Genomic DNA, 144,179 nt, shown 5'->3' with positions numbered 1-144,179 from the left:
AAGGGCTTTCAATCCGCTTTCCCCTGTTCAGGCCTGAGCCTCTCACAGTGTGATCTTTCCAACCCTGTAATTTGCATTGTCCTGCACCCCAAACCCCTCCAGGGCTGCCCTGTTTCTCTGAGTTAGGTGAGTAAGAGTCTACCACAGAGGTCCCTTGGAGGTGACGTTTCTAGCACGTTTTTTCCCACGCAGGCGCCCATCTCTCCCTATTGCAGCCAGTAGCTCAGATCTGAGAGCTATAAAGCTTTTTCTTCTCAGGTGGCCTGGAGAATACTCCTTTCCCTAAATTACAAAATCACCCCCACCCTTCCACACGAAAGGCCTGGTGAGTTAAGCAGTGCAGTTATCGCTGGCTCCATTGCACAGATGGGAAAATCAGCTTAATGACTTTCCCAGTGGTTGAAAGAGAACAATACCCAGTGCTGGCAGGAACACAGAGAACCCATGTTCCCATAGACCGCTGACGGAACCGTAAATTAGCACAGCCTTCCTAGAGGGCAATTGGCAACAGGCAGTGAGAGCTTTAAAACGGGCATTTCCTTTGCTTCAACAATTCTCCCTCTAGGAATTACTCCTAAGGAAATGGTCCGAGATGGATGCAAGTTTTAAGTGCAAGAATGTTCATCCCAGCGTTATTTGTTTTAGTAAAAAATTTGGGAGTAATGAAAAATGTCCAAAAACATGGTTAAATATATTACAGTGCATTTGTGTTCTGGAATACCATGCAACCCCGTAAAAGCACGTTATGGACATGTTTGTAAAGGAGAAAGCACGCATATACACAGAGAGAGCGCTCCAAAAGGCTTTGTGCACTTTAGAAGCCTTAATAACCTTAGAAATACGAGTGCTACCAGCTTACAAAAAATACCATGGCACATTTAATTATTCAGATTTCCTTTACACATAGTTAGTCTCATGAATTTTTAATAATAAAATTTTAGTTTTAATTTTTGAGTCACTGTTTGCTACCGTCATTCAGAGGGACTAAAGTAGAAACTTAAAATTAAAAATGTATTATTCAAAAAGTAACAAAAAATATTATTCAAAATTCACAAAATTAAGTGCATAATACATCTTAAATAATTAAAGTTTTAAATGATTTTTTTTGTTTTTTACAGTTTGTAGCACTTGTTCTTTAGAAGTTATTATAGCAAAAACTGTACTAAGCCTTTTGGCCTAGATATTTGTGTTTTTTATATATACAGAACATATATTTTATATGTTATATAAATATAAAAATACACATACACACGCACCAAATGTTGTTTTCTCTGTGGTGGTAGAAATTACAGATGGTTTTGTTTCATGTGTTCATTCATTCGACAACTTTTTCTTCATCCTACATATTACTCAACTCAATAGCAGCTTTTTTACTGCCCAGGAAGCACCACAATGGCCAAGCCAGACCCGAGCCCCACGTCAGTGGACTCACAGCCCCTTGGTGAAGGTGGACACTGGACATGAAACAATGAGGTGAATCTTGCAGAAAGGGAAAGGCAGGGCCTATTACAGAAAGAAGCATTCCTGGGGATGGGGAAGGGGGGTCTGCGATAAACATTTATTTCTTTTGTAATTGGACTACAATAAAACAATTTATATATTTTTTTTTAATGAATCCCAAGAGTCTCATAGCTAGTTAGTAACAGAACTGAAAGGAGACCTAAAAGTCTTCTGGTTCCCAGGCAAACGATTTTTTTTATCTGACACTAGTACCCTGGATAATTTGAACAGCATCCCAATCTTGAGTAAAAAACATCCCAAGATGGGCAAGGGAGATGTCTGACAGAGGTGGGCCCACCATCTACGAACCTGTCAGACGGAGGAGGTAACTCCACTGTCACATCCGTGTCAGATAGAGGAGGTCAGCATCCACACGACTTTGTCAGATGGAGGAGGGGTGTGTGTGTGTGTGTGTACATGTGTGTATGCACCCATCCCCCCCGCCAGGCTGCCCTCTGGTGCGCTTTCAACTCACCCTGGGAGCCAGGCCATGGGGCGAACATCCTAGCACCCAGAACCACCTACCGCCGGTTCCCTCCCACTCCCTGAGAAGTGCAAACCTTGCAGGCCCTTGCTGCAGCCCCCTCTGCCCAGAGGGCAGGGTGCCCTCCTCCAAGCACCCAGAGGCTGTGATGGCCTCTACCTGGAAATGCAGATGGACGGGTCCTCAGACTTCACGGCCAGACCTCCCCTATCAAATTTTGTGCTGACTTCAGGCAACCGAGAGAGGAGGACACAGAGTTGTACTTTCTAAGTAGCTGGAAACCCTTAATCAATGTTAATTGGCTCTAATTAGCATATGTTAATTAATGATATTTACTACAAATTAAAGGTATGAGTGCTCCCAGAGGGTTTCCTGTTCATCCAATTAGTGCCAATTAGTTGCAATTAACACGTGTAAATGAGATTCCATTGAACCCAAAACAAACAGCACAGAATCTCTCAGATTCCCTCTTGCACCTTTTCAGTCAGCCAGGGAGCTGGGGGTGGGAGGCGGAGGAGGGAAGGAGACAGAGAGAGAGAGACCCTAGGGCTGACCTCCTGGAGCAAGATGCTGACTCTCCACACACCAGGGAGGAGAGAAGGAAGAGCTGAGCTGGGCCAAGCAAGCTTCTGGACAATCCTGCCTTCCCCGAGGGAGGTCCCTCGAGGCCGTGACCATGTTCCTTAGGGCCAGGCCCCATCCCTTGGGGACGTCTGTACCTGCCAGGGCCTATTCCAGTGTATCGCATTTAGTTGGTGCTCAGTAAAAGGTGGCTGAATGAAAGGGTGGTTCCTTTGCATCAAGGTCCACTGTCTTTAGATATAAAATTAAAGGATGCATCGATTAGAAACACATGCAGTGTTCTTTCTCCATAAGGTCTTCCAGGGGTTCTACCACAGAGCAAGACAGTATTTGCCTCTATGACATCATTTTAATATAATCCATGTATGTCTATGCAGGTTTTATGTTATTGCCAATGTTGCCATTTTGTAATTTTATATCCTTTTCACTCAACCACTATCTGAGGCCCAAACATCTATCATGGAGGGAACTGGATAGAGAAATAGCCAGAAAAGGCTACCATGAAAATGAAATGCTACCCCAAATTCTCCACTGCACAGAGCCTTCTATGAAACTGTGATGTAAGATGTAACTCCCAATAGGTTGTTTATTCCTAACTCACTTTTGCTACACCAAACCTTCCATTAAAATTGACATTCGTTATTTGAAAATATTTGTTGGGTGGCCTGGGGTTCACCGGTTCAGATCCCGGGTGCGAACCTACATAGCATTTGGCAAACCATGCTGTGGCAGGCGTCCTGCATATATAGTAAAGGAAGATGGGCACGGATGTTAGCTCAGGGCCAGTCTTCCTCAGCAAAAAGATGAGGATTGGCAGCAGATGTTAGCTCAGGGCTAATCTCCCTCAAAAAAAGAAAAAAAAATTTATTGGTCAGGGCTGGCCCGGTGGCATAGTGGTTAAGTTCACATGCTCTGCTTTGGTGGCCCAGGGTTTGCAGGTTCAGATCCCGGGTGCGGACCTACATTCTGCTCATTTAGCCATGCTGTGGTGGTGTCCCACATACAAAATAGAGAAAGATTGGCACAAATGTTAGCTCAGGGACAATCTTCCTCACACACACACAAAAATAATAAATTTATTGGTCACTGTGTGCCAGGCACTATTCCAGGGGCTGGAGATAACAGCAGTGAACAAACGTCTACAAATCCCTGCCTTCAAGGAGCTCTTATTCCGCTGTGTGTTATTACCCTCCCATTCAGGATCTTGATGCATCTGGAGTCAGAGAGACCTTGGTTCATAGCCCAGTTCTGCCTCTCAGTAGCTGGTGTTTAGAGGCTGGCGGTGGGGGGGGGGGGGGGGGAGGGCAGTGCTTAATCTCTCTGGGCCTCAGTTTATTTATCTGTTCCTTGGGTACAATAATAATATTATCTATCTATCTTACAGTCATGTTATTGGGAGGATTAAGCTTCCTCGCTTGTCCCATTCTTTGGCAGGACAGAATTTGGAGTTAAGCCACAAGGAAGGTAGGAGAGAGGGAGGCAAAACTCAATCTGAGCCCCCAAATGAAAGTCTGATTAGGTCACTCTATGTCTGGATCTCTCCACCCAGGCTGGCCACCACAGTCCTCCCATCTGTGCAGCACTTTGCAGTTTACAGAGCTGTTGCACAGCCAGCCTCCCAGCTAACCCTCACCACCCCCGCGCTGTGTTAAGTGGGGCAGGGAGGAAAGGGGCTCAGAAAGGGGAAGTGCTTCCCGGGTCACGCAGCTGCGGAGACTGGAGCCCAGACACCCGGCCCCTCTGGGCACATCCTCCTTCATCCGTGGCCCTTCTGAGTGATGAGAGACACCAGTGGGGTCCAGAAAAGGTCATTCCAGCTGGCCCACCCATGCCAGGATGAGCCTGGCTCAAGATGGACCTTTGTACTCCAGGCTCCAGGACTCTTTCAGCTCAGCCAGGCCGCCCCCAGGCCAGAGACCACAGCACCTGCAGCTTTTGTGTCCCCTCCCTCACGAACTCAACTCTGCCCTCCATGGACCCTCAGGGAGGCTGTTTGATCATTTCACATTGCCTCAGTGCCCCCTTTACAAAGCAAGAGAATCTGCCCAGATGGTCTCTAAAGCCCTTTCAGACCTCATGTTCTAGGATTTTGGATGTCCTCTGAAGAATACGGGTCTGCCTCTACAGTGTATATACAGTATACACAGCCTCGACATTCACAGCTGATGGGCAACCAAAGAAAGCCTTGACTTCCTTCTTCTCTTGGGGATCTCTCCCACCTGTGATGGCCTAATGTGTCCCACATATCCCCAGGCCTTCCCATCACTCTACGGCATCCTCCACCCCGACCCTGAACTCTCCTGAATAGTAATGAACCGCCAGACGTGGCCCCCAAGACAGTAGACCTCAGAAAAAGTCCTCCCTCACTCTGATCAAATCCAAAGTCAATTTGGAGGCCAGTGGGAGGAATGGAGCTGATTGCGTTCAATAAAAAGAGCTCAGCTGGGTTATCTTCCTGGAAGGGCATGTAGCTGTGGAATAGATGTCTACACTGGGGCTTCTGGGGGCTCAGTATTCCTTCCCCACCACTGCACCCCACCCCAGGGCCAGTGGGACACTTTGGGGTGGGAGCAAGTGGAAAAGACCTTTTTCAGACTGCTCTTGCTTCCAGCAAAAATAAAACCACCACTCTTGGATGCCCGCCGTGTGCCAGGCCCAGCGCTAGGCCGTTTACTCGCATTATCTTCCTTTAGAGGGGACGGCATTTGCTCCATTTTCATCTCCAGGTGCCGTGGGCATCTTCAGCTGGGTCTGCCTACCTTTGAGACTGGTAATCCGCCAAATTTGGCCTTAGAAGGAAGGTTACAGGGAAAGATGGGGAAAGTGCTGGCTGCTATGTCCAGAGGACCAGTGCACACACACACTCGCACCAACCCAGATGCACACTCCCTCCTCTCTTTTGGCCAGATGGATGCTGGCTCCACCAGTCGGCAGAGAATAGGTCCTGGGGGAGGAGGCTGCCACTAACAAGGCTGAGTGCGAGAAGCCTGGGACACAGCAGGGTGAGTTCTCAGCTCTTAAGGACAAGAACGTTGCCTCCAAACCAGGAGTCCTGGGAGCCCTGGAAACTCTAGGATGGAGAGAAGGGACACAGGCAAAGTGTCTGCTTTTATCCCACTAATGCCTCTTGAGAAGTGATATCTCTCTAAAGCCAAAGTTCCTGCGATGAGGCTTAACATGGCCACTTTGGGGGAAAAAAAAAACCCTCGGCTCCAGGAATGTAACAACAGAAAATAATTAAGGTCTAATAAGGTCAGTGTTCCACCTTAACACCTTTTCAGTTCCAGTTAAAACCTCTACTAATTTGCCAAGAAAAACCAGCCTCACTTGGGTCTTATTATTTGAATCACGTCCTGTCTCTTAATTTAAACGAGAGACTCACATAAGGATTTTTTTTATGTTAAATTACAATGCCGACTTTCTTCCCGTTGATTACGGTATATGACTCTCTGTTGGAAGGCCATTATTTTTCGCTATGATTTACAAAGCATTTAAAGCGAAATCAATGTAATAAATATTGAAGTATTGTAATAGATAATTCCATATATTTAACTGGAGACACAGTGCAGCCATGCTTTGGGCAGCCAGGAGAGGAGCAAGGAAAGGATGGAGTGGGATGGAGAGTCACCTGATATTCATGTGAGGGGTGACGTCTTCTCTCTTCTCCTGGATTCATTTAGCTGGGATTCACTGAGCCCCTCCCAAGGTCCTGCACCCCGGACTTGGGACAGTGGTGAGTTATGCGGTGCCTGGGACCTGTCCTCCAGGTGCCATAGACTCTCTGGAGAGATTCCCCTTCAATAGAGGGAACCAGGAATGGAGGCCACCTGTATAAGGAGCCTGTGATGGGAGAAAGGGTTCAGAAAAGGGAAAGTCAGGGGGCAGGGGGGATGGAGGGGGACAAGTCTTCCCTAGCCTCTCCTCCTTTCTTCTTCCCCTTTCTTCTCTCCCCTACTCAACTCTTCCCTCTCCTTCCCCTTCCTCTTTCCTCCCTGGGCTGAGCTGTCTCTAAGTGTCCGGCTGCAGCCAGCATCTGCTGGCCTCTGAGCTGGCCAAGTGCAGCTTAGAATAAACACTCCAGCGTTCACAGCCCTGAAAGCCCACGGTTGGGGTGAGAGGTGGGAAAGGGGAGATGGTACAGCAGTCTCCATCAGCCCTCTCAGTGTATGACCTCATGCCCCACCCCTGGTACAGACCTTGCAGCAAGGAGATGTACACCCTCCAGGCTCTGCACCTGCGGGCAGTGAGATTTGCAGCATTTTGCTCCATCTCTCCAGGGAGCCCAGTGTCTGCAGTACAGGCCAAGATGGTTTCCCCAAGAGCCCAATGGGGGCCTGCCTTCCCTGAGGACAGGGACCAAACTTCAAGCTGCCCTCCTACCCATCCTCCCTATCTCAAAAAGTACCCAGGAGCAGGTTCCTTTCCAGCTATCCCATGACCCACGGTCCCATGGGGAGCATCCCTCTTCTTCCTGTCCTTGGAGTCATTGCCTATGGGTCACACATATGCTCTCAGGTGGGCTCTGTTCCCAGGTTCCTGGTTTGGTTGAGAAACTCATGCCCACCAGTGAGGGAGGCACACACGAGGCACCAGCCTATGGGTTGGCCTGCATAACACACCTCTAGTGCAGGCAATGCACTCTGTCCTCAGAGCCATTCCCGTGCTGGGGAGGTCTTAATAAACACTTTGTGGACTACCCACTGCGGGCTTGTGATGGAACATGGGTAGTGCACACACACACACACACGTGCATGCACACACACATACACACACACTTAGCAGATCTCAGAGGAGGAAGATGTATTGTCCCTTGCCTTCCTGCTCCAAGCCTGAACCCAAGCCCCCAGTCCCTAGCTGTGAACATTTTCCACCATAAATCCCAGGAGGGGACACGCAGAGGGAAAGGGAGCAGAGAGAGATTTACAGCAAACTTGCTTCCTGACACCTCTTTGGCCCATCCCATAAAATAACAATATCACCAGATAAATCACACAAAGGCTCAGGGGACCTTACCCTTGTCTTTGTGGGGTCTTTGGTGGGAGTCAGTGGGACATGGTCAGAGGATTCCACCCATCTGGGTTCTCCAGGACAACATCAATCCCTTACTGATGGGGGGAGGGGGGGCAGATCTAATCCCTGGAGTATAGGCGGGTGGAGAATGGGGGGAGGGTGGAGAGCATTAGCTATCATCACCCAAGAGACAGCATGGCATAAGGAATTCAGCATGGGCTTTGAGCAAATCCTGGCTCAAATTCCTAGCTGTGTGGGACCAGCCCTGAGGCTGAGTGGTTAAAGTTTGGTGAGCTCTGCTTTGGAGGCCCAGGTTTACAGGTTCGTGTCCCAGGCGCGGACATACTCTGCTCTTCAGCCATGCTCTAGAGGCATCCCACATCCAAAGTAGAGGAAGATTAGTAATGGATGTTAGCTCAGGATGAATCTTCCTCTCACACACATGAAAATTCCTAGCTGTGTGACTTTGGGCAAGTTACTTAACCTCTCTGGGCCTTGGTTTACTTCTCTGTAAATACAGGACATCGAATATCCACCTGGCAGGATATGTGTGAGGATTTATGGAGAATAATGTATGCCGCACTGCCTGGCATAAAGTAGGTACTCAGAAGATGGTCACTGTAGTAATCAAAGATGTTTTCCCTCATCTAGGATACACAACACCATGGCCGTATTCCCAGCAGAGGGGGTCAGATGCTGGGCCCTCTACAGAGAGACTCTGTGCTGTCGTCTTCCCCTCTGGCTGTTGTTTCAGTGTTAGCCTGCTGCTGTGACCTTAGAAAGGCAGGGCTCCCCATTCGCTCCCATTGTGACTGTGGGCAAGTTTCTCTCCCTCTTCAGGCCTCGGTTTCGCATCTGTAAAGTGAGAGGATGGAAAGTACTTGGTCTTTAAGGCCCAGTCCATCATAACATCATAAAACCCAAGAATTAGGACCAATTCCCAGTGGCCACCGTAACTGAAGAGGAGCGGGCAGGACAGAGGCTGCAGGCCGTGAGCCTGGCAGAGGTGGACACGGGCACGCAGACCAGGCAGAAGCTGTCACCATCCTGGGAAGGGACAGAAGGGCTCCATCTGGCCGGTCCTCACAGCCCCGACCACCCCAAGCAAGAATCTCCCCTGGTAACAGCCTGGATAGCCAACAGTGTGGTCTGTGGCATTGTAGTGTTTATCCTTCATCCAGAGGGAGGACCGTGTTCCCAAAAGTGGAAGCTGGCTGGGCAAGGCTCCTTCCAGCCTCAACCCTGTCTGTCTCTCCCCTCCCCAGAGCCCAGCATCTTCAGTCGTTCAGGGTGACGGCTCGCTAGGAGTTCCTCCCTCCCCTGTCGTCTTCCTTCATCTATCCTCCTCCTTTTCCATCTCTCCTTTTCCACTTCTTCGCCTCTCTCTTCTCCTCCATGTCCTCCTTTTCCCCTTTCACTCCTGCTTCTCTGTCTTATTTTTCCTTCCTCTTCCCCGCTCTTCTCCATTTCTTCCTTTTCCATCCTCTTCTTGGTTCTCCTGCCTGCTCCTTCGCCTCCTTCCTTTTCTTCTCTCCAGGTCTGATTCAGGGGAACTGAGGTGGCACTACCTTGGGGGAGGGAGTATGTAGGGGCACTGGGGGCCTGGAAGGGGGCACGCTCTGGCCTGAGCCCCCCCTAGTATCTCCCCAGCTGCCAGAGGATCAGGAGTTCACCAGCGGGGCAGCTGTCAGCGGCTCAGTGGATGGATGAGGGAAAGTGTAGGGGGTGGGGAGGCAAAGGTGCTGGGGAGGGAGCCACCTTCACATGAAAATGAAAGGAGCACAGTGGATGGATGAGGGGGCTGCTCAATAAGAAGGCCCACCCCGAGGCACCTCTGCCCCAGGACCCAGCCCTCCTGCCCACCTCCCTCCAATCTTGTGCCCCCATCCCTGTCTCGGAAGTTTCCCTCAGCACAGCGGCCCATTAGTGTCCCTGATCCTTTGGGCAGGCTAGAGAGCAGGAGACCCCCCCTCCCCAAATCCCCAAACCCCTGCCCCCTCCCAGCCTTCCCCATCTCCCGCTGAGGGGCGGCCGGGATTGGGACCCTGGGCAAACCTGCTCCCGGGGTGATGTCTGGGCAGATTAGCGCCCCAAAGCTGGCAGGCCTATTAGGAGGCCTTTGTGGGGGAGGGGGCTGGGGGAGGAGAAGGGGATTTTGCATTCTCCGAGCAACTGGATTACACAGTCAGGGGATCAGGAAGGACTCGCTGCTTAAGCTGCCTCTTCACAGCCCAGCCTCTGCCCTGGCTCTCAGCCTCCTGCGTCCTCAGCAGGGATCTTGGTGAGCCTCGCCTTGCCTGCTTCTGAGGTGTCTTTTTGTGATCTGACTCAGCCTTGAGGGTGAAACCAAGTCTCATCTCGCCCCCCAACCCAGAGCTATGACATCAAAGAGGGGCTCAAAAGGCATCAGCTTGCTACCAGTTCCACCAACCCTCACCTTCCAGAAAGGCCTCAGGTTTGGAGATGGATCTGGAAGGTGCAGCTCAGAGAGGTAAAGTGACTTGCTCTGAGTCACACAGCAAGTAAAGGGCAACCAAGATGGTTTCCTGACTGTGGCTGGATTTGTAGGAGCATGTTCTCTGCAAAGAGAGCCAGGTCCATGCCTGGGACTGGAAGGAGCCCAAGACTCTGCTATTCTCCCTTACTAGGAGATTTGCTCCTGAGCTTTCCTCAGCCCCAACATGAGCTTTAGAGGGAAGGGAACTCTCCTCCCATTTGGTCTCTCAGGCTTCAGGGGACCAGATCATAGCAGATGGTGGAGGGGAGGAGAGGTGGAAAGATTAGATTTAAAGAATCCAAAGTCTTAAAGTCTAGCCATCAGGTACCAGCCTTACCACTAATTTACTGTGTGGCTTTAGGCAAACTACCTCCCCTCTCTGAGCTTGTTCGTCTTATCTGCAAAACGGAGATAACATCTCTTTCAGAATTGTTTTGAAGGTACTGGAAGAGCATCAAACATAGTAGCTGGTACATAATAGCTGCTCAAAATAAGGTGGAAGTAGAATTGGAGGTGATTTTATTTCCTTTACCCGGAACTGTGCCCATTCCCCAGAACAAGAGGCTCGACTGCACATTCAAGCAACTGGCTCTTCTCACTGGGAGGGCAAATCCATCACGTTCAGCAGCTATTGGCTGCCCCCACCTGATGTAAGGTTATTGGGGGGTCAAGCCCCCACACCCTGTGTCCACTTTCTAGAAAGAAGCCAAAAGCCCCCCCCCCCCCAGGCCTGTGTGGCCCTTAGAGGCCTTTTGCTGACAAAGTGGTCATCTCTGACCTTTCTAATGGCCTATGTTCCTTCCAGCCAGAAAATTCTATGATCCTGTGACCCCTAAAAGCCCTGCCCCACTAATGGTTTTATGATCTTCCCTAGGAATCCTCTCTTTGCCCTCCCTAACCCCGAGTCCCCTTTCAGTAGGTCCTAGTCAAAATAAACAACATTTATGACCAGAGCAGGATTCAAGGTCTGCCTTGCACACAAACGCGGAGCCCTTTGAAGGGGCCTGGGGAATCCATCACCCTGGGTGTGATGCTCCCCAGGCCCAGGGGAGGCGGGCCCTGGGCCGGGCGCAGGCGTGGGAAGCTGGGCTTTGGATCCAGATTTGGACTCTGAGGATCCTGTGCTGTATCTGGGGCTCCCTCCTCAGCACCAAGCCGGCCCGCCCTGTGAGGGAAGTGAGGAGAGAGGAGGAGGGGACCGCACACGGCCTGAGGTGTCCACCGCGATCAGCAACCTTTCCTGCCCTGTGTGCAGGCTCCCGAGGGGGCCAAGACCTGACTTGGCATGTCATCAGGGGAGAAGGGGACAACATGAGAGAGAGGGGGAAAATAAAGAGGCAAATGGAGAAATAGTGAGTAAGCGTGAGTGGGGATGAGAGGGCGAGAGCTGAACCCACAGAGATGTCAGGCCCCATCACCCCCTCCACTGCCCACCTGCGTGGGGGAGAAACGACACCCACCTTGGACAACTCTCCTAAAGAAAACTAGTCCAAAAGACTTCAGGAGAAAACCAACCCAGCCTGGCCTGCCTGGTCAGCCGGCCAGCGGAGCTAAAGAGAGAAAGGGAGAGAGTGGGAAAGAGAGAGAACCACACTCTGTTCGAGTTCTTCTGGCAGGCCAGGAACATCAGCGTCAGTGGGTGATAACACCGAGGGAGCAGTGGAGGCCCTCCCCCTCCATTCTGCCCCAGGTGAAAGGCAGAACCCCTCCACCGACACCCTCTTCAGCATCCTCAGCCAGAGAAAGGGGCCCACAGGGACAGCCCACGTTGTCTCAGCGCTGCCTTCCCCTGGCACGTGGAGCAGATGCCTCGGCTGGGCTCAGCCTCCTCTGGCAGGTGCGGCTCGAGCAGATTTGTTTTCAAGAGGGACTGGCTCTGCCTGGGGAACTGTTGTTGGAGAATATTAAGGTAGGATTCCCAAAGGCCCGAGTCTGAGAACAGCTTTCTAGGACATGCAGCTCAAGGCTCTCTTCAGCCCCCGCACCAGCCTCCAGAACTGGGGCACGAGCCTAGGGGCTGGTGTTCTCTGACTCAGGGCTGGGGGAGGGAGAAAGCGTTCCCCAGAGACCCGTGCCTTATCATTTACCCTACTAAATACTGGGCTACCCGACAGGTTGGGTGAGGAGCTAGACAGGAAATGTGTGCAGGTAGCAAGGTATCTACCACATTTATCAGGCACCCGCTTATAGTATTTGCATATATGGCATATAATTAACGTTTGATGAGTAAGAGTCAGAGAGATGGGAGATTGGAACAAAGATGGAAGGGAACAAAGAGACAGAGCTGGAAATGCAGGCATGAGTTTTTCCAGGATAAATGTAGTTTGTTTAAAAATTATCCTTTTCCTGGGGCCAGCCCAGTGGTACAGCAGTCAAGTTTGCATGCTCTGCTTTGGTGGCCCAGGGTTCGCCCGTTCAGATCCTGGGGGCAGACCTAGCACCCTTATCAAGCCTGCTGAGCCGGCATCCCACATATAAAATGGAGGAAGATGAGCATGGATGTTAGCTCAGAGCCACTCTTCCTGAGCAAAAAGAGGAGGATTGGCAGCAGATATTATCTCAGGGCTGATCTTCCTCAAAATAAAGGGAAAAAATTTATCCTCTTCCTAAACTGAAAGAAGAATAGTTTTAAGGACTTTTTATGATCTTAAACAAGTGAATTAGAACTTTCAGCAGGGTGCCCTGGTGCCCAGCATGGTGATTTAGATATAAAAGTTCCTCCGTGGCACAGAGTGTTAGAAGGGTCTTGGAAAGCACCTAGGCCAGTGAGTCTCAATGTTGGTTGAATATAGAATCATCTGGGGCACTTTGAAAAAAATAAGATTCTGGGCAACCACTTCCAGAAATTCTGATCTAATTGGTCTGGGGGGAGCCCAGGTGTCTGTATTTTTTAAAAGAGCTCCAGATGACTTCACTGTGCAGCCAGGGTTGAGAACCACTGGTCTTGGCCAATACTTCACTTTATAGAGGTAGAACTGAGTCCCGAGGGCTGGCCCGGTGGCGGAGTAGTCAAGTTCATGCACTCTGCTTTGGCGGTCCAGGGTTCGCCAGTCCGGGTCCTGGGCATGGACCTACACACTCCCTATCAAGCCGTGCTGTGGTGGCATCCCACATAGAAGAACTAGAATGACTTACACCTAGGATATACGGCTATGTACTGGGGCTTTGGGGAGGAAAAAAAAAAAACCGAGGCCCCAAAAGCAGGTTATCTATGCTCACATGGGTAACCGGCAGCAGAATCAGGAGCACAGAAGCCAGTTAGTATCCTGACTCATTTGTTAAATGAGCAAATAAAAGACTGATCCTCTTTCGGAGGCATTTCTGTCTGCAGAGACCAGCTACCCAACCCCTGCCTCCCATCTCTACATTTTCATATTATTTTCATCATAGGCCAGGCAGGCTGGCATCTTGACCCTACTCCTCCTGGCCTCCCAGCCTAAAGAACTCAGGGCTCATACAGGGCAAACACCCAGTTCAAATGCTGTCCACCAGGTCTGGAGCCTCCGAGAGTAACAGGGCAGCTGTTTCACCTTGGCCATATGGAGTGTCAGTGTACGCCTGAGAACAGGGATGTAGGAGCGTGAGTGTGCAAATGTACACATGTACACAGACACCCACGTATGTAGGAGCCTGTGCAGAGGATTCTCCTGCACGTGGGCACTTATCCTTCCAGGCACATCCACACTTGCCATGAGACCACTTGCATGTGTACGTATGAATATCCACATGCGGGATGGTATATGTGCTCACATCAACAGCCGTCTATACAGCAGTGTAGGTGAGCGTGTGAGGAAATGTGTGTAAATGCACCAAAGATTCTGAAATGCCCATGTGTCCACGCAGACTGCCAGTCACACATATTCCCACGGCCGGCCAGCCACGTACATGTCGTCATAAACATTCCTCCACTGGGAAATATAAGTGGAGATTCTGTAAATGTACATCCGGGTTTCTGCACTTAGGCACATCTAGGCTAACACGTACGTGGCTGGCTGGCCGTGGGAATATGTGTGACTGGCAGTCTGTGTGTGCAGGGTGCAAGTTTATGGGGAGAGAGAAAAGGTTTCTGCCGTTTCCATCACATTTCTCCTAAGTAATCATTGGGAAATATATGTGTTGGAAAACTGTATCTTTCATGCTTAAATATATCTCAGCGTATATAAATGAAACATGATATTGTGCCAACTGAGACGCTACACATTAACATTGTTTATCATTGATAGAATTAAATAACGCACGCCAGACCCTGGCCGCATTTCTTACAATTTTATTTAACACTGTTTTGGCCAAGCAGCATTTGGCAAATGCCGCATATACACTGTAGATTCTTGCAATAAATGCATAATTTGTAGGATATAATATACAACACATGAGAGGTATAACAAAGCATCATCAAAAAATTCCAACTGTCCCCATCTTTCTTTGGGTTCAACTTATTCCCCTTCCTTCTCTAAACCTGATTAAAACCCATCCTTTCACACTTCCCTAGGAGGTCTCTGCATTTGTAGCAAAGAAAGATAAAATGGAGGGTGAGGATTTGGGATGGAGGAAGAGATAACACTCTGAGACCTGATCTCTGGAATGTTTCTACTCCTCCCGTCTGTCAGAGGCAGGGCCAAGCCCCTGCATGTGTTAAACAGGGAGACCAAAGGACACATTTTTATAGGTTCGGCAGCCGCTTGGGTTGACTGACAACGTTATTCACTCAGAATGAGTAAAAAGAGCATTGAACTTATCAAATTAGTAGTAAATCCTTCCTTAAAAGATTCATAGAAATCGTTTCCTGCTTCTCTCCTTTAAGGGGAAACTATATCCTCCCTTGAGCCCGGATGAAAACGACCTTGCACACAGGAACAGGCCTGCTGGCTCACCTTTCAAAATGTGTGCGGGCCAATGGCCTACAATGTTGGCTAGATTATGAATGGCCTGAGAGAAAAGAAAAACACAAGCGCTGGGAAGTTTGGGATTTTCATCTATAAGTCCAAACTGGAACACGAGCAAGAAAATGATAGACTCCCAAATGAGGGCCAGACAAGTTGGAAATGCTCCCCTACCAGCCACTGAGCAGTGAAAAGAGGTCGCATTTACTGCCCAAAGATTATGAATAAATGGCTCTTGTAGGACTTTCCAAAACTTGCAGAGGAATTCTTAATCTCCCAGGAGCCAGGGCCAAGATCCCACCTGGAACCTCACAGCCCTGCTCTCTGGGATCTCTTTCTACTATCCCTGGGCTTTGCTTTAGCATGGCAGTACAAGGACTGAGACAAGGAGCCCCCCACATCTGCCTTCCTGTGTTCTAAGTTTCTGTAACTTCTCTCCTACTGAGACCCCTGAGACTCCTGAGGCCTCCGAGGTAAAGACTGCCAAGTCTAATTTGAACAGCGATTGGACCCCAAATCCTCTGCCACCCTGTCAGCAGAGCTATATTTCCAGACAGCCCCCAGCCCCTCTCCACCAGCAGGGATATCAGCGAACCTGCCTGGGGGACAGCTGAATGTCAGCACCAAAAAGTATTGTACCATCTTCACACCGCTGAAGTCAGGAAGTCGTCTCTCCAGAGCCCGGTGCCACGGACTGTCTCCTGAGCGAATACAGAAAAAAAAAGTTTCCTAATGTTTGGATTAGAAGTAAGAATGGTGAAAAGTACCCATCAATGTGTGTGTGCCCCCCCCCCCCCCCACATATACACGAACACATGCCCTGTCTGTGCAGATAAATCGTGAATCATCTCCAGGGCTGAACATTTTAGCGTTCAGTAATATTCTCAGAGGCCCAAGGTTTTCAGGCAAATCCCAGGTCTGTGCACAAGGACACTGCATAAATCCCTCCCCTTATGAAAGGCCAGTCTGAGCAGATGGGACCACTCTTAAGTAAACTGGGGAGCCCTCCCCTCGTCCATCTCAAGAGGAGCCGCAGGGGGCTGGCCCTACCAGCCCGGAGAGCAGAGAGCAGCAAAAGCTGCTAATTCTGAGGCTAATGTTCACAACCCCAACTTATCTCTCTGGGGAGGGGTCCATTTGACTACACAGGCCTCCCTCCCCTCCCCCAAGGGGAAGTCAGATCTTGAAGTCGGACTGGTGGAGGCCCATACGGACCAAGTTGTGGCCAGAGCTGGCTAACACAAGCATTGGAGAGCTGGCCGGGACTAGAAGGAGGTGAGAGGCAAAAGGGCCCCTCAAACCCAGTTTCTTTCCCTGCTAAGTCTGGGTTAATAACCTCAGAGCAGCTCCACTTTCTGATAACCTGCCTCATTAATATTTATTAAACAAAAGATTTTTTTTAAAGAAGAAATAAGGGCCAGAAGGCTTCCTCCACCCTGTTCTCTGTCTAGCCCCCCACCTACAGCCTAGGCCAAAGATACACGCTGCACCGGCTACCACCCCAGCCCCTACCCACCTCCCAGGTGTGTCAGGAAGACATAAGGCAGGTGGATGGAGAAAGAGACAGACCCGGGCACCCCAGGTGCTCACCAGGAAATGCATGGACTGTGAAATTACACCAGGGCTGGACAACTTACCACCACACTGGAACCCTTGGGGTACTGAAATAATTAACTTGCTAATCAGCTACACCTTGCTCTTTCCTTTCTTCCTGGAAAAAACAATTGCAAATCGCCTTCACATCAGGTTCCTCTGTCAGTCACTTGGAGACAAACTGACTCCATATCATACCTAGCACGGCCGCCTCCTCTTCCCCACCCCTTCCCACCAGGCCTGGGGTGGGGGTGGGGGACACAGAGAGAGAATGTCTCTGGAGATGCAGGGGTTTTTCTGTCCACACCACAGAGCTTTTCCATCTCCGCTAAGCTTTCTCGCTTTTGGCCCTCTTTAGCCTGCTTGCTGGCGCTAAACAGCCGAGATCCATGTGGAGAAAAGAGGATTCATTAGAATCGTAATAAAAATCCCTGGCATTCGTCCGGCTTTAGCGTTCACAAAGTGTTTTTACACATTATCTCATTTGGTCAGAGGAGGTCGGAGCTGGAAGGGACCTTAGCAATCATTTAGCCCAATCCCCTCGTGTTACAGATGGGGAAATTGAGGCCGGGAAAGGTTAAATGTGTTCCCCAAAGGCCACAGCTAAGGACAGTATGGCCAGGTCCCCCACGTTCATTGTCTAGAGATCCTGTGCCACCTCCGATCCCCCGAAAAGAGGGAAAGAGCAGGGTCCCCTTTTTGCTCCACAGTGAATATAAACCAAGATATCAAAAAATTAAAAGAGTAGGTCATGAGAATGAATAAAAGCAACTCTTATAAGAAATGGTTTGGGAGGTTGGAAGCGGGAGAGACTAGTCTAAGTCCTGAACAGAACATGTTAATTAATACCCTCCCCTCGGTCTCTTTGTCCCCTCCTCTCCCCCTTCTCTCCAGGTTTAAAGACATGAACATTATGCAGTTTGGGATCTAAGGCTAAATCCGGCCGCGGGTCCCGTGGGTGGGGCGGCTTTTCTCGCATTCCAATCTGGTGCCCACGCTCCCAGGATTCGCAGCATGATGGGCTCATGTGTGCATATGTGTGTCCACTCAAGACATTGGATTTAGCAGAGAAAAACAGGCATCTTGATCCTTTCACAGATCAGATGATTTGCAAATTAATAGCTCTTTCCCCTCAAGGCTCTGAGGAGGTGAAAAGCGATTTCTGGTGAAGGGGGAAAAAAAGTGCAGAAAAATATAAAACAAGAAATTAAGTAAAGCAACATTGGATGCAGGAAAACACTTCCCTGCGAATGGCACGAGTGTTTGGATTTTGGATGCGGGTCTCCGCACTCCCACAGGGCCACCTTGCCCCGCTGCCCAAGCCTGTTGGAAGGTAAGCGGTTCCTTTGTGTGTTCGTTTATTACTAAGCCCAACTCTTTTCCCTCTAAAACTCCTTCTTCTCCCTGTTGAGCTGACCATGCTTCTGGATTTATGAAGAGAGATGTTTTAGCAGAAATCCCCCAGAGTGTCTCATCGGCCCTAAATCCCAGGCCCGCTCCCCCCCCAAGACCCCATGACACACAGCATGCCAACACGGCTTCCTCTTGCCTATGCATTAGCCATCCATTGTGGCAACCTGACATCTCTCACACATAAAACCGTAAGAGAGAAATAAAATATCTGTCTCTTGGCGAAAATAAAGCTTTGCCTCCCTCCTGATGTATAGGATATAAAATAAAGCCGCGGCTCCAATAGTGGCTTTTCCTTATGCGGGAGTTGCCTTTGCACACACGGAGACAATGAAGACGGATGGTTTGGGACGAGGCCCAGCCTCCTGGGGCGCCTTCACCCTTTTTTATTAGCGTCTCTCCCCCCTCCCTGCCTTTTTCTTTCTTCTTCACTTTCTTTCCTTTCTGGTTTGGATTTGCCTTTTATATGCCCTTCTCTTGCTTTTCTCAGGAACTTTATTCCTCCTGCTCACTTTCTTTCTAAAGCATGACAGACCCAGGGAGAGAAGAGTCAAGTTTCTCACCTGCTCAAACATGACCACCCGGCTCTTCTCACCCTCTCCACGCCCCCCCCCACTCCCCCCACCCCCACCCCAAACCCCTAATTCTGGACTGCCAGCCCTTGTGACGAATTTTGCTGTTACTGCTTGGGGATTTGCTTTGGTCAAATGTACAAATGTTCCCAAGGGACAACTAAGAATGTGGTTAGTGTGTGGGGGGGTGGATTTCTTTTTCTGGGGAGCTGCCCTTTCCCCTCCTTCCTCTCCTTCGGCTGGGTGGTTTATGGATCGCAGTAATTATTTATTTAGCCTCTGAGGAGACCACCAGAGCCAAGCTGCCACCTTGAAGGGGTGAGAGTTGACATTCACCTCCCAAACCCAAGCCTCAAAGCTGCATCACCAGACAGCCTGTGGGCCTTGGGCCTCTTCCCTTGCCGGCTCAGCTACCAGGGGGTGATCTGAGTCCAACACTCTCTCCCCTGCTCTTTCCCCACTCCTGAGAACTGGAGAGTGCTGTGGGGAAAAACAAGAGGGGCCTGGGCCAGACTGGTGGCGTAGTAGTTAAGTTTGCCCGCTCCACTTAGGCAGCCCAGGGTTCACAGGTTCGGATCCCCAGCATGGACCTACACACTGCTCATCAAGCCATGCTGTGGCAGTGTCCTACATAGAAAATAGAGTAAGATTGGCATGAATTTTAGCTCAGGGACAATCTACCTCAAGCAAAAAGAAGAGGATTGGCAACAGATGTTAGCTCAGGGCTAATCTTCCTCACCAAAAAACCTCAAAAAAAAAAACAAAACAAAAACCAAGAGGGGCCCCTGCCCATGCTCACACAGAGAGCTAGAACTGTCCCCTTCATAGTCACAGAGACATGGTCACCTTCCTGCCCTCCTGCACACTTGATGCTCTCTCCCACGGTGTCCTGTCTACCTTTTTTCTCCTCTGTCCCCAGAGGCCTCATTCTTGCCAGGCATGCATTGCTCTCTTCTCTCCTCTGTGATTCTGTCTCTCTCCACCCATGTCTGAGTGGGTTTATCTCTAGAAGCTTCTTCCCATCCTTGCCTTGACCTCATCCTTCTGGCTGCTTTCTCTCCATCTACCCAAGGCTACTAATCAAGCCATTCAAAACCTTACCTGCTCTGCTAGGAGTTGCAGGACACATCTCAGGTCCTGGGAAGAGTAAGTAGTGACTGAAAGGAGGGGGTGCAGGGTCTGGGCTCCCAGGGGGGAACAACAGGAGAGGGGGAGCTGTGGTGTTGCCTGGAGGGAGGAAATGTCCAGCAGAGGGACAGTGGGTGGCTTTCAGCCTCAGAGATTGATGAAGGGCCTCAGGGTGTGTGTAGAGTAGGCTCCTGGTCACCCCTAATCTGAGATCTTTATTAATGCAAACACGGAAGGGCTGATGAGGCAGCCACCTCTACTGAACCTTGTTCCCCAAAAGAGAGGGAGCTTAGAGCTTCCAGATACAGAAAGAACTCAATACCAGTCCCAAAGGTGATTAGCTGGGGGGGGGGGGGGGTCTCTCCCTCTCCCCCTCCACTTGATATCTCTCTAGATATCGGCAGTGACCACCGCCATTAGGTAAGGGGAGAGAGTCAATTAGTGAGAGGATTAATTACTCCGAGGCACGAGCCCCGTTTGTCTTCCTTACCGGGTGCGAGTGTGTGTGCAGACAGAGGAACACGGGCACGCACCCAAATACACATTGTTGTCACGCCGTCTTAGACGTTTTATTTATTTGTTGGATTCCTGCCCAGAGCCGCTCACACGCTTTTCCACGGGCGCTGAGTCTCCCACCTAACACGCCGCCTCCTTTCCTGCCGCCTACGAACGCGCCTGTCACATACCTGCACCCCCGGAGTCCCGCCGGACGCCCCGCAGCGCCTGCAGGGTCCTCGGCTCCGCGCCTTTCCCCGTTGCCGTTTTTTTTTTTTTTTTTTTTTTTTTTTGGCGCTGGGTGTCTTTCTGGGTCTCTTTTCCGTTCCTTTTCCTCTACTCTTCCACGCATTTCCTCCAACTCCTCTTTCCTCCTTTGATCCCAGCGTACTTTTCCACATTCCTTCTCTTTTTTCCTCTGTTTTTCGGCCCTTATTCTCTTTTCCCGCCCCTCTCCGCACGCTTGCTTCTCTCTGTCTCCTGCCCCCTCCAGCTCACCCTCTCCCTTCCGGCACTATCCACGTCCTGTCTTTGCTCCGAGGCGCGGCGCTGACTTGCGTCTGAGATCGCCACGCTCGACCTCGCTCCCCAACCTTCCATGCCCAGGGTCCCTCCAGCCCTCGTGGGAAGCCACATTGTTTACCCAGACCGAGCGCACACCGTGAAGCCCGGCCGGATGCCGCCCGTCCCGGCCTCGCGGTCCCTCCCCACCCCCCAACTCCTGACTTGGAAAACGTGCCCAGGGCAAAATACACAATGGAGCAAGGTGACAAGCCCCCCAAACTTCTCATCTTCAATAGTACACTGTCCCAGGGATCTCGGGGAAAATCCCCTAACTTGGGTTTCTTCCTCCAGGAAAAAGAAAGTAATATCGATCCCCCCTCTTACTACGCGATTCAGGGAAGATAGTGATATAAACTGTAAAGTGCAGTACACAAGTAGGTCATTTCCAGTAGAGAGTGATGGAGTGAGATTAAGGCAGCCTGAGGCAGGAACGAATGAGAGAGGAAGAAGGATAGAGCGGGAGCTCCGATCAGATCCGAGGGACCCGGGCCAAAAGTTTCCTGCGTTGAACCTGCCGCGTCCTCACCGTGTCTCTGCGGAGTTTGCGTGGTCTCCGGGTCCCGCAGGGTCCAGGACGCACCGGCTCGCTCCCTGCTCTTCCTTCAGGGACCCGCTGGCATTCCTGCAGCCCGGCGCCCAAGCGCCTCCTTTCACGGCCTCACCGCGCTTTTCTGGGGGTCCTAGGCGGAACAAAGGCGCGGTGGGCAAGGAGGGAAGCGGCCAGGGGCGGTCGCCGCTCCCGGGATCTATAGCAGCTGAACACGCCCGCCCGGAAGGCTGGGGTCCTGGGCCGCGCGAGCCACGCGGGAACGTCGGGTAGCAAGGCGATGTGGGGCTTTGAACCGAGAGGCGGCTGGAGGAAAGGGGGCGCAGGAGAGGGGGCCATTGGCAGCGCGGCTGGGGAGGGTTGGCAGAACTCGCTCCATCTCCAGTTTCCCAGGCAGCGTCCCTGCCTTCGGGCTGATCCTCAAGGCGCTCTCGGAAGAGAAACCTGTGGTACCGTGAAAGCCACTTCCTGGGGCCTCTGGGGCCTTTTCCAGGAGTGCCTGGGGATGAGGTGGAGAGGAATCTGCGGCCACTGAGGGACGACTAGGCGGCGAAATTGACCCTCACGGCACCGCGTCCAGAATTTACGGACCCGGGGCGGTGTGCGTGGTTGTGGGTCTGTGAGACTGGGAGGGCGTTGGGCAGGGAAGCGCGTGTATACTTAGGACGCAGGCAGTAAGTGTGGCGGTGAGGGTGAGGCGGGAAGGTTGGCGCTCTTCGCCAAGCAGACATTGGTTTAAATGCAGAGCTGAACTGAGAGGCTTCGGAGACAGCAAATTTGGTCAGTTTTCTCTCTCTGTCTCTGCGACCAATTACATTTTAAAATAAAAGCTCAATGGAAGCGAACAAAACCCAAACCATTAATCTCGTGTACTATCCCCGTGGAGGCGTTAAATCTGGACTTAAACCTACAATCAGGAGCCAAGAGGAGCGCCTCGAGTTGCGCTCTCAGCTCTCGGACTCTGGTAGACGCCGGGGTTGGTTCCCGTGGACCAGTTTACGGAGCCATCTGGACACCGGGACAAGCAGAGCCCAATGCCCCAGAGCCCGCGTCCTGTCCTCGCCCTCAACTCCCCTACCGTGCTGGTCCTCCCGCGGGTGGGGCCCTCTTTCACCCACTTCGAGATCCCGAGGTCCCTGCACCCCGAAACGGGTGGATCAGCCTCCTCCTGTCCACCTGAAAGGAGGCGACGGGCCTTGAGTTCAGGCAGGACAGGCAGCCGGGTCCAGCTGTCGCCCCGTAGGTCCCCGCCAACCACCCCCACCCCCGCGGCCCCTCTGCTTTGCATGAGAAGGAGCCCAGCTGGGGCGGGGGCGGGGGCGGGCCACTCGGGACTCGGTCAGCTATAGATTCCAGAAAGGGGCGGTTGGGTCGAGAGCGCTTGCGGCGAGAACCGAGACAGCTGGGGAGGGGGGGAGCGTGGGGACCGCTCGATTGGACCAGCCCCTCCCCGCGGACCTCACCCAACGCAGAGGGCTGGGGAGGCGCCTCGGGGTCCGGGTGGAGGAGGAGAGGACCTCGCGACACGCATCTCTTGGCGCCTCCCGGGGTCCTGGAGCACCGCGTAAGGGTCGGCTTGTTCCTGGAAGTGTTGGGCCCGCAGGAGGAGCACAAAGCCAAGTCTGAATCCGCGAAGATAGCCTGCTAGGTTGGAGAACCGCCCTTCCAGTCCCCAGCCCTGCCCTGAGCCCCGGCCTGGGAGAGAGTCACCGAGGGGGCTGATAAAGAGAGAACCAGCTCCAACGCCGCCCTCCCCGCAGCGAGGAGCCAGAGCCCAGGTGTAAGAGGAGGGGGTGCGGAGAAGCCCCCGCACCCGGAGGTCAGGATGGGCGGAGCGCCAAAGAGGCGCACCGCGGCCTCTGCTTCGGCTTCCAATGAAAAGGTGGCGGGCGGCAAGGCGAGGACTGCCGGCGGGCCTCGGGGCTGCAGGGCGGTGAGGGCGGAGGCGAGGAGGCAGGAAAGGGGCGTTGGCAGAGCCCTAAAACCCCAGTCCAACGGAGCGCAAACCAAATTCGCTGTAGCGGCTTCCCGGTTCGTCCGAAGAGGGTATTCCAGTTGCAGAGCGTTGGAGTCCCTGCTGGCCCAGGTTCTTTGCAATTGCGGTTCGGCACGCACTTCCCCCAACTTAGCTCCCGGCCCTGAGTGGGCTCTCTGAGCCCCGCACTGGGAATGGGGTCAACAGGCCAATCCCCAAATACATGGCTGGCTATGCATCATTATTTCCTTCCCCGCTAGGGCCGAATGCGCCTTCCTAGCACCCCTTCCCCCAAGAAACAAAAAAGGGGAGCAAAAGCGAGACTGCCCAACCCTGCCACCTCAGACTTCACTTCGGGAGAAATCCCGGTAAGCATAGAAATGAAGCGTCGAAACGAAATTTGCTATTTGACTGGCATGGGCCAGGGATCTAGAGTGACTCTTCGAGGCTAAAGCTCTCAGGACCGGGACCTGACCCCCACGTCTGGGATAGTCCGCCCCCGTGGGCAGTGATCCCGCGTTTATACTCCAAGCAGAAAAAGGGAAGTATGGCTCCACGAGGAGTGAAATACGGAGGGTGTCGGGGGAAGCCCAGGGCCTGGAAAAGGGGAGGACGAGTGCCAGTGCCGGGCCCGCTGTGCCCTAGCGCTGCACACCCCAAGCCACTGCAGCCTCTCTGTGGAGCCCCGAGGATGGCCCCCCTTTCCACCGCCACTACCACCATCCCCCAGCCGCCGCCGCTGACACCCCGCAGTTTCCCGCCTAGTCGTTTGTTTTTGTGTGTAAAAGGTGTCTCCGGATCACAGTTTTCTCACAACTTCTCGCCGGGGTTGCAACTCCTCACCCGAGGCGCTTCCCCACCCACTCCTTTCCCCCGCCCCGGCGCCGCGCCTGTGGTCTCCCCCGCCCCCACGAGGAAACCTCCGAATCAACTTTGCAAGACCGCGCTGGGAAACAGACACCCAGATCTCCCAGAGATCGGGACCCGGTGGACTTTGGCTGGATTGAGGGAGGGGGCACAAAAGGAGGGACCGGAGGAGGGAGATTCTGCTGCCAAGCGCCCTCTCCTATCTACTCCCCCAAGATGTGCGCTATGCCCGGGGCAAACTTCTAGGCCAAGAAAGGAAGAAGGGGAAAAAGAAAAGAAAAGAAAAGAAAGCCAACACCTGCTGAATTGCAAAGTCCAACAGTACACCAGGGCCGCCGAGGCTCCCGGACCCAGCTGCACCCCAACTTTCAACAAGGCTCGATCTTAGATGACTCCCACCCTCCAGCAGAACTTGGCCCTCCGCCTGCGCCTACACCCGCGCTCTCTCAGTCCCTCCCACCGAAACCGACGCCTTACCGGAGCAGGAGGGGGCCCGGGCACCTCGCTGCCCGCCGCCCGCACCGCGCCGGGCCGCGGATGCGGCCGCCACTGAGCCTCTAAACGCGGTCTCCCGGCACTCTCCCGGGCCGGGGGATGCAGAATGGTTTACAGAGGGACCTCGAGCCGCTGATTGGTCGCTGGCCGCCGTGACGTCGGCGGGCGCTGCATTAAGGCGAGGGGGCTTCCAGAGCTCAGCCAACAGCCAGGAGCAGTGACCGAGCCGCCGGAGCTGGGGAGAGACGCGCCGGGGCGGCGGTCTGGGCCAGGAGACCAGGGACAGAGGGACGCTTGTCCGGGGACAGCCAGCAACGAACCGCGGCCCGGGCGGCGACAGCGGCTGCCTGTGCGGAGCTGTTCCAGTCGCACAGAACTGTAGCTGCTGCACCAGGACGTTTTTTTTTTTTAAAGCTCTCCAATCTACTCTCCCTGCCCCCCGACTCCTCCCGCTGCAAAAGAAAAAAAAAAAAGGAAAGAAGGGAAGAGGCTAGAAGGGAAACTCAGATTTGCCACCACAACGAAAAAAGAGGGGAAAAGGAAAAGAAAAAGTCGAGCGACTGTGGGGTTGGACGCAGGCCGCCGGAGCGTGGGCCGAGCGATGCGGGGCTGCGCGCCCAGGCGGCCGCGAGTTGAGACTGGAGCCACGATGCACGGCCAGGCGCGGTGAGGAGCCAGACCGTATCACCTCCCCGAAGGAGTCCAGGCGCAGGGAGGGCCGTCCTGAGAACACGGAGGCCGCCAGGCAGGCCACGGGCCGAGGTGACGGGGCTAGGGCGGTGGGGAGCGAGCGAGCGCACCTGGCCGCGTCCGCCTGGAGTTCTCTCTCTCCGCTCTCGATCCACACAAACACTTCTCCAAAAGGGGGGAAACCTAAGCAACAACAACAATCAACAACGAGATCTTCCTCCCGCCCTCCCCTCCCGCCCTCCCCCCTCGGCCTGCCCCCGCCCCCTCCCCCAGGCCCACGCCGGGCGCCCAGCGTGTCCCGACCCGCTGCGCGATGCCGGCAGTTTAGAATCCAAAGCTTCTCTACTCGTTTTGTTCTTTTCTATCATAAAAAGAGGAGGGGAAATCCCGGCGGCAGGCAGCCCGGCACACACACCCTCGCCCTCATACCCCGACAAAAGCAGATGCACTTTGACTTCTGACAGCTCTACCTCAAGCCGGAGAGAACTCAGCGGCGCTTTCCCCGCCAGCCGAGCTCGCCGCGTCGTCCTCTTCCTCCTCCGTCTCCGTCTTATTTATTTATTTCCGTTCCCGTCGCCGTTCTCGGTGACCTTCATTCCTCCGCGGGCTCCGGGCAGAAGAGTCGCTTTCTCGCCCGCCTGAGACTCTTTTCCTTGCCCCAGGAGCTGCGGCGGCGCTGCCGTGCCCCGGGGCCCTGGGACTCCCGGGCTGCACGCTCCGCCGAGGCGCCCCCCCCCCCCCCCATCAGCCTCGTTTCCCCTCTTTTGATTTCCTGGTGCGCGGTTTTGGCTCGCACCGCCGAGTGTGTCTCCTCTTTTTGGAGGGGCTGGGGAGCTTGTGCCGGTCGTCTTCAGGACTCGTCCCTCGCCTCCGCCTGCGCTTCTCCCTCCGGGCCTCACCCGACCAAACCAAAGACCATGGTGCACTGTGCCGGCTGCAAAAGGCCCATCCTGGACCGCTTCCTCTTGAACGTGCTGGACAGGGCCTGGCACGTCAAGTGCGTCCAGTGCTGTGAATGTAAATGCAACCTGACCGAGAAGTGCTTCTCCCGGGAAGGCAAGCTCTACTGCAAGAACGACTTCTTCCGGTGAGTACATCCCTCGCGCGCCTCTGCTGCTCCGTCCCCGCGGGCCCTTCGGATCTGGCCAGCTTCGGATCAGAGGTCAGCGTGGCCACCTTAAGAGCTGCCTTTGGAGAGGGCAGCCAAGTGCCGCGAGCGCCTGCCTTTTCGCCAGCTGGCGCGCTGGGCGCCCGGGACGCGGCCCTGCTTGCGTCCTGGAAATTGTGGGTCCGGGCTTGGCTGCACGTGCCTGGAAAGAAAGGGTCTGAGCCCGCCTCTGAGCCAGAAGCCCCTCCAAGCTGGGAGGCGATAGCGCAGCCTCCGCTGTTGTAGCCCAGGCTCCTGTCTTTCCTCCCGCCGAGCTCTCCAACAGCTGCATTCTCTGGGCCTCCCGGGTTGCTCGCCCTCCAGGCTGAGCTCAGAAGCCCGGGCTAGCTCCATGCCACTACCTTGCAGTCTCAGAGAGGTCTTGGCGGGAACCACGGAGCCTTTTGCGTGGAGTGTCCGAGTTGCCTGCGTGGCAGCGACAGGGCTCAGCCCTGAAGCCTATCCTGCACGGCCCAGGGTCTTCCTGAAATCCGGATGGGCCTCCCAGCGCCGGCCTGGGCAATCTACTGCACCGCGGCCTGTGAAGCGCCCCGAGGCTGCAGCCTCCGCGAAGACCTTTCCCCCTGCTTCCCCGGCTGCCCCGCTTGGCAAGAGGTTAGGCCTCCGCGCAACGCCGACCTCGGCTCTGAGGCGCAGGCTCCGCTCGGAGCTCTCGCAGGCACTGACCGCCAAGGCCGGCCACCTCCTTGCCGAAATCCGGGAAAAAGCCGAGACCTGGCTCGTCTGAGTCAGGCGACTTCTCCGGACGCCCCTCCTCCATTTAGCATTTTAATTGTATCCTCTTAAATTCACTATCTTGCCGCCGAATCCGCACAAACACACAAGTCAACAGAGAAGAACAGGAGCAAAAGCGAATTGTAATCCCCCTGTACGAGTTAGAAATCTCCCGGGTTGCTTGGCTGAATTGGTCTCTGCTTTTCTCTGAGCTTGCGGTGACAGATCAAACTAGGGGACGGGGTAGGGGTTCGAAACCACCCGGGGCGCTTTGCTCAGAGCCCCGGGACGCGCTGTTCCCAATGCCTCCCCGAGACGGGCGGCTCTGGTTGCGGGGGACCGCAAAGCGCTAGGTACGCTGGTATTGCTGGGAGGAGGCACAGGCTGAGCCTCTGAGCCTCAGTCCGCCACGCCAGCGGGAGCCGGGCCGGAGAGTGGCGAACGGTGCTGGCTGCCAGTGGGCCCCAGAGGCCTGGCTCCCGCGCAGCGCGGCCCGGCACCTAGAGCCCCGCCGCGGCTCCAGCTTGCGCCAAACTGCCCGGCTTGAACGTGGCGGCCCTGCTGCGGCCGTCTGGGCTCTCCGCGGCTGTTGACCCGCGGAGGGACTGGACCTTGCCAACTGCCAGCCTGTGTGCGGGTCCTTTTGCGGTGAAAGGTGACGCTAGGAGAGAAAAGCAAAGCTCGGGGTGCATTTATATGGAACTGTAATTCGAATTTGACTGTTCTCTGAATCTAATCGGAAAATAAGTGCCTCCCTCCTCTTCCCGTCGGCGCCTTGCCTCCTTCTTAGCAGCGCTTTACTTTTCTCCTCTGAGACAACGCTGGGTGTGAGGCTAGGGGTGGGGGCAGCTTGGGCCCCTGGCTCTCTCGCTCTAACCATGTATATTTCCTCCCTGACTTCACTGGTGCCCCGCGCTCTCTCCTCCTGCATTCTTGCCTACTTAATCGGCATTCTGCCTTTCTTTTTGACTCTCTCTTCTTTTTCCTTTTCCTCGTCTCCGACTTCCTCCACTTTCTACCTTTCTTTCTCTGTCGTCCTTCTCCTGGCCCCTGTCTTCCCCTGCCCCTCGCCAACCTGCCCCCCTGCAGGTGTTTCGGTACCAAATGCGCGGGCTGCGCGCAGGGCATCTCCCCTAGCGACCTGGTACGAAGAGCGCGGAGCAAAGTGTTTCACCTCAACTGCTTCACCTGCATGATGTGTAACAAGCAACTCTCCACTGGCGAGGAGCTCTACATCATCGACGAGAACAAGTTCGTCTGCAAAGAGGATTACCTAAGCAACAGCAGTGTCGCCAAAGAGAACAGCCTCCACTCGGGTGAGGCCCCAATTCCCGGCTCGCTAGGGGCGGGCGGGTCCTGGGGGAGGACGGCCTGCCAGGGCCGCTGCTCACCTGTCCCTTCCCTCTCCCCAGCCACCACAGGCAGTGACCCCAGTTTGTCTCCGGACTCCCAAGACCCGTCGCAGGATGACGCCAAGGACTCGGAGAGCGCCAATGTGTCGGATAAGGAAGGGGGCAGCAACGAGAATGACGACCAGAACCTGGGCGCCAAGCGGCGAGGGCCGCGCACCACGATCAAAGCCAAGCAGCTGGAGACGCTGAAGGCCGCCTTCGCTGCTACGCCCAAACCCACGCGCCACATCCGCGAGCAGCTGGCTCAGGAGACCGGCCTCAACATGCGCGTCATCCAGGTCAGGACCCCGGCGTGCCACTCAGTTCCCCCCGAGTCTTACATGGCTCTTCCAGGCAGGCACCCAGGCCGCCCAGCTTCGAGGAGGGGAGCTAGTCCCTGGAGGCTGGCGGAGGGGTAGAGGAGAGGTTCGGACCCATCCCTATCGCGTGCGACCTTTGAAGCGCCGCTTGATGGGTAGAGCTTCTAGAAATCCCTATGCTTTCTCTTCTCGGTCCCACGCAGGTGATAGTGGTGGAGGAGAGGGAGGGACGGGGAGCTCAGCATGAGGCCGGAGGAGGGGGCACTGTCGGACAACGCGGCCAAAGTTGGGATCTTTTTTCTGCACCACCACCCCCTGTTGGGAAGGAGCCGAGAGGTCGCTGTGCATACCGGAGTTAATCGATTCCGCTGGCTTCTGCACAACGTGATCTTCCTCTGCGTCCCCAACCCCAACTTTGTGGGTCTCTAGCCCCAGTTAGACAAGCCCCAGAGCAGAGACTTTCCCTCCAAAGAGAGGTGGAGCGTCCTGGTTTGAAGGAGAGGTGGTGGGGCGGGAGTCGGGTCGGGACCGCTCTGCCTCGGGCGGTGCAGAGTGGGATGGGGAGCCGAGACGGCCATCTGGGCACCTGTGCTGGGTGCGTTGTGAGAACTTGAGATTGCTTATGATTCGGGCCCCTAGCGTTGCGCGCAAGGTTAGGTGTGCGGTTCGCCAAGCCTGGAGGCTCTGCGAGGGGGTGGATGGACGTGCCTGGGAGGCTGAGTCTGCAGTGGGTACACATATACAGGCTGCCCTCGGAGGAAGGCCCTTTGCCTCTTCGGAGACTGTGTCAACGTGTGCACACGTGAATGGGAGGTTGCATGTCTGTGTCACTATCAGTGAGAGGCTGTGGATAAGTATGTTTGGCACTAGGAGATTGTGCGTGGGTGTGAAAAGGAGATTTTGGGTTTTGGTGTCACTATCTTTGGGAGACTGAGTGTCAACAGGAGGCTGTTTAATTCACTGTCACTATCATGCAGGGGAGGGGGCTGCCAGGAATGCAAAAGGGAAGCTTTGTGTGTCTGACACTGTTTGGGGAGGTTGAGTGTCTATGTGTGTACAGCCCCCAAGAAGCTGTAATTGTGACAGTGACTGTTAGAAACAGCCCCAACTGCCTCACGTCGGGCAGGGCGGCTTGCCCAGGTCCTCCTGTGGGGAATCCTGTTCACCATTGGCGCAGAGGCCACCCTGAGCGGTCCTACTCAGAGACACCCCCCCATACACAACACACACACACACACACACACACACACACAGACATGCACACACTCTGGTAGCCCAGAATAGGCGAGCTAGGCTGTGGAGGGGTGAGGGGCCAGGCCCAGAACACCCGAAGTGGGAGGTGCAGTCTCGGTGGCCTCACCCCGCGGCGTCTGTGCTTCAGGTCTGGTTCCAGAACCGTCGCTCCAAGGAACGGAGGATGAAGCAGCTAAGCGCTCTGGGCGCCCGGCGCCACGCCTTCTTCCGCAGTCCGCGCCGGATGCGGCCGCTGGTGGACCGCTTGGAGCCGGGCGAGCTCATCCCCAATGGGCCCTTCTCCTTCTACGGAGGTGGGTGTGCTGCCGAGTGGCCCGGCACAGCCAGGCGGAGTTAGCTTCGTTGGAAGCGGGTGGTAGCGCGGGAGGCGCTTTCGCTTTCTATAGAGAAGCGAAGAGTCGGGGAGAGATGGTAGAAGGATGAGGAGGAAATCAAGGGGAGATAGTGAGACCAAAGACCAAATTCCCGACCCTGAATGAGGCGGGCGGGCAGGTAGGGAGCAGCTCCTGTGTTAGCACCAAGCCTCCTCTCTGCTCCCAGGCCCTCAGGGGAGCCCCCCAAACGGCGAGTTCCCCGCGTTGCCTTCCCGCTCCACCCAGGGCCCCGCCCTGACATCCTCTTTCCCGCCGCTCCGCAGATTACCAGAGCGAGTACTACGGGCCCGGGGGCAACTACGACTTCTTCCCGCAAGGCCCCCCGTCCTCACAGGCTCAGACGCCAGTGGACCTGCCCTTCGTGCCATCGTCAGGGCCGTCCGGGACGCCCCTGGGCGGCCTAGAGCACCCGCTGCCCGGCCACCACCCGTCGAGCGAGGCGCAGCGGTTCACCGACATCCTGGCGCATCCCCCAGGGGACTCGCCCAGTCCGGAGCCCAGCCTTCCTGGGCCTCTACACTCAATGTCGGCTGAGGTCTTCGGGCCCAGCCCGCCTTTCTCGTCGCTGTCGGTCAACGGCGGGGCGAGCTACGGGAACCACCTGTCTCACCCCCCAGAAATGAACGAGGCGGCCGTGTGGTAGCGGGGTCTCGCACGGTGCGCGGAGTTCGTGGTTGTACAGAAATGAACCTTTATTTAAGAAAAATAGAAAAATTAAAAAAAAAAACTTAAAAAGCAAGTACCCCCTCCCCCTTCCTCCAGCCTCGGGGACCATTTTCCGTCTGGGGAGACCGGATGGGAAAGGGGGACACGAAATAGGATCCAAATCCGCCTGGAGGTAGGACTGGGATCCACGCGCTGGCTGGCAAGGTGCAGAACTGGGGCTCCGGAAGGGAAATGCAGACCTCTCCCCACCTCCCACCTGGAGCCAGATCCGCGGACACACTCCGCGGGTGTGCGTGCCTGGCCAGCGGGCGGCACAGCAACACCCGTGGCTGCCTCGGGGGCGCACAGCCAGTGGTGACACCAGGAGCCGCAGGGAGAGAGGCCTCGAGGCGCAGCCGGGTGAGGGAGGTGAAGTGGCCAGGGCACTCCCAGGCCAGCCAGGAGGGTTCTGGCTCTGGGAAATCTCTTATTAGTGTTGTCTCAGAATTCAGCAACAGCGACAACAAACTCTTATAGCTTCAGAAACGCCGACCTGCTGTGCATCAGGTGGGACTATATATATATATTTTTTGTCTGAGTTTTTTGGTTTTTGTTTTTGCCAAATTGCAAAATTCTAAATGTAAAGCCCTCAGTATCAACTCTTCTACCTTCACAAAGCTCACCACACACCCACAGATACACACACAGACATACTCCATAGAATGGTCTCCAGCCAGACCGCTCAGTAAAATGACTTGAACATCAGCTGTACAAGAAAAGTATTCTACCTTCACACACAAAACGTTAAAAAAAAAAGACTATTGAACTAAAAACAGTCAACTGTTTACGTATAATGTTAAATTCAGGAGTTCAGTGTTTTACTAATATATCCTATTTTGAAACCTCTTGTTCAAAAACAAAACGTTTTGAGCAATCAACCAAAATTGTTCATTTTCTTTTCCTGTAGATGTTCTGACAGATTTGCAGGGCTCACAGCTCACTGTGCTAGTATGTAAAAAGGTGTTGTTTACACAAGGCAAAGAGAAAACATGATATTCAGACACTTGCCAAATAGAATAATTATAGCACAAATACTGTAAAGGTGCCTGGCACCACAACCTGAGAAAGTGTTAAAAAATAAAAAAAGTGTTACAAGGTTTAAAAAAAAAACATCTTTGCTAATTTTTAGTCCTGTTGAACATTCATGGAATTGTTAATATGACTTATATAGACCCACACAGGTTTTATTTTTGTGTCTTTAAAATAAAAGTCCAAAATATTTAAATTTTATGGTCAAATATGCAGTCAACAGCTGCTACTTTTTTCTTTATATTTTAAATTTCTCATATGTCTTTTATTGTTCTGATAAACCTAAGCTTGTGTGACCTCCAGTGCATATTAGACCATTCACTGTATGAAAGAAAACATGTTGAATAAATTTGTGAGTTTTTAATAAAAATAGAAAATCTGATGTTTAGATAATTGGTGTGTTATTCGATGTTTTAACAACTGGTGGGGAGACCTGTTGGGGAGCTGAATGACCCCTCAGAAACCAGGAGAAAGAGAGGCAGGACTAGGGTATCTGTTTTTTACCTTGGCTGGGGCTGAACTCCTTTGCTAATGCCAGCCAAGCTTTTCTCCCTGGCTCCCTGCTGTTATTAACTACAGATTTGCATTCTGTGGATTTAACTGATACAGTTGAAGAGATATTTGCTGATAAGTTAATACAGAATTTGAAATAGAAATCAAATCCATGGCTAAAAATGAGTGGTCCCAGTCTGTGATTAGACATGAGATCCCGTGCACTCTCTCTCTCCAGCTCTCTGCGCATGCAAAACTGGACTTGTAAATGTCAGTTACCTGTAAATATATAGTTAGAGGTGGTCCTTTTCAGTTTCAATTCACTTCCCATAGATAATCCTGCTTTCTAATTTAGCGGTTTGAAAGATAACATAAAATGAATGTACAGTACGGCTAGCAATGAAATACTTTGATCCCTTTCACAGGACGGATATGAAATAGTTGTTTTATAGTATTTGTTACATTTGAAGTTCCCCAGAAGGAAAACTATTTTGCCTGGCACAAGATACATATTACGTTTCTCTGAAAGATGAGCAAAAATAACCAATATAGAAATCAAATTTCAACTGGGAGTTGCCAATAGGTTCTGAAAAGTACTTCAATCTTTTCCAAGCCTTCATTAAACATGGAAGGAATTCAAATGTTTTATCTACTATGAAAAACACCTGTGTGTGTTTTAATATCAGATGCTATTAGAGTTCCAGAATTTCTTTTCCATATCACCTAGATTTCAGTCTGGATTATTTATTTCCTTATTTAAAAAACCAAAGGTTTTACATTAAATGGTATGTAATTTCTAGTATTGTTTTCATATTTTAAGACACAACCAAGTGTATCTTTCCTGCAGAGAAGGCTTTAAAATAAGCAATATTTCACTGCATCCATATGACGGCTTATCTAATGGGGAGGATTATCAGGGAGGAACCTGACAGTGTTCTTTCAGAAATCCAAATTTATGAAATACAGGGGAGACTTTTACAACTCCTAGCCTCTGCATGCAGCACATTTCTTTATCTGCTTTGTATGCAATCACTGGATCGGCTTGTTTTTGCCCGTTTAGCATTTATATACATTAAATCATAGCCAACTTATTCATTATAGCTACCCCCTTTAAAGACATTCATTTAACTGAACATACGCTCATTGGAAGCTGTATTTTCCTCTCAAGGCTGCTGAATTATTTAGCAGCTTTATTGTGGAATTGGGTACTTGATAAGAAGCGTTTTAGAGTTGGGTGCTCAGTGTGGACTTAATTCTTCTCTCTGACTCCATGGCAGCAGTGCAGTCTCTCCCCCTTGGTGCTGCATCCTGAACCCCAACAAATACCTGAATAGGTGGCAAGGCTTAGCAGCCAAATTTGAAGCCACCAAGAGAAGGAGATCTAGAATTGTCAGGGACTGTTCTCCGTCCCAGGAGAGCCCCAGTACCTACCTCTGGCCCTGAGGTGCAAAGAAGCACTGCACCATCCCCATGAGGCCCGGCTGGGAGCTCCTGGGAGAGGCTCGAGGGCAGGAGGGGATCACCACGGTCCTCTCCCACCCAGGAGGGAAGTCTCCTCTCCGGCTTGGCTTGGTAGCCTGGTTTCTTCCCGCGGCCATCTTAAAGCCGCCACCTCTGTGCCTCTGGCCACCTGCCCTGAGGGTTCCAGCAGCAGGGAGCCACCATCTGTCCGGGGAGAGGGAGTTGAAGCTCACCCACCCAATTTCTCCAGACAGGAGGATGCTAGGGAGGCCTGCTCTAGGGCGAGACAAGATGAGGGAGCACTATGCACGGAGAACCAGACAAACACTGGCAGGGGCCTGGGACCTGGGGTTTGATGGCATCTGAGAAGAGAGGCAGGTAAGTACCTGGTTTTCCTAAGCTCTTGAAACTCCTGGTCATGTGAACAGTTGATTGGGACAATGAGGAGGGGTATTCAAAGTCACACCTGCCCATCCTCTGCTATTCCTACATCTGTCTGCCACTTTGCAGCCCTTGGGCAGCAGGCAGAGGAAGTGTGAGTGGGGAGACCCTCCGACCTTCTCTGGAGAAGGCTGTTCTTTTGGGAGAGTGCTCCCCTTTACACCCATTCCCCGTCTCATCTCATCTGCTGTCATCTCTAGAGCCCTCAGATGTTTCAATTTCTTCCAGGAGGTATAGTCTTGAAATATCCCCTCTGATAGTCCACCCTCTATGTTCATCTCCATCCCCATGAGGAAACCCCTCCTCCCTTCTCAAGAAACTAGAATGCAAGTAGGGAGGGCCCCCCAGAGAGGGCATTTAGGAGGCTGCTCTCCTGCCGCTCTCAACTTCTCTCAGTTGCATCTTAAGTCCTAGAATTCTTTCTTCTTTCCTCCACTTCTGGAGTACCCCCCCCCCCCACCCCCAGTATGTTGTGAGAAAGCAGGGGAAGCATTTTGGGGTCCTGGGATGTGTGTGTGACAGGAGTAGAGTGGTCTTGATTTCTTCCTCCAAAGGCTTCCCAAGTCAGGGGGGACCAGGACAGAAAAGGGACAGTAGGTAAGCAGGTGTAGAGCATTTCCTGCCTAGAACTATCCAGCAGTGTCCAGTTTGCATGGCAGCTTAGAAATGATTTCTGACCTGCTTGTTTCCCTCCCCCTTTTCTCCCTTTTCTTTACCCCAAGGCCAGGTTTCTAAGCATTATTAGTGTCCAAAATAGGAAGGGAAGAGGACTGGGGGAGGTAGTTTCCTAAATGTCGGGTAAGAGAAACATTTTTGTCCTTTGAAGCCCAGGGCAACGGCCGCCTGTCGAATCCTGCCGAGCATGCTTTTGCTCTGGACTCCCCAGGCACAGACCCCAGACTGCAATTACAGGGGATGTGTTAAAAAAAAAAAAAGCTGTTTCCTTGCAGACGGTGAAACGCAGGGGTTTTTTTTTGCCCGAGTCCCCTGCCTTGGGTGCCCCAGCCTCGTCTGGCATTCTTTCCCTTCCCTGTCTGAGGGTGGCTATCCTAAGTCAGGTTCTCCTTTCCCTCTGCAGCCACCTAGGAAGGGGACATGGGACAAGCCACACTAAAGTGGTGGTCTCTCATTGTTCTTGACACTGAGGGCATATGAAGGCTGTGAAAGTCAGGGACCCTCCCTTCCCTCGGGTTCCACAGGAGACACTGGGGAGCTGAAGGTTCCCCAGGGTGTCCAGCTGTGGAATCCAACTGGTGTGGGCTGTACTCAAGAAGGTACACACAAGGTACCCCTACCGTCTGTTTTATGGATCCTTTTGAGGCAGTTTCTGGTTAGGGTGTTCTAGGTCTCTACAGGTGACCTCAAACAGATACTGGAAGGATAGACCACTTTGTACTCACTCTTATCACCCCTTATTGCAGTTTCTGCTTACATGTCTGTTTGCCCCTCTGGGCTGATCACCGTCAGAAGAGAATCTAACTTACACATCTTTGTATCTCTTGTAGTAGTGCCTGCCACATAGCGGGCAGTCAGGGAATGCTTGATGAAGGAAAGAGAATATAAAGGGATTGTATCTTTCCACGTGTCTGGGTGCAATTAAATCGATTGTATTAAGTCTTTACATTTAGAGTCTGCCTGTGCCCCTCTAACAATAGACCAGAGTTTTTCTGCATTTGTGTATCAGTTTCAAGTGTCTGAGTATGCCCTCATCTTTGAACAGCCAGGATATCAATACCGACGGGTGTGCAGTAGAATAATCCTCACTCCACCCCCTTTTCCCTACTCAGATACAGCTACTTGGAGAAGCTACAGAATCAATCTTTATTTATGTACAGCCATAGCGATTTCTAATTATTTCTGTTGGTGAAGATGCCAGCAGTCCGCTGCACACTTACACATGCACATCCCTGACGTAGGATTCCCAAATCCCAGTCAGCGCGTGGTCCCGGACCCAGACTCCTCCAAATTGTGAAATGCCAAACCTGTTTTTGGTCCCAGTCTGTGCGTGCCTGAAAGCGTACCTGAGGCTCTAGAGGCTTACCCTTCACTCCCTTCTTCTTCCCAAATCAGCCACCATGAATCACGGCTACATTACACTTTATTTCTAAGCAAATCTCGGACAAAGCAAATCTCGGATAAACCTTGAGGCACATTTTACGCAAGGCGACATGGGCCGCGCGCCTCACAATCTCTGCTCGGCACCAGAGGCGTCCACGTGCCCTTGCGCGCTCCCGCACCACCGAACACACCCCCTCGACGCACGCGCAGGCGCGCACGCGCACACGCTCCCGAACTGCGACGATCTCTTCAGCCTTCCGGGAGCTTCCGCCTTCATCCTAGCAACGCCCCCAGTGACGCGGAAGGCCCCGCCCCTCCCGCGCGCCTCCCGGAAGTTGCCGGCCCGAAGCTGGGCGCAGGGCTCCGCGCGGTGCGAGCGGTGCTGGGGAGCAGTCTCCCGGCGAGAGGATTCGGCGAGGAGACAGTGTCCGGGCTGGGGCCGCACGTTCACGTGCGCGGCGCGGAGCGAGACCCGCTGACGATGGCGAGGCCGCAGCCCCTGGCGCTGCAGCTGGAACAGTTGCTGAACCCGCGACCGCGCGAGGCGGATCCTGAGGCCGACCCCGAGGAGGGTGAGGCCTGACTGGGGCGAGGCCACGTGCGGACCCGGCGGGATGTGAGGGGCCAGCAACTGGGCCGCGCCGCCTGGCCTACTCTCCTTACCCTTGCGCAGAGGGAAACTGCCTCCCGGGAGGGTTGCCCCCGGGCTCGGGAGGAGGGCTTCGGCTTCTTTCTGACAGGCACTCTAGACTTGGTGCTCCGGTGGGCGGAGCATCCCGAGGACTGGCGAGGAGCTGGTCCTCGGGTTAACTGTTGGTCCAGGGCTGTTGCAGGCAGCCAGAGTCTGGTAGCAGGCTGGAAGTTATCTTTCAGGATGCCCTTACTGGTATTGCCTTAGAAATGAAGAGCAAGTCTCCTCGGCTTTTAAACTCTGCCTGCCGCTGAGAACTTACTTGGAGAGTGAGGAAAGAAGTGGGTTCCCATGGTTCTGTTTAAGCCTCTTTAGGCTTCAAGACACTTGCTCAGGGCCTGACGAATGAGACTCCTGTTCTGTAAGCTGCTGTTCAAAGTCTAGTTGCGAGTAATCCTGCTTTAGACTTGAGTCAGAGAAGTGTGAGGAAGGGAGAAGAGGAGCGATAAATGTGAGTTGTGGACCGTGTCTTAGGAATATCAGTTGAAGGAACTGGGGCTGTTTAGCCAGGATAAGCGAAGAAAACTCCCTGCGGATTGGGATGGAGTGAGGATAGAACAGGATGATGGCTGACTTAGAATATTTGAGCGACTGTCACACATGGAAGAGGACTTAGCCTAGTAGTGTACGAACTAAGGCGTAGAAATATAGCCTACTAGTAGTAGCGGAGTCAGCTTACAGCAGCAAGGTAGTAAGTGGTCTCCCTTGGGAGGTAATGAGTTCCCTATTCCGTGAAGTTGGTGGGGATTTTGCAGAGGACATTCAAGTATGAGTTGAAAGGGTTTAACAAGGTTATCCTTAAAGTTTCTTCTAACCTAGAGATTCTGATTACTTTCCCCCCTTCCCCACAGCCACTGCTGCCAGAGTGATTGACAGGTTTGATGAAGGGGAAGATGGGAAAGGAGATTTCCCTGCAGTGGGTAGCATTAGAAAACTGGCGTCAGCCTCCCTCTTGGACACAGACAAAAGGTATTCTGGCAAGACCACCTCTAGAAAAGCTTGGAAGGAAGACCACTGGGAGCAGACTCTGCCAGGTTCATCTGGTGAGTAGACATATTTGCATGGTACTCTTTGTCTTTCTTCCCTAATTTTTTAGGGCTAAAATCCTTTTTTTTTTTTGTTAATGATCTCTGCAAGGCTAGTCTGTGTGCCCTCGCCTCTTATGTTAGGAGAGACCATTGATTTGGCGTTAGAAAGGGCTTTAGAGGTACTTAATTTTTGCTTCATAAAGAATCTAAAGCCCAGAGCAATTAAGTTGCTGTACTCCTTATGTTAGACTAATGGTTCACCCTAAAATGGGGTCAGAGAGAAGGTAGGGCATATCAGGTACTGGAGAAGGCTATGTGTTGAAAAAGCACCGTGTATGCTGCTCTTGGATTTTGACACTTCCTTCAGTTTTCCAAGTCTTGCATTGGGTCAGTGTATAACATTAGTTTGTGAAACTAATTTTTTGCCGATGTAGAAGTAACGTTATCCTTCCCTCTTCCCTGCAAGAGAGTTAGGAGAATGTGAACTTGTAGTTTTAAAGCTGTGTAAGTTTCTCAGAGTGGAAGAAGGAGCTGCATATGGTGATTATTGAGTGGGTGCCATCTGTTTCCCTTTAGACAGGTTAGAGGTGCCATGTTGAGGATCCACAGATGATGTAAAAGAAGCTATCATTCAGGTTATGATATCCATGATTTAGTCCTTAATATAGTTCTGGGGGCTTCTGATAAACTCATTTCATATCCTTTGCCTAAAGACTGATAAAGAGGCCAATCATGAGACAAATATTATAATATTTATTGAGCTCTCAGCATGTGTCAGACACTGTAGTAAGCTCTTTCAATTAAGTCCTAAGAGCCTGGGACACAGTAAGTCCTCAAAAAATCTTCTCTCCATTATCATTACATGTATCATCTCATTTAATCCTCCCAATAGCCCTATGAGGTTGGCACCATCTATTCCCATTTTACAGTTAAGGAAATCGGGGGCAGATTGGTTAAGTAACTTGCCCAAGGTCACATAGCTAGTAAGTAAGTGGGAAGAGCCGGGACTCAAATGAGGCAGTCTGACTCCAAGATCTATACTCTTAACTACTACTATGTATGAATATTTCTTAATATGAGAAATGGCATACTTTTAAAGAACTTAAAAGATTATTTCTGTTTACCATTTTTTGTACTTAGTTTTTTAATTTTTATTTTTGACAGCCTTCTCTGTCTTGAGTTTATATATAGTTTTTAAAAGAAATACTGAAGACCTATCACATTCTCATAAAATCTTTTATGAAGAAAGTGGTTGGTAACTGATCCCTGTATCTAATAATTATGCTTGCTGTACATGGGACCTTTATGTTCTACCATGGAAGAGATTGACTAATCAGTAAAAACCTGTAAGTATCAGGTGATACCCTAAGCATAAGTAAAACCAGGAGCCTTAACTAACGTTCTGTTTACTTTAGGATCAAATTCAGACTTCTTCCTGACTTGGTCCCTGAGCAACTCTCTAGGCTCATCTCCCACCGTTCTGCACTTCAGTGCACTTTTCCAGTGCTGGACCTTTGCATATGCTGTTTTTCTTTTCCTTTCCCATTCTCTGTCTGATCAGCTGTTACTTATGCTTAGTAAGTAAAATTATAATGTCTCCTACGCCCTTCCAGGTGAGTTAAGTGGTTCCTTCTCTATACATGGTGTACTAATGACATTGTAATATAATTATTGGTACGCATATCTACCACTCCCACCAGACTGTGAAGCCTTGCCCACAGATATTGCATTCTATTTGTCATTCCCTAGCTTTTATCTATGCTATAATAGGTGCTTAATAAGTATTTAATAAATATGGCACACTTGTGTGATAGAGACTGTGCATTTGAGATAGTTAATGATAAACTATGTTTTTTCAGATGCGGGTTTGGGAAAACTAGTAATTCCCTCACACCAGTTGAAATATTACCATTTTTCAAGGTCCAGACCAAAGGCAGCCTCTTCCTTATAGCCTTGCTGAAATTCATTTGCCCTATAGTTAACATTTCTCCCTCCTCTGGGTTATTAAAATTTTGTCACAGCACTTTTAATTCTTCTCTGTATTTTTTTTATGGTCTGTCTTTCCCACTAGAACCTTACATTAGGATAGGACCCATGTTTTATTCATCTTTGTTTCTGTGTAATAAATGTTTGTTGAATTGAATTGAGTACAATAATATATATACATTTTTTGGTAGATGCCAAAGTCCTCTAGTTGAAATGAAAGATATGGCCCGGTATTTGTCTCAAAGTAACGTCCATTTTTTCCTTCTTCCCTGCCTTGTTTAGACGAGGAAATATCTGATGAGGAAGAGTCTGACGATGGAGATTCAGAGGGGCTGGGTCTGGAGGAATCTGATGAGGATGCCATGAGCGCTGCTGAGGAACAGGAGTGTGGTGATGATGGGGACAGTAGTCTGGGCAGGAAGAAGAATAGCAGAAGTGGCTCTGTGACAATGCCAGGCTTCAGTGTCCAGAGCATCAGTGACTTTGAAAAATTTACCGAGGGAATGGATGACGTTGGTAGCAGTGAAGAGGAGGAAGACGAAGAGGAGAGTGGCGTGGAAGAAGGGGATGGCGAGGAAGACGTCGAGGGTGAGAGTGAGGAAGACAGGGGTGAAGACAGGAACAGTGAAGACGATGGCGTGGTGATGACCTTCTCCAGTGTCAAAGTTTCTGAGGAAGTAGAGAAAGGCAGAGCTGTGAAGAACCAGATAGGTTTGTACATGGTTCCCTGTTTGCTTCTTTTTCAGAGTGCATCTGATCTCTTTTTTGTTTGTTTGTTTGTTTTTGGCTGTTTGCTCTCTTCTGTGTCCTTCCAATTAGTTTGTGACATGCCCCACTTACCTAGAGGCCTAAAGCCCCATTCCTCTCTGCTTAGCCAGCCATTTCTCCACTGAGCTGCTTAGTTCTGCTCTAGTACTTCCGGAAGATTGAGGAGTGTCTTCTCCTCTCCTTGGGCTTTAGCATTCTCTCTCTCATGTAGCAAATATTTGCTTCCAAGATACTGAATTTATTTTCTATAATAGCGAGTGTTTCCCTAGCACAAAACTGTGATAAAGCTGTGCTGCTTAGAGACTGGCATGATGTCCTGTCCCTCCCCTCCCCGCCCCAGAAAGATTTTATAACTGAGAAGTGGAATTCTCCTTTTTTCTTTCCCAGCGCTGTGGGACCAGCTCTTGGAGGGAAGGATCAAACTGCAAAAAGCTCTGTTAACCACCAATCAACTTCCTCAACCAGATGTTTTCCCTATTTTCAAGGACAAAGGTGGCCCAGAATTTGCCAGCGCCCTAAAAAACAGTAAGGATACTTATGCCATATTGGGATACTTAGAACCACTGGCGTACATTTGAATACACTGGGTTCGTATTTGCAGCACCACGGAGTTGAAGGAGAGAAGATTTGGGTTTAGTGATAATGTGGTATAAAATAGTGGTTTTTAACTTTTTTTAAAAATAGCAATATAACTCTTTTGTCAAATGAAGACAACTTTGATTGAAATGGATTGGGTGCTTGAGTCATGTCTATTCCACTTTTTTCTCACCTGCCCTCACTTCCCTCTCCCTCTCCCCTTGGCTTTATGGGTTATTTCTTTTTCTTTTTCTTTTTTTTTTAAAGATTTTATTTTTCCTTTTTCTCTCAAAGCCCCCCTGTACATAGTTGTGTATTTTTAGTGGTGGGTCCTTCTAGTTGTGGCATGTGGGATCCCACCTCAGCATGGCTTGATGAGTGGTGCCATGTCTGCGCCCAGGATTCGAACTGGCGAAACCATGGGCCGCCAAAGTGGAGCGCGCGAACTTAACTACTTGGCCACAGGGCCGGCCCCTATGAGTTATTTCTTTAATACTCAGAGAACACTATTTGAAAACCCACTGGTATTGACCAAAAGGGAGAGAATGAGTGACTAGACTCAGTTCATTTAAGTTAGTTGTGTTCTTTGTTGGGAGGTTTCTAGCATGACATGCTAAGATGATTGTAATCATATCCTCCTTTTGGTTGCGTAGAGTGAGAATAGATGATGACTGCAAAGAGAGGGAAAGTTTTGGAAGAGAATTTTAGAAGAGAAAAGGAATTTAGGAATTTTTTGATTCCCAATCCCCTCATTTTACAGATGAGAGAACTGAGGCCCAGAGAAAATGAGTTGCCCAAAGTTACAGAGCTCGTTCATACATTTCAGAGACAAAACTTTAGCTTTTCTGCCTTGCAGTCTAGGAGTCTTTCTCTACCACACTGCCTCCTGTGTGCCTGTGTGCCCAGTGACATCAAAACCTAGGGCAGGGGGAGATTTTGGGTGACTACACAGTGGTTGGAATTTTTGTTCCTTGTTTGTGTGCTGAGACTTAATGTTTTCATTTGCTCTTTAAAACTTACTATTTTTTTTATTTTTTTGAGGAAGATTAGCCCTGAGCTAGCTGCTGCCAATCCTCCTTTTTTTGCTGAGGAAGACTGGCCCTGAGCTAACATCCGTGCCCACCTTACTCTGCTTTATACGTGGGATGCCTGCCACAGCATGGCTTGCCAAGCGGTGCCATGTCCACACCCGGGATCCCAAACGGTGAACCCCGGGCCGCCGAAGCAGAACGCGCACACTTAACTGCTCTGCCACCGGGCCGGCCCCTAAAACTTATTTTTATAATGTCATGGAGTTAGAGTTGGACATCTGATTTGGTGTCTGCCCCTAGGTAGAGTCACTTAAACCATTCAAGATAAATGTGTAGATTTCTAGGGTAGGGAATTCTATGACCCTTTCTTGTAGGAGAATACCTGGTTTAATGAGGAATTACTTCCTAGGGTCCAGTCTTTAGCTTGTTTGTCCTGCCATGCTTGAAATCTCTTTCCTATGTGAAGTGCCTGGACGATCCTTCAGGAACCCTGCAGATACTGGGAAAGTGGGTCTTTTATATCTGCTCCCCCAGTTTTTCTGCCTTCCTCCCTTAAATAAATGATAAATTGGCAGTTTTCAACATTTTTTGAGATTTTTGGAGCACTTCTCTGCTATTTTTAATGCCCTAGTACCCTAATTCCTGTTATGCCTTTGGAATGAGACCTAGGCTGCTCTATATTAAATGTCTGAAATGTTTCAGGGTAAGGCCTTTGCTATTTTGTTACTCATTACTCTTCTTGCTTGAGCTTTTCCATTTTTTTTTTTTGGATTCATCTTAAAACATTGATATGTTAAGGGTTAGCCCGTGTCCAGTATAGTGGACACCTTCTTATTCTTGGATACAATTTAGTCTCTTTAGTTATTTTACTTTTATTTTTCAACAGTTCTGATCTTTTTAATCTGTCTTTTTCGTACTTAACCAGTTGCCTCTTTGCCTCATTGGTGAATTCCAGATAATCTGACAGATGTCTATTAGTCTGACAGGGTGGGATGCGGTGGAAGAGGGAGAGAAAGGAATGTTTGTTTGGTATCACATATTCTCAGATGGGAGGGTGGCGAGTTTTCTAATAACTGGAATGTCTGTGCATCTGAAGGGTAGCTAATTTTTGTTTCTAACCTTATGACAATGTGATATAATATGTTGTATAGCTCCCTGTCTTGGTAAACAGATTTTAAGGAAAATTTCTTGGCTACATTCGTCTGGATGAACAGTTTATACTGTACTATGTAGCTGGTGTGGAACGTAGGCTGAATTTGTGCTGCCTCCAGAAGAAGCATTGGAACTTACTGCTTGGGCTTCCAGTAGTAGTTAGAGTCAGACTGTCTGGGTTTAAATTCCATCTCAGCAGTGGATTAGCTATGTGACCTTGGGCAAGTTACTTAACTTCACTGTAAAACGGGGATAATATGGTTGTGAGGATTAAAGGACATAATCGATAGAAAGCATAGGCACAGTGTTGGGCACACAGCACACCACGAATGTTAGGGACCAGTGTTATATTTTTCTGTGAAAGAAGCACTTGGCAATGTTCAGCCATGTGAATGATGATCATCAGTGTAACTAACCATGATCCCCACTGTCTTCAGTGGTTTTAGGCTTTTTATTAATGTTCAAATTCCCTGAATAGTTTACATTAACCATTTGTTCTGGAAAGTGGTAGTGTTGTAGTCTACTGTAATACTTATAATTCAGCTTCTGCCTCTTATAACTATGGAAAGGTGACCAGAGATTTCCTTATTGCCAAAGCAGGCTACTGCCTCCCTGAAGCATTGCCCCGTTCCTTGAAATCTTTCCATTTGGCTTTGGTGACACTGCATATACTGTTTGGGTTCTCCTGCCTTTCTGATTCTTCTCATCTCAGACTCTTCTTTTAGCCTCTCAGTGTCAGTTTCATTGCATTTAGGGTCCTGTTCTCAGGTTGTTTCCTTGATATATTCTTTCCTTGGCACTGTCATTTACTCTCATAGTGCTGTCAGTAGCCTCTAAAACAGCAGACTTCAGCTGCATTCTAGCCACAGTAAACTGAGCAGCATGCCTCTGTGCCTTCCGCACCCTAAATTCTACTTTTCAGAAACTAAACGAATACCTTCTTCTTTCCCACACTTAGTCCCCACTCACCTTGGTGTTACATGTTGTTATTGATAATTCTTGAACTGTGAATGGATTTCAAAGACTTTTTTTTATATTTTAGTAGCTGCGTAAGTGGTAAGTCATGAAGTAACCTTAGTAAAATTAAGGGATTTTCTATGCACGAAACGGTTTCTCTAAAGAGATTAGCTTTTTCTCTGATTTTCTTTTAAAAAGTTCTACAATTTTAGGAGGTGGGTCTTTTATATTGGTGGCAATAATATATAAGGAAGAAGGCAAGTTACTTAAGGAAACCTCAGCATGGGTTATTTAAAACTTTTCATTATGGAATGTATCAAGCCTATATAAAAGCAGAGAGAATTGTACAATGAACCCATATGCCGTTCCTAGCTAGCAGTTGCCAACTCACAGCTAATCTTATTTCACCTATACTTATACTAACTCTCCCCCTACTTCTGGATTATTTTGAAGCAAATACCAGACATCCTATAATTTTATCAGTAAATAGCATGTAGCTTTAAAAGAAAAGGATTTTAAAAGAAATCACAATACCGTTATCCCACATAAGTACATTAACAATGATTTCTTAATAAGCATAACTGATTTGAATGGATGGGAGAGGTGAGAGGGCATTTCTGTAACAGGCACTGTCTACTGTCTTTTTCAGAGTTTGCGCTATAGCTTTAAGTGAAGTGATTAAAGGAAAGCCAAACTTCAGCCATAATAAGTTGACCTTTTAGTGAAATGCATGTTATTAATGTATTTAATGAGATGCATTACAAACTGCAGTGAGCACCATGTTTCATTACAGGTCTAAAATGCAATATCATTAAAGACCTTTAATAGAAACAATGGTTGACATTTTGATATTTCCCATAAGCAAAAAAACCTAAGAATACAGAATAATGTAATACAAATATAGAGGAAGTGTTGAAATTTTTTACTTGCCTAAGAGTGTAAAAACAAATTCCACTATTAATAAATTATACTTTGTTTGCTCCTCCTCATCTTCCCACTGCCAGTTCATGTTCATCCTCTCCTCTCTCTGTGGTTGCCACAGCAGCTCAACTATTTTGACTTGAATAGATTAAAATTTTTACTGCTAACTTGACCTCAGCACTGATAGACACGTTAAAGAATAACTTTTTGAATTTTGAGTAAGTCATGGGCACTCATGGAGTCTTGATAGATGATGTTTCTGTTTTGTTTTTTAAATGTTATGTATTTTTAAGCAGACAGCACATTCACATGGCTCAAAATTCAAAAGATACTAACAACTCTATGGAGAAAATCCTCCTTCCCACCTGTGTACCCCTTGCCACCCAGTTCCCTATCCCATAGGCAACCATTATTATCAGCGAAATTCCCCCCTTTTTTAATTACTTAGTTGCCTTAGGTGACGAAGTCAATGAACATCTATTTGAGTGTTCTCTCAATTAACACTTTATGGGTTCATGGCAGAGTTCTCACAAATGATCTGTAGACCCTTGAAATATTCTTAATTACTTGGAATAGGTTTAAGTATTGGTTGGGACAAAGGCACTTGTAAGCTTCTCCGAGTGCAGCATTGTGTAGGATTGAGGACCCTTATTACCGTGAGTAGACGGTAATATTACCGTGGCCTCCATCTAGCCAAGATGATATGAATAAAATTGATCTTTTTGTTTCAGCCGATGGCTATCATTTTTAAAATAGCTTTGCTGTTCTAATTATAAAATTATGTCATGCTTACTTGAAAAATTCAGAAAATACATAAAAGCATAAAGAGGAAAATAAGGATTACCTGTAATCCTACTGCTCAGAGGTAAACCACAGTTGTCATTTTGATGAATATCCTTTCAAACCTTTTCCTTTGCTTACACACACACACACACACACACACACACAGACCCTTTTTAAAACAAATGGAATCTTATAAATATATACTATTTTGTAAGCTTATTTTTTCTACTTAATATGTCATTTCATGTCAGTATATTTAGATGTACATCAGCATTTTCAGTGGCTAAAGAATATTCCGTTTTATAGATTTACTGCAATTTATTTAACCAGTCTGTATTGATGGCTTCTTAGGTTTATTCTAGTTTTTCACTTTTATAAAGCATGCTTTGATAAAATCCTTGTACATACATATTTGTGCAATTTGTCTAAAAGTAGCACTGTCCAATAGAAATCTAATGCAAGCTACATATGTAATTTTAAATTTTCTAGTATCTACATTAAAAAAAGTAAAAAGAAACAGGTAAAATTAATTTTAATTCTTGTAATATATTTTATTTAACCCAATATATCAAAAATATTATAATTTTAGCATGTAGTCAATATACAAATATTAGAGATATTTTTTGTATATTTTTTCATGTTAAGTTTTTGAAATCCCGAATGTATTGTGTATTTACAGCTCATCTCAATTTGGACTAACCTTCAAGTGCTCAACAGCCACATGTGGCTAGTGGATACTGTATTGGACAGCACAGATCTACATTTCCTGGAAATACAATTACTAGGACAAAGGGGTTGTACTTTTTTTTTTTAAGGCTTTTGGAATATATTGCCAAATTGGCCCTTAGAAGAATGGTAACAATTCAAATTCTCATCTGTAACAGTTGTTTTCCTGCATTCTTGCCACCACAGAGTACTATTGATCTCTTATTTTTCCTAAACTGTAGTTGGGAAATGAAGGCAATCATTTCTTGATAACTTTCTGTTTGAGATTTACATAATGCCTGTTGACTTAGCACTGAAATGTATGTTATGTTTTGTGTATTTATTAGAGAATGAGTTCTGTGTAGGGAGACTTCTGGTCCCTATTGAGCTACTACCTAATTTGTCCAACCTGGTTCGTTAGGCATTTCTATTACCTAGAGGGTAAAGTTGGATCACTGAGCAAGTGCTTTCCCGACGTCACCAAATGGTGGAACGAGGAGGAGAGTGTGGGATTCTTATGCAATGATTCCACCTATCCTGAAAAGATGGAGCCCTGGATGGGTCCCCAGCTGTGGAGGCTTGAAAACTACTGAAACCAGTTTAGTTGGAAACTTTGTTTCATTGTTTTGGGTTTCTTAGGAATTCGGGTTGTCTTTGGCCCCAGAAGCAATCTTGAGAAGAGATGAGTTAGATAAGGAAGCAATTCTGACTTGGAGTAGCTAGTAGCAGTAGTAATTCCATGGTGGGGTCACTCTATCCACTGTATTCACGGTGAAGTTGTACACAACGTTCTGTGTTGGAGCCTCTTGACTGTATATGGACATCTAATTAGCTCACCTTTAACTATATGTGCCTGGCCAAAAGAGAAAGAGGGAGAGAGAAACAGTTTAAATAGTGCCAGTAATTCTTCCTGCCATTTTACTCAGTGAGAGAGTGCCCTGGAGTAAGCGGAGATGGCAGGCAAAATCTGCCATTGCGCGAGTTACTGTGTGTCTCTGGGCACCTCTGCAGTGCGCATCTCGTCGGACAGACTTGACTCTCATGTTTCAAGTTACCCCATGCAGTCCATACAGAGTGTCCCTCAGGGTAACCGGCTGTGTTTGGTCAGTAAAGTAGCTGCATGCTCTGGTGTTTGAGGGGAGACACCGCTTCTGCTGAACTTGCAGAGAGCGCGGTGCTGTACTTTATGGACGGTTTTAAAGTATGGGAGATTTTAAAGTAGTTTTGTCAGGACTTGATTTTTGCTTTATGCTGAGACTTTAGAACCTAACCACTGTGTAAGATGCTTCTCTACTTTGTTGTTGTTATTTATGTTTTAAAACCTGTTCTTAAATAGTTTTATTGAAATTGTACATGAATATGATAAATAGTACAGAAGCGTTCAGGAAGACAACAGTCTTTTGCCTATTTAGTCTCATTCTGAATATTTGTTTTACTTCTATAATTTTAGATAACTTGTTTATACCTCTATTTCTTGATTTATTTATTTTCTGGCATGAAAGATGAGAATGCTACTGTGACAGGTTAAGTACAATGAGGATTGCGAATTGACTATCTAATTTAGGCACGTGGTGGTCACTGTGACCTTGATGAGCAGTTTTGGTGGAGTGGGAGGGATACAGGCTTGACTGGAATGGGTTCGTGAGAGAATGAGAAAAAGGGATTTGACATAGTGAGTATACACAACTCTTTCTAGGGATGTTCCTTTAAAGGAGAGGAGAGAAGTGGGACTTTAGATAGAGATGGATGTGGAGTCCAGAGAGGTGTTTTGTGTGTTTGTTTTTGCGATGGGAGAAATAACAGCATGTTTGTATATTGATAAGAATGATCCAGCAGAGAGGGGAAAATTGATGATGAGGGAGAGGGGGGAAGTCTGCTGTAGCAATGTCCTTGAGTGGGTAAGTGGACATGGGACTAGTGCACAAGAAGGGTGGCCTTCGATGGCCATGTGGACAATTGAACCATAGTGACAGGTGGGAAGAGTATATAAATAGACATAGATGGGTAGGAGTCTTTTGATTGTTCGATTTTCTTTGAACTGGAAACCAAGGTCATATTGCAAATGAGGAGATAGTAGAAATTTTGAGAAGATATCAAATAGTCATTCCATCTTCTTTCCACTACAGTTTGACATTCTGCCCTGCATCTACAACCAGGATTTCAGTGCTTTATCCATATGTTGACCTAGAAGTTGAAAACCAATAAACTGCATTCATAGTGTTGTTACCATGTAAATAAGGTATAATACCAAGGCAGGGAAGAACTGGAAAATGACATTTTCTTTCCTGTGTGTTCAGATTCATGGCTCCTAGGCCGCTCAAAGGAGAATGTTCCCAGATTCGTTCAAGTAGCTCTGTTATTATCCTCCATCAGTTGTTTAAAGTCATGCTGTATTTTAGTTTGCTTCACATTTGGACTATTAGTTTATTGTATTGTATTGATTTTTCCTAAAGTCTCTAGTTTCCTTTTTATTTTTTCTGTTGCAGATTGGTTTTGTTATTTCAGTTTTTTCCCCAAAAAACCTTAAACCATGCCATCTCTTCTGTTGTATTTTTCCAATGTGAACTGGTTGTTCTCTGGGCCTAGTGCATGGCTGTGCTCCTGGGACTTCCTTTCATTGCTCTTCTAGGATAGAGCTACTGCTCTGCGCTTCTCTTGTCTTTTGTCTTAGTTTACTTTGTCAATTTGTTGCCAAACATGTATGGGGAATAAATTATCTGAGTTCCTGTATATTTAAAAATACCTTGCCCCTCATTCTTCAGTGATATATTCTTAATTGATTGGGTATAAATTTCTAGGTTGAAAATTACTTTCGCTCAGAATTTGAAAAATACTCCTCTATATTAGCGTCTGGTTGCTACTGCACAGTTACCACAAGCTTGGTACACCAACAGCACAAATTTATTATCTTACAGCTCTGGAGGTTAGAAGTCCTAAAACCAAGGTGTCAGTAGGGCTGTGCTCCTTCCGGAGGCCCTAGGGCTTCTGTTTCCTTGCCTTTTCCAGCTTCTAGAGGCTTCCTACGTTCCCTGGCTCACGGCTCTCTTCCATCTTCAAAAGCAGCAGTCTCATCACTCCAGCCTCCCCTTTTTTGACTCTCTTCCTACTGCCTCTCTCGTGTAAGGACCTTGTGATTACATTGGGCCCACCTGGGTAATTCAGGATCCTCTTCCCATCTCGGATCCTTAACTTAATCACACCTGCGAAGCCCTTTTGCCATGTAAGCTGACGTATTCCCAGGTTCTGGGGACTAGGATGTGGACATCTTTGGGGGACCGTTATCCAGCCTATCACAGGCCCTATTGTCTGCTGTCATCTGAGTGTTGTCAACGAGAAGACAGCTGTTGGTTTGAGTCTCGTTCCTTTGTAGGTGACGTGTTTTTGCTCTCTGGAAATGTTTGAGATCCTCTATTTTTGGTTTTCTGAAATTGCCTGAAGAGATCTAGGTATGGATCATTTTTCATTCAATGTACTGAGTACCTACTGGGTGCTTTTAGTCTGAAGACTGGGATCTTTCAGTTTGGGGAAAATTTTCTTCTAATATTTCTTTGATAATTTCCTTCCCTCCATTTTCTCTGCTCTCTTTTAGATATCAAACTTGGATTAGTGTTGTGTCTCTTATGTGTTTGTTCTCTAAGATTTTCCATCTTTTTGTAATCTTCCATGTCTGTATTCTGAAAGATTTTGAGTTTGATTTCCAGTTCTTTTTTTTTTTGCAATCATATTTTTAATCTCTAAGAGGTTTTTGTTTTCTGAATGTTCCTTTTCTATATGGTTAATATACTTAGAGAGTATTATGTACATTTAAAGTTTTTTTGTTTTTATATTCATTTAGTTCTATATTCACTTTAGTTCCTGGAATTGTTCTTGTCTCCATGAGCTTTTCTATTTATCTTGGACTTTTTTCTTCTCTTTTTTATTTTTATTCAAGTTATATGTGTCTATATTTTAAAGATTCAAATAATTCTACCATGTTTGTTATGAAAACCAGTAGCTGCTGCCTGTGCACACACCCCCTTGCCATAATGCACTCTTCCGAAGCCCCAATTATATTTTAAATTGTTCTATTTTTTTGGAATCCTTGGATTTATCTCCATATCTCTAATTAATGTGTTTTGTTTCTACTTGACTTTTCAGTTTTAGGCATTATCTGTTGACTCCTCATTATGAAAATGAGGATTTAGCTCTCATTCCTCCTACACTCAGACACACTTTCTGTCTCTTCATGGTTATATTGTAATTTGGTTAGATCAATAGTCAGTGTTTACATTATTATGTCTCTGTAAACACTGTTCATAGCTGAGCTGTGTAATATATATGCTTTGATTATTTTTCCTTTCCCACACATCATTTTGTTTCTAGAGTTAATAATTGTTACATTTTTGTTTATTTTGTTTTCTATGTAGTAATTCAAGTCCAGACTTTTCTCTGGTTGCCTAAATCTCCCCTCCATATATTCACTTGCATCAGATATTCTGCCAGCTTATCTTCCTGAAGAATCTCTCCCAGAGCCTTTTGAACTGCTGTAATCTGGGCTGTTCGCCTTCTCTGGTGCGCAGATCTCCCTTCACCATTGTCCTGGGGATTACCGTAGTTTTTTGTTTCTATGAATCTCCGTTTCCAGAATCTTTCTTGGCTTATTCCTTTATTTTGGTGAAACATATCCTTTAGTAGCTTGCTGAGAAATGGTGCATAAGAGGTAAACTTTTTTAGACCTTGATTGTCTGAAAATATCTTTATGCTATCATCACAATTGATTGGCTATGTATAGAATTCTATAGAATATTCCATGGCCTTCCACCTTCCCAAGTTGCTCTTGGTAAGTCAGAAGCCATTCTGATTTCCGGTCTTACTGTTTCTTCCTCCTTTTTTGGAAGGTGGGGACTTCTCTCTGTCCACAGGATTCTGAAATTCTGTGATGCTCCTTGGTGTGGATCTGTTTTCATCTACTGTGCAGAGAACTTGCAGGGCCTTTTCAATCTGGAACGTATCTTTCAGGCTGGAAATATTCTTGAAATTATTTTGTTAGTGATTTCCTCTCCTCTGTTTTCTCTCCTTCTGGAAGGCTCTCATTTGATGTTAGACTGTTTTTCTGGTTCTCTTCTTTTTCTCTTCAGTTTTCCAGTTCTCTTTCTCTCTTTCCTTTTTTGGTTCTACTTGCTAAGACATTTCTTCAGCTTTATTTTCAAACCCTTCTATGGAGTATTTTTATTTCTTATATTATTTTAATTTTATTTCTCTGAGGAAATATATACATGTTATCTGTTTTCTTAAGTGTTCTTGCATATACTATTTCCTCCAAGCTGCTTTCTTTTCTTTTGTTTTAACCCCTGTATAACATGTTAGATGTTTTCGTTAGGTATTTGGTGATCCTTTGCTCTCTGTTGACTTTTATGAGTAGGACAGCAAAAAGTTGATTAGGAGCTTTGTATGTTTAGACAGGGCTCTTTGTGTGTGGTTTCCATTGTAAAATGACCTATGTGGGCCATATTTCAGGAGCCCCCAGTGTCAGTGTCTTTAGATCTTTGCTCTTTAGGAGGTCACAGTTGCTAGAGGACTTCCAGTCTCCTGCCTGGCTGCCAGCATTCTTGGAGGTGGGTAGGCTGGAGATCTCAGCATTCAATTGGTGAACTTCAACTTATTCCCTCTGTTTTTAATCTTACAGCTTTGCCCTCAGCTGTGTGTGGTGTCTCCCTATCCAGAGACTCTGTATTTAACTCTCCATAAGGATAAACCTTTCAACTTCTGCCTAAGCAACAGGATCTGGTAATGTTGACTGTTTTAGGCCTACCTTCCTCTCCTCTTCTAGAGGTGCCCCACACTGCCAATTCCTCAATCTTCTGGGTTCTGCTCGTGGACCGTAAGTGGATTGCTTCTCATTCTTCATGCTAACACCAGAGTCAACCTGCTCAGGTTTGCTAAGTCAGTTATTAATTTATCCATCTGCTTTTTAAAAAACCTGGTTTATTGAGGTATAATGGGCATACAATAAATTGTATGTAGGTCCCATTTCTCTGTTCCCCTTTAATGCAACATCCCTAGAAAGAGTTGTGTATACTTACTATCTTAAATCCTTTTTTCCCATTCTCTCACAAACCCATTCCAGTCAAGCCTGTATCCCTCCCACTCCACCAAAACTGCTAATCAAGGTCACAGTGACCACCATGTAGCTAAATTAAATGGTCAGTTCTTTTTTTTTTTTTTAAAGATTGTCACCTGAGCTAACAGCTGTTGCCAATCTTCTTTTTTTTCCTTCTTCTCCCCAAAGCCCCCCAGTACAAAGTTATATATTCTAGTTGTAGGTCCTTCTGGTTGTGCTGTGTGGGACGCCACCTCAGCATGGCCTGATGAGTAGTACCATGTCCATGCCCAGGCTCTGAACCGGTGAAACCCTGGGCTGCTGAAGCAGAGTGCCTAAACTTAACCACTCGGCCACAGGGCTGGCCTGTAAGTGGTCAATTCTTAATCCTCATTATACTTAACCTCTCAACACCATTTGTACAATTTGACATCTATATCCATGAAACCATCACCACATTCAAGAAAATGAACATATTCCTCATCCCCAGAAGTTTCCTCAGCTTCTTTGTAATCTCTCCTTCCAGCCCCTCCCTTCCCTAAGCAATCACCAAACTGCTTTCTGTCACTGTAGATTAGTTTGCATTTTCTAGAATTTTATAGAAATGACATCATACAGTTGGTATCTTTTTTTGGTCTGTCACTCAGTGTGATTTTTTTGAGATTCATCCATGGTTTTTTTGTTTTGTTTTGTTTTTTGAGGAAGATTGTCCCTGAGCTAATGTCTGTGTCCATCTCCTTCTACTTTATATGTGGGACACCACCACAACATGGCTTGGTAAGAGGTGTGTAGGTCCACACCTGGATCCAAACTGGTGAACCCCAGGCCACTGAAGTGAAGCATGCAACCTTAACCACTATGCCACAGGGCTGGCCCCTGAGATTCATCCATGTTTTTGCATATGTCACTAGTTCATTGTCTGTTATTGCTGAGTAGTATTCCATTATATGGAATATAATATATGGATAGCACAGTTTGTTTTGTTTCCAGTTTTTGGCTGTTACAGATAAAGCTGCCACAAACATTTGTGTCCATGCTTTTGTATGGACGTATACTTTCACTTCTGGATAACTAAGAATGGAATGGCTGGGTCACATGGTAAGTATACGTTTAACTTTTAAAGAAACTGCCAAGCTGTTTTCCAAGGTATTTATAGCATTGTACAGTCCCACCAGCAGTGCATGAGAGTTCTAGCTACTTCACATCCTCGTAAACACTTAGTGTGGTCAGTCTTTTTATTTTTTATTTCTTTTCCTTTTTCTCCCAAAGTCCCATGGTACATAGTTGTATGTTTTTAGCTGTAGGTCCTTCTAGCTGTGGCATGTGGGATGCCTCCTCAGCATGGCTTGATGAGTGGTACCATGTCCGTGCCCAGGATCAGAACCTGCAAAACCCTGGGCCGCCAAAGCAGAGCGCACAAACTTAACCAATTGGCCACAGGGTTGGCCCTAGTCTTTTTAATTTTAGGTATTCTGATAATTGTGTAGTCTGTTGGTTTTTGTTTGTTTGTTTGTTTTTGCTGAGGGAGATTCACCCTGGGCTAACATCTGTGTGAACCTTCCTCTTTTTGTATGTGAGTGGTTGCCACAGCATGGCCCCTGACAGACGAGTGGTAGGTCTGCACCTGGGAACCAAACCTGGGCTGCTATAGTGGAGTGCGCTGAACTTAACCACTAGGCCACCAGCGCAGGCCCCCCATTGGTTTTTTTAGCTTGCTGTCATATTTCTCATTCTTTGTCCTTCCCTATGGGTTTATTTGTTTTAAAAGTTACTTTAATCAGTGGAATAGAGCAGTGAGTTCAGAAATAGATTCACATTAATATGGGAAGTTGCCTTTTCATGAAGGTTCAAAGTCGGTTTAGTGGAGAAAGGATAGTCTTCAACAAATGGTGCTAGAACAATAATACATTCATTTGCAAAAACATAAACTTCAACCTATAGCTCACACTTTATATGAGCATTAACACAAAATAGACATCAACTTAAATGTAAAACATAAAACTATGAAGTATTTTGAAGAAAACATGGGAGAAAAATCTTCACGACCTTAGGTTAGACAAAGAATTCTTAGATATGACATCAAAAGCATAATCCATTAAAGAACAAATTGATGATTGGGCTAAATCAGAATTAAAATCTTTTGCTCTGAGAAAGACATGTTACCAGAATGAAAAGACAAGCTTACAGACCAAGAGAAAATATTTGCAAATCACATAGCTGACACAGGACTTATGTCCAGAATATATAAAGAACTCTCAAAACCCAACATTAAAAAATACCCATTAAAAAAAGGGGCAAAAGATTTGAACAGAAACTTCACCAAGGAAGATATGTAATGGCAAATAAGTGCATGAAAAGGTATTTAATATAATCATTAGTGTTGAGGGAAATGCAAATTAAACCCACAATGAGATGCCACTACCTACCTATTAGAATGGTAAAAACACCCATACACCTGAGAGAGAAGTGCCACCAAGTGTCAACAAGGATGCAGAGCAGCTGGAACTTTCATCCATTGCTGGTGGGAATGCAAAATAGTGTAGCCACTTTGGAAAACAGTTTAGCAGTTTTTTATAAAGTTAAACATAGATTTACCAGATGATCCAGCAGTCCTACTCTTAGATATTTACCCTAGAGAAATGAAAACATATGACCACACAAAGACTTGCGTATGCATGTTTATAGCAGCTTTATTCGTAATCACCAGAACCTGGAAACAGCCCAGATATCCTTCAATAGGCAAATGGATAAATGAATTGTGGTATTTTACTCAGCAATAAAAAGGAACAAACTTGATAAATGCAAAAACATGGATGAATCTCAAAGGTATTATGTAAGTGAAAGACGCCAGTCTCAAGAGTTTATATACTTTAAAATTCCATTTATATGACATTCTGGAAAAGATAAGACTAAAGGGGTGGAGAACAGATCAGTGGCTGGCAGAGGATGGGGTGGGGGAAGGGTTTGACTACAAAGGGGCAGCCCTGCTTTCTTTGTTTCCTGTAAGTTCTATTTTCCTCTTCAGTAGCCTCATTTCCTTGGAGTATTTCCCACCTGTTTTTCCACAGCAGCTCATCACTGAACCCTTCAGCTTGGCTCAAGTGGGAACATTTTGCTTGGGGGGGAGTGCGGGGTAAATAGTTGTTTGCTTATTTCCAGATAAGTCTGGGAATATTCTTATGGTAATGGATACATGATACAGTACTTCTAGGGATGGAGGAATGGGCTGCATCAACCTATGGTGTCATTTTTGCTTGAAAAATATATCTTTGGTACTAAAACCTTACCCAGAAGAGAATAGTAGATTACACAGAGCTTCTAGATTTTGATGTGGGTTAGAACTGAAAAATGAGATGTCTTTAAACTCTTTTTTCCTTCTCTCTTTGATAAGTGATATAATGTGGTTTGGACACTCAGAGATTCCTGAGATTCCAGGTTCTGGTTGATGATTTACTGCAAAATTGCTTATAAATTGAAGTAGAAAATGTTTTGCAGACCTGGCAGCTTTCTGGCTTCACACCCATTTGTCACCCAGCATTTCCCTTTGTGTATAGAACAAGAATTAATTAGGCTGCACTGCAGGAAAAGTTTATGGCTATAATTTATATAGGATGAATTTCTTTTTAAAGAGACAGCATTGTTTTGTTATACCTATATACATATAAGTGTGTATGTAGAGAAAGTGTTTTTTTCCCCTTAAAGCAGTGTCTTTGAGCTTCTGGAGTAGACACTCATTTTTCTGCCTAATGCGAGATGTTGGTGGAATAGATGCTTTTTATAGTGATTGCTTTCTGATCAAACTGGTGATTTTTTGTTTCTTGTTTTTAAATTCACTGTATACTAGTGAGCAGCCCTCAGTTTCAGATTTTCATTTTAGACATTGGTCAGACTTGTCTGGTTTCCAGAGCTTTGTATTCTTTTGGTCTCTTCGAAGACTTAGGATTCTGCCTTTTTTAGGGTCTTGTTCATTCAATTAATGTTTTCATAATCAATGCAAGTCAGAACTTGCAATTTGTTCCTGATTTGCACATTAAAGAGCTCCATTAATTAAGAATCCTGGTGTTTGGCGTGTTCCCGCAGGCTCTGTGCATTATTTACATGGTAAAAGTGCAAGATGCAAGTTTCTCAGTTGTAGTGGCGATTGCAAGTAATCCTGCTTTTCCTTTCTTTCTTCTTCTTTTTTTTCTTTTTGCTTGTGAATAACAGTTATATTCGCAACTCATTGAAACTCCTTAGGGATACATTGTACCAAAATAGGAACAAGTGATCCAAATGAGAAGGCAGCAGTGGAAGAGTAGAAAGTAAATCCTTTGTTTGAAGGGGAAAATTCCCCTGGAAGACAGAATTTGTGTGTTTGGTTTTTGTTGGTTGTTTCACTTGGCTAAGTATAGGAAGTGTAATAGTTGAGTAATATTGAGTTGTAATTCTGTTTACTCTGAATTTGCAGATTTTTTTCTCTCGATAATAGTGGTTGTACGGATAAATGAAGTTGCCTTTCATAACCCAAATAACCCCAGAAATTGAGACAAACATATCCCTATGCTTATGTCAAGTAAGCTGTTTCCGGTTTGGAGTTGCTTTTTCATGAAATCACTTTCCAGAGGGTTTGGGTTCTGTTACTATTTCTTTTGGAAGCCTTGCGTAAGCCATCTTGATGTGTAAGAGGGTATAAAAGCAGTTGGAACCATGAAATCAGATCACTGGTTCAGCAGGTTCCTCCTCTCCAATGTTAACCATGGCTAATGCTTACCTACTCATAATGTATTTTCTTAATAGTAGCGAGTGTCTTTAATAGCATCTTTAAAAATACCATGAGAAGCTGCAAAGCATTTTTCAAAAGAGTAGAGACATTTTTTCCCTGATATTTATGAAACTAGTTAGGGATTTTATGGGAATTAGTTTAATTTGTCCTTATGCTCTTCTATTACGATACATATATACATAAAATCTTCACTATAAAGAACGTATAAACAGTATACATGTGTGTAAACGAAAAAGTAAAAGTTCTCCCACTTTCCCAAATCCCCATACCTCCTTCTCAGAGAAAACCATGTGGGGTATTCTTCCAGGCATTTCAATATGTCTATATTTTCTTCCACTATTTATATTTTTCCATGAAGTTTTAATGGAAGTTTGACAAGGAGAGGAGGTGGGTGTGTGGGTGTGAGAAAAAAACATAGGCTATAATGTTACTTATGAATTATCTTAGAGAACATCTATGTCATGATAACTTTAAGATATAATTCTCTCTTGATTATTTTTAATTATTATATTGACCCCAAATAAGTATGCTGGTATGATTTGCTTTGAAAATTTGTTATCCTTGACTTTAGCTTGAGTTCTTTGGTAATTTTTAATTACCTTTCATATAATATTGATTATTTTGCTTGGTGTTTAGTCTCAAATCTACTGGATTGTATTTTTCTTGGGGCAGTTGAGTAAATTTGCCTCTGGATAAATCCAAAATGCTACTATTTTGAGAAGAGTTCTTGCTAGCTATTTATACTATTTCCTGTAAGAAAAATTTTTATAGGTAGACAAGCTGTTCAGACAGTCTTAGAGATTCTTACATCCTAAAGATGGTACATAATCTATGCGACATGAATGTCAGCAGTGGTGAGGGTTAGCGGGAAGGGCCGAGACAAACATTCTAACTCAGCTAGTTAGAAAGCGTTTCTGGTCTTCAGTAAGACTTGTAAGATCCTAAGAACATGAGTGAAAAGGAAACAAGTGCGACATTTTGAGAATCAGGATTATCAGTTTGCTTCTATCTTGGTATTTTTACTATGCAAGTACAATGCTAGATGCCAGTATACTCTGAGAAAAATAGCTCCCAGTTGTTAACTGTGCGCCACTCCCCAAGCACAGTATTAAGTTCTTTACAAATGTCTTGTTTAGTTCTCACAGCGACCTGTGAAATAGGTGCTCATGACTGTGTTGTACGTGGGAGGAAATCCAGTCTTGGAGAAGCTGAGGAACTTGAGCCAGGTCACAGAGGCAAAGCCAGTGTGGAAAGGGAGGTCGACCCTTCATAACCTCTGCTCTTGGCCATACGGCCCAGTCACCGTGCGTGCAGTTTAACTCTTCTTTCTGGGTTTCTTTTTCTTTTTAAAGAAAATGTGAAGGAATAAAGAAATGGAATAAATGCCAAAGCTTAAAGGAATGAAGGCAGAAGAGATGTGGAGATGAATTTGTTGTAGAACAGAAGGCTTAGAGTGCAAGTAGTAAATTTATCCTTCCATTTTTCTGAAGACTTTCCTGCACACTGTTTTTTCAGTAAGAGAGCTAGAGGGGCACCAGGAGATCAGCTGATCTGGTCCCTCTCCCGTAGGCGGGTGAGACCTTCTTAAGTGATAAATAGATAAGTAGATTTTTTTTCTTACTATAAATGTACTTACTCATTTTATAAAATTTAGAAAATGGCCATGTGAAAGTAAAATAGTCTTCCCTGATTCCAGCAGCTAGAGCTAAGTACTTTTAATATTTTGGTATATGGTATATGTATCTTTTCTAATTTTTTCTTCTTCCTGTGGATGTGGAGTTAGAACAAAAATGGAACCATATTCTGTATTCTGTTTTGAAATGTTTTTTTCTACGTAGCACAGATCATGAATGTTTTTCCGTGTCATTAAATATTGTTCTACAGCATTATTTTTAACGGCACCATAGACTTTCCATCATATGGATGGTTTAACCAGTTCTCTATTGGACATTTGGATTGTTTTGTTTTTCATTTTTATAAGTAATTCAATAAACATCATTGTTACTAAATCTTGACTCACGTCCATGATAACTTTGTTGCATGAAAGAAATTTCTAGATGTGGAATTAGTATGTTTTCTAAGAATATACAGAATTTTAAGGCTTTTGATCTGTATCACCAAGTTGCCCTCCAGAAAAGTTATCAGTTTACGTTCTCACCTTCTCTATGTGAATGTTTTCCCTTATCCTTGTCGACACTGGCTATCATAACTTTGTTTCGTCTTTGTCACTTTGATAGGAAATGATTTCTGCTTATTTTAATTTACATTTCCCAGTGTTTAATGAGGGTAAACATTTTTTCCCTTACATTCGTTGGTCCTGGGTGTTTCTTTTGTGAATCCTACAGGGAAATTTTTAACCTAGTTCTGGGGCTGGGTGCTCTCCTTGTCAGTCAACTTTATGGCCACCTCCAGTGTCTCCTGCTTTTATTTCAATATGTTTCTTGTTTGATTTCTGTTGACAGGGAGAATTACATCTACCTCAGAAGACCTCTTTGTTTTCTTGAATGACTTTATTTAATCTTCATTACCTTTTAAAAAAAAATCATAAAAGTTGGTACTAAAAATATTCTTTTTCAAACAGTACTGACCCCAGGGGCCCCTGAACAGTACTGACATATGTAACCCGGATTGTGAAAGTCCTTTTTTTCCCCTACTCTTAATAGTGCTCTCCAGAGATTACCATTTTTAACAATTTGTTGTGTATCCTTTCAGATACTTTATGTCAATTTAAACTTTTTTAAACTATAAATGAAATCATGATTTCATTTTCGCATGTTATTGAATATAAATCTACCTTTCCTTTCTTTAAAAAAATATTTTGCTACCTTTGTTTTCTTTTTCGTGAGGTAATTTAAAGTGAATTGCAATCATCATGCCATTTTGCCTCTAAATACTTCGTAAATGGCTCTAAAAAGTAAGGATGTTTCTTACATAACACTATCATCTCACTTAACCAAAATTACTTCCTAATAGTCATCTAATTTGTCCACTCCATATTGAGATTACTTCAGTTATCCCAAAAAAGTATTTTATGGTTTAGTTTATTCAAACCAATTCCATTTATACTCCTTTTCAACAGCTACACAGAAAGTTATCTACCTAAACTAAATTAATTTAACCAGTCCCCTATAAATGAGCACTTAATGTGTTTGCAACTTTTACCTATTATAAACCATGCTAAAAAGAATGTTTTTTTACCTGCCTCTTTGCTTTCTTAGCTGATTATTTCATTGGGATTAGTTTCTAGAAGTGGAGTAGCAGGGTCAAGAGGTATGCGTGTATAAAACTTGGATATGTTTTGCCGGATTGCTTTCTGGATATGCTGTGCTCATTAAAGTCTTATCAGTTGTGTATGGAGAATGCCCCCTTCTTACATTCTTGCCAGCACCGAGCATTGTCAGAAAAGATCACATTGTTTTGTTTGTTTTGTTTTTTTAGAGAGGCTAAGCATCTTTTCTGATTTATTTGGCCATTTGAATTTTAGAAACTATTAATCCATTTCTTAACATTCTCTTTTTGAGATCAAGCAAATATTCCCTTATTTTGTCTTACTGGACCTGCCTTCTGTCCACCTGATTTGGGCTTCCTTTAGTTTCTCCACTCTGTTTTTCAAGTGTGGAAACCAAATTTGGACATGACGTTTTAGTAAGCCTCACTAGTATTTTTCTCATGTGGTGGGATTGGGGAGGGTGGTTTTGTCTTTTTAGTACTTGAAAATGTCATTACACTTTGTTTTCCAGATAGTTTTGATACATAACCCATAAGGATACATTGATCTAGAAATGAAAAAATGTGCAGTTGTTTTTAAGCTTGTAGTAGTGTTTCATTTTCTTCATCTGCATAATGGTGACATAATAATAGTACCTATCTCAAAGGATTGTTAGGAGGATTTGAATGAGTTAATACATATAAAGTGCTTAGGCTAGTGCCTGGTACTTAGTAGGTCCTCCTCAGTAAGTGCTGTTAATCGTGATAGTACAGTCTGTTCTTTTCTTTGCTTGCTTGCTTGCTTGAGGAAGATTAGCCCTGAGCTAGCATCCGTGCCAGTCTTCTTCCACTTTTTTTTATATGTGGGTTGCTGCCACAACATGGCCAAGGAGTAGTGTAGGTCCATGCCTGGGATCCGAACCTGTGAACCCCCGGTTGCTGAAGCAGAGCATGCTGAACTCAACCACCGCACCATGAGGCCAGCCCTGGTACAGTCTTTTCTTAGGCTATATCTCTATGGCCGCAGTATTTGTTTCTCTCCTTTTAAAAGGGTTATGTAAATAATTACTAGTACTGTCCTTACAGTTAGTTTGAAGACTTGAAATGCGCACATAAAAAGTACCTGCCCAGGGAATATTAGGATCTGTTTTTTTTTTTTTTTTACCAGTTATTCATTCAACAACTGGAGTCTACCAGACCAAGCACACCAGGGTGAATAGTTCATGGTCCCTGCCTCAGGGAGCTCCTAGTAAGGGATGGAGATAGGTACACCACTTTTAAAGCATAAGACATCGTTTAAGCAGCTTCTCAAAGTATTTCATTTTGGGTTGGCAAATAAACAGTGCTAGTCTTACTAAATTCAAAGAAACACAAAATAATCTTTTATTTTCCGATGCTGTTTTTCCATCAAAGTGGTGATAATTACTAAACCTTAATGAGTACGAATTGTAACATTTGTAAGTTCTTATATCTGGTAAAATGGTTTCGAGTCTCTTAGGAGTTGTCTGTACATCTTACAGTTAGTGTCTTCTAATATGGAAAAATTTGATTACTTTGCTTCTGTTAACAAAGGTCAGTTTGTTGAGGATACATAGTTATTGAAGTTAGCCAACATGCAGTCCACATTTTGTTTGCTTGTCGGCATTTAGATTTGGAAATGATAGTGTAATTAGATGTTCTGTCATGTGTCTTAGGAATCGTTTCTCTGGAACTGAAATATTTGTGGAATACTTTTTATGGCCAGGTGACGTGTTGGATGGTAGAATGACAGGACACGGTCTCTGTTCTCCAGCGCTTACAGTGTAGTGCCATCAGACTCACAGTTCAATATAAGTGCTGTAGCAATGATATGAATGATGCTGAGAGAGGAGTGATGAACTCTGCGCGGGAATCTCCGTTTTTGGAGGAGCTGTCTCCAGACCCAGACTAAACGGAGAATCTGGGCACTTGCTTAGGAACAGTTTCACTACCTAAGAGGCTGTTTACTTAGAGACTTTTTAATATGAAAGGATCAGGCTATCTTATATGAAACAAGAGGGTTACTTGGATTGTGGTTCTAATTTTGTTTTAAATGTTTCTTTACTTCAAAGTTTACTTTAAATTTTAATAGTATTTTAAATTATAAAAGTAATACATGCTTATAAAATATTCAAACAGTTCAAAAGTGTATCAAATAAAAATGAATGGGTCCCCACTCTCCCTGGGTAACTCTTGTTAGACAGTTTAAACAATTACTTGTAAATAAACTTGGATTTTAAGTACTTTGTATTCTAAGCATTTACCCTGTTTAAAGGGGAAGAATAAATGTCCCTTTTTAGGAGAGTACTCCAGAGCAGTGGAGGTTGTCTGGGAACTGTGAAGTGGAAGGTAACTGTAGTGGATTTCAGGAAGTACATTGATCAGTTAGATTGCTGTGTCCTATAGGGCTTTTTAAGGATTTATTGACACACTTCATCAAGGTATTTGAGAGAGTATTCAGGGAAACCTAAGAAATTCTGCAGTTCTTTTCCCTTCCTTATAAATTCATGCCTGGTCAGAAATTACAGCTTGAGTGGGATGTCCCTTCACAGAACTCAAATGCACACTATCTATCATGTTACTTAGTGTGGCAGTAATGTAAAATGTTAAGGGTTTTTTCTTTTTGTTTCTTTCTGTGAAGGGGCTCACCCAACATATTTTATCGTATGTCTCTTCATCTCTCCCTTAGTTCACCTTCCACTTACTCCCCCAATTCCCCACATCGTTCTCTTAAGAGAAAAAAATAAGTTTTGTCCACCGAGTCCTCTTTGTTATTTGATTTAATATGTCTTGGGTTGAATGTTTCTCACAAAAACACTTTGCATTCAGAATTAGCCTCTCAAACCGTTTCCTCCACAGGCCCCTCATAGATTGCGCGCCTTCTACTGTGGTGCCCTCTGAGGTGTGAAAACCCAAGTCTGCTTTCTGCTTAGCTGTCATGATTTTAGAATATAAGTCCCCACGCTCTGCTTTGAAAAGTGATCCTGGTGGTTATTTTGTACCATTAAAAAAAATTCGACTTTAGGTCCACAGACCCAACCAACACACTGGGGTAGAGCTCCTTATGCTATTCCAGTTAAAACCACAGTCCTCAGGATAGCTCATCCATTTATCTCTAAATGTGGGAGTACATGCACATACGTGTAAATGTGTATACATCCATGGATATATAAAAATTCTAGTTGGGCACACACTCGAAATGATAGCAGCTCATCCATGTGGCTGGTGGTAAGGAGTTTGTAACCTGCAGTCCTCTTTCTTACTGCTAATGCCATTCTGCTTGGGGAATATAGAACAAGCCCAAACAGTAATACTGACAGAATTCGGAATTATGATACAGTGGGGCCTTCACGTAATTCTTTGTTGAAGAAGTTAGGGCCTAAATGTTAAGGCTTATTGTTATTCTGAGTTGATAATCTCTGCCTTGCTTTAATAATTTTTCCTCATGCCTGGGTAGCCTGCGAGTTGCACAATAATCACTCACACAGCTTTGTAATCAATGCCCAAAGTAATAGGATTCCTCTGGCCACCGGCAATTAATAAATTTGTGTCTTTTTTAAAACACTAGCAAGTCGGGCCTGAAATACGACTGACTGGCTCTCCTCATTTGCATATTTATTGCAGTGGAAAAATTCTTACCAGATGATTGATGCTGAGCCTGCCTCTTGAATTCCAAGCAGCACATTATTATGAAATGAAAAATGCCGGCCATACAGTTGATTAAAGTTGAAGACAGTGGAATCGGTGTTTTTTAAGATTGTGGGAGAATTAAAGGCATATTTTAATAGATGTTGACAAGAAGTGAACTAACAAAAGCAAAGCAAAGGATTTGCTTGAAAAGATTTAATCAAACGTCTTTCTTGGGGGATTAATTGCCGGGGATGACTAGTGCAAGTGGCAGGCTTGTGTGGATTTGAATGAAAAGTATTGTTCTCAGGCCGATATCTCGTGTGTCATTTTGACCTATAGTTTAGCTCTAGTTCTAGAGTTACTTTTGAAGGAGAAAAAAAATGCTCTTGTATTCTGTACATTCTAGTTCAATATATTTATCTGGGGTAATAGGAATGTGGGAGTTTATGTATCCTTGTACATAAATAATTGTATGTTTGCATATTTATTTTTAAAATAACTGTATAGATATTTAAAAACTGATAAGGTAAGCTTTATTTTACATTATGCATTCACTGTTCCTGTTCCCCCCCCATCCCCTTGCCAGAAGTTTTACTTATTGGTTTATAATCTAATTAATGTACTGTGTGCCCATGTCCAAACTCATTCTCTGCCTACAATTTTGTTTATGTCGAACAGCCTAGATGAATCAGGGAAAAAAAGTAAAGCTGTTAGGTGAAAATGGTTTTTAGATTGGTGACATTTTATATATAGAATGCTTGCATATGGGTAGCATGTAAATGAATACTTAATACAGGGATCTGTGAATACTAGTTCAATCCTAGCTCTGTAGATCAGTACAAGCAGAGTTTAAGATTTTCAACATGTGAAAGATGATTTTTTGGTAGTAATATATGTTCTATTTCTACAGCATTTTTAAATTTGCAAAATACCTTAATATATAAAAACATATTTATTGTTTTTCACCTTAATGCTGTGAGATAAACAAGCAAAGGATTATCTGCATTTTATAGATGAGAAAATTGAGACTCAGATTAAATTGGTCCACTCAGTATAAAATGCCTGGTCAGTGATAGAGTCAGTTAGAATGGGGGGGCTCCCGACCCTTAGTGAAGTGCTCTTTTCCTCTATTCTCTTGGAAAATTATTCCTAAAGCTGGTGCCCAGATGCTTAGGATGAATCTTGGTAATATGGTGAGGCGTATGTCCTTCTTATTCTCCTCTTAAGGGAAAGGCCTCTGGAAATGGACCATGTAGGACGAAATAAACATATATATCCTTGACAGTCTCCATTTGTTTTGTGGCCACATGCCAAGAGGGGGACACAAGAAAGTATATTCGTCTGCTGCTTTTCTCAACTGTTAACTCTGACAGTAATTGGGAGAAAAATTGGAGGTGAATTAGAAACTGTTGATTCCATTCTCTTCATTATTCAGAGCATTGAACAAATAGAGTTCAGCCCTATGTAAATGATAAAGGGGGATTGTTTTGTTTTGTTCTGTTTTTTGGCTGGGAACAATTCACTGTTGGATTTGAGCCCGTGGGAGGGAGTCTTTCCCCACTCTTGTCAGCTGTGGCTTTGAGGAGGCCTACCGTATCCAGCAAAGGATTGCCTGTGGTCTCTTCAGGCTTCCCATAAAATCTTACTAGAAGGCCCTAATATTGCAAAGAAATGGGAATTGGGTTCTGTCTTCTAAATCTCTTTGCAGGAAGTTGTCCGTGTATTGGCCACCAGTGACTTTACTTTGATAAACATTTTTTTTTCTTGGTGGTTAGAAGCACAGAATTGCAGATTTCATCTCTGGTAGGTCTCCTGACACTTTGATGCATGGTGGTGCTATCCCTGAATGGAGCTTAAATACTTCAGGGCTACTTTCTGACTGGGTGAAGGGGTGTATAAAATGAGAACATATGAGAGAGTATTAACAGAAAGGCACACTTTGATTTACTGATATTGGCTCTCTGTTTTCTTGTTGGATTGATATGCTGTCTAATATATCTGCAATGGATTTTTTAAAACTGACTTGAACAAAATAAAAGGGCTTGTATAGCTACTTGAAAGTAGCCCTTAAAAGTAGTAGTCGTCTCGTTGGATGTTTTCACAATTCTTGGTTATGCTACGTGTTACAGTCAAATTATGACTTGCTCGTCGGGGGCAAGAAGCTATAAACATTATAGAGTGCTTTGCAGCTTCTTCCCTGCATGGTTCTTGAGTTCATATTTTAGATCATGGACACATGATACCTAGAGGAAGTAAGGGACAGGCACTTGCTTTTGCTGTGCTATGTAATTTTTTATTGTGGTAAAAAACATGGCATAAAATTTACCATCCTAACCGTTTCTAAGTGTATAGTTCAAAAGTGTCAAGTATATTCACATTGTTGTGCAACCAATCTCCAGAACTTTTTCATCTTGCAAAACTGAAGCTCTATATCCATTAAACAACAACTCTGTATTTCTTCCTCCCCAGCTCCTGGCAACCACCACTACTTTCTGTCTCTATGAATTTAACTACTCTAGGGACCGCGTATAAGTGGAATGATACAGTGTTTGTCTTTCTGTGACTGGCTTATTTCACTTAGCGTAATGTCCTCAAGGTTCATCCATGTTGTAGCATGTCTCAGAATTTCCTCCCCCCCCCTTTTTTTTCTTTTTTGAGGAAGATTGGCCCTGAGCTGACATCTGTGCCCATCTTCCTCTGTTTTATGTGGGACACCTGCCACAGCATGGCTTGATAAGTGGTGCGTAGGTCCATGCCAGGACCACCAAAGCGCAGCATGCAAACTTAACCACTACACCACTAGGCCGGCTCCAGAATTTCCTTTCTTTTTAAGGCTGAATAGTATTCCTTTTTGTTGTTGTTCATTTTGACTAGAGTCAAGACTGAAGGATTATAGATGATTTCTTCTATATAGAGATGACTGAGATGGTAGAATTATTTATTATACCCTGGTCTTGGGATTTTTAAAAGTATTTTTTTAATTGTGGTAAAATACACATGACATAAGTTTTTACCATTTTAACCGTTTTTTTTTTAAAGATTTTATTTTTTTCCTTTTTCTCCCCAAAGCCCCCCAGTACATAGTAGTATATTCTTTGTTGTGGGTCCTTCTAGTTGTGGCATGTGGGACACCGCCTCAGCGTGGACTGATGAGCAGTGCCATGTCCGCGCCCAGGATTCGAACCAACGAAACACTGGGCCGCCTGCAGCGGAGCGTGCGAACTTAACCACTTGGCCACGGGGCCAGCCCCCCCATTTTAACCGTTTTTAAGTGTACAGTTCAGTATCAGTATCAGTATCAGTATCAGTAAGTACATTCACATTGTTATGCAACCATCACCACTGTCCATCTCCACAACTTTTTCATCAAGTAAACTGAAACTCAGTATCCATTCAACCATAAGACCCCATTCCCCGCCTCTCCCCAGCCCCTGGTAACCAGTATTCTATTTTCTCTTTCTGTGAATTTCACTATTTTAGGTCCCTCATATCAGTGTAATTATACAGTATTTGTCCTTTTGCAACTGGCTTATTTCAACTTAACCTGATATTTTCAAGGTTTGGTCTTGGGAATTTTGAAGATAACTTTGCAAATGCAAAATTGATTTCTGGCTTCACTTTGAAAAATGTGGACTCTGTCTCTTAAGATGTAGCCATTTCTAGAAAAGGAGGTGAAAACAGTGGTTAAGGCTTGCGTAGAATTTTGACAAGATGAGATCTCTGCATTTTTATGGGCTTCCTTCCAGGTATTAGTAGTATCTTTTCTATTTTCTTAAGGTTCTTGCTACAACATATACTTTCAGAACCTTAGTTATTATGGGATATCTGTTTACAGTTCTCAGCCCTTTCGCAAATGATCATTTGTGGTAACCTAAAATTTGTGGATATCATTTCTATGTTTTGCTGTCCTCATTTCTTTAAAAATTTTCCATACATTTACATAATTTTGCATTGTTTTACTTACACACTTAGCACATTTAGACTGAATAATTCTTGCCTTTAAAATTGTTACATGTTTATTCTTCTTTTTCTTCTTGCCTACTTTTCATCTTGTTTATACTTAATCCATTTCCCAAAAACTGACAGACCAAATAATAATTCTGTATTACTTTTTTCTTCTTCATGAGAATTACCTTTTCATCTCCATATTTGGTGGAAAGTTTTTTTGTTTTTGTTTAAGATTCAGAGCAACAAGTTGAGAATCTTGATTTGGAATGCAAGGCATTTTGGATTTTGGGGGTAATATTTATGTATTGAGGTCCTCCCAAGTGGTATGGGTGTGTACCGATTAGAAAAGGATTAGAATATAGAACTTAGGAAAGATGTGATCAAGGGTCTTATGTTATTTTAAACAAGGAGGTTGTATTTATATAGCTTATATGCAGATTACTGAAGGAATGCAAAGTACTTATTGGGTCAGACCCATCTGAGAAGGCTTTCTCAGGTAGGTTAGTTCTTAGCCTTATGTTGAAATATAATGCTCTAGTATGATAGAGAGAGAGAGCTTGTCCATCTCATGTGTTGGGGTCCCATTGATGAAACGGGTTGGGATGTAAAATAGTGAGGAGGCTACTTACGTTGGGCGGGGTAGAAGCAGAAAAGATAGAATGAGACTCATAAAACATCGCTTAAACTGAAGTTTGTGTGGGATGAAGTTAGTGTGGACTATAAAATAAAAATGAAAGTAGGGATAGCTGAATGAAAGTAGGGATGTTTGTGAGGTGATTACAGTTACTTAAGAGAAGGAGGGAAGTAGTGACAGAAGCTTGGCCAGAGATAAATGGACCACTGTTAGTGATAATAAGAATGGGAAATACAAGATTTAGCAACTGATTAAATATATAGAATAAGGGCACCAAAATGTCAGTGATCTCCTATGAAAACACATTAAACTGAGAAGAGGAAGTCAGACAAGGGAGAAGTATCAGGTAGGAAGAAAAGAGTTCTGTTTCTGACATGGTATGTTTGAAGGAGTGATGGAGCATCCATGTGAAGATTTTCTTGCAGTTGCTGGAAATGTGAAAGTTTGATTATAGGAGAGACGTCTGAGTGCTGTCAACACGTGACTAGTGATTATCAGTGTCTGATTAGCCCCTTTAGTAGGATGATGCTGATGAAGAAGGTGAGGCTCTGTTCTCAGAGGGCCAGTGTTTATTCTGAAAGTTCTTAGCCATAGACTGTATACTTAATCCTGACCAGCTTTATTACAAGTATATACTGTTGGCTATGGTGAGAACATATTCTCAACAGGCAAATTTTTTATTTTATTTATTTTTTTGCTGAGGAAGATTTGTCCTTAGCTAACGTCCATGCGCTATTCCTCTGTTTTTGCCTAAGGAAGATTAGCCCTGAGCTAACATCCACGCCAGTCTTCCTCTGTATTTTTGTATGTGGGACACTGGCACAGTGTGGCTCGTGAGTGGAGTAGGTCCGCACCTGGGATCCAAACCTGCAAACCGGGGCCGCTGAAGCAGAGTGCACAGAACTTTAACCACTTGGCCATGGGGCTGGGCCCTTGACATACAAATTTTTAATATACAATTCACTATAAACAGTGAGTCATTAACTTGGGTTTTCATACGTGAATAGAAACTTTCCATAAGGATATGTATGGAAAGATTGAATGAATGAGGTGGCAGCTCAAACCAGAGGCAAACAAGATATCCTGGGAGAGGCGGTGGTGGTAGGAGGGATCCCAGGACTAAGTTGTGCTCTTTAGGAGAAGAGAAGGAATTGCTTAAGGGGTTGATCGATAGAGGGATAAATCCAAGAAGTTGGTGGGTAACCTGTAAAAAAATACCTGAGAAACTAACACCAAAGGAAAAAAAATGATTGGTTATGATGACAGGCAGCAAAGGATTTTGTCAGCCTTACTAAATTTAAGAACTCAGAACTTATTGCAGACACTTTTCTAAGCACCTTACCTGTTTCCTTGCTCGTTCCTCGCAACAACCATATGAGGTGGCCACTGTTCCTATTTCCTTTCGGGGAGTCCCTATTTCAGAGAGTTCTTAGTCCCTGCGTACCCTGTGCCCGTCATGTCCCCCTCACCCTCAGCCAGAATTGCTCAGCAGTCATGAGTTCTAGGCATTGCCTACTTTGGAGAATTGTGGATGGTCACTTGTTCCTTCTCTGTGCTTTATTTCCCAGGTCACAAGGCACTTAAAGCATTGTTGAGGTCACTGGTAGATCTTCAAGAAGAGTTACTTTTCCAGTACCCAGACACTAGGTATCTAGTAGATGGGACAAAGCCCAAAGTGGAAAGGTAAGGAGGGAATGGAACTATGGAGTCCCTAATTTTCTTTTCATCTGAATAGTTTCCCATTATTTTTGAAAAAGAAAGCCAGTCCTTTCCAGGCAGGTATCAGACTTATGTTAGTAAAATAGGAAGAGCTTCTTACATTTAATTGATGGCCAGGATGGCATATAAATTGGGAATTAGGTTTTGGATTTTTATACTTACTTGTGCCTACTTCTGTTTGTGGGCTTCAGCAAAAGACTTGCCTTCTCTTTAGAGCTATTGAAATTAGTAGATGAATGCACATTTTTCAAATTAATGCTTAATTAATGTTTATGAAGCACTTCGTCCCCATTCGTCCCCATCCCATGGAATCACTGGTCACAACCATCTCCTTTGCGTGAGGGAAGAAGCAGTTATTTTGAAGGGTGGAAAGATTTCTGAAAACAGCAGTATAAACCTTTTTCTTTACTGAAATTATCACCTTGGATGAAGAATTCCCCCGTTTATTTGAGCCTGATGTGTATGGCACCCACTTGCTGTTTTCCCTTGGTCTTATCCTTTCCTCCTTTCTTTTCTACTGAATCAGCTGGAGGGATAAAAGGTAAACTCACATTTATTGAGGACCTACTATGTGATGCAGTCAGTAATCCAGTGAGTGCAACTGGCCATCTGGTTGGAAGTTGCATTGCTTTCTCGTCGCATGTATTGCAGTTTAACAGTGACTCTATTGCTTCCCGCTTTGAGTGGTCTTCCTATTCAGCTTCTCCTCATTTGGCTCAACTAACGTTATTCAGCTTTCCTGAACAACTGGTTACAGGGAGACACATTTCCCTTATTGATTTGAGGATTAAGGTCATAAAAGTATGATTATGTGTTTAATTTTTAAAGACCTTCTTGTAACAGTATGGGCCTGGTTCATATGCATTTCTAATAATGTTTTTACAACCTCATTTATTTTTACGGTTTGCTTACCTTTTAAAAAATATTTTGAAACCCATTATTTTTATATTTATTTGAAAAGTTATATGAGTTTTTGATTGACCTCATGAACATTCTTTTCAAATCAAAAAAAGCCATCCTCCCATCTACGGTGTTATTTAAAATGTAGACAGAATAGGGAAGGCCTGAGTACTCTCAACTTCATGTGAGTCTAGCTTTTTATTTAGGTAATGTTTATTTGCCTTGGATTTAATGTTCTTACTGGCTTTCTAGTGAAGAGGAGATTTCCAGTGAAGATGAAGAGCTGGTAGAAGAGAAGCAGCGGCGGAGAAGGGCCCCAGCGAAGAGGAAGCTGGCGATGGATGACTATCCCGGCTTCATGGCCAAGCGCTTCGCTGACTTTACGGTCTACAGAAACCACACACTTCAGAAGTGGCATGATAAAACTAAGCTGGCTTCTGGAAAACTGGGCAAGGCAAGTGTGTGTGTGTGTGTGTATGTGTGTGTGTGATAGGTTGTGGCACCCTGAAGCAGTTATAAGAAATTGGAACTATAGCTTATTTATATGGATGATGTCATGATATAATGGTAATCAGTCATTTCTGTAGAAAAATTTACTGAATTCCTCCCATTGGGGTTTATACCGTTCAGATGTAGGATTTTAACTATATTAGAAAGAATATTCTATTCTAGAAATTGTGGCCTTGTAAGCGTTCAAGTGTTGGAAATACAAAATACTTTAAAGAAATGGATTTTAAAGCAATTATTATTAAAGGAGCAGAAGTTAATCTCTGGGTATAGGAAAGTAGTATGACCTGCTTAAAACTAATTTTTTTCTGAGAACAATTATAGCCATTCACAAACTCAGTCTTTAACAGAAAGTCCCTCCTGAAAGGAGGGTTGTCTTTTTCTCTGCTGACACAGAAAGATAGAGAAACCAATGTAGCTGCCTTCAGCACAGACTTTCTGCATTATCTGACATGGTTAATGTTGTTTGCAGGGTTTTGGTGCCTTTGAACGCTCCATCTTGACTCAGATTGATCATATTCTGATGGACAAAGAAAGATTACTTCGAAGGACACAGACCAAGCGCTCTGTCTACCGAGTTCTTGGCAAACCTGAACCGGCGGCGCAGCCTGTCCCAGAGAGTTTGCCAGGACAGCCGGTAAGGACTCTGTGACGTAGGGTGATTATGGGGAGCACTTTCTAAGAGGCTAACTGAAAAATCTGATCACTTACTTGTGGTATAAGGAGTTAGTGAAAGAAAGGAAAACAATACTATATGCTTTACTAGATTGTTGAGAAACAGAGTATGTAGGAGAACATTCATGAAAAATGGAGCTGTTATTAACTTGTGTATAGTCTTCTCTAATTTTGAGTTTGATATGAGTCTGGTGATGGAAGCATTCATAATCCAGTTTTCTAAATTCAGTTTTAAAGCTGCTTCTTTAGAAATGTCAGTAGTGGAGCAAGTGTGTACTTCAGGCTTTCCGTTGGATGTTTAGATACTCCAGAAAAGGATCCAAAATTGGAATAATCAGGTTTTTTTGTTTAAAGGAAACTCTTTTATTTATAGAAGAAATATATACTTAATAAATTTTTTTTAAGTTCAGAAGAATTTAAGATGAGAAGTAAAATTCCCCCTAGTCTGAAAATTCCACTCCTCGGATTTAATCAGTGTTCATAGTTGTAACAAGCTTTCAGGTATTTTCTATTCATATAACAATGTACATATACATAAAACACATATACACATATAAAAATATGGTTGTCTCTTTTTTTTAACTAAATTGGATGGATATGTATGTGTGTGCATAACTATATAAAATATTATAAACTATATTTAAAATCTTACAACTTTTTAAATTTAATATATCCTAGACACATTTCCATATCATTACGAAGAGATCTGCCTCGTTTTTCCTGATGGCTACAGGGTATTCCATTGTATGGATTTGTATTATGATTTATTCAAACAATGGATATTTATGTTGTCTCTGGTTTTAGAAACAATTCTAAGGGAAACATTCCTGAGCATTTATATTTATGTATTTGTGTGACCATATGGATAGATTTCTTGAAGTGGAAATGTTAAATCAAAGAGAAGACGCATTTTAAATCCTGATAGATGTTGCCAAATTGCCTCCAAAAATACTGCATTAATTTCCAGTCCCACCAGCTGTGGGAAAACACAGCTGTATTTTCCAGTACTGAGTATTGCCAGTTTTAGAGGTGAAAAATGGTGTCTTCTAATTTTAATTTGCATGTATTTAATTAGAATGAGGTTAAACGTATTTTTATATGATTATTGACTATTTGTGATTCTTTTTTTGTGAAGTGCCTATTAATATTTTTGCCCATTTTTTGTTGGACTATTTTTGTTCTTTGATTTTGAGAGCTCTTTATGTCTTAAGGAAAACTGTGCTTTGACTATTATACACATTATTTATAGTAGCCACCATACTTTGATAACCCCATTGGGCTCACTCTTTCCTCTCTTCTCTGGTATAGGAGATCCTTCCTGAAGCCCCTGCCAATGCTCACCTGAAGGACTTGGATGAAGAAATCTTTGATGATGATGACTTTTACCACCAGGTGTGATTTTTACACTCTTTTGTTACAAATCAGGCTTTGGCATTTTAAAACAGGTAATAGAATTCTCTGACCAAAAGGTAGCTTACTTTGGAAGAAGGATAGAGTCAGACAGGGAGTTAGAACTCCTGTGTTCAGAATTGACTTACTGTGAAGTTCTGGATCTGTTGCTTTTCTTCTGTCTTATATTTTTCCTTTTGAAATGACAACAGCCGCAGCTACTTTGTTAGTTGCTGCAGAGTGTAAATTATCTGTGAAACAGTTTCAATTTCTTTGAGTCAGATGGTTACTCTTTCTCAGCCATTTTTGATAATGTTAATGGAGGACTTTTTGTTAGTCATTTGGTTTCTTGTCCTATTACTATTACATTGGGATATGGAGCTAAAGGGCTGGGATCCCAGAGTTCTTGAATTGCTCTTGTAGTCCTATTACCTATTAAATCTCTTGCCTTTAATGTTTTTTGGTGCCTGTTCAAATCAGTTAAGTATGTCTGATTGTCTGCTACTGTTGATTATAATAATAGTGTAGTGCTTTGAAGACAGAAAGAATTGGTAGAAGTTGAGATATGGCTCAGTTCTCAATATCTCTTCACAAAACATCCCCCAGTTCTTTCCCTGACATTATCATCTGCTGGCATGCTGCTCTTTTTAATGATTCAGGTGACTGTTAAGGTAGACTAAACATTTGGGCTGTTCTAAAGAACTAAAATAATTTCCTGTAATCCTGGGTCTCCTGATAAGTCGTACTTCTTAATGAAATGTACTTGAGGACGTACTCTTTCTAGCTGTGGAGAGTTGAGGGTACTGTTCAGCAGTGATGTGCCAGTTTTTGTTGAGCCATTATTGATCAAGATAATATTTTTTCTCTGCTGAATTTTTAGTATGATAACTTTTGCCAAAAAAATTGCAACTGTTTATGAAGGTTTAGCCATGACAGCTGTATTATGTGTATGGAATATGAAGGAAGGAACTTAGGAAAATTACACTATAAAGCCAGTAGATCAAGTGATTCTGTATAGGGGATGCCTCTATAGGCTTTGCCCTAAAAAGAGAAAGAGACTTTCTATTAATGTTTCCATCCACTCAGTAATATTCCATAAGATGATTGCGGTAAGTCTTAAAAGTAATGATGAGAGGGTGTAGGAAAGAGGATTGGTGTGGCCTCAGGTGTTCCTAGTCAGAGGTCCTTATTCTTTTTTCCCTTTCTTCTCTTATTATATCAATTTGTCAGAAGAGTTGGGAACTCTATTTTGTTCTAGAGTGTCTAAAGAAGTGCCCAATATGGGATATTAATGCTATGTAGTTATGTGAGATCCTGGGAGACAATCAAAAATGTTTCAGTCTTCATTTAATTGAAGTGTACATTGTTCGATGGAAAGTGCATCATAAATTAAATAGGCTTAATAAAATAAACTGAAATTACTGGGGAGAAGTTGCTTCCACTGGCAATCCTTAGTCTAAAAGATTTTTTTTTTTTTGCCTGGAGGTCTGTTTAAAAAGAAATAGCATTACTTGATTGGCCCTTCAGCCCAATTAATAATTTTAACTTCGATAAATTCTGATTTCAGAGTTATGACTAGTCACATCTTAGCTTTTCCCCTTGCTGGTTAATTGGGGTGCTAGGGTTAATCTAAATTAAAACTTAAACTAATAGAGGTCAGCAAGGCAGCTGAAACACCTGAGTGAAACAAATGGGTCTGCCAGGCGCAACTTTATCTTGGCTGTTTCCCAAGAGGAAAGTGGCAGCAAATTGGAGTTGTTTCAGCCTTCTGTAAAGGTGAATGATGGGTGACACTTGTTAATGTACAGCATCTCCGGAAGCATTCCAGATTGCTTTGCTGCTGTACCAACTGCTGCCATCCATGCACAGTCAGTAGGAACTGGACCAGTTGCCAACATCTGGCAGCACAGCAAGGAATGGGTGCAAGTCTTGAAACCCCGCGGATTCTAAATATGGGGCTTAGAACTGTGCGGCTTTAATCACTTACCAGTCTTTGGCAGCAGGCTACGACAGCTTATCCTAGCCTCGTACATCACATCCTGGCATCTGCTGAGCCGCCAGGCAGCTGCACATTCATTTTCTTTTCTTGCCTTTTCTCTTTGCCTCCTATTCCTCCTTTTCTTCCCACTCCCCCGCCCCCCACCTCCCTTCAGTTTTCCTCCCCCTCCCCAATATGCTTCTTGGGGGAGATGATCTGTAAAGATTACTGCTTCATTGTGTGCAAGTAATTGTGGCAATGCCAGGCCCTTGACAGACACAACGTAGCACCTGTTCTGCTGACCTGGTTAATTTCTTCTGTTGAGTGGGATTTGCCAGAGATTGGAGCTGAAGCCAATTCAATGATAAGGCTAAAGAAAATAGCTGTATGTTTTCTGTCACCTCCCAATTAAATTGGCTTCATAAAGTGCTTTCCTTTATTTGTCAGGGTAGTAAGCCTGAGCTAAGTGTTGCATTCAGAAGTGGTACAATGTATTACAATGGGCCTGTGAGTTTTCGTTTGTGTGTTTTTTTTTTTTAATGTGGTCATATGGAAGAGCTGGGTGGTGAATATAATACATTTCGCCTCTTTTTTTTGTAAACCATACTCGAAGCCAAACTGTTTGGGTCTATGTTTTGTAAGGAAGAGATTATAGCCACATTGAATTTTAATGTTTCATTGTAAGGGTTTAAAGGCTTACTTGGTTAATTCAGGTGTCACAAGGCTGTGTAAATGTCCTAACTACTGAGATGATGTTCAGGGTCAGAACACCCAACACACACACACTCTCTTTGTTTCATAATGGGCCTTCAGTTACTACAACTTTAAAAATATGTCTGTATTGTTTAATAAAAGATATATATGTATATATGTATGTGTGTGTGTATATATATACATATACATACAGAGAGAGAGGCACTGAAGAATGTCAGATATCATAAGTAATCATATCATTTTTGAGCTGAGAGGAACCTTACAAGAAACAATCCCTGAGCAGTTAAGTACCTTCCCAAAAGTCGTATAGTAAATGGCCACACTAGTACTTGAGCTCAAGACTTCTTAGACCAAGTCCTATTCTTTCCATACCTTTATTTCTTAAATATTTCATTCTTGAGCCATAAAAAGACTTCACTATTGTATTACAGTTTTCAGTTTGTAAATAAATAAGCCTCATTTTCTTAGAACTGGAAGAAATATTATGTATGTTAGAAAGTAATTTTTTTTCCTTAGAAGGCAAATGATTTATTGAACTCCTGTTTCTTAACAGTTCTAATAAAAAAATTAGCTTTGTAGTTGTGTTACTGGTTTGTTTGGAAACTGGAATTGCTGAAAGCTTGAAGTATGCCCAGTGGTGAAGATTTTATGAGGGGAACTGTTCACCTGCTACAAGCATTGCAGTTTTACTCCCAAATGGAATTAGTTTGCGTTTGGCCTATTTCTTGTCAAAGCTCAATTTAAAAGACAATTTCATAAAACATGAAGGCTGTAAATGACCATGAAGGATGAGCCGCTTGGAAATGTTTTCAGTATCTACTTTTCATTTTCATTATCCTATTTGCTACTTTTTAACATTAAGTTCTTTTAAGATGTGTTGTGTATATCACCATTTAAGGTTTTTCTTTTGTTTCAATTTGCTTTTTTAAACCATTAGTTGATCTTTGACTTGCTAAGCCTGAGTTCTTAAAGAATTGAGGAAGGACTGACATTTACTGAACACTAGTTATGTGCCAGCCCCTGGGCTACTAAGTAGATAGGTACTAGACATATACATCTTTATTTAATCTTCACAAGATTTCCATATTGAGATGTGACTGCACTTAGCAATGAGCTATATAAAGTGACTGGTTTTATTTTTTTCATATTCCAGACCTCAGACTAGTTTCTTGTCACCTCATGAGGTATTTTGTTCTGAAAGGACTAAATTGAGCTTAGCTATTGACAGAGCGATACCTGGATTTCTAAGGGTTCATTAGGATTTTGTCTCTTGCTCCTAGCTCTGTTTAGTTTTGATCTGTTTTGTGCTGTCACTTTGAGTTTAACCAGGAGTGTCTAGAGAAAGGCATAATAGGGTTTGCTCTTTGGGTGACACTTTGATGGGTTAAATTCCTCCTTTCATTTGCCATCGGGACGTGTCTATAACTGACCTTGCCACATGCTGGACTTCTGTATCCAAGACATTTGATAATGCCATAAACAAGTAATTACTAATTCGATAAACTATTAAAAGTCAATAATGTTAGGAAATAGAGAAGAGGCAAGCTTTCTGACAAGACGGTTTACCTTAGTTAAATCGGTGAGTGGTTAATGTGGACAGTTATGTGGCGGCTTTAGTTATACGCATTTAGATCTTAGTGTAAATAAGAGATATCTGAAGCCATTGCTATGGTTAATGGCAATACAATATTCTTACTGTTGGCATGTATCTTTCCAGTGGTTTAGTTGATGGTTAATAAGGTGTTTTAAAGTTTGATTTGAACCTGCTCCTTTTAATTAGTTGTTGGAAAACAGATGCCTACTGTTAGGAGCAGTATTTTGTTTTTAGTTTTACTTTAAAATGTTGCTGTTACTTGAGATGTGGATAGTGTTCCTTGAAAGTTTGATAAAACTTATTTCGTTCACATTGACCTGTATGGTGATTTTAGAGAGGATAGATATATGAAGTACATAAACTTGGAAACTGAAATTATGATTAAAGAAAATCAGAGAATTAATCAGTTAGGTTTCTTTGGGCATAGTAAAGGTGTTAAAAAAAAAAAAAAAACCCCAAACTAAATACCAATGTCCAATTAAAACCCCAGGTTTAATCATTATAGGATTATTTTATGTACCATGTGTAAGAATTGTATTTGAAATACATTCTAGTTTCTTTGCTGCCATTGCCTATCCGTCAATGCTTAGACCCAAATACGGCACCAATATTGGTATTTGACTGCTAGTGTTGGCTCACTATTGTGGAGGCTGCACAGAACAGCAGGCCAAAAGCCACGTTTTAAATGCAAGGTCCAGAAATTTCATCAAACAGCAGCGTCAAGGGAAGCTACACACCACTGACTCTTGTTTCTTTCGGTTTCCTTGCTTTAAAAAACATCAGAGCATGACTTCAGTACTACTTCCTTTAAACAAAGTAAAACCTCACAACAAAGCCTAACACAGTACATTTTATGGAGCCAGCTAGGAAAGAGATAAGAATTGGCTTAGAACTATTGAAGAAACTTTTTCAAACACAAGTGGTACCTCGGGAGTTTACTAGGCAAATATGTGGCCCACATTGCCTTTTCTGTAGTAATAAGCACAATGTCAGTCGGCTGAGTATAAATTAAACACAGGATACCAACAGTATTTTAGTAGCCCCAAGTGAAGAATTTGGCACCCCTCAAGAAGTGGGCAACACTGCCAGTTCACTAAAGTAGGGATGATGTCTTCTTATTAAATCATATTCAGTGTATAGCTTCTTTAAAGTAAATTATAGGGACAATGACTTAGTACGGAAAGGAGAAGTTAATAAGCATCTTTTAAAATTTACGTATATTGTGGATCTAGAATAGAACAGAATTGCTTTAAAGTTAGATAGCATCTTTGAAGATCGTCAAGTCCAAACTCTTTTTACAAACTGGAGCCTAGGGGAAGTAAATGACTAGCATAGGATCACCCCACTAAGTGAGTTAGGACATTGAAGACCAAATGTCCTTGCTCCCAGGTTGATTTCCTTTCCAGCATATTATACTGCCTTTTGAGCTGACATATTTAAAAATCCTTTTGAGAGTTTCCTTTTCAGGTTTATGTCTGTTTAGGAAATTGGGGATCCAGTGTATCTCTTTGCACTCTGACAACTTACATGTATCACTTTTGTGCAATTATCAACTATTATACTAGATGGTAGGTTTATACAGACGAATAAGAAAATCCCTGCCCAAGGAATTTGTCGTCTAACAGGAGTGAGGTTCTCAATTTTGTAAAGTCACATAACTCCTCTTAAAGAGTATGACTTTAGTAAAATTTAAGTGGAGAAAATAAATGGTGAAAGGGAGCAGTCAGGTCCGTGATATAAAAACATATGTGTAGTTCTCTGTATTTGTCTTACCACAAATATACCTCAAGCATTTATTAGCATACTGGTTTTCCCTCAGCATACACCTGATCTAATTCCTAAAGTCATTTCTCAATAACTCTAAAAGGCCCTAAGAGATGATGTTAGATAAAAACTCTGGGTAATATAAATTCCCTATTTTCCAAGAATAGAGTCATTGTTAGAAGCCAGATTGACATGCCAGTAGCCACTGAAACTTATTTCAGGTTAAAAGAGCCTTCAGAGTGGTGATGATTATTTCATGGTTCCTTTTGCGGTGGCCTACTTCTGTGTATTTCTGAAATTTTCTATAGTAAAAAGTTAAGGAGAAGAAAAGCCATCAGGTTTCTTTCATCCTTCCATTCATTCATTCAACAAATATTTGAGTACCCACTACAGTCACACGCTACCTAATGACATTTCGGTCAACAACGGACCACATGTATGACAGTGATCCCATAAGATTAGTACCATGTAGCCTAGGTGTGTAGTTGGCTATACCATCTAGGTTTGTGTAATGCATTCTATGATGTTCGCACAGTGACAGAATCGGCTAACAAAGCAGTTCTCAGAATGTATTTCCGTCGTTAAGCGATTCATGACTGTATTTATTGAGTAACTGCTGTTCTAGGCTGTGCTGTCTAATGCAGTAGACACTAGTCACATGTAGCTATTTAAATTTAAATTTTAATTAAAATAGAATAAAGTTAAAAATTCAGTTTCTCAGTCATACTAGCCACATTTCAAGTGTTAAGTAGCCACATGTGCTACCATATTGGACAGTGGAAATACGGAACATTTCCATCATCACAGAAAGTTCTGTTGGAGCTCTGTTAGGGGCTAGAACAAAGCACAGTTGTGCTCTCATGAGCATTCATTCTAACTTAGAGGTAGGATGAAGTGGGGAAATATACCGTGACCCTGCAGTAGAAAATGATAAAACTGGGTATGGGTGAATGGTGTACTAGGGTAGGGATGGGATGGTTACTATTTTTATCTAGTACATTCAGGGGGTAAGGTGATGTTTGAGCAGAGACTCTAAGAAAGTGAACAACAGAGCCATGCAGGTATCTGTCGGAACAGTGTTGGGGACAAAGAGAATGGCAAGTGCAAAGGCTCTGAGGCACAGCAGAGGCTAGTCTGTTCTAGAAAGATCAAGGAGACCAGTGTCATGGAGGTGGAGTAGGCAAGAAAGAGTGTGATAAGAGAGAAGTCGGAGGTCATGGGAGGCCAAGTCCTGGAGGACCTTGTAGGCCACTGTAAGACTTTGGCTTTTACTGTGACTGAGGTGGGAAACCACTAGAGGGTTTTGAACAGAGGAGTAACATGATTGGACTCATATTGTAAGAGAATCACTCTGATGGCTTCATTGAGAATAAACTATAGGGAGACAAGGTGGCAAACTAGTCTAACTGCCCTGGCCAGATTCCAGGAAACCAGTTAGGAGACTCCAGTGATACGTCATCCAGGCAAGAGATGGTGGTAGCTGGGACTAGGGTGGTTTTGGAGGGAGTGCTGAGAAGTGGTTGGATCCTGAATTTGTGTTGAATCTTTAACTGACAGGATTTGCTGTTGGGTTGCATGTGGGGTGTGGAAAGAGAGGAGTCCAGGATGACTTTAAGGGTTTTGGTCTGAGGAGTTGGAAGGATGAGTTGCTATTTACTGAAATGGGGAAAAACAGTGAGGGAAGCTAGTTTGGAGGAGAAATCTGGAGCTTGATTTTGTTTATATTAAGGTCCCCCCCCAACCCCATGAACCTGTGTTGGCTTTAATTATGTTATTCAAAATCACTTATTTTAAGTTTAAGATACCTCTGAAACATTCATATGGAGTTGTTGAAGAAGTAGTTATATATATAATTTTGGAGTTCATGGGAAGGTCTGGGCTGAAGGTATGAATCTGAGAGCCGTCAGCACATGGATTGTCTTTAATACCCTGAGACTGAATTAGATCACCTGGGGAATGAAGGGAGAGAGAAAAAGACAAGAGATTCAAAGTCTTGGGGCATTCAAAGGTTTAGAGGTTGGGGAGATGTGGATGAACTAGCAAAGATGATTGAGAAGGAGCAACCAGTGGGGTAAGAGAGAGTAAATGAAGAGTGATTTCCCAGGTTCCATGTAAAAGTCCTTGAAGAAGGAGGAATCCAGTATCATCCTGATACCAAAACCAGGCAAAAACATCACAAGGAAATAAAATTACAGACCACTATCTCTTCTGATTATTGATGCAAAAGTCAACAGACTACCAGTAAACTCAATCCAGCAACACATAAAAAAGATTATACACCATGACCAGGTGGGATTTAGCCCAGGAATACAAGATTGGTTTAACAACGAAAATCAATTAATGTAATCTACCATATTGATAGAATAAGGACAAAAACATGGTCATCTCAGTACATGCAGAAAAAACATTTGATACCCTTTCATCATAAAAACACTCAACAAACTCTGGATAGAAGAGAACTTCGTTACCTGATAAAGAACATCTATGAAAACCCACAAGTAATATCCTACTCAATGGTGAGAGACTGAATTCTTTTCCCTAAGATTAGGAACAAAGCAAGGATGTCCGCTCTTGCCACAGATATTCAACATTGTACTGGAGAGTCTAGCCAGGGCAGTTAGACAAGATAAAGAGAATAAAAGGCATCCAAATTGGGAAGGAAGAAGTAAAACTCTCTTATTTGCAACTGGCATGATCCTATATATAGAAAATCACAAAGAAGCCACCAAAACTCTACTAGATCTAATAAACTCATTCAGCAGACTTGCAGGATGCAAGAAGAATATACAAAAATCAATTATGTTTCTATATATCAGCAGTGAGCAATCTGAGAAGGAAATTAAGAAAACTATTCCGTTTATAGTAGCATCCAAAAGAATAAAATACCTGAGAACAAATTTAAACAAGGAAGTGAGAGACTTGTATGCTGAAAACTATAAACATTGCTGAAAGAAATTTTAAAAGATCTAAAAAAATGGAAAGTCATCCCATGTTTGTAGATTAGAAGACTTAATATTTGTTAAGATGAGAGTACTCCCCAAATTGATCTACAAATTCAACACAATCTCTATCAAAATCCTGATGGCTTTTTTGAAGAAATTAACAAGCTGATCCTAAAATTCATATGGAAATGCAAGGGACCCAGAATAGCCAAGACAATCTTGAAAAAGAACAAAGTAGGAGGACTCATACTTCCTAATTTCAAAACTTAGTGCAAAACTGTAATAATCAAGATATTGTACTACTGGTATAAGGTCAGGCATATAGATCAATGGATTACAATTGAGAGTCCAGAAATAAACCCTTACATGTGGTCAATTGCTTTTCAACAGAGGTGCCAAGACAATTCAATGGGGAGAGAACAGTCTTTTCAACAAATAGTGCTAGGACAACTGGATAGCCACATGCAAAACAGTGAAGTTAGAGCCCTCCCTCATACCTATACAAAAATTAAGTCAAACTGTGAACAGCTAATCTTCGACAAAGGAGCTGAGGGCCTACAATGGAGAAAAGAAAGTCTCTTCAACAAATGATGCTGGGGAAACTGGACAGCCAGATGTAAAGATTGAAAATTGACCATTCTTTTTCACTGTTCACAAAAATAAACTCAAAATGGATCAAAGACCTAAAGATTAGGCCTGAAACAATAAGTCTTCTAGAAGAGAATATAGGCAGTACACTCTTTGACATCAGTTTCAAAAGAATCTTTTTGGACACCATAATTCCTCAGACGAGGGAAACAATAGAAAAAATAAACAAGTGGGACTTCATCAGACTAAAGAGCTTCTTCAAGGCAAGGGAAAACAGGATTGAAACAAAAAAACAGCCCGCTGATTGGGGAAAAATATTTACAAGTTATTTATCCGACAAAGGGTTAATCTCCATAATATATAAAGAACTCACACAGCTCAACAACAAAAAATCAAACAACCCGTTCAAAAAATGGGCAGGGGACATGAACAGACATTTCTCCAGAGAAGATATAAGGATGGCCAATAGATATATGAAAAGATGCTCATCATCACTAATCATCAGGGAAATGCAAATCAAAACTACACTAAGATATCACGTTACACCTGTTAGAATGGCAAAAATATCCAAAACCAAGAGTGACAAATGTTGGAGAGGTTGTGGAGAAAAAGGAACCCTCATACACTGTTGGTGGGAATGCAAACTGGTGCAGCCACTATGGAAAACAGTATGGAGATTTCTCAAAAAGTTAAAAATAGAAATACCTTATGACCCAGCCATCCCACTACTGGGTATCTATCCTAAGAACCTGAAATCAGCAATTCCAAGAGTCCCATGCACCCCTATGTTCATCGCAGCATTATTTACAATAGCCAAGATGTGGAACCAACCTAAGTGCCCAGCAACTGATGATTGGATAAAGAAGATATGGTATATATACACAATGGAATACTACTCAGCCATAAAAAACGACAAAATCGTCCCATTCACAACAACATGGATGGACCTTGAGGGTATTATGTTAAGCGAAATAAGCCAGACAGAGAAAGACGAACTCTATATGACTCCACTCATAGGTGGAAGTTAACATATAGACAAAGAGAACTGATCAGTGGTTACCAGGGGAAAGGGGGGGGCTGTGGTGGGGGGAAGGCACAAAGGGTGAAGTGGTGTACCTACAACATGGCTAACAATAATGTACAACTGAAATTTCACAAGGTTGTAAACTATCATAATCTTAATAAAAAAAAAATACACAACTATGTACCGGGGGGCTTTGGGAGAAAAAGGAAAACAGAAAAAAGAAATTATGAAGGATTTTACCAGAGTCAAATAATCATATAAAAGAATTCTCCTTCCAGCCAGGTTAAGTGAGTTGCCTCTGTCCTAGGACTTAGGAATCCGTTCAGTCAGTAAAACAGTAAGAGGGACCAGTTAGTTGAATTCCATTCTTTGTAAGATTTTAATTCTATAACATTATATAAAGGCATCCAGGATGGAAGAGCTCTTTGATCTAATTCCCCTCTTCCAGACGTTCTCCGTCAGGTTGTTCCTAATGGGCTTGACTAGGACACAATGGGTATTGCCACATTCAAAAAAATGGGGCATCTCTGTCTCTTCTGCTGGATAATTGGATAGTTACATGGTAAAAGTTCCCTCTCTGGGATTTCTTTTTCCCTCTAAATGTGTAATGTGAAGAGGCAATTTAATGTAAAGGGATTCTCTAAATTTCACGTTTAGCCCTTGCCAAGGAATTCAGCATCAAGCTGCATGGATCTTCTCCAGATGACATGAATTAAGAATGTCCAACTTTGCAATACATCCCCGTTACGTACTGGCCTCCCAGAAGCCTGATGTCAAAAAAAAAAAAAAAAATTAAGTCAAAATAGATCATATACCTAAATATAAGAGCTAAAACTATGAAACTTTTAGAAGAAAACATAGGAGTAAATCTTCATGAGCTTTGTTTAGGAAGTAGTTTCTTAGATATGACAAAGTACAAGTGACAAAAGAAAAAACAGATAAACTGGACTTTATTGAAATCAAAAACTTTTTTTTTTAAAAGATTTTATGTTTCATTTTTCTCCCCAAAGTCCCCTGGTACATAGTTGTATATTTTTAGTTGTGGGTCCTTCTAGTTGTGGCATGTGGGATGCCACCTCAGCATGGCCCGATGAGCGGTGCCATGTCCGCACCGAGAACCCGAACCAGCAAAACCCTGGGCCGCTGAAGCAGAGCTCGCAAACTTAACCACTCGGCCACGGAGCCGGCCCTGAAATCAAAAACTTTTATGCTGCAAAAGGCACCATCAGCAAAGTGAAAAGACCCACGAAACAGGAGAAAATATTTGCAAATCTTATATCTGATAAGGGGCTGGTATCTAGAGTATATAAAGACAACTCCATACAACTCAATAATAAAAGACAAATAACCCAATAAAAAAAATGGCAAAGGAGCTGAATAAACATTTCTCCAAAGGATACATTTAAGTGACCAGTAAGCACAGGAAAAGATGTTCAACATCCTTAGCCTTTAGGGAAATGCAAATCTACGTCACAATGAGATACCACTTTACACCACTAGGATGGTTATAAGCAAAAAGACAGGTCGTGAGTGTTGGAGAGGATATGGAGAATTCAGAACCCTCCTACATTGCTGGTGGAATATAAATTGGTGTAGGCTCTGTAGAAATCAGTTTGGCAGTTTCTCAAAACATTAAACATAGAGTTACCATATGACCTGGCAATTCTACTCTTAGATGTATAGCCAAGAGAAAGGAAAGCATATGTCCACACAGAAACTTGTACATGAATATTCATAGCATTATTTGTAATAGCCACAAAGGAAACAACCCAAATGTCCCTCAACTGATAAGTGGATAAACAAAATGTGGTGTATCTATACAGTGGAATATTGTTCGGCCAGAAAGAGGAATGAAGTACTGGTAACTTGCTACAACATGGATAAACCTTGAAAACGTTATGCTAAGGGAAAGAAGCCAATCACAAAAGACCACATACTATGTGATTCCATTTATATGAAATGTCCATAATAGGCACATTTATGGAGACAGAAAGTGGATGTGGTTGCCTAGGGCTTGGGATGTTGGGGGTGAAATGGGGAGTAACAGCTGATGAGTAATGGGTTTCTTTTGGGGGTGATGAAAATATTCTAAAATTGATTGTGGTGATGATTGCACAATTCTGTGAATATACAAAACCATTCAATAGTACAATTTAAATTGGTGAATTGTATGGTATGTGAGTTATATCCAAATAAAGGTTTTTTTTAAAGAAGAGAGTGACTTACTATGTTAAATGTTGCAGATAGATCAAGTAAGATAAGGACTGAGAGTTGACCATTTGTTTTAGCAACATGGAAGTCATTGGTGACCTTGACAAAAACTGTTTTAGTAGAGTGATGGAGTGGTTCCCAGAGAGAACGAAATGATCCAGGAGAGAGGGGAAAATGAATGTTTCAGGGAAGAGGAGAGAATTGCTGGTGAGTACACAAGTAGGGAGGGGTTGATCTGATGGACAGTTCATCCGTAGATATTGGAGGGGAGGCAGAGTGTATGGGTACGGTTTCAAGTAGATATGGGTGGGAGCATGTGGAAGTTCTCATGTGAGTGCTATTATTTTATTTTATTTTATGAATTAAGAAGCTGAGAGTGAGGGGGCTGGCTAAGTTCTCGAGCTCCGCTTCAGCAGCCCGGGGTTTCACTGGTTCGGATCCTGGGCGTGGACATGGCACTGCTTATCAGGCCATGCTGAGGCGGCGTCCCACATGACACAACTACAAGGACCCACAACTAAAATATGCAACTCTGTACTGGGGGGATTTTGGGAGAAAAAGCCGGGCGGGGGGGAGGGGGAAGAAGATTGGCAACAGTTGTTAGCTCAGGTGCCAATGTTTAAAAAAAACAGAAGCTGAGAGTGAGAAGATGTGGCATGGGCTGGAGGTTTGAGAAAAGAGAAGGCGTGGCAGAATCAGCTAAGAGAGTGCCAGAGTGAGTGGAAGAGGAAGCTGTGGTGGATTGTCAGGTAGACTAAAGACCCACATGAGGTTAGTGGTAATGAGTTTAAAGTGAGTGAGACCAGTTCGCTCTCTCTTGTCTTTTTACCTAGTCAGTTCAACTGCACGGATGCAGGTACTGAGATTTGACACAGTTTGGGGTTTTGCCAAGGAAGTACAAGTACATAATCCCTTATGTGCAATTCTGAAATTAAAAAAGTTCTGAAAACTCATAGTTTTTTATTTGTTTGTTTTGGCAAGTTTGGGAAACCACTGTGGTGGCAACATCTGATCTGAATGGTCATGAAGCTGTATAAACCTATAATAAGGCTTCATTTATCCCACTTAGTGTGAGTATTCATGCATTTTATTGCAGAAATATCGATGTATTTGACTTTGGGGTGCTGCCCCTGAATCCTCTGGGGCATTTATGGTATATACACTGTCGCCTCCCTAAAATCCTAAAGATACCGAATTCCAGGTTACATCAATCCCCAAGTGCCGTTAGAAGAAACATTGCCAAAGAATGCCAGAAATAGTCAGATTGAGTTGGTGTGCCAAAGGATATATAATCCCTCTCCCTAACCTTTATTATAGATAGAAAAAAAAAGATACAGACCAGGACATCTGTCTGGTGACCAAGGGGCAGAATACTGGAAATGGGGACTATTGGAAATTCTAAACAATAGCACTATCTGTACATTGTTACTTTTGGTATGTTACTTTTTAGGAAGAATGTCTTAATGCAGTCACTTAGTCCTTGTAAAATTCTTTTTATTTGAAAGAAAAAGGAAAAGCAATATGGCAAAAGAAGTTCTTTAGCATTCGAATTGCCTAATTCTTACTCTGTCTTCACACATCAAGGCCTAATACTGATAGATTTACTTACACTTCTAGTTAATAATTAGACATTGGGAGACACCATATATCATACCTAATGGAATATATGGGGTCTGGTGAGAAAGTTTTCTGTTTTGACTAATAAATTTTAACTCAAATGGCCAAGCCTAGTGAAATATTAGGGCCTTTGAAATATTTTAGAACTTGTGCTGAGAAAACAGTGTTACTTTATTCAGTGAATGAATTTATCATCCCTTCCAAATCACAGGCCTTAGCTGTAGCTCTGGTGTGGAGGCAAGATGCAACACTGAATCAGAAAGTGGAAAAACCAATCAAATCCTTAAAGACCAGGGGCAGTGAGGCAGAGTTAGGCTGACTTTGTCAGTGGTAGCCTCTAGCTATACATTTTCTTATTTTAGTAACCAAAGGGTTATTTGTAACTTGAGTGTTAAGCTGTGCTTGGATTTTATTCGCACATCCTAATTTCCCTCTGTTCTTCCCTATATTATTATTCATGTCAATATTGTACTTGCCAGTGCCAACGTTGGATGCTTTTCATCTTTGATCACAAGATCTAGAAGACTGCTTGCTACTTAACTCTTTCACTTCAGAAATATTATTGAGTAATCACTGTGTGCAAGGCACATGCAGAGTCCTGTGGGGGTGAGAATTTGAGTCAGACTGTGCCCTGCCCTCAAGAAACTTACAGCCCAGCAAAGGAGATGACATAAGCATAAACAACCAGAATGCTTGGTGAGGGGGTGTTAACGAATTCAGAAGAGGGAGAAATTAATAACAGTTTGGGGAATTAGGGAAGGCTGCAGGGAGGTGGAGCTGACCTTCGACCTAGGTTTTCAAAGAAGGAGAGATGGGAATTTAGATAGGGTGAGATTCAGGGAGAGGGCTTCCAGGGAGAGGGCTGTGTGATCAGAGGACCGTGGGGGTGGTTGCAGGTCATGGGATGGGAATAGCAGTTAGCTGTTCAAATAGAGTAAATGATAAAGGAAAGGATCACTTTTGCTCCAATTTATCATAATCTAGTTTAGAGAAGTCCTGAAAATAGCATACTTTGCAAGTATTGACTTACCATTTTTGTGAATTTTCTATGCTTTTTACATTTTCTTCCTTCCATTGTGCTTTTCCTTTGTTTCATATATTGTTGGTTATCTACCAATAAGGTAGGTATTGGTTGAAAATCTGTAGAAAGGAAAATTAATTATTGCACTTGTTTGTTGTTAGCAGCTGTGGTGATTTAGCTACGGAAGGTGTTGAATTTTTTGTCCCAAATAGGGTTTTGGGATTATCTATGAGTATTATTATCTGATGTTGACAATATTTCTATTTATCACATACTTACATTTTGCTAAGTGCTTTACTTTTACCATCCTTTAAAATCTCAGATCAACTTTATGAGGTACAATTATTACCACTTTATAGATGAAAAAACTTACTTAGAGAGGTCAAATAACTTGTCCCAAATTACACAGCTACTAAGGGTCATTGCTGGAATTCAAAACTCAGAGATGTCAGACTCCAAAGGCATACTGATTCTGCAGATATTTGCAGTTATACTGAACCATGCAGCACACACATTCATGTAATTGAAGTTCATATCTGGAAGCATTAGATCTTAGAAAATGGGAGATGGAAACCTGTAGCTGGGATTTGACAAACCTATTTCATAGATAAAAGATATTTAAATAGAAAACACTATGTTGAAATTAATTCAGCTCTTTATTACAAAGATATCAAGACACCTTTCTTGCAGTAAAAGGACCAACTCAAAGATGCTACAGAAAGTGTCAGGGTATGCGAGGGTTAGAAGCAGCACAAACTTGGGGGCTTGGCCCCATGGCCGAGTGGTTAAGTTCCTGTGCTCTGCTTCGGCAGCCCAGGGTTTCACTGGTTCGAATCCTGGGCACGGACCTAGCACTGCTCATCGGGCCATGCTGAGGCGGTGTCCCGCATGCCACAACTAGAAGGACCCACAACTAAAAATATACAACTGTATACTGGGGGACTTTGGGGAGAAGAAGGAAAAATTTTTAAAAATTTAAAAAAGAAGAAGCACCAAAGATCTATTCCCTCTCTTTTTCTGAGAAGAACCAACTTTTTTCCTTTGGGAAATGAGACCCCAGAGGGAGGATATATCTACATCATTTTAACAGTAAAAGAATGAGAAGTATTTTAAGATCTTTTCATTCATTTGGATTAAATAATTTTTCATTCTTGTTTTTTTAATTCAGGTACTCTTGGGATGGTTAAAAAAAAAGGGAGGTAATTCTCACCCACTTAAAACAAACCACTTGGTTCTCTAGGCCATATGTAGTATGTGAGACGTGTGAGAAGAAGAATATTGTTTGGGGAAGAGGAATTGCTAATGATGGTAATGACAAAAACAAGGAGGTTCCTCAATTGCTTAGGTAGATGGTGGTAGTCTAGATTAGAGTCAGGGTATTATATAGTGTGATTCCTTTTGTTTAAAAACAATGAAAAGGAGTACGTGTATGATAAAGTAAACAAAAATTTGGTATTCACTCCCAGAAACAATTTTCTCCCCTCTATGAACATATTTATTGAGCTCCTTCAGTGGGCCAGTGCAAGGGGTAAAATGGTGAGGACAGTCAGATATACTCTCTACTCTCTATGAAGCATGCAGTTGGCTAGTGGAGGAAATAGAGATTAATCAAGTAATCCACTAATAAAATGTAAATTAAGTACAACAAAAACATAGTGTGTATGTGTGTGGAAGGGTGCAGTTAAGTAAGGTTTCCCAGTAAGAGATGATTAAGCTGAGATTTAACAAATGAGTAGAGAAGGAGAGGGGATGTTAGCAGGTAAATGGTTAGGGAAGCATGTTCCAGGCAGTGCATGTACAAAAAAAGGGCTCTGTGGCAGGAGTGAGCCTGGGAGCGTTTCAGGTACAGAAAGAACGCTGGTGGGACTGGAGCATGGAGGTAGAAGGTTAGGCTGGAGAGGTAGATAAGGGGCCAGACTGTGTTGGGCAATTAGGCTGCAATTAGAATTTTATCCTCTGGCATATTTGCTTTTTGAAAATGTTACTCTGACTATAATGAGGAAAGCAAAATGGAGGAGGGGAAGAAGAAATGTAAGGAAATCATTATACTAACTCCAGTGAGACTGTGTCTGTTTTTCTTCATTGTTTTCCCAGTGTACTCAAATGTTTATGGACTGAATGAAGATGATAATAGCCTATACTAGGGTATAGGCAGTGGAGATAAAGAAAAATGGACAGATTCATGGATTGGTAGATCACATATATATGACCTGGAGATAGATTAGATATTGAGTGTAAGGAAAAAGGAATTCCAGGGGTAGCTCTTAGGTTGTGGAAGCCATGAAAATAGGTTGAAACTCTTGGGGAAAGCTTATGGAGTGAGAAGAAAAGAAAGCTTGGCACTGAGTCTTGAGGAATGTTAGCAATTAATGTTTGGGTAGAGGAGCTGGCTGAATATGGAGTAAAACCAGGAGGGTGCCTCAAAGATGCCGAGAAAAGAGTGTTTTAGGAAGGTGAGAATGTCCAGTGTCACTTACTGCTTCAAGATACCCAGTAGGATGAGTCATGACAGATGTCCAGTAGACATGGAGGTCTTGAGACCTTGGCATGAGTTATTTCAGTAGAATAATGGAGGCAGAAATATTAGGTGGTATAGAGTTGGTTGAGGAGTGAGTGGGCAAGGTGGGAAAGAAACAGAGAAAAAATAGTTACCTATAGGGAGTGGGTCATTTTATGGCAATTTTATACTATAGGCATGTACAATAATTCCTTCCCAACTATTTGAAATTATATGTGGATTTATTTTTTGTATACTTTAAATATAGTATATAAAAATTGCAGGTGACTCCTTTGGGGGATCATTTAAAAGACTGAAAAGCTGAGAACAAAAAAAAAGGTGTTAAAGCAGGAAGTAGAGCAGAAATAGATATATTTTCACTAAGAATTCTTGTGGGAGCTAGAGAGGAAGGTGAAAGAAGAGTAAACCTAAGCCTTGTGTGTCTGCTTTTGTATCTCTCAGTGAGAGAGGGATGGAAACACCTGTAAGAGGGGTTGACTGCACTTGTTTCACCTGCTCTCTATGTACTGGGGAGGGAGTTTGAAAAATCCTGACTCAGCTAGGCTAAGTAAGTTAAATGGAGAGTTGCCCCAAGCTTTTTTCCATCTCAAGCATTTGTGGCTATGAATCATGGAAGCCTGAGTAGGAATCAATAACTGTGTGTCACAAATTCAGAAAGGCAAGGAATACATGACCATAAAACCAAATGCTTTAAAAATTACCTGGCTTTTTGACAAGGGTGCCAAAATAATTCTATGGTGAAAAGAATAGTCTTTCTGCAAATGGTACAATTAGATGTCTACATGCAAAAGAATGAAGTTGGACCCCTACCTCACACCATACACCAGAGTTAACTCAAAATGGATCGTGGATGTAAAGATAAGAGCTAAAACTATAAAACTCTTAGATGAAAACATAGGACTAAATCTTCATGACTGTGGGTTAGGCAATGGTTTCTTAGATATAATGCCAAAAGCACAAATGACAAAAGAAAAAAATGGACTACATCAAAATTAAAAACTTTCCTGCTGTAAATGATACCATCAAGAAAGTGAAAAGACAGCCCACAGAATGGGAGTTGATAAGGGACTGGTATCTAGAATATATAAAGAACTCTTACAACTCAATAATAAAAAGACCTACTTAAAGAATGGGCAAAGTATCTGAATAGACATTTCTCCAAAGAAGACATACAGATGGCCAGTAAACACAGGAAGATGCTCAACCTTATGAGTTATCAGGGAAATGCAAATCAAAACCACAATGAGATAATACTTTATACCCACTAAGATGGCTAGAGTCAAAAAGTCAAACAATAGCAAGTGCTGGCAAGGATGGAGAAAAATTGGACCTCTCAAACACTGCTGGTGGAAATGTAAAGTGGTGCAGCTACTTTTGGAAAACAGCCTGGCAGTTCCTCACACTGTTAAATGTAGAGTTACTACATGACCTAACAATTCTACCCCTAGGTATACAGCCAAGAGAGATGAAAGCAGGTCTCCACACAAACTTGCAATGAATGCCCATAGCAGCAGCATTCATAAAACCCACAAAGTACAAACAACTCAGATGTCCCTGAACAGATGAATGGATAAACAAAATGTAGTATTTCTGTAAAATGGAATATTATTCAGCCATAAAAAGGAATGAAGTAATGGCACATGCTATAACACAGATAAATCTTGAAACTATGTTAAGTGGAAGAAGCCAGTCATAAAAGACCATGTATTGTATGACCCCATTTATATGAAATGTGCAGAATGGGCATATCAGAAAGACAGAAAGATCAGTGGTTGCTTAGGGCTATGGGGGATGTGGCTGTAGTATACTGGGGATGACAGCTGATAGATATGGGATTTCTTTTAGGTGGGATGAAAATGTTCTAAAATTAAATGTGGTGATGATTTTGCAACTCTATGAATTAACTAAAATACACTGAATTATACATTTTCAATGGGTGAATTGTATGGTAAGTGAATTACACTATCTCAGTATAGCTGTTAACATTTACTTGGCATTATATGCAACAAATCAAAATAAATATCATTGGTATTATTTCTAGTGTGTTGCTATGTTTTATTTTAGGGAACAGAAAAATATTCATAAGGGCTTTAATCAATATATCCTTGATTCTCCTGCTCTTTTTTCCCCTGTAGGGCTTGTAAAATTTCTCAGTGTGAATTTGCACACTGGGAAGATTTTTCAGAAACATCTATACTCTGTCCTTTGGACATTGCTAAACAAATACTGACATTCTTTTTGGGTTCTCCATTACCTAAGAAACCTTAAAATACTATGGTGCGGAGAAGTTTATAAGTGCTTGCATATTTGTATGTTTATATGTTTATACTAATCTTGATTTGTCAATTTCAGTCATTTATGAAATCATCTCTTGACTTCCCATTATGGGAACAAGGCCCTGATGCTTCTATACCCCCTCCCCCCACATTTCAGTTCTTTGTTCTCCTGGTGTACTTTCTGTCACAGTTTTGTGGAAACAAGTCAGTGTTTACAATATTATGACTAAATAAATGTTGTTCACAAGTAATGTGCTTAGCTTACATTTCCTTACAAATTTGTTTTTCCCTCGAGTTAATGCCTGTTTTTAAAAGATTTGCAAAATGACAGCCCACCAACTGGGAGAAAATATTTGCAAATCATATATCCAATAAGGGGTTTAATAGTCATAATATATAAAGAACTCATACAACTCAGCAACAAAAAAATGAACAACCTGATAAAAAAAATTGGCACAGGATATGAACAGACATTTTTCCAAAGAAGATTTACAGGTGGTCAACAAGCACATAAAAAAATGTTCAGTATCACTGATTATTAGGGAAAAGCAAATCAAAACTACAATGAGATATCACCTTACCTCCGTCAAAATGGCTGTTATTAAAAAGACAGGAAGTAAGTGTTGGAAAGGATGTGGAGAAAAGGGAACCCTCGTGCACTGCTGGTTGGAATGCAAACTGGTGCGACCACTATGGAAAACAGTATGGAGATTGCTCAAAAAATTAAAAATAGACATACCATATGATCCAGCTATTTACTTCTGGACATTTATCCAAAGAACATGAAAATGCTAATTCAAAAAGATATATGCACCCCTGTGTTCATCACAACGTTATTCACAATAGCCAAGACTTGGAAGCAACCTAAATGCCCATCAATGAATGGATAAAGAAAATGTGGTGTGTGTATATATATATATGTATACACATACATACATACATACATACATACATACATACAATGGAATACTACTCAGCCATAAAAAGATGAAATATGCCATTTGTGACAACATGGATGGACCTTGAGGGTATTATGCTAATCAAAATAAATCAGACAGAGAAAGACAATTACCATATGATTTCACTCATATGTGGAAGATAAACAAACAGATACAGAGAACAGATTGGTGGTTACGAGAGGGGAAGGAGTAAAGGGGCATGTTTGTATGGTGACTGATGAAAACTAGACTTTTGGTGGTGAACATGATGCAGTCTATAGGGAAGTTTAAAGATGATGTACATGTGAAATTTATATAAGGCTACAAATCAATGTGACCTCAATTAAAAAAATTTTTAGTTTTCTATGTATCTTTTGCTAATTTTTCCCCACATACACCAAATGCCTTGAATATGTAAAATAACCTGTTATTTTCCTCCTCCCTCTGCCTTTTTCCCAAGAGACCTCACTCCTGGAGCTCCCTAGATTCAGTTGCTTTCTAGAACGGCTGCTCTCCAGGACTCTGCTGTCAGTCTTGTGACTTGCCTTTGCCTTTTCCCTGATTTAGACCTGTTTTCTGCCATCTCATGTCTGTCTGTTTCTTGCTGTGCTCTCTTTTCACTGAAGCACATCTTCCTGTGAAAGAGTGTGTGGAAAGTAAATTGTTGAGTCCTTGCATGTGTGAAAATGTCTTTATATAAGTCTCATACTTGGTTAATACTTTGGCTGTATATGGAATTTGAGGTTGAAAATCATTTTCCTCAGAATTTTGAAGTCATTGCTCTGCTCTCCTCCGATATCTGCTATTGCTATTGAGATGTCTAATCCCATTTAGGTTTTCATTCCTTAATATGTCGGGTGACTGTATAATTTATTGTCGAAACTGGGACACGAGGTGCTAGTCTGAAAGAATACTAGGACAGCAGGCATAAACCAGGACTCTCTGGGGTAAACTAGGATATGTGGTCACCCTCTTTATGTGTGACCTAGTTTTTCTCTAGCCCTTTAGGATCTTCTCTTTACTTCTGGCGTTCTACATTTCATGATGATTGTCTTGGGAAAGGTCTTTTTTCATTCATTGTACTAGATCTTTGTAGGCTCATTCCTGTCCTTCGATTTGGGAAAATTTTCATTATTTCTTTAATAATGTTCTCCCAGACTTTGTTAGTCAAATGTTTGACATTCTGGATTGTCCTCTAAATTTTTTTCTTCTCTCATAAATAAGTAAAGATTTGCTATCTTTTTGCCTTTTTGTTTCATATCTGAAAGATTTTCGTACATTTATCTTGTAGTTCTTCTGTTGAAATTTGTGTTTTTGTGTTTTGTGTTTAATTTCTTGTTTTACTCTTTTCTCATAACATCCTGTTCGTGTGGAAGCGTGTCTGCTTTCACTTCTCTATGGGTGTCCATCATAGATTTTTTTCTTTCTCCGCCTTGCTGTCTTGAGTCCTCTTTTTTCTAGTTGTTTTGGCCTGTGTCTGAGGCCTTCCTCAGATGCTGGTGATCCCTAACTGTCTCTTCCTATTTAAGAGTAAGGCATTCAAAAGTAGCTTGGAAACCTGAGCAGAGCTTTTTGGCTCCTTTAACTATAGCTATGCTGTGAGCTAACCTCTTGGTTGGGAATATTCTGAAATGTCAGAACTTGGAAATCTTGTTTTTTCGGGGGAGGGAGGATCGACTATGCAGTTTCCCCAGAAAAGAATCGTCTGCTCTCCTGCCTTGGGAATTTTAAATCTGGGTGCCAGCGTTCTGTATGCAGTAGGCCCCCCCCATCCGCGTTTTGCTTTCTATGGGGTCAGTCACCCGCAGTCACCAACGGTCCAGAAGCGGGTGATCCTCCTCCTGAGATATCACCAGGAGATCAGTGGTAACCTAAGGCTACGTCACAGTGCCTGCGTCCTTCACCTCACTGCGTCTCTTCACAGACGCATTTTATCATCTCACATCATCACAAGAAAAGGAGTACAGTACAGTACAGTAAAAGATTTGGAGAGAGACCACATTCACATAACTTTTATTACAGTATATTGTTATAATCTTCTAGTTATTAGTTATTGTTAATCTCTTCCTGTACCTAATTTATAAATTAAACTTTATCATAGGTATATATGTATACGAAAAAACATGGTGAATAGAGTTGGTACTATGCACAGTTTCAGGCATCCACTGGGGGTCCTGGACTGTGTCCCCCACGGATAAGGAGGGACTACTGTGCAGGATGGGGGAAGGAGGCAGAAAGTCCCAGAGATTGGCATAGTGTCTTTCCCCTGTACCTCATCCAGCCTCTGCCTCATATCCCTGAGTCTGGAGCTTCTGTGGCTCAATTTTTCCAGAGAATAAAACTTCTCTTCCGGTGAGAGGAGGTGGTGCAGGGGGTTAGTCACTTGGCTGTGGGATAATGGAGAAGGCCCGGTGATTCCTCCCCCTCCCCCTTCTCCACCTTTCCTGGTAACTGCGCTCTAGGAGCTCATCCTCACAGGGATTCTGTGGGCCTAATTAGCTCCACCCTCCCCTCTGTTCCCTCTGGGCACTTGGGTGATAACTTCCTTTTACTCCTCCATCTCCTGTCTTTGAAAAATTTATGAAAATCTGCTCTCATTAGCTCTCCCTTTCTCTTCTTTCTTGTGGGTTAATACATTTATTTTATTCCTCTACTGTCTTTTAGAGGGTTGAGAAGGGAGAAGAGAGAAACTAATGTGTTCAATCTGCCATTTTTAACTGATTCTGGCATGCATTTTTCTAGGCAATGTATTTATAAATGCTGATTACATACTGAATAGTACTGTCAGTGCTATTCCTCATCTATGTTGTTATGGGTTAAATAGGTTTTTGTGGGCTGACCTGAAAACCTAACTACATCTATATATGATTTTCCCCTAGAACTAGAGAAATAGTCAAGCCTTTCTGAATTAACTCTTTCTCTGGAGGAATTATAACTGACTAGAACAAAAATATTTCATACATCTCTCCATTTCCGAGTCACATGGAAAATTACAAAATTGTATCATTGTTGAAATAGAAAACTCCAATAACTAACAGAAACCTAATTTTTTTTTCTTTTTAAAGATTGGCACCTGAGCTAAGAACTGTTGCCAATCTTCTTTTTTTTTTTTTTCTGCTTTTTTTCCCCGAATCCCCCCGGTGCATAGTTGTATATTTTAAGTTGTGGGTCCTTCTAGTTGTGGCATGTGGGATGCCACCTCAACGTGGCCTGATGAGCGGTGCCATGTCCACACCCAGGATCCGAACCGGCGAAACCCTGGGCCACCGCAGCAGAGCGCATGAACTTAACCACTGGCCGGCTCCTTAAGTTCTTGAGCAACATCCCTAAAGCTTCATTTTCCAGCAGCTTTTTTGGAAGCAGTTTTCTGAATTAAATTTAAACCCAGTGATAGTGATACCTGTGGGAAATAGCAGTAGCCATGGGACTAGTTTTACTTGTATTTTCTTGCTACATTCTCATTCTTCCTTTGTACACAACAAAATCTTCTGAAACATTGGACTGAATAAACTAGATTTGGCCAGATAGACTCATAAAACCATCTTCCTACTCATGAATGTATAAGAATAGCTGTGCGAGGCACTTGGGTACTGGAAATGCAACCCAGAACACAGAGAGTACACAGAGCACTTGCAGGTGAATGCCGGACCAACTTGGTGTCTGAACACAGAGACCCCTGCAAGTGGGAGATCCGCTGTAGTTGTGCAGCCCCAGGTTCCAGCCCTTGGGAAGGGCGTTTGGGCTTTGTTCCAGAGCATCGCCCCTCTTGTGCTGGGGCAGCCTTCCGTGAGCACTTGCTCCCAGTGCTCCCAGTCCAGGGATCAGAGATGATTAGGACAACAGGAGCGGTTGTTGTAAAATCTCTTATGTGGCTGGGACGAGGTAAGGACAATAAGATGTAGCCATTCCATTATTTTCTTCCTTTTTATTATTTTCTTTCTCTTCGTTTTCTTCTTCCTCTTTTTCTTTATTTTTTATTCGTTTCTTATTAACCTCTCTCTCTTCTACCTCCCAACCTTTCTTTTGACAGAATATTGACTAGGAACCAGAGCCCATTTTTGCTTAGCCTTAAGGGCAGCTGTTTACAGAGTGGCAGTGTTACACAGGTTTACTGTGTCGTATGTCTGTGTAACACTGGATTTGGATCTTGTATTTAGCTGCCAGAAGTGACTGTGATGAAGTAGGAGAGATAAACTGATAGATTGGCTGCCAGAAAGATGTTGGGAATCAATCAGATAAACAGGGTAGAGAAATAGCTTGCTGTTTTCTAGTGATAATAAACCAGTGCCCTCTGGTCCCCACATTTTTAAACGTAATTGCTGTAGTAATGTCCCAAATAAGCAAATGAAAAAACATCACAGGAGGTTTTTTAATTGCGATTGAGACACCCTTTTCCCTTTTGCAATAAAGATTCATCTTATATGGAAATGAATATTTTTATAAATTTGTTTTACTTCTTCTAGAGCCTTCTTACATAAACAAATGGAAATGAGAGAGTGAACTGCTTTCATAGGAATTCATTCCTCCTTTTCTATCCTCTCACAGACTTCAGCTGTTTACCTTGGTGAGATAATTATATTGCTACCATGCCTTTCCTACAAAAGAATTACTTATTTCTGTGAAGAAACAACTTTTAAAGTCAAACCTGTATTATTGACAGAAGATTAGCAGGAACTAGTTTATTTTAGTGTCTTCTCTTAGATTTCTCTCAGAAGATTTTTGGAATTTTAATCTGCTGCTATTTCCCTGCATAGAGCGCTTGCACAGGAGAGATGATATCTAGTTTTAGTGTTGTAATTTAAAATTCTCCTCCTTTAATGTTTAACTTTTAAATCCATTGCGTCTCTTCACCTAGGACTTGAAGATCCAATGCAAATTCTTAAGTCTGTGTGAATGATATAGATTTAGACTCCGATTGCATGCAGTGGACTACCCAGGGTTAAGAGGAGAGTGGGAGAGTAATTTAGAGTTCCCATGGAGTTAATTGTATAGGATGAGAAACTGGTTCTCTGTGTTGTATTTGCAGTACACACATATGACTTCTTTTAGGTTCCCTCTCAGAATAGTTGTCACTGTGAATGTGTTGGTGTCATATATGGTTAAATCACTTAATAGTAAGCAGGGTAGAGTACCAGCCATGGAAAGCAAGAGGATGAAGTCCGCACTTTTAATTATATATAATAAAGGCTTTTGCCTGGGGAAGACCTTCCTGACTGCTAGAGGTTATAGGTCAGAAGTTAACCATGTACCATTATCCTATTGGTGAGAAGCTGATGCATTTTCCTTTTTGCCACGTAGCCCTTCCTCCCTGACCTTTTAAAGATTCTCCATTGATATCGATGAGGTGGACAAAACTAATCATAAAAACAGTGAAGGGAATGTTGCACACTCATTGACCCATTTGAAATGAACTGCAGCACAATAAGTCTTCCAAATGGACTTCTGTTCTCAGCTGTTGCCATAGCCCCCTTTTTAAAGATACATAAATATGAAAGGGTTAACGGGAATTCAGTCATGCTCTTGCCACTGACTTGTCCCTTATTGATTGTAGTTTTAGAGCTGTCACTATGCCATTCAGAATTCCTACTGTGCCCTTTTAAAGTCAGGTGGTGCTGGGAGATGATAAATAAATCAATGGATTTCCTTTTGCCTCTAGCTCCTTCGAGAACTCATAGAACGGAAGACCAGCTCCTTGGATCCCAATGATCAGGTGGCCATGGGAAGGTAATTTAGATATGGCTTTCTGTTCATGCAAGCAGCCTATGTAATAGTTTCTCCCTTTGAGTCCCCTTCATTCTGTCTCCAAGGCAGAGATTGGCTCTATTATTATAAAAGTTAAGCAAGATAATAAAAGTTAGAAAGACAACGTGATGGAAATCCTATTTGTTTACCTTATAAGCCTTAAGTGCAGTTTGAATAAGAGATTATAAAACACCTATCGGTGTTTGTTTTACAAAGTCCTTCTTATGCTCTTTGCTCTCTGGTTTGGATTGTGATTGTATTTGTATCCATGTCTGACCAGAGGATAAAAAGCACCCACCCAAATGTGTGCTCTCAGCTGTCAGAACGTGGCACTGTGCACAACAGGTTCCCTGCTCGTAGTTGAATCTGCTTTGTTAGAGTCTGCCCTAATTTAGACCTCCACCCCTTCGGTAAAAGCTTCAGCACAATTAGAAATGGAACATGGCAGCATTACCCAGATGTCAGGGTAGAATGTAAAGTAGTGAAGGAAGGCTCTTGTGTGTATGCGTCATCCTGTGGTTGGAAAATAAAAAGGGCATTTAGAGTGCTACCTAATGAATAGTGTACATTTAAATAGCCATGAGCCATAATTTGCAAAAGCATGAAAGGAAACAAAAGCTGCACGTGCTAGAATGGAATCTGGGCAGAGAGCGTTTTGAGAACGCAATGAAAAATTTATATTGATGAAATAATTTTATTTGAGTAAAACGATGTTTGAATTTTAGGATAGGATGTTGTTGATATTTTGTATATCTCTGGAATGCTATAGAGAGCTGTTAACTATAAATTTAATGTGATAGAGCAAATTGCATTTAAGTGGTGATTATATTGTACATTTATCTGACTTTACAATAAAATAGATTATGGTAATTAAGATTATATTAAGATTACAGTAATTGGATTTCCCTAGATTTTTCTTTTCTGATGTTGAGTTTTCGTTGTATAAATCAGGTAAGATGACTAGCTGCTGCTGTTTCTCCTTCTTTCTTTCACATTTGTTCATATGAGCAATTTATGAAGATTTTCTGAGCTCAGTATCCTTTATTTGAAAAATTAATTCCTTTTAATCTAAAATGACTGCAGAATATATGAATCTTGTTTGGATCCTGATTCAAACAAACCAACTGTAAAATTGAGACAATCTGGGGAGTTTGAAAACTGAATTTTCGATAGTACAGAATTATTGTCAACTTTTTTTGGGTGTGACGGTGGTGTTGAGATTATGTTGGGGGGGAAGAGCCCTTACCTTTTAGCAACATATTCTGAAATATTATAGGTGAAATGAAAATTAAATAAATAAAATGACCGTAAAAGTAGTATTAGTAAAGGATAGTCATTAAAACTTAGCAAAAATTGGAAAGCCCAAGAAAAAGCAGTTGGGTATTAACAAAGGGAAAATTAGATTTAAAGGGTTCACATGTTCCAACCAAACAGCAGTGGCAATGTTAGTAAGAGAACACGCTGCACAGCTCAAACATGAAGAGCAAACCGAATCAGCTCTCCGCAGTTTGATGGGTTCTCCTGCAGGCTGGTAGATTTAGTGCTTGTCACAGCAGCCCCAAATCTAAGGAGCATTGTTAACCAAATTTGCTGTAGAATTTCCCAGCTGCAGTTTGTTTTTTTGCCATTGCACAAATCCTCTTCAATTGATTAGTCGCTTTGGCCCCAGACTATTTTGAGGAACTTGATAGAGGTTGATGATTTCTTTCTGCAGGGTTGTTAGTGAGAAAAATTCCAATTTGTCAATACGTATAACTATTTCTCTTAGTGATGATGCATAACATGTTTGTGAATTTCCCAGGCAGTGGCTTGCAATCCAGAAGTTACGAAGCAAAATCCACAAGAAAGTAGATAGGAAAGCCAGCAAAGGAAGGAAACTTCGGTGAGTTATTTTTAGAAAAAATGTTAACATGGTATGTTGTATCCCTTCTCTTGCCGTTTGGCTATTATGTCACTTTTCTGTTTCTTCTAATGTCTGTTTTTAAGGATCAGAAAAATAACTAAAACAATATTTGAGGCTTTTTTGAGACTCAGTTTTTCTTACCCTAAAATGGAGATAGAGTTTCCTTTACTTTTTGTTCTCCTGTTGTGAATGGATGGGTTAAATAATATTTGCATTTTCCTGAAAGAGAAATAATAGGAAAATAAGACACGATAGTTCCAATTGTCTTAGTTTTAAAAAGTGATTTCTGTAGAACAATATAAAAATTTTATTTTGGAGTCTTATTTAGAATAGGATTATATTGGTCCATTTTCACAATGCCATACGTGTACACACAGTATGCTAAAAGGATATAAATGAGGGATTCCAGAGAAGGTTAACAATGTGCTTAAGTGAGATGAGAAATATAATTTTTATGAGAAAACAGAATTTTCTGACTGTAGGAAACCCCTCAACCCTGTGAGCTCTTTAAGGAGGCTTATAAGTATGCAGACAAAAGAAGGAACAAGAGTAGGACGTGACATTGCGATGCTTTTGGACTTAGATTCCTTGTGACTATATATATATATTACATAATATTCACATAATGCCTCAGTGTCAAAGAAACAACTTGTAATTCAGGTGCACATTGAAAAAAGTCTTAAACTCATTGCGTTCAGACGGTTTTAGGCAGATAGCTAATCCTACATCCTTATTAGAGCCTGCCTGTCATTAAATTCCCTTTAGACAAATGTGGATCTATCTCATTTTTAAATATCTTCAGAGAAGCAGATTTCACAACTACTTTAATTAACCTGTTTTAGTATTTAACAAAACTCATCAGGAAATGCTTACCTTTTTTTAACTTTGCAGAAGTGCAAAGTAGCTTTCATCATCTTTTGATTCGAAGTCACTTCTCTTAAATCTCAGCTTAAATTGTCATAATTTAACTTTTTTCATATGTTGAAATCTCCAAATCTTCATACTTCTCCAGGTTCGTTTTCAGTGTAATGGTTGAGAGCAAGGACTCAAGAGGCTGGCCCTGTGGCCGAGTGGTTAAGTTTGCACGCTCCGCTTTGGCAGCCCAGGGTTTTGCGGGTTTGGATCCTGGGTGCGGACATGGCACCACTCATCAGGCCACGCCGAGGCGGTGTCCCACATGCCACAACTAGAAGGACCCACAACTAATATATACAACTATGTACCGGGGGGCTTTGGGGAGAAGAAAAAAAAAAGATTGGCAACAGTTGCTAGCTCAGGTGCCAATCTAAAAGAAAAGGAAAAAAAAGCAAGGACTCAAGAGCCTGACTGCCTGAGTTTGAATCCCAGCTTTGACATTGACTGGTAGTTACTTTAGGCAAGACCCTTAAACTCTGTGCTAGTTTCTTCATCTGTTAAATGGGAGTGGTGATAGTACCAGACTAGTAGGCTTGCTGTGAGGATTAAGTGAGTAAGTATATATGCAGCTCTTAGAACAGTGCCAGCTACACAGTCAGCACTATAGAATTATTTGTTGCCATTATTACCATCATTATTATTGCTATTATTATTCCAACACTGGGTCAGTCTCCTGGCCTAGTGCTCATTTACTTGCTCACTCACATACATGCCTCTTTTCAACCTGTCTCTTCTGCACCCCTCACCTTTGTAAGGATTTAAAGAAGAGTGTTGCTAATAGGACCTTATAATTGGCCAGGCTGAATGAGTACCTTATTCTTTAATTTTTTTTTTTGTTTTTAAAGATTTTAGTTTTCGTTTTACTCCTAAAGCCCCCTGGTACTTAGTTGTGTATTTTTAGTTGTGGGTCCTTCTAGTTGTGTCATGTGGGATGCCGCCTCAGTGTGGCTCAATGAGCGGTGCCATGTCCGTGCCCAGGATTCGAACTGGTGAAACCCTGGGCCGCTGAAGCAGAGTGCGCAAACTTAACCACTCGGCCATGGGGCCGGCCCCAGTTTTGAGATCAAATTTTTCTCCAGTACTGTACTTTTAAATTAAAGCTTTATGAGGCTGTAAATATTCCCTCGAGGGAGGAGCCAGGATTTCAAATCAGGAGATGGGCTCTGTCTGGCTATACGATTTTTGACTGTTATTTTCTTTGCCTTACTTTTCTCCTTTACTGAGTGGAGATAATAATCCCTACTGTATAGATTTGGTTTGAAGACTAAAATAATGTGTAAATGTCTGGTACATAGTAAACATTCGAAACTGTTAGTTTCTTTGGTTTCTCTTGTGTTTATCTGTTGGTGTTGCTGTTGCAAATATATAGTCTTCAAAAGAACTGAGAGAGGAAGAAAATGCCTTTTCTACATTATTGTATTGTTACAAATTTTAGAACTGTTGGGGCAAGTAGCTATATTTGTATGCCCCTTGAGGGCAAGAACTGTGCGGCTTTATACTTTAAGGCAGTTCCAACCTTATTATCTACTGTGGTGCCTTGTAGACATTAGTCAGTCAGAATATGGTTTTGGATGATTATGACAGTAGAATTAACATGCACATCAGGTAATGAGAATGGCTATAGCTTTAAACATAACACAGATAAAGGAATCTGGATGAGTGTTGGAGAAGTGAGTACTTTTCTAGCATGGCAAGGAGAACGTGGGTCTGTTGTTTCCCAAATCAAAATAAATTTATCAGAGTTATTATTTATCAGGTTGAAATTAAAAGACAAGATTTTGTTTTAATAGTACCTTTCTCTTTTCTTTCTTTTCAACAAAGTCCTTTTTATTTATTTCACTAGAAATTATACCTTATTGATTAAATCACCAGGAATTTTCAGCATGAGATTTAACATCTTAATGACCGCCAAGGCCTGGGCTCTGGGGCTTGTCTGCCTCTCCCCATGCACAACAGGGATTACTGGAGACTTCCTTAACAGAGACCAGGTTAGGTGGTTGCAGGCTTCTTCCCAGTCATTGGACTGCTTTTCTTATATTAATTTATTAAACTAACCTCATGAAACTGTTCCTTAGAGGTTTGTGTCACTGAAATTATATAATTCTGTTTTTCTACCATTTTGATAGTGATTTAGATTCCCACAGCGCTACAAATCCAGAGGCATTTGAAATCTTATTCTGGCAACAGGCAAGTGGGAAACAGACATTCTATTTAAACAGGGGCTAAACAGTAAAATATGGGAAGTGGTTTACTAAAATATAAGAAGGCTTCTTTCTGAAGTTCTAGGAATAATATTAGGTGCTGCGTGATACCCATTCTGCCCTCAAGGCACATGTAGTATGGAGAGGATGGCGGACGATAAGCAGACAGTGATGCTGTGTGGGAAGTGCTGTGCTGGAGATCATCCTGGTGTCGGGTTACCTGACTGCTCAGAAAGTCTTTCTGTAAGATGCGACATCCATACTTCACACCGAGCAGACTAGAAAGAACTGAGTTGGTCCAGAGAAAGGCCAAAAAAGAATAATGTTTGCAAAAATGCAGACTTGAGAGTGTGCATGGTCATTCTGGGAACTGCAATTAATTTGTTTTGGGAGAGACTTAGAGTGGATATGGGGGAATGGCAGGAGATGGGGCTATATCAATAAGAGAGTGCTAGGTCATGGCTATACTAAGAATTTGGACTTTATTTGTAGACTGTAGCGAGTCATTGAAAAACAAGGAAGACTGAGGGACTGTCACAGATTGGAGGAGACTAAGGAGACATCACAGCTAGGTGCAATGTGGGGTCCTAGATCGGATCCTGGAAAGAAAAAGAACATTAGGGTAAAAATGGGTGAAAGTTGAATAAGGTCTATAGTTTAGTTAACAGTATTGTACCAATGTTAATTTTCTGATTTTGTAAATTACACTATGTTTATGTAAGTTGTTAACAGTAGTGGGAGCTGGGTGAGGGTATGTATGAACTCTCTGCACTAGTTTTGCAACTTTTCTATAGATCTAGACTCATTGCAAAATAAAAAGTAAAATAAAGGTAATAAATAAGGTCACGTGTTTGAATTGTTTGCGGTTTTGTTGTCCGTATTCTCCTGGCTCTCCTTGTGACTATGAATGTGTGCAATATGGTCAGGATCAGAGAGACCTTTCTTTATAGCAATAGTGATAACTAACTCACTGTCGGGCCCTCCTGAGCAGTTTACATGCAGAGGTAGGAAAAGCACAGTCCCTGATGCTAAGCTATCCAGGTTTGCAATCTGACTCTTCCAGTTACTGGCCTTTTGACCTGAGGCAAGTTACTTTACATCTCTGTGCTTCCATTTCCTCATCTGTGAAAAAGTACACTAATAAAAGTCACATCTCAGGATTGTCATGCAGATTAAATTAGCTAATTTATATAAAATGCTTAGAGAAGATAAGTAACTCATGCTGTGTTACAGAACTACTAAGTAGCAAACTGGGATTGGAGCCAATTGGTCTGATTCCAGAGCCCATGCTTCTAACCTGTGGCTGGTGAGTTGGTTCTCCGGGCAGGACCACCTGGCCTACGCAGGCACCAAAATGATGTCTTGGCTATATTAGAATTCTGCCCTTCAGACAACACCTTGACTGAAGGCCTAGGGATCAAACTTATGTACTCAATTGTGCTCCTTCATTTAAACAAGTGGTCCAGGCCGGATGAGAATATTATAAATAACTCCTTCAATTAGACCTCGGGGGAGTTGGTGGGGTGTGCCAGCTATCATCACTGATACCAGGTTCCACCAGTGAGCAAGTTTTGCTCTTGGTTTGTGATAGGGTTGGAGAGAAATTTCCAGAAATGTCATAGCAAAGATGAACACGTTACCTTGTGGAAACATTAGTTTACATGATAGCTGGTCAGTGGCATCAGCCTGGTCGGACTTGCTAGTTGGATGCTAGAAAATGATTTATATAAAAAGAAATATTTTGGTTTTTGGAAGTAATTATAACGATTGATTATTAGTATTTTACTCAGTATTATATATAAGTGGATCTACAATACGACTATGAAAAAAGAATAGAATATGACGTATGGTTCAGTGGAAAAAAGCATAATGCAGAATATTAAGTATATTATAATCTCATTTTTATATGAAAAATGTCTTGTTTATGTTTGTCTTCTATATGGAAAACGCTGCAGTCAAACTTAACAGTTTTAACTAACAGTGATTGTTGCTGGGAGAGCAGACTACGGGGGACTTGTCAGTTCTCTATACATTTCTGTATTTGGATTGTTTTTACAAGAATTATATATTTTTATAAGTAGGAGATAGATGTTTAAAAAAAGTATGATGCACAGAGATTTTGTTTTTGCATCTTATAAAAAGTGAAGAATTGGAAGCAATATAAATGTTCAAAAATATGGAAATATATTATGGTACTTCCACTCCTGGAATTGTATATAGCTATTCAGATACAATGCTAAGTGAAAAAAAGAGGATATGAAATTGTGTGTGTGTGGGTGTGGGTGTGTGTGTATGTGTGTGTATGTATATATATATATATATATATATATATATATAAAACAGGATCACTATGTAAAACAAACATAACTAACCAAAATGTTAATAACAGTTGTCTGTAGGTGGAGGAACTATGCATTTTTGTGTGTGCTTAGTTGGTTTGTTTTCCACATTTTCTATAGTGAATTTATACTTTTTCTATTATTCTAGTAATGTGAAAAATGTCATCACTGTTATTCTTGTAAAATTCATTTGTTAAAAATAAGAATGAGAGGCTAGCCCAGTGGCATAGTGGCTAAGTCAGTGCTTTGGCGGCCTGGGGTTCACAGGTTCGGATCTTGTGTGCAGACCTACACACTGCTCATCAAACCATGCTGTGGCAGCATTCCACATACAAAATAGAGGAAGACTGGCACAAGATGTTAGCTCAGGGCCAATCTTCCTCACCAAAAAATTTTTTTTTAAAAAAAGAATGACATTTGGGAGGCTTAGTGGTGGGTAGTACAGCAGAGAATCAAATTATTTGATATGCATAAAAGTGTTTTTAAAACTAACATTATGCACATGAAAATATTTATCATATTTTTGTTTGTGGATAGTGTTTTGCTCAAGAAGAGTTTTTGTTTTTGTTTTTAAAGATTGGCACCTGAGCTAACACCTGTTGCCAATCTTTTTTGTGTGTGTGTGTGATTATAGTTGCATATTTTAGTTGTGGGTCCTTCTAGTTGTGACATGTGGGATGCCACTTCAACATGACCTGATGAGTGGTGCCATGTCTGCGCCCAGGATCCGAACTGGCAAAACCCCGGGCTGCCTGAAGCAGAGCACGTGAACGTAACCACTCGGCCATGGGGCCGGCCCAGAGGAGAGTTTTTTTGGTTAGAATTTTATAATATGCATATTGTCGTACAGCCTCTTCAATTATAATGAACAGAAAGGGATACCTTCTTTAAATTCTCTTTGGTATAATTTGGTCTGTATAAGGTCATACGTTTATTCAGCTCCTTTCACCAAAGGATCTCAAAACACTTCATAGAACAGTACCATTTTTTTCTATTGGTAGAATATGGAGGTGATTTCCATAACACCTTGACTGAACTAGGGCTCAAACTTGTATACTCAGTTGTGCTCCTTCATATGAAGATGGGGACATGAAAGAGTCACTGGGGCTAGTGAGTAAAGATGATGTGGAATTCTGGAAGCCTTTTCTGGCTCAGGGAAGCAGTGCTAGTGAGTGATAGTGGTGGCGAGGTTTCAAGTGTTAGACCACTGCCTGTGCTACTGCCGGTAGGTAGCTTTAGTGACACTAAAAAAGGATTAAGATGTATGGAGAGGAGGAAAATGGAGCAGTCAGGTCCTCACTGTCTTTTGCCTGGAGTAATGTTTAAGGGTGAGTGTCTTGCTCAAGGACACAAGTGTATCTACTCTTCTTTTGGGCTGTGAAACAAATGGATCTGTGTTGAACTGCTGTCATTTACCATGTGCTTTTATCCGACTTTTCTCCTGTAGCATTAAGGGAAAAGGGGGAAATATAGTTGTAAGTGGGTGTGTGTATGAATTATCCCCTATTCCACTCTGGAGCCAAATGTTCCTGTGATCAGTTCTGGACTTTGTTAGCTCCTAGAATGTGTTTCCTTTTCTAGGCTAATAGTTACTAATGTTGCTGTCTGTTTGTTTCCTGCTTTATTTAGGTTTCATGTCCTTAGCAAGCTACTGAGCTTCATGGCACCTATTGACCATACTACAATGAATGATGATGCCAGGTGAGTAATAGATTAATTATATATCTCAGATGGCTTCATGACAGCCTGATAGTGACCTGTTCTACAGCCTGTCGCCCTCTCCTTTTCTTCTTATCAGTTAACCATTCATCATTGGCATCATAGCTAGGGTCTTTGTCACGTCTTTTCACTCCAATAATTATTGTAAAACCAAAACAAAATTTCCATAAATTTCAGCGTGCCTCTTGTGGTTTTTTGTTTTCGCTGTTTTGTTTTGTTTTTAACTTTAGCCACCTGCCTAGGACATCTGAGCTCTTCTCTAAACAGATGGGTCAGGACACCACATGCACTTGTTTGGGAGTTATATGCATACGCTGTCCTTTTTAAAGTGGCTCTAGAGATTGCTCTAGAGATGTGCATTCGGTTGTGTGTGTTCAGGCAGCTGTTGAGGATTCTTTTTTGGAGTGTTTTTACAAAAGAAGTACATGCTCATTTTATCAAGCTGGAACAATATAGAAATGTGTACAAAAAAAGTACACTCATAGTATTACAATTCAGAGATAACCATTTTTTAAAGACTAATTCTTTCTATATTTATTAGTTGGCATTCTACAACGTAATATTTTTATAATATTACTTATTTAGCCTTATCCTTTCTTCATTTGTTCACCATTCATTTATGTTAGTATAGACTCGTGCTTTCCTATTTTATTCAATTAATCATAATCTGTTACTATCTTTATTTATTTTGATTTAAAATTGTCTCAGATTCATGGAAGTCCCTTCAAGCTTCAAGCTGGCTTGTGTCCTTTTGAGATGTCCTGATCATTCTTTGAGTCCTTCCTTACTTTCTGGCACAACAAGCTATTCTAGGCTCATCTTATACTTTCCCTGTTCCATCTCTGGAATCAATCAATCTTTCTGCAAAGAGCCCTGATTCTTTTTAGTGGATTCTGGTATTTAGAAACCAAGATCTGGGTGCTAGGGGTGCTCATTGTTACTGGGTGTCATTGTTTCTAGGCCCTCTCAGGGTACAGGGCTAGGAAATGTGTGTGTATACACATACACACACGTGCAGGAGATAACCACTGTTAACATTTCAGAATATTTCCATTCATTCTTTATAAGTCTCCTGTCAATATGTTCTTGTTTTTATTTTTTATATAATTAAAATTATATTCTACTATTGTGAATTTTTTCTTTAACTATTTTGTATACTGTGAGCAGTTTCCTATCATTAAAATTATTCAAAAATTTTAAATGACTATGTAATATTTTTATAATATTACTTATTTAGCCATTCACTAATTGTTTTAAATTGTCATTGTAAATAATGCTGCGGTAGATGTTTTTATTTATTTATTTATTTATTTATTTTTAAAGATTTTATTTTTTCCTTTTTCTCCCCAAAGCCCCCCGGTACATAGTTGTGTATTCTCCGTTGTGGGTTCTTCTAGCTGTGGCATGTGGGACACTGCCTCAGCGTGGTCTGATGAGCAGTGCCATGTCCGCGCCCAGGATTCGAACCAACGAAACACTGGGCCGCCTGCAGCAGAGCGCATGAACTTAACCACTCGGCCACGGGGCCAGCCGCGGTAGATGTTTTTAAACATACATCTTCGCCAAGTGAAATTACTGGTCATAAGGTCAGCGCGTGTGGGTTTTGCCAGTCTTATCCCTTAAGCGACATTTAACCTTCTTATTCGAGAGTATTTGGTTTGCTACTAAGCCCCATCAGACTCTTCCTCCCCACCCACTTACCCCCTCACTTGAAAAGCTTAGGTGAACAGAGTGATTATTAATTTTTTGTTTGCTTTTGTTCAGTGCTTTGTGTACAAAACAGCTTATGGATGGTTCTGAGTACATTTATACTCAGAACTTCGTGACCTCATATGCTCTCCTATGCTTTGCAAGTGAATGCCTCTGTCTGGCTGGGGTTTTTTCATTCATTTCCGGCTCTAGTCTGTTTTTAAAAATTACAAAGTGAAATGAGTACATCTTAGATTCTCTGTTAGGATGACATAAAAAAATTATTTCAACAAAAAAGGAAAACTAGAAGCTTAAAAACTAAAACAAACCCATTAAGGTAACATTATTATCCCAGGCATAAAGTGAAACTTAGTTTAAATATTAGTAACATCTTTTTTTTTTTGAGGAAGATTGGTCCTGATCTAACATCTCTGCTCATCTTTCTCTATTTTATATGTGAGACTCCTGCCACAGCGTGGCTTGATGACCAGTGTGTAGGTCTGCACCCAGGTTTCAAACTGGAGAACCCCAGGCTGCCCACCCAGAGCGTGTGAACTTATCCACTATGGCACAGGCCGGCCCCGGTAACATCTTTTGCATATAGAAGTCTGAATATTACTAGATCATTTGGAAATCAAGTTTTTGTCATTCTTAGTTGGAATTTTTCTTGAATCACCTAATACCCTAGGGGCACTTAATTTTTCAGAATTATATTTATTCACTCATAATTTTTGAGGGTCTACTTGCTAGACATAAAGATTATTTGAAAATGACTGTATTATTTAGGATTATGTTGGCCTTGGTCTGCAAGAAACGTAAATCCTGACTACAGAAGCATAAGCAAATGAGTTTTTTTTTTTTTGACAGAATAATCCTAGTGGCAGACAAGTATTGGCGATGGTTTTCCCTTCTCCTTGATATTAGGGCCAACATCTCTTGGTCTTTCCCCTGCAGTTCCTAGGTGACTGCTGCAGCTTCAGCCATTGAACACGCATTTTAGGCAACAAGGGGAGAGGAGTGGTGTCAGCCATGCCTATTTTCGTTCATCAGAAAAGTAAAAGCTTCCCAGAATCCCCTCCAACAAACTTCTTCTGTTTCATTGGCTGGAGCTGTGTTATGTTGGCCAGAGCTGTGTTACGTTGCCCCTTCAGGTAGAGTAGGCAGGGGAGAAGGCGCTGAGAGAAGTTTGTTGAGTAACATTGTAGTATTCAGTATTTGCGGGGTGGGGGGGGGGGGGGGGGAGGCTATCCTTTGTGGACTGATTATCAGAGTTGTTCTCCAGTTGGTTTAGCCACTTAACAAGGAATTTAATGAAAGCCTTGTAGCTGGAGAACTGAGCATGTGTTTTTATCTAAGTGCACTCCCTTCCCACTGTGTTCGTAAGGGTACACAGGCGCACATCCATGTTACTGCTCATGCTCTGTGGTCTGAAAAGGCCGGATTAACTGTGGGTGGAGTACCTGAGTATTAGCTCTTTCTGCTTCTAGTATCAAAACTTCCAGGGCCAGGAGGTATCGTTACTTTAACTTAAGAAGGAGGCAGTCGTAGCTTGGCCTGCTTTGTCACAACTGGAAATAATCTAGTACTGTTTTGAGGAAATAATCTGTACTATTTGTGTCCTACTTTCTACACCACAAAATATCATTGAGTAAGGGGAAACTTTCATAATTGTTAGAATGTCAATATCTGTGCATACTACTTTTCTTCAAGTGAATAGTTTTGGTTCTGCTAACTTACAGATATGTCATTCTCGGTGTGCATGTCTGAATAGAGAATTTTTTTATCACTTTGAGGTAGAGAAGGACTTTGTAAGCATGACACCAAGGCCAGAAGCATAAGGGAAAATATTAATAGATCTGACTACATAAAAGTCACATTGAAAAAGACATCAAAAACAAGATTATAAGTAAATGACAAACTGGAAAGAAAAAGTTCCATATATGACATATTACTTTACTATGTAATAATACAATGTAAAGAGTTTTTACAGATCTCTAAGAATATCCCATGGGGCTGGCTCAGTGGTGCAGCAGTTAAGTTCACACGTTCCACTTTGGCGGCCCGGGGTTTGCTAGTTTGGATCCCGGGTGTGGACATGGCACCACTTGGCAAGCCATGCTGTGGTAGGTGTCCCACATATAAAGTAGAGGAAGATGGGCCCGGATGTTAGCTCAAGGCCAGTCTTCCTCAGCAAAAAAAAGGAGGATTGGCAGCAGCAGTTAGCTCAGGGCTAATCTTCCTCCAAAAAAAAAGAATATCCCAATAAAAATAATGGGCAAAGCAAACTTAGAAATCGTAAAAGAAAAATCTCAAATGGCAAAAAACCATAAAGTCTGTCAACCTCATTAATCAAAGAAACACAAATTAAAACAATGAGATTTCATTTTTTTCCTTATTAAATTGGAAAACATTAAAAGATTGGTAATCCACAGTGTTGATGGTGTGAGGAAACAGACACATCCGTATGCTGTTGTGGGGAATGTAATTGGCAAAATCACTTTGGAGGGCTGTTTGGCAGTGTGTTTCAGAATTTTAAATGTATATGTCTCTGTTGACCCAGAAAAATCTACTTCTAGGAATTAACCTAAAGAAATAGCAAGTGGGCAAATATATTTGTATCAAAGGTCTTTATTGGAACATTGTTTATAATAGGGAAAAATAAGAAACAATCCAAATGACCATCAATAGGCAACTAGTTAAATAAATCACAGAAAATCATTCAATGAAATTATAAGCAGCTGGTAAAGGAGGAAATGGCGCTGTATGTATTAACATAATGTTGAGGGACCAGCCCCGTGGCCCAGTGGTTAAGTTCTTGCCCTCCGCTCTGGCAGCCTAGGGTTTGACTGGTTTGGATCCTGGGCACGGACATGGCACCACTCATCAAACCATGCTGAGGCAGCATCCTACATGCCACAACTAGAAGGACCCACAACTAAAAGTATACAACTATGTATTGGGGGGCTTTGGGGAGAAAAAGGAAAAAGTAAAAAAATTAAAATACTGAACAAACAATGGATTATTGAAGAAATTAAAAAAGAAATCAAATATTATCTGGAGACAAATGAAAATGAAAACACGCCATACCAACTCATTTGGGACACAGCAAAAGCAGTCCTAAGAGGGAAATTCATTGCAATACAGGCTCACCTCAGTAAATAAGAAAAATCTCACATAAGCAACCTCAAACAACACCTAACAGAATTAGAAAAAGAAGAACAAACAAAGCCCAAAGTCAGTAGAAGGAGGGAAATAATAAAAATTAGAGCAGAAATAAATGATATTGAAACAAAAAAGACAGTAGAAAGGATCAATGAAACAAAGAGTTGGTTCTTCGAAAAAATTAACAAAATCGACAAACCCTTAGCCAGACTCACTAAGAAAAGAAGAGAGAAATCTCAGATAAATAAAATTAGGAATGAGAGAGGAGAAATCACAATGGATACCAAAGAAATACAAGGGATCATAAGAGAATACTATGAAAAACTGTATGCCAACAACTTGAACAACCTAGAAGAAATGGACAAATTCCTAGACTCTTACAACCTCCCCAAACTGAATCAGGAAGAAATAGAGAATCTGAATAGACCAATCACAAGTAAAGAAATAGAAACGGTAATCAAAAACCTCCCCAAAAATAAGAGTCCAGGACCAGACGGCTTCTCTGGAGAATTCTACCAAACATTCAAAGAAGATTTAATACCTATCCTTCTCAAACTATTCCAGAAAATTGAGGAAGATGGAGCACTCCCTAACACATTCTATGAAGCCAACATCACTCTGATCCCCAAACCTGAGAAGGACAACACAAAGAAGGAAAACTACAGGCCAATATCACTGATGAACATAGATGCAAAAATCCTCAACACAACTCTGGCAAACCGAATACAGCAATACATCAAAAAGATTATACACCATGATCAAGTGGGATTTATACCAGGGACACAGGGATGGTTCAACATCTGCAAGTCAATCAACGTGATACACTGCATTAACAAAATGAGAAACAAAAACCACATGATCATCTCAATAGATGCAGAGGAAGCATTCGACAAGATCCAACATCCATTTATGATAAAAACCCTCAATAAAATGGGTATAGAAGGAAAGTACCTCAACATAATAAAGACCATATATGACAAACCCACAGCCAACATCATACTCAATGGACAAAAACTGAAACCCATCCTTCTCAGAACAGGAACAAGACAAGGGTGCCCACTTTCACCACTCCTATTCAACATAATACTGGAGGTGTTGGCCAGAGCAATTCAGCAGGAAAAAGAAATGAAAGGAATCCAAATAGGCAATGAAGAAGTAAAACTCTCGCTGTTTGCAGATGACATGATCTTATATATAGAAAACCCCAAAGAATCCATAGGTAAACTATTAGAAACAATCAACAGTTACAGCAAAGTTGCAGGGTATAAAGTCAAAATACATAAATCAGTAGCATTTCTATACACTAACAATGAACTAACAGAAAAAGAACTCAAGAACTCAATCCCATTCACAATCGCAATGAAAAGAATAAAATACCTTGGGATAAATTTAACCAAGGAAGTGAAAGATTTATACAATGAAAACTACAAGACTTTCTTGAAAGAAATTGATGACGACATAAAGAGATGGAAAGACATTCCATGCACATGGATTGGAAGAATAATCATAGTTAAAATGTCCATACTACCTAAAGCAATCTACAGATTCAATGCTATCCCAATCAGAATGCCAATAACATTCTTTACAGAAATTGAACAAAGAATCCTAAAATTCATATGGGGCAACAAAAGACCCTGAATTGCTAAAGCAGTTCTGAGCAAGAAAAACAAAGCCGGAGGCATCACAATCCGTGATTTCAAAACATACTACAAAGCTACAGTAATCAAAACAGCCTGGTACTGGTACAAAAACAGGTGCACAGATCAATGGAACAGAATTGAAAGCCCAGAAATAAAACCACACATCTGTGGACAGTTAATCTTCGACAAAGGAGCTGAGGGCCTACAATGGAGAAAAGAAAATCTCTTTAACAAATGGTGCTGGGGAAACTGGACAGCCACATGCAAAAGATTGAAAATTGACCATTCTTTTTCACCACTCACCAAAATAATCTCAAAATGGATCAAAGACCTAAAGATTAGGGCTGAAACAATAAGTCTTCTAGAAGAGAATATAGGCAGTACACTCTTTGACATCAGTTTCAAAAGAATCTTTTTGGACACCATAATTCCTCAGACGAGGGAAACAATAGAAAGAATAAACAAATGGGACTTCATCAGACTAAAGAGCTTCTTCAAGGCAAGGGAAAATAGGATTGAAAGAAAAAAACAGCCCACTAATTGGGAAAAAATATTTATAAGCTACTTATCCGACAAAGGGTTAATCTCCATAATATATAAACAACTCACACAGCTCAACAACAAAAAATCAAACAACCCGATCAAAAAATGGGTAGAGGACACGAACAGACATTTCTCCAGAGAGGATATAAGGATGGCCAATAGACACATGAAAAGATGCTCATCATCACTAATCATCAGGGAAATGCAAATCAAAACTACACTCAGATATCACGTTACACCTGTTAGATTGGCAAAAATATCCAAAACCAAGAGTGACAAATGTTGGAGAGGTTGTGGAGAAAAAGGAACCCTCATACACTGTTGGTGGGAATGCAAACTGGTGCAGCCACTACGGAAAACAGTATGGAGATTTCTCAAAAAGTTAAAAATAGAAATACCTTGTGACCCAGCCATCCCACTACTGGGTATCTATCCTAAGAACCTGAAATCAGCAATTCCAAGAGTCCCATGCACCCCTATGTTCATCACAGCATCATTTACAATAGCCAAGATGTGGAACCAACCTAAGTGCCCAGCAACTGATGATTGGATAAAGAAGATATGGTATATATACACAATGGAATACTACTCAGCCATAAAAACGGACAAAATCGTCCCATTCACAACAACATGGATGGACCTTGAGGGTATTATGTTAAGCGAAATAAGCCAGACAGAGAAAGATGAACTCTATATGACTCCACTCATAGGTGGAAGTTAACATATAGACAAAGAGAACTGATCAGTGGTTACCACGGGAAAGGGGGGTGTGGGGGGAAGGCACAAAGGGTGAAGTGGTGTACCTACAACATGGCTAACAATAATGTACAACTGAAATTTCACAAGGTTGTAAACTATCATAATCTTAATTAAAAAAATAAAAATAAAAAATAAAAAATAAACAATGTTGAGTGGAAAAAGTAGGTTACAAAATACTATATTATAATCCCACTTTTTGAGTAAAAACAGTTCTTATAATATGATCCATTTATGTTTTTAAAATAAAAATTAGATATATATGTACACGTAGTATGTATATGTTGTAGTGCTTAAGAAAATGCCTGGGAAGACCATACATCATATTAACAATGTTTCCCTAGGGAGAAGCCACTGGGAGGAAGAAGAGGATGAAGGGAGGCTTTCAATGTTTTATATTTCTATTTTGCTCTAATCTTCTGCCATGAGAATGCCTTTGTATTCATCATCATTGAAAAATAAGCTCTGTAGCTCTGTACACCAGACTCTTTACATATTTATTGCTGAATGGGGTGGAGCAGAGGACAAATTTTACTTTCTAGTCTATGTATTTCTGTAGTGTTTGAATTTTTTTTACAATAAGCTTGTATTGCTTTTCATCAACAGAAAAAAAGGACATTTTCATTTTGAAAATTGTGTATATAATAGAGAGGAGGTGGGAAGGTCCTGATTATTTCTCTATTGAAGTATATAAATGGAAGATCTTCTCTCCCTTTATGATTTCTGCCCTATGGACCATATGGATAAAACTGGCTTTTTAATACCTGACTAGCTTCCCTCCTCCCGGTTTTTAATCATGGTAAAGTACACATAACATAAATTTTCCAGCCCTTTTGATTTCTTATTCCCAGAGGCAGCTCCACCTTGGTTCCTACTTTACCCAGATCTGGAGAGAGAAGAGATCTCGTTTCTTTCTGTGTTTCTTGGTTCCAGTTTATTGTTCCATACGCATGGCTAAGTTGGGTTAATACCCGGTGTTTGGTTTTTTGGAGGGGATGGGGAATCTGAGGGCTGTTACTTGTTGTTGAATCCCCCATATCCCTTATCAAGGTCGAGTTTAAAAAATTTTGCACGTGGTCCAATATAATTGAACGTGGCACATAGCTCTCATTAAGGGAGAGAGAAGAAGAGATCTTTAACACAGAGTATTAAGATACCCTTAGTGGAGAAAGAAGTACTATCTTTAACAGGATCTTTAAAAAGGTAGTGGCAGCTTCATTTTGTTTTCCTGTGGTGTGGTCTGTGTAGTGTTATCTATTTAGTTAATTTCTGCTGATACATATTCTTTTCTCATGCTAGGAATTTTTCTCTTCAAGTGATCTATTTTTTTAACAACCCTTTTTAAATGCAAAGTAGCCAAGTTTGGGTCCCTGTGTTAACAAATTCCCCTTTAGGGGCATTTCTTTCCAGACAAACTTTGGATACTGATTTAAATGCTTTTAGGTGCCTGCAGGTCTCCTTTGTTAGTGAAAGTTTCATGTAACCCCTGATCCTTTGTGTGTGCTGGTTCAGTAGATCTTTACTCTGTTACGAGGTAGGCAGGTGGTTTCTCTTTGCGGGCCCTGTGAACATTCCCAGGATTGAGAGAAAACAAAAGAAGTCCCACTTTCCCATGTATTACGTGTTTGCATGCAAGGGAGGAGATTACCACGAGCCTGAAAGCTTTAGATCACTGGCTTTGTGAAACCCTTGATGCTCTTGGCACGGGGCAGCTCAGCTCCCAGAACAGCTACTGTTTGCCCCTCAGAGTAATCTGTGCTATGAGGGCAAAGTCTCGTGGGAAATGGTAGAGACAGAGTTATCAATGGGCTAAGGTGCGAAGAGGTGTGATGTCTCATTGGTGGAAAATCCCTCTGAGCATATTGTCAGCACCAAGAACAGGTCAGCATGTTACTTGCATGTTTACAGGATTGCTGTTCACTTCTCTGACTACTGAAGCTATTCTGGGGTGACCGAGAACATTTTAGAAACAGCTTCTTTTACATGATGTGAATCCCCTGGGGTGCTGTTAGACCAGGGGAGCAGGAAGTAAAAATTCAGATGATCTCTTATTTATTATGGTTCTAACAAAAGGAAGAATTTGGAGGTTGTGGAAATAATCATCTGCTTTTTGCCTGTGCTTTTGCAAGGCCCTCTGAGGCAGACTTTTAAAGAAGTTAATTCTTTCTCATTTGCTGTGTTGATGTAGGTCAGATAGTGAAATGCTAGTGTGACAAGTAGGAGAAGCAAATTCTGAGTAAGACCTGTGAGACGGATCGAGATGTGCTCCTCAAACTGGCCGCTGCCTCAGCTTTGGGAAAGGGAGTCCATGGGAACTGCTTACGCTGCCGGCATGGGTTTTGTTGTTGTTGTTTGTTTGTTTGCATGGAACAGGTCTGAGTGGCACCGAGCAGCTCCATGTACACCAGAGAACTTGGTGTTTGTCTTGCACTTACCGCTGCTTCAGAGAGCAGTTATTCGACAAACCCAATTCTGGTACTGTTCATTAAAAGGGTAGGTTATTGTATTTCCTAAATGGCTTTTTTTCGTATTAAAAAAATGATAGCCATATTAACATTTTATAGGTACTCCATTCCTTTTCAAAGAACTTAAAGAAATTCTCAATAAGAACAGGAAGAATTTCCATTTTAGCCCCCAATTCCCTCCCCCAAAATAAAAAACTGCTTTCCCTCTGCTTTTATAAGCTACTGGCATTAAGACAGAACAAGGAGAGAGTCTTTTAATGATAACTACTAAGCACCAAATACATTATTGTTTTACATCTGGAGTTTTAGAAAAGAAATGTACAAATGTAACCCAGCCTTGTAAAGTGCTTTGTCAACATCACTGCCACGTTGTTCTTGAGGTGCCTTGGTATAATAGAATTTGTACAGGCAATTTATCTTCGGCTTGCCATTTGTGTGTGGGTCTGAACCCTAAATATGGCATATTCTACCACTCTGCTGATGTGTTCCTTTCCTCCTGCGTGGTAACCCAGAGGTTACTTAGACCATGTTTGACTGCCCTTGCCAACTTTACCCCTTTGTTTAATAGAAACGTGCACTGGATCATGGTGAATATTGGGTGTAGTTTGCTCAGCATTTGAGAGCACATCAGCTAATAACCACACAAATACCATCTCCATAGAGCATTTTTTGTTGGTTAAAAGCTTGCAAGCAAGAATGGTTAAGATACAGATGTTTTCTCTGAGGCTTCTTATCTCCTAAAAAGACACAGGTTCTTCTGACAGGTGAGACAGGTCCGGGCAAATATGCAACATTGATCTGATCAGCAGGAACAGAGCAATATTTTCCCTGGTGCTGCCTTTTACCAGCGTCATTAAAGGCTCCCATTACTCTTTTATTAGAGGTTCCCTCTCTTCCTTATCAGATTACAGAATGAACATAACTCATGGCAGTGATTTGATCTCTTGTTAAAGAGGATTACAGCTTTGCATTAACTCGGATTGACACAGTTTATAATTCGCTTGTTGCTACTTAGGCGGGCGGTGGCACATGTTTGACCCCCCAACCGTGCAGAGGAGAAGGACCACCATATATCATCATTAAAGATGGTGTCCCGCACAGAGATAGGAGGCATGGGGCTTCCTCCTCCAGGAACGTCAGAAGGACAAAGGAAACATTCTCAAGTTCAAACCCGAGACTTGGGCCAGATTAAAACTGGGTTGCAAAGGAAGCAGTGCCATTGTCTCTTCTATCTTTTCTGATTCACTGCTGTGCAGTCTTAGACAATTCTAGAGAATTTGCATTCTCAAGTTGAAGCCTTGGTTCTGAGCAGCATGTGGAGTGATAACAGCGCATCTTCTAGAAAGAGATTGTAGATGCTGAACAGATAAATCTTTCCTCAGAATGGGACTTCTTGACTATAGTTCTCATTTCTGCAGTCAAATGCCCATCGTTTCTTCAAAGGATTGTGAATCCTTTTTTCCCCCAAAAGAATCTGTCATGTTCTTTAAAGTGAATGTGTATAAATGTTCTCTTAAGGAGTTATTGTTTTTAAGTTCTTGTATTTTATTATTATTGCTTTTTAAAATATATCGTAATATCTTACATAGATATTGTGTTAATCACAACTAAGTAATTTGCAAGTGGGTAGGCAACAGCTAGGTGTTTCTCACCTTCCTTTACACTAGTCGTACATACACAATGTTAGCACATTTGCTGGAGTGATCACTGAGCCAACATTAGGTTGCTAAATGTGAAGAGCATTTCTTTTTCTAAGGTCATTCATCCTTTGCTCTGATTTATCCACCCTAAGGCTGCCGCCCTATTTCTGATTGGCAATGAAATAACATAGAGTAATAACATCATATTCCACTCATTGAGCATTTACTATATGCCAGACACTGCACTAAGCCTTTCACGTACGTTTTCATTCAATCCTTATGAGAAACCACTGAGGTGGTTTACATTATCTGCATTTTATGATAAGAATACTGAGGCATAGAGCAATTAAGTAACTTACCCAAGTTAAACAGCAAGTAAGTATTGGAGCCAGTATTTGCATTTAGGAGTGTGAATCTTGACCCCTGCCACTGTTTCCAGGAAACCAGCAAGCTTTTAGAAATATGTGGGAATAGGGGCCGGCCCAGTGGCACAGCGGTTAAGTGCACACGTTCCGCTGCGGCGGCCTGGGGTTCGCCGGTTCGGATCCCGGGTGCGGACATGGCAGCGCTTGGCACGCCCACATATAAAGTAGAGGAAGACGGCATGGATGTTGGCTCAGGGCCAGTCTTCCTCAGCAAAAAGACGAGGATTGGCAGCAGTTAGCTCAGGGCTAATCTTCCTCAAAAAAAAAATTTTTTTTTATGTGGGCATGATGTACCCAAGGGAAGCTGCTTCCTCCCACTCCCAGTACACATGCGAGAGCCTTTCTCTCGATTAAAAACTTGCTTGGAGGGGGAGAAAAACTTGTTTGGATTAAAATTTTTTCTTTTCCTTTGCTTTCTTTTTATCATGGAGATGCTTTCTATATAGGAAGGTTTTGCCTATCAAGTCATTCACATTTTAGTGTGAATCACGGAATTTCCAGACCTGCTCTTATGGTTGTACCATTCTTCTGATTACAAAGACCCTATCCCTCCTAATGAACTTTGAACCCAGATCCAGTATATTCAGTCAGTTTGCTCTTACAGTTCTGCCTCTGCCAGCTCAGATGCATCTCACCCACTGTCCTTAGAGACAATATCTTTTTCCCCTATAATAAAAATAATACATGCTCATGGAAGAAAACTTGGAAAATACAGAAAAGACAAAGAAAAATTCATATGTTATGTGCTATTGAGACTTGAACATTAATACTTTTATATGATTTCTTGCAGAATTTTTTTGTGTAGATATTTTATAAAGATATATACATATATGTTTGAATCCCTTTTTCTGGTTAACTTTATAGTATAAGCATTTTAATGCCATTTTTAAAGACGTTAATAACTTCATAATATTCAATTATGAGATACTTATTATTTGACATTTAGGTTGTTTCTGATTATTTTTATTTCTCTTTAAGTAATGCTGTAATGAACATATTCATACAGAAATCTGTGTTCTAAGTTTTGCTTGTGTCTTTAGAATAGGTTCTTAGAAGGGTAATGCCTGGGTCAATTTCTAATGATTCTTGATGGGTTGTACTGATTTATATGCCCCCCCCACCCCCGCCCCCTGCAGCTGAGGCTTATGTCTCTCGCTGCACCTTTGCTAATAAGGAGAGTTATCTTTTAAAAATATTTTCTGTTTTGGGGCCTGCCCCGTGGCCGAGTGGTTAAGTTCTCGCGCTCTGCTGCGGTGGCCCAGGGTTTCGCCGGTTCGGGTCCTGGGTGCGGACATGGCACCACTCATCAGGCCATGCTGAGGTGGCGTCCCACAAAGCACAACTAGAAGGACCCACGGCTAAAATATACAACTATGTACTGGGGAGATTTGGGGAGAAAAAGCAGGAAAAAAAAAATAAAAAGAATGGCAACAGTTGTTAGCTCAGGTGCCCATCTTAAAAAACATAAAAAAATAAAAATATTTTCTGTTTTGATACGCCAGCAGTTATCATTGATTCTTGTTTGTGAGTTCATAACAAGTAACCCCTTATGAGGATCTACAACGTGCTAGGCACTGGGCTAAGGATCTGGGGATTATTTTTTCACTTAACAGTGAACTTGAAAAATCTGTATATTTATTAATCATTTGTATTTCTTTTTTTTACCCTTTGCCCATTTTCCTCTTTGAGTTTTAGTTTTTCTCTGCATTTTGTATGAATTCTCTATTTTATATTATTATTATACACCATATTTCATATTTTTTATAGATTTTTCCCATTTTGCTTGCCTGTTGATATTAATGATTGTTATTGGTCACATGTAAGTTTTACTTTTTAATGTAATCAAATATATAAAACTTTTTTCTTTTGAATATTTTTCATTGCTTTTATACGTAAGCAATCCCCCCTGTATCCCAAGATCAGTTATTCAGCTATATTTTCTCTTAGTTTTGTCTGATTTCTTTTCTTTCGTATAATCTGCTTGCAGCTTTATTTTAACATATCATTCAGTGATGTCTACTTTCCATTTCTGCTGCTTCTTTTTGAGTCCAGATCTTTTCTTATACTTCCCACGTAGCCTACTGCACTAACTGCCTCTTAACACTAGTCTGACCTGATCAGTTGTGTGTAGCGTGGCCAGATTAAAGCCCCCTAAGTATCTCTTAGGGCCCGCTCCTCCTCCTAGCCTGTAGAGTAAAGCCACACTCTCGAACCTGCCGCTCTGGGCCTGCGGTGATTTGCCCCCCTGCTCCCTCTTTCTCCCCATCACCTTTTCTTTTCTTAAGATTTTATTTTTCCTTTTTCTCCCAAAGCCCCCTGGTACATAGTTGTGTATTTTTACTTGTGGGTCCTTCTAGTTGTGGCATGTGGGATGCCGCCTCAGCATGGCTTGTTGAGTGATGCCATGTCCGCGCTCAGGACCCGAACCGGTGAAACCCTGGGCCACCGAAGCAGAGCACATGAACCCAACCACTCGGCCGCGGGGCCGGGCCCCCCATCACCTTTTCAGTGTGCACACCACTGCGATCCCCAGAACACACTCCATACTCCTCCCACTTGTGTCTCTTTCTTCTGCTCACTTAACCTGGAACACCTCCTCACCCCGACCCGACCTCTGTTCTTTCCTGTTGAAATGGTCATAGTCCTTGGCCAACACCAGCCTTTCCAGGGACTGTTAGGACCCCCTGAGCTCCACTGAGTTGGGGGCTCTTTATTCCTTGAACCCCTATTTTATTTGTTCCTCTCTAACGGTATGTATTACAGTTCACAAAAACACTTGTTAGGGGTTTTTTTTCTTGCTAAGAATGCTTAACTTGTAAGTCAAAGTACTATCCATATGTTTACTGGAATCTCGTATTTGGTATCATCAAGGTTTTATGCTCATACATTTGGAATAATATTTTTTGATTTCCATTGTATCTTGCCTTATTATATAGCATTTTTTTAGACAAGTATTATTTGCAAAACAGTTTATTTAAGGTCTTTCCCCAGTTGCTGTCAGCCTTCTCTAAGACATAGAACTGATTCCAGCTTCTTGAGTGTGTGTCACCCCCTGGCGCTCATATGCAGTGTGACCCGGAAGAAGTCTTCTCTATGTGCCTTGGTTTCTTTATTTTATAAGGTGAAAATAGTCCTTCTTGTTCATTAGCTTCTTGAGAATGAAATGTTCTTTTAAATTTTTTGTTCCTGAGAAGAACTGTTTTAAGTGTAATCTGTACAGATAATTGTGTGCGAGGAAGATTTGCCCTAAGCTAACATCTGTTGCCAATCCTCCTCTTTTTTTTGTTTGTGTCTGCTGAGGAAGATTGGCCCCGAGCTAACATCTGTGCCAGTCTTTGTCTACTTTGCATGTGGGACACCTCCACAGCATGGCATGGAGCATGCAGAACTTTAACCACTCGGCCATGGGGCCAGCCCCTGCACAGATAATTTTTAAAAAAACAAAATGTGTGTTTTCATGTATATATATATTATGTCCTTGCCTCTTTGCCTGAAACACAGACATATCCATTTCTGTGTAAACCTGAAAAAAAGTTGGCTATAAGTCTCCTGTCTGAAATGCCTTTAAAGGCCTTCAGCTTTAAGTCTATTTACAATTTGCTGGTAAGATTATTTTTGCAAACAGTCCTATAAAGATGGATGAACAAAGGTTTTTTTTGCCTCTTTTACTGAAATCTTTCCAAATCATCTCACTCCTTTAATACACTTTCCTCTGCTCCCATAGCACTGTACATGTCCATATTATGGACAACATTCATTACCAGGCCATGTCCTAATTCTTTGTGGGTTATGTTTCCATGGTAGAACATTGCACTGCTTGAGGGCCAGCTCCATATTTTGTTCTTAGCTTTTGGCCATGTTGGAAAAGCCCCAGAAATGAAGAGTCCAGTCTTGGGACTTCTCATTCCCAACCCTTTACTTAGAGAGTTCTTGAGGTCATTTTTACTGAGGATGAGTCCTGGGGAAAGATCTCTCAAGAACACTCTTGCATTTCCATTCCTTCCAAGAGTGTGCAGCACAAACTTTGGGTTATCCCATAGGCTTTCTCCTGCCCTTCTTGGCTGTGATAGCTAGACTGGCTTTGGTTTCTGGTGGCTCTCCTACAAATTCTCAGTTACTATAGGTCAGTTATTTGGCCCGCTTTCAGAATTTGTTTGGTTTAAGAAGACAGTTCTGGAATGGATTCTATATGTGCCTTAACAAGGCATAAGAGGCTCTGGTTACCCTTTTTATTTTGAGCGTTTGTGTTAAGTATCAAACCAAAAAGGGACATTTAGATCAAGGGCATTTTGCCTCATTGTACTTTGAGTTCAAGGTGCTGGGAAGCGCGGTGTCTGTAACGGGAGCTATTACTAACTACCCTGGAGATGAGGTCTGGAATGAGCCGTAACCACACCTTGTGTTTCACCCATCATCTCCCTCTGGGGAGCAGAGCACTTTATAAACATTAACTCTTTTACCCTCTGGCACTGCACTTAAAAGGTAAAGAAGACTGAAGGCTCTTTCTTCTCCAATATAGATGAGGAAACATGGGCCTGGAGAGGGAGCTGACTTGATCAGAGGCAGAGGAGGCATGCGTGGCCCAGGGTGTTTGGAGTCCCAGCGGTGGACCCGGATAGCACGGTGGCTGCTGACACCCAGGAGACGCTGCTCTGCACAGCTCCCCTTTCTGCTTCTCAGAGGCTGGTGGGGGTTGGGCCTTTTGTCTCGTGTGGAATGTGAAATGCTGCAAAGACGAGCAATTGTTCTTCAATGCTTTGTGCTCCTTTATAAGAAAGAAGAAATCAATACACATTTTCTCCTACGCGCACTTGGCAGTACTCCGGCCGCTCGTCCCCCTCCCGGTCCTGCAGGGGAGGCGCAGCTATGCAGCAAAACAGGCCCACCAGCTTTCAGGGGCAGAAATGCAAACTACTCATTTTCCACTTAGCAATCAGGCTTTTTAAAGCCAGTCATATAACTGGTCGAGGTCATCAAATTGCTCACTTGAGTGACTAGTTGGTGAACCAACTGGGGGAGAAATGGCCCTGTTGGAGACATCCAGAAGCTGAGGGGTCCTGGTCACTACTCCTGGCGAAGGTTTACCTGGCAGGTGTCGGGGACAAACCTTCCTTTTTCCACATTTCTCTCTGATTTACAGAGGAGAGAGGGAAGTTCTCTGAAGGATACTGTTAGAACCACAAAGACTGACAGATAAAGGACATCAATTTGCATTTTATCAATTGATGTAGGTAAACTGTCTAAACTAGAGCCCGATCTCAGGGTGGGTTTTATTTTTTAATCAGAAAATGTGGTATTGATACCTGTGACTTTGTTTATAGCTTCCTGCCATTAAACAGTTAAGTCTGGGGCATGAATAACAAACATTTTGCCGCCATTATTAACACAAGTGGCAGTTTAGGTGACAGCACAGTCTTGCAGCGTCGGGGGTGCGTTCCGTTTTATTCGAGTTGGTGGCAGTATCTTGGTGAGCCTGTGGGCACTCTGCTGCGGGCCTCCTTCGTGCAGAGGAGATTGTTAGAGCTGAGAGCAGGGATGAGACTGCCAGGGGAGGGTGTCGAGAGAAGCGGGGAGAACAGAACCCAGGAGAAGGGCTGCTCCCAGCCAGGAGGAAGATCAGAGGACAGAGGAGGAGAACAGGGATCATTCCACCCCAGGGGGCGAGTGTCAGCACCGCGGGGCTGGTCAGAGGTAGGTGCCCCGCGCCTCCGACCCTCAGCTCCTTTGTGGCACGCCAAGTCCGTGACATGCAGGCGTGGCGCCTTACGTTTGTCTGCTCAGTAGTTGCTTCTTACATGATTAGATTGGTACTGGGTTTTTAAGTAAAATAAGTCCTCCAACTCATTATGGGAAGTAATAGAATGCTTTGCTGAAACTCTGTGGGTTGACCATAAATACCCTCACTAATTTCTGTGTGTTTTGACCCCCTAAACGTAGAAGTTAAACGGGAGCTGAGCTGCATCCTCTGCTGCGCCCGGGCCCTGGGTCGTCGGGCAGTGGTCTGGAGAGGGATACAAATGTAACGCTAGTGTCAGTCTCACCTTCGTGCAGTTGGAGGAAGTGATTCACGTCTAAGCAGTGAAGCATCCCCTGGCTTCCAACAGGAGCTGTTAGCGGGGCTGCTGTTTGAACAGGAGCTTCATCTTCCTGAAGCCAGCAGTCACAAAACCGTAAACACAGCACTGGCCAACTCTATTGCCAGATCGTGGTGGCTTGACGTTAATATTAAACATCTCCAGCAAGGCAGAGAGCTCTGCAGCCCAGCTACAGAATAAAAATAAATAAAAATAAAGAGAAAACCCTGCTAAAAGCAGTGAGATGATTTGTCGTCTTTCCTTTGTGAGGCCATTTGTCTTCTCTCGCATCAAATCTGTTATAAAACAGTCAAACTGTGAAAGTGGAAATCATCCCAGGAATATGGAATATTAATGCACAGGAGAGGAGGCCGCATCCCTTTTGTCTACAGTGCTCCTGGCCACCCCCCCCCCCACTTTTTTTTGCAAGTCCACCAAGGAAAATTATTTTTCTTTAAAAGAATTTGAAAGACTCGGAGCTAGTGGTAGGGATGATGGAAGTTTTGAGTATTTGTGTTCCTTTGTTCGATGGGAGTGGATCTGTAACTGACTTGGGGATGAGGAGGGGGTACAAGAGAGAAACACTGCCCGACTCTGCCTCTGGTTCCCTTCTCATCTCTCTCCCCCTCTTCCCTCGCCCTCCTCTCCCCAGCCTTGCAGTTCCTTTGTTTGGGGCCTGAACCTGCTTCTCTGAACATTTATAAATCTTGAGTCTGTCTGATCTTTAGGAGACAGGCCAGAGGCCACGTGTCACCATCTGTAATTTAAGGCTGTAGGGCTAAAAGCGTTTGCAGAGGTTTGAAGGACCTAGTTCTGACCTGACCAAAAGAGCGAATTGGAGCAGACCTTCTAGAGTCTCCTTCAAGCACTAGGGAGGATGTGATGAGAGCAGACCCGCGAGGTAATTTATGGGCACGGTTGGCTCCAGCCACGCAGGGTGGCTGGCCCACTCAGAAATGCGTGGTGCACTGCCACCTCGTGGCAGATGCAGGCAGGTACGGTTTGGCTGGGAGCTTCTGACGAGTTCAGCTGGTGTCTGATTGGAGATTTGCCTTGTATCCAGATTCAGGTAATTAGTGATAGATGAGGGCGTTTTCTGAGTCACTATCAGTTACTTTGCTAACTTGATCCTGTTAAGAAGTGAGTGTTAAGTGAGAGAAGGTTGCTTTCTTTTTTACTTCATTTCTTTGTTTTTTGGGTTTTATTTTTTGGCATGGAATTGTGATGAGATTTGAGGAAAGAAGCCCCTGGCCCACATTTTGTTGCTGGGGGAAGTTGGGAGGAGAATGAGGGAGAGTTAAGTGCGAACTTTCGGCTGCATTCAGGAATCCTAAGTTTTCTGCTGTCATGACTTTTGTCTGTCATCCTGAGTAGACGAAGAGTTGCATCTGTCTCTTCACTTGGATTGCGTCCCCAACCATCTAGTGTCCTTGAGAGATGAAGTTCCACTGTGTGTCATCTGCCTCTGATCCCATTCCTGTGACGTGCATAGGTATACCACCACCCCACAACCCCTAAAGAGCACAGGGCAATTGCTTGCCATTTGGATCAATATCTTTCCCCTTATAGGTCCTAGAAATATTTCTCAAACACTTTTCTCTCGCCTGTGAAGTCCTAGAGTAGAATGGATTTGGGTCAGAAGAAGCAGAAGGAATGAAAGAGAAAAGGAAGGTGCCATTTTGTCTTGGGTGTTCTGGGGTGCACACCACAAGGCATTCAGACGGTTAGGGCTGGCGGTTAGGTGGGTCCCCTTGTTTGGTGTCGTTAGCATGTGCCAAGTGATAATTGGCAAGATGCCTTTCTCAGTAGCTATTTAGAATGCCCTGGGCATGGTGGGAGCAGAGCAGAAGAGGTGGCAGCTCTGTGAAGGCAGGGAGAAGGCTGTGTTGAGAACGCAGGAGGCAGTGCAGTCTCGCTCTGCCCGCTGTGGGCCAACCAGGCTGCACCAGACCTGTCGGGATTGGCTTGGGGGGTAAGGGCCTCCCTGCCGGTTCTTTGGCACACAGGAGGCTCCGAGGAGTTCAGTCAGGATGGCAAGGGAACTCCAAGCTTTGTCATGGCAGGGATGGAGTGAATTGTTTCTTCTCACGTAGAAAAGAACAGATTTAGTTAAGGGAAGACATCAAATAGGTGAGGGGCTGCCCCAGGGAAGGGCAGTCGGCCTGTTCCTCTCCTGGCTCTGGAACCGCAGAGCTGGGTCCAGCGTGAGGAGGTGTGTTCATGTGTCTCTCCAGATGGACTGGGTTCTCCTGGATAGATCTACTGGATACCTTCACCTTCCCGCTCAGCTTCTGCTGAGTCATTCATGTCTTCGTAATCCTCCACGAAATCTACCAAAGTTCAAACAGGCATTCAAATATTTTTATACACAACTGGAAGGACCTGGAACTAAGATATACAACTATGTACCGGGGGGGAGGGTTGGGGAGATAAAACAGAAAAAACAAAAAAACAAAACAAGTATTTTATAAATTTATTGTACCTTTGTGTTAAACTTTGAAGCCAGAGACCATAGACATCTAATGTGTGTCTGTACTTATTCCACAGCACCAATAAGTAAGTTGTTTTCAAAACACAAACGTGAAAAAAGGCAGGCATCAGTAACATCACCAATAGTTTTTAAAAGCACGTGTCTGTCACCAGTGACCATGCTGGTCGATGTGAATTTCTGTTCCGGCTGCGCCTATACCGACTCTAAGGATTCGGATTTGATCAAGACTCTGCTAGACGTGAGCAGGGTTGGAATTGGAACCCCTAGTCTCACTTCCCCTCTGTGTGCTGCTTCATCCTTTGATTCTTAAATGTAGGTCTGAGGGATTGAGTTCAGCAGAGACAAATGCTCCACCAGCGTGTGTGCAGCACGGGGGTCCTCGGGGTGTGCAGAGAGAGGGAGAGGATTGGAAAGGGGGAGGGGCCAGGATGCTTCCTGGGATGTGTCTTGTGTATTTCGGGAGACACCCCCCCCCCCCCATGAAGCAACAAGTGAACAATTTCAAATTAATCAAGGGCAAATTAGGTGTGTAATTTTAATCAGGAAAGCAGCAATATTGTCTCCGCTGGCATGTTTGGAAGACTGGCTCAAAACTCCTGCGTGTAATACTTGCTCAGAGAGTAGAACGTACAGTTTCTTCAGGGAGTGGTGGCTTGCTTTCTGCTCTCTGCCTCTGGCCGCAGGGACAGGTAGGTGCAGCTCGGGGATGTCTCGGAGGCGTGGGGGTTTCTGGGCCAGAGCAGGAGGAGTGCGTGTCCTGGAGTGCGGCTGGTACAATTCTTCAGTATCCCAGACGCTGCAAGCTATTGGCCTAGCAAATTGAAAGCCCCACATAGATCATCTGCAGGTTTACTGTGCTCCTTTGTACCGTTTGCCCAAATAGCAGCGTGAAAGACACCGGGCTGGGCTGTAGTCGGTGAGGAAGTGCACACGTGGGGCTGAAGGAACACGTTTGGGTGCACATGTCTGGGGCCGCATTGTTAGACACGTCCACCCCCTTTCATTCAGGGCTGTGTGAAGCCGTGCCCGCCATAAAGTGAGTGCATTTCACAGCCAGCTAGACTGTGCGGACTTCAAGGTTCTTCAGAAGAATCACGTAAGAAATAAGCCGAGTCCTAAGACACGCACACACACGTTCTGTCTTTATGGAAAATGGCTGCTAATCCATGATCTTTTTTTTTCCAGAAACAGGTTTTATGGTAATATAGTAAAAATATTAAATTAGAAAATGCCTCACTAAGGGTTATAAAACCTTACTACACTAGAGATAGGTAATTATCCCCTCTACAGCCTAAATGACAGTTTAAAAGAAATAAAAATGTTAGTGCTCATTACTTGCTTTTGTAGGTTGCAATAAAGGGTAAGTTAAATTTTAATTCAAGGAAGAGCCCCTGCTATCGACCTTCTACCTTAGGTCCGAGTCCTGTTAATTACTCCGTAGGCTGTTCTCCCGCATGATACCCACATTAATCCATTTCTACAGTGGACATTCCCACTGGCCATCGAGGCCAAGAGTGTGGGGGAGGGCTGAGTAAGGGGGAAGGCATTTCAGCTCAGTGATTCAAATCTTGATTCTTAATGTGATAGGGAGCAGGAATTATGCATTTTTTTTTTTTAAAAAAAGTTCATTATGCATAGCCTTAAGGGGACCTCGAGTATGAACTATACATTTACCCTGGAGAAGCGGATGGAGACAAGGTTAACCTGAGGGATTGCTAGTTTAGCTTCTCAGCAGCTAAATCCTGGCTAGGAAGGCTGCTGCAGAGGGGTGTCCGTGCAGCAGAAGGCAGTCTGACCTCGGTCCCATGTGGCTTCTTGTTACCTAGTTTCATTTTCAGTTTTTTTCCTTAGGATGGGGTACGGGGTATGGACATGTTCTGTTTCTCTTCAGATGCTTTTACCTTTCCCAGGGCATCGCACCAGATCTAGCCCCTGTCTGGGTTTGGGGAAGACCTCGCTGCTCTCTCTGCCTCTGTCTTCATATTGGGGAGCAGAGACTTTCCAAGGGGAAGGTAGACAGACTGCCCAGGAGTCTATTTCCAGTGTGTGCTCTCTCCTCAAGTGGATCTGCCGAGATGGCGCCCGCGCTGGAGCCGAGGTTCTCCTCCCTCTGGCTTTCGCAGTCGTCCTCCCACCTGACACGGAGCCCAGCCCCGCCCTATTCTGACGTGGGACATCGCCCCGAGTGGGAAAAGCTCCAGGGCAGCAAACGAAAGGACGGTTCCCACAACGGTGCAGGGATTGAGGAGGGTGTGCCCCGTAACAGCCCTGCGGTCAGGTGGTTCCTGGGTCTTTCTTTCCAACAGAATTGCAGGAGAACCTCATGGAGCTCTCAGCTGGGGGATCATTAAAACTAACCGTGGGTGGTAGATCACTATGGGACTATTTTTTGGCATATGATTCAGACGGACTTAAAAGAATTGAGCAACATTACTGTAACAGAACTCTCTCATTCCCATCTTCTTGTTCATGTGACAAGGTTTCTCAGCACGTATATGTCTACAAAAATCAAAGAATAGAATAGAATCAGGGGGCTGGCCCGTGGCTGAGTGGTTAAGTTCACACACTCCGCTTCAGCGGCCCAGGATTTCGCAGGTTCGGATCCTGGGCACAGACATGGCACCGCTCATCAGGCCATGCTGAGGTGGCGTCCCACATGCCACAACTAGACGGACCACAGCTAAAAGTACACAACTATGTACGGGGGGCCTTTGGGGAAGAAAAGGAAAAATAAAATCTTTAAAAAAAAAAAGAATAGAATCAATGCTGAGCCCTCTTTCATTCTAGGTATAAACAATATTCGTTCGTGGATACATGAAGGAATGGAGGGGAAAGCCTCATCCATATCATTCAGAGATGCATTTCCAGTAACATTTTATGTATGTATTTATATTAAATTTTTACCAAAATTATAATACATTTAATTACATTATTATTGCATATTTTGATTGTTTCCTACTAATAATGATAATGGTAACACAACCCAGAAGTCATTTTTTTTAATTACTTAAAGGCTTATGGTTTCAAGAAATTAAAATATTTTCATTTCAACTTTTCAGAAGGTGTTTCAATTTACATACTTACTTTTGTGGCCAAGAAGTATGATCAGGTGATCAATAAAAGACTTTCAAGCATAAAACAACTAGATTAGGACAAAAATCTGTAGGGAAAAATCAGATGGAAATAAAGTTTAAAAAGAAGAAGATGCTGTACAATTTCCAAGTTAAAGAGTTTGTTGATGTGTTATTTAAATGATTGATGATGGGTATCAAATCATTATGGCGTATAGATTCCATTGGGTGTATTACAAAAGGGATGTAAGAGTTTTATTTTAAAAGTTAGTATTCACAATATTCTGGTAATTATATCCTTTGTGATGATTAAATTTCTCGAGAAAAATTTTATATGTCAGCTAAAAAATGTATAAGGGGGCTGTGTGATTTTGTAAAATTCTGTTGGGGGGGCGGTGCAGCACAACTCAAGGACTAGGACCCTAAGCCCCACCCCTAGTGGCCTGGTTACCCCAGCTCTGCCTGGTGGCCAGCGAGTGGGAGGTGTGGCCAGCACGGAGCCTCGGCAGGGAAAGGAGGGTTGGGCCACACTGAGCAGCTGGAGTCTGGGGTTCTTCATCCTGCCGGTGCTCCTGGACCCCGGAGCGTCTGCTTAGTCCTCTAGCGTTGGGGCTGAGGGCAATGGAGAGGGGAGGAGGAGAAGGGAGCAGAAAAGTCGGTTAGGAGGCTGTCGCCACATTCTTGGTAAGAGATGGCATGATCTGCAATAGTGGAGGCGTTGTGGGAGCCGGAAGTTTGAGAGGCTTTGAAGGTGAAAACCCTCACCGATTTGTGGTGGTGGGTGAGGAGGATACAGAGTTGAAATTCCTTGGGGATTTTTAGGTTGGAATAATCCCTTACTCATATTCTCTCTCAAAATGTTTTAAGAACCCTGACCACTCAGCTTTCCAAGTTGCTTTGCCATGAACAGCTGCATATGTTTGTCAGCTCTGCCCACTTGAGTGTGAAATGATGTTCTATCAAAACATGGGTTTCAGCATTTCCCTCTCTGCTCCTGACTTGTGAACCCTGCTGCGGACAGTAACTGCTGCCCCGGCCCAGGCGTTCCGCTGATGTCGCGGCACCGAGCGGGAGCATTCGCTCCGTCGTAATGATGGGGTCTGGTGCAGGCAAGCAAGGCGAGGTTCCAAAGGGTATGATTGCGAGGCACTAAACAGCGTCGCGCCTCCGCGGCTCTCTCTCATCAGCCGGTGCAGCCTTAAAGTCATACTGTCCTTTTTGTCATGGCGACTCTCCCCTTCATCCCCTTTCATTTTTTTTGTTGAAATGGCTAGAGAGACTTGTAGTTATTGGCAAATAGGCAGGCCCTAGTGTGATGGAGTGAAGCCTGGGCCGGGCGTTGCTGTCTTTCATGTGATGGAGCTGGTGATTTGGAAGCGAGGCTGCCAGCCTCTCATTTGCATTTGGTCTGAAGCTGCCTTCCACCTTTGTGCGCCAGCCTTGGCCGAGGGCGAGTGAGGCAAGGGCGAGTGAGGCGGATGGAGACAGCAGAGGAACAAAAGAGGCGGTGGAGATCGGGGTGAACCTGCTTCCTTTGTCTGTAGGCCCAGGGGCTGGTCGGTAGTTCAGGCTGGGGGTACCGGCAAATTCTTGGGATCACATTCCTGTAATAACGTTGGAGGCCCGCTCTTTTCTGGCCTGTACTTCCCTGCCTGCCCTGTGGCCCCAGCATGACAAGGTTAGTTTACATTCTTGCCTTCTGCAGTTTCTTCCTTAAGACTTTTCCTTTCTAAAAGTTTTAGTATGCTCCTCCTGTTGCTGCGTGTTCTGATTCTAGTACCTCTCTTCCTACCCGCAACTGGAGCAGGGTGACCTCAAAACAGACTAGTGGGTTTTTGTGTGCAAGTCTTGCTTAACCAAAACAGCTGTTTGAATGGTGGGTTTTGGTTAGTTTGTTTACTTTTTGTTTTGTTTTGTTTTGAAAGTCACATTTGCTGGGATCATGATGCTCAGATAATGAGAGCACTTTTAAAAGCCTGTTTTCTTAACAGGGATGGCAGACTATATTTTATGGTTAGATCTTGAACATAGAAAACAGAACAGGCACAGCTTTCTTCTGGGGTCATTTACTTGCTGGCCCATGACCTTAGCCTGTGTGTGCCCACCCTCCTTCCCTGAGGGTTGGTGGCTGGACCTTCACGCAGAGGGCAGCCATGGACCACTGGCCTCAGTTGGCCATGTGTCCTCCACGGCCCACTTCCCTAGGGGGTTTGACCTGCTTGGACCCTCGTGGCTCCTCGTCTCTCTGCAGGGAGAGTCTGCTCCCTATGCACAAGGTTCTGGAGCTTCTGTCACAGTGATAGAGGCATCCTTCCCCCACCCCACCCCTTTGTGGGTTTTCCAGGCCTTGACGGATGGCTTTGAGCAGGTGGCTGTGGGTATGTTGCATTTGATAGCAGAAACAGGTTGGAAGTGATAATTAACTTTATTTTCAGGGACCCCAGACCCTGGCTTATTATGGTTTTTTTAATGTCAAAACCCAACTTTAGAAATGAATTAGCCAATCGAATTCGTTATTATGTTGAGTCTGGAGAAGACTGGGGGAGTGGAAGGGCCTCGGTTCACTGCTGAGCAGCTGCACGCGGGCTAGTAATTGGAATCTTGTTGCTGGGGCATTTTCATTGTTTTTCAAGTACTGCCAAGTCCGAGAAAATGTATGAAAACTAAATGATATCCTCCATCCCACGTCTGCCTGAGCCCTCCTCATCCTGCGGCAGTCTCAGACATCCTATTAGAATATTCAATCTTGTTTTCTTACTTGAAGAGCCTGTCTGTAAAGGGCAAACTTACAGAAAACTCATTCCCCAGACACAGGGTATCCAGCCACACTGGACTGTTTACATATCTTGCTATTTGATTGGCTTCTAGGTGTCTTCCTTCCCTTAGATTTGTGAGTAAGAGCTGCGGGATGCATTTTTAATTCCACGGCTGTGTTTGCAATTGAAGAAGCAAGATTAGGGTATTTCTCAGCTCCTTAGTTCTTTTTTAACCTTAAAAAAGTAACCAATGTGTTAACCAATTTGTTTTGTCTCTCTTCTAGGACAGAGTTGTATCGATCGCTTTTCGGCCAACTCGGCCCCCCTGACGAAGGCCAGAGGGACTGACACCCGCCTCTCCTGCTGCGAGGCCACGGGACACCGGCCACACCCTGGCCAGTTGGCTGCTCCTCCTGCCCCAGTGGAGGAACCTGTTGGCCTGCAGGGCTGAGCTAGTCGGAAAACCCCGGGGAAGGTGTGCTGTTCAGAACACATGTCTATAAAGCCCGGGGAGCCTGGACTCAGGTGTCTGTCTCCAGTACTCCAGTGCGCCACGGACACTGCCGCGTGCTTCTCCAGCCTCACAAATAAAGAGTGTCTTCCCGCACTGCTGCCAAGTGTGCTTTTCTTACACAGCCCGGAGTAAGTCTGATGTAGAGCTGAGCAGGGTGACACTTCAATGTTTTCTAGTCACATGGCCGCCTCCTCCAATATCACGTCAGAGCGGGAACAGTTCTGGGCAGTGTGCTGCCTTCTGGGTGGGTAATGTCCAGTGAGCGGTCGCGGCTCTGAGGGGCAGGGATCCCACAAACCCTCTGAGCTCTGCCTAGGAGGCTCTGTAACCTGGCGCTATGGGGGCATTTACCTATTTGTGCTAAATGCAAACCTGTGACTTCTTTTGTGTTTCCTCTTTTCACCCATAAACATCTCCCAGAGTCCTTCTCTCTTCTCACCATTCCTGAATCACTTTATTGAGATGAGCTCTGGTGTAAATCTAGCAGGAGGAAATAATTCACTTGTTTTTCATCCAAAGGTCAAAAGCTGGAAATTAAATCCCCATAAGGAGGATTTATTGGCCTGCTGTGGTCAATATGCAATGGAGATTATCTTGCATAAGTAATGTGCGCACCAGCATACGAGACTGACCATCTCCCATGTCCTTTGCCCAAATCTTTATTTAGGGCTGTGAGATTAGAGGAGAAACGTTGCATCCAGGCAACTGAGTGCAGCTGTAGTTAATACCTAGTCATTGTTTGTAAAGTCAGATTTTGATATTATTGTAAAATGTCAAAACCAAGTGACAGATTTTGGGCCCAGGAGTCCCACGTGTCATTGACTTGGTGTCTGGGGATGGCGGCACGGTGCCCGAAGGCTGGGCTCCAGACGAAGGGAGTCCTGAGGAATCGAGAGCCCAGTGTAGTGCTCACATCAGTGTGTCTGAGTGCGGGATGGGGCCGATGCGGGCCGGAGGGTGTCTCCATCTCACATTGAGTGGCCCTTGGTACTTGGTGATTTGTTTTTCTTGTCTCAGTGTTCACCTCTTGGGCTCGACTGTGAGGGAAATGTATAATTTTCAGTGTGTCTACAGTTTCCCACAAGACCTGTCAACAGAAATAGGAGAGTTCCCTACATTCACTCCCTTCAAAATGACCACTTTTTAAAATAGCGAACATCCCGCCCTGTCCATCGAGCCCATCGAGAGGATTCGGGTAATGCCCGTTTTAATGGCGAGTAGTGACCCCTCAGTGTGGACCTTCCAGTGGGCCTGATGCCAGCCCACATCTCCTAAAGAGAGAGAGCCTTTGTCAGAGCCACTCTTCACCTGATGAAGAAGATTTAAACAGGTACTTCAAAATATTTGGAGTCCAACATGTTTAAATAAATGACTTAAAATCAGGAGTGATGAGAAAGAACAGACAGAATCTTCAGTAAAGGGAGACCTGCATTTTAAAATTCAGAAGACTACCCTCCTTCCAGCCAAGAATAAATTGGAAACTATTTTAATTGACACGGATACTGCAATTCAACTGTTACTAGAAAGACAGATTAGTTGATTGATTTGCATTTTAATAAAACTAATACTTTACATTTTGGTCGCTAATGCTGATTTTTAAATGAGTTGAGAACTGTTATCAAGAGTTGCCATCCAGAGCCCGTTTTCAGTGTTGACTGAAACATTCCTCCCTGTTGTGTGGAGTTTGCTTATTTTCTTTTTGCCCAGCTGACTCCTTCATGCACAACACTCACGCAGCATTGACCTTGAAGGCCTCAGCCCGCCGGGGCAGCACGACAGCGAGCCAGCCACGCGGAGACGCGGTGGCACCCGCCCAGCCACCCATTTGCCCCAGAGACAGAAGGCGGGAAGCAGGCAGTGGGCCTCTCCTTTCAGGATAGAGAAGATAAGGCTGCTTTCTTGTCTTAGTTTATTTCATGTTAAAAATTAATTGCAGAAAAGTAGAAAGAACAAATAAAAATAAGACTGGGCTGTAATGCCATCACCTGGAAATGTCCATGTCTCCTCGTTAACATTTCAACACTTCATCACCGTCTTCTGTGTGTGGGAGCAATGACAGCAAGTGGCCCCATCTCCTGTCCTGGGAGGGGCAGGAGGGAGCTGGGGTGGAAGACTTGGTTTTTACTTTGGACTGTTTGACATTTTTCACTTAGCCCTTTTAAGTTTTTTTTTTTGAGGAAGATTAGCCCTGAGCTAACTACTGCCAATCCTCGTCTTTTTGCTGAGGAAGACTGGCCCTGAGCTAACATCCGTGCCCATCTTCTCATGGGACGCCTACCACAGCATGGCTTTTGCCAGGTGGTGCCATGTCCACACCCGGGATCCGAACCGGTGAACCCCGGGGCCGCTGAGAAGTGGAACTTGCGAACTTAACCGCTGTGCCACCAGGCTGGCCCCTCACCTACCCTTTTAAAAACAATAAAAACAAAGTGCCTGGTAGCCCTGCCTTCCATCTGCCTGGCCACACGACACACAGATGCCAGCAGCTGGGAACCAGTGGCACGTGGTAGTATGCACTTTATTATAAATACTACAGTAAGAGATTATTTCCGTGTTTTTACAGATGTCATTTAAGTATTTTAATTGCTAACTAATAATCCATTTGGGGCATGTCTTCACTACTTAACCAAATCCCCAGTTGTTGAACATTTAAATTGCTAGCAATTTTTTGCTGTTTGAATAATGTTACGGGAAAATATTTGTGCATAGAGCTTGTTTATTGTCATTTGAAATTATTGTTTTTCTTGGCACCTATTTTTAGGAGTAAATTGAACCAGGCTCTTGGTGCTTCCGGAGGCTGGTTTAGGGCCCTTGTTCCCTTTCACTTGCCTTAGGCTGGGCCGCCCGCAGCAAAGGGTGTTGAGAGGCAGAGAGGAGATCGGCCCTGGGGTCTGACGCTGGGGTTTATTTCTTGCTCCCCAGGGAACCCTTCAAATCAGCATCCTCCTCTGGGAGGATTAAAGAGCTGCTGTCTGTAATGTGCTTTGAGATGCTCCAGTGAAAGATGGTGGATAAATAGGAAGTGACACCGTCGTCTCCCTCCCGGCCCCCATGTCCTCCTTCTGGCTAGGTCGCATATAATTTGCTCTCTGCTCCCCTCTGGTTTTCAAGCTCTTGCTACTTTCAGTACCTTCATTCTGGGGACCTCTCAGGTGGGTTTTCCTTGCCTTGTATGAGTTTGCATTCCTCTCAGCTGCTCTGTAGTGTTTTTGGTGTGTAAGCCCTTCTCTCTGGGGTCACCATCCAGGACCCCTTACTGAGCATCATTTGGAAACCCTGAGAGACGAGAGAACACAGGGACAGCTCAGCTCCAGCAGCTCACCAACAGACTGCATCTCCAGTTTAGAAAAATAGTTCCCGGGAGAGGCCGAGTTTCCTGGCCCCCACACGGATTGCTGAGACCTCTCCAAGATTGCTGCCTCTTCACCTCCTACCACTTCATCCAAAGAGCTGAGTTCGAGGTTCAGAATAAATCCAAATGTGACATTCATCATAAACCATGGGACTTCCCTAGGACACAGCAGTCACTCTCTATATGGAATGGATAGTTGCCAAGATCCATGTCTCCTTAGGCCAGACTCACAAATGTAGCCACGTGTCTCAGCAACACTTTACAGAAGAGCAGAGGTAGAGGATGTCCCAGCAAGTACAAGGTGGTGGGGGCAGAGCTGTGGGTGTTTTATGCCCGGGCAGCTGCTGGCCCTCTGGTCGTACCCTGAATGTGCTGCCCTGGGTACTTGCATTAATAACGGTAAAGACAAGCAGCCAGCCTTGTCTGAAGCAATTCAACCTCGTTTTCTGCATCTCGGTTTGTGTTTTTACTTTTTAAATTTATGTATGTGCTTGTGTATTGGGAGCAGATGTGCTAGGAATTAAATTGAGCTTGCCCTAGTCATTCTTTTTTTTTTAATAAAACTTATCTACCTCATTTTCTTTCCATCTTTTTTTTTACTTTCTCTTTTTTCATAACATTTCAAAAATAATTGCCAGTAATTTGGTAAGTTCATTAGCTAATTCTCTCCTAAGTCCAGGGGACCCATGTCGCCCTGCTGATTTGTATAAATTCAATTTGTCCAACAGCTCTACTGATGGAGCCCCCATTACCTGCTCCTTGTCTGGAGAGGAGAGGGGTGGTGTAAATGCGGAGTGAGTATGCCTTATCTAACTTTTGCTTTTCTTGTACATCTATAGATTTCCTTTACCAGGCCTTTCTCGCCCATCATGTGGGGTCTGCCAATAGGGTCATTGCCTCAGGAGCATTTATATTCCTGAGAAGTTTGCTTGGTTTATTTCCCCTGGTTCAGGGTTCTCAGTTCATTTGCTGAGGTCAAGGACACTGAATTCTCAGGAAAGAAAATTTAAAAGAATGTAGAAAAAAGAAACCAATCCCACATTACTGATAGGGTAGAAAAAGAATATAAGGTCCCCAATAGGCACTGTGACAGTAACGCATAAAGATTCCTGACCCCCCCCTCCCCCCCATCTTCCTCTTTATGACCGGATTGAAAATGAGCTCAGTCTGCTCTGGGCTGGCAGGCTCCCCGCCACGTGGTGCAGACTGCTCCCTCCTCTGACCTGCCCTTCCCCGAGGTGGGTGGAGGCTGTGGTTATTTAGGCGCCTGTTACCCGGTTCTAATAGAGACTCGGGGGCACAGGGTTAGTCCTGGAATGGGCTTCTGTGACGTTTTGAGTAACGGACAGATGTGAATGAAAGACAGAGCAGTGGAAAGAATCCTGGACTAGAAATTAAACCTGCTAGTGTGTGACCTGAAGGAAGTCTTTTGACGCCTGGGCCTGAGTCCTCATCAGTAGGTGAGCGTCAGCTACACTGGTTTCTGAGGCCCTTGCCATTGGAAAGCAGCCATCTCCAAAGGCAGCCTGGGAGACTTGCGTTGAGCACAGGTGCAAGAATCTTTTCCACATCCGTTCATTCTTACTGACCTCCTACCTCGCCGGACACTGCTGGAGGCTTAGCAAAGGGCTGTCTTGGCAGGTGACACAGGCTGCAGGTGGGTCTCCATTCTCCTCCTCTGGAGAGGTCTGCATACTCTAACTTGGGTCTGATGAAGCCCGTCACCTCCCCTGCACTTGCCTATGTTAATCCTGGCTGGTACTCCTGGAAGCCCAGCTCTGAGCCCTTTCTCAGGCATGGCATCACTTTCCCAAGGTTCTGGATCTCCAGAGTGAGCTCAGCCTGGCAGGAGGGCAGTAGGCCTGGTGCTTGTGGGCACTTGCTCCTGGGGCTCAAAGCCAGGCCTGCAGGCCTGCCGGCCGCATTAGTATGCAGGTGTGGCTGATACTGAGCACAAAGCAATTAGCCTGCTGCTCGGTGATTTCTGCCTCTCCACAGCGAGGGCAGCTCCCAGCTCTGAGTGGTTCCTTCGCCCTCGTGGCCAGCTGCCTTCCTCTCTCCTGTGGGGAGTCCTGGGGAGCCCAGGAGAAGCCTCTTGGAACCCTAGGAGTGTCCAAAACATCTAGACCAGAGCTGTCCAATAGAACCTTCGGGGCTGATGGGAATATAATCCTATCATTCTGTGCTATCCCATACAGTCACTAGCCACATGTGGCTTTTGAGCACTTGCAGTGTGGCTACTGTATCGGACAGCTCAGGTCCGTATGAATGTTTCCCAGCCTTTTACAAGTTGCAGCAAACACCAAAATTGAAAATGAGGTAAATAATCAACAGATGGGGCAGCAGGAGGGCCAGCTGTGTGGGGCTGAGGGACGCAGTGTCTTCACACACGTGTGTGCAGGCTGGGCAGCAGCCTTGCTTTGGACTTGAGAGGTGGCTGGGAGTGTGGCCCAGGTGCTCTGAGGGGTGAGGAAGTGGGGGGTTTCCTGCCTGGGTGCCCAGTGCGGGCACCTTGGAGCCGAATGGGCCCCATCTCCCCTCCTGAGCGATTAGGCTGCGAACTGACTCCTTGATGCCATACAATTATTTTCCAGTTTGACTTCTGTGTCCTTTAAAGTTGTAGCACACTGCACTTGGTTTTAAGAGCTAACTGTAAGGCTAATACGGAACACCTTCAGTGTGATAACTCCGAGTTCATATTGTTTGAGGAGATAAGCAGTAAGGAGCAGGTGCCTTTGAATTTACTTATCAGCGTTTGAGCAGGCTCCTGTCCGCCTCGCCCCCCACCTGGGCGCTGTGATGTTCTGGGAGGATCTTGGGAGAGGAGGCTGCCCC

The 144,179-nt window shown here is 43.5% G+C and overlaps 3 protein-coding genes across 3 annotated transcripts; 2 read left to right on the top strand and 1 right to left on the bottom strand.

Annotated features, from left to right (window-relative positions):
- Positions 1–16,595: 16,595 nt before the first annotated feature.
- LOC124247232 (uncharacterized) lies at positions 16,596–26,208 on the bottom strand. Its single transcript, XM_046676306.1, has 5 exons — positions 26,199–26,208; positions 25,288–25,472; positions 24,582–25,089; positions 21,242–21,395; positions 16,596–16,664 (listed from the first exon to the last, which is right to left on the bottom strand). Exons 1-5 carry the CDS (start codon positions 26,206–26,208, stop codon positions 16,640–16,642), a joined length of 882 nt encoding a protein of 293 aa, XP_046532262.1. The 3' UTR covers positions 16,596–16,639.
- Positions 24,664–32,529, top strand: LHX1 (LIM homeobox 1). Its single transcript, XM_046674670.1, has 5 exons — positions 24,664–26,376; positions 28,261–28,487; positions 28,584–28,861; positions 30,264–30,429; positions 30,774–32,529. Exons 1-5 carry the CDS (start codon positions 26,207–26,209, stop codon positions 31,151–31,153), a joined length of 1,221 nt encoding a protein of 406 aa, XP_046530626.1. The 5' UTR covers positions 24,664–26,206; the 3' UTR covers positions 31,154–32,529.
- Positions 32,530–37,030: 4,501 nt separating this feature from the next.
- AATF (apoptosis antagonizing transcription factor) lies at positions 37,031–138,085 on the top strand. The gene is made up of 12 exons (XM_046676483.1): positions 37,031–37,268; positions 38,239–38,430; positions 40,684–41,112; positions 41,557–41,694; positions 71,141–71,255; positions 72,444–72,645; positions 73,171–73,335; positions 74,682–74,765; positions 101,604–101,671; positions 103,491–103,571; positions 110,677–110,748; positions 137,763–138,085. Exons 1-12 carry the CDS (start codon positions 37,178–37,180, stop codon positions 137,824–137,826), a joined length of 1,701 nt encoding a protein of 566 aa, XP_046532439.1. The 5' UTR covers positions 37,031–37,177; the 3' UTR covers positions 137,827–138,085.
- The last annotated feature ends 6,094 nt before the right edge of the window (positions 138,086–144,179 follow it).

The sequence above is a fragment of the Equus quagga genome, chromosome 11 (genome assembly GCF_021613505.1).
Source record: "Equus quagga isolate Etosha38 chromosome 11, UCLA_HA_Equagga_1.0, whole genome shotgun sequence".
In the NCBI taxonomy this organism is placed as follows: domain Eukaryota; kingdom Metazoa; phylum Chordata; class Mammalia; order Perissodactyla; family Equidae; genus Equus; species Equus quagga.
Note: the sequence above shows the minus strand (reverse complement) of the source record. Positions and strands in the feature narration are given on the sequence as shown.

What these genes read in the sequence shown, in the direction of transcription:
- LHX1 (XM_046674670.1), top strand. Translation starts at nt 26,207, where the DNA reads ATGGTGCACTGTGCCGGCTGCAAAAGGCCCATCCTGGACCGCTTCCTC. An exon ending in AGAGAACAGCCTCCACTCGG is followed by an intron (nt 28,488 to 28,583) that starts GTGAGGCCCCAA and finishes CCCTCTCCCCAG; the next exon opens with CCACCACAGGCAGTGACCCC. An exon ending in GCCCTTCTCCTTCTACGGAG is followed by an intron (nt 30,430 to 30,773) that starts GTGGGTGTGCTG and finishes GCCGCTCCGCAG; the next exon opens with ATTACCAGAGCGAGTACTAC.
- LOC124247232 (XM_046676306.1), bottom strand. An exon ending in GCCTGGACTCCTTCGGGGAG is followed by an intron (nt 25,090 to 25,287) that starts GTGATACGGTCT and finishes TTTCCCTTCTAG; the next exon opens with CCTCTTCCCTTCTTTCCTTT. An exon ending in CCGGGCCCCCTCCTGCTCCG is followed by an intron (nt 21,396 to 24,581) that starts GTAAGGCGTCGG and finishes TGTTCCGCCTAG; the next exon opens with GACCCCCAGAAAAGCGCGGT.
- AATF (XM_046676483.1), top strand. Translation starts at nt 37,178, where the DNA reads ATGGCGAGGCCGCAGCCCCTGGCGCTGCAGCTGGAACAGTTGCTGAAC. An exon ending in ACAAAGCCCAAAGTGGAAAG is followed by an intron (nt 71,256 to 72,443) that starts GTAAGGAGGGAA and finishes CTGGCTTTCTAG; the next exon opens with TGAAGAGGAGATTTCCAGTG. An exon ending in AGAGTTTGCCAGGACAGCCG is followed by an intron (nt 73,336 to 74,681) that starts GTAAGGACTCTG and finishes TCTCTGGTATAG; the next exon opens with GAGATCCTTCCTGAAGCCCC.